This window comes from Leguminivora glycinivorella, chromosome 25 (assembly GCF_023078275.1).
Source record: "Leguminivora glycinivorella isolate SPB_JAAS2020 chromosome 25, LegGlyc_1.1, whole genome shotgun sequence".
Taxonomy (NCBI): Eukaryota; Metazoa; Arthropoda; class Insecta; order Lepidoptera; family Tortricidae; genus Leguminivora; species Leguminivora glycinivorella.
In genome coordinates, this window is record NC_062995.1 from 5,528,639 (window position 1) to 5,658,398 (window position 129,760).

The 129,760-nt window shown below is 38.4% G+C and overlaps 1 protein-coding gene and 1 long non-coding RNA gene across 4 annotated transcripts; both read left to right on the forward strand.

Moving 5' to 3' along the window:
• The first annotated feature begins 400 nt into the window (after nucleotides 1-400).
• On the forward strand, nucleotides 401-120,072 carry LOC125239476 (translational regulator orb2). 3 transcript variants are annotated; one of them, XM_048147088.1, is made up of 10 exons: nucleotides 401-625; nucleotides 51,595-51,679; nucleotides 105,982-106,101; nucleotides 107,146-107,274; nucleotides 111,357-111,469; nucleotides 112,286-112,496; nucleotides 113,377-113,462; nucleotides 115,168-115,269; nucleotides 116,989-117,093; nucleotides 118,741-120,072. In XM_048147088.1, the coding sequence occupies exons 1-10, from the start codon at nucleotides 416-418 to the stop codon at nucleotides 118,855-118,857; spliced, it is 1,278 nt and encodes a 425-aa protein (XP_048003045.1). In that variant the 5' UTR covers nucleotides 401-415; the 3' UTR covers nucleotides 118,858-120,072. The 3 variants fall into 3 exon arrangements, with proteins under 3 accessions (XP_048003045.1, XP_048003047.1, XP_048003046.1); XM_048147090.1 differs by lacking the exons at nucleotides 401-625; nucleotides 51,595-51,679 and adding exons at nucleotides 58,554-58,673; nucleotides 69,009-69,107; XM_048147089.1 differs by lacking the exons at nucleotides 401-625; nucleotides 51,595-51,679 and adding an exon at nucleotides 87,858-88,007.
• Nucleotides 38,552-43,586, forward strand: LOC125239477. The gene is made up of 3 exons (XR_007178535.1): nucleotides 38,552-39,109; nucleotides 39,854-40,470; nucleotides 42,264-43,586. It is a non-coding gene; the product is annotated as an uncharacterized LOC125239477 (long non-coding RNA).
• Nucleotides 120,073-129,760: the final 9,688 nt, after the last annotated feature.

The window sequence follows — 129,760 nt, forward strand, 5'->3', positions numbered from 1 at the left end:
CTAGCCTTCAAGGTCCAAACTCGACCTAATTCAGCTGAAAAACAACTCTGACAACACCAAAGCCCAGGGTTTGACATAATCTTCGCAGTGCGGACTGCACCAACTTGCTTTACCATCACCAGATCCAAAACATCCAGTTCCATCGCACATTTTCCGTACATACGCCTTATCATTTTAAAACCTACTTTACAATAAACAAAAAGACGTAAGTATGAGTAATTCTCAATGGAGATACGCCATATGTTTAGTAGAGAGAAGCTAAGTTACCGCCCGCAACAGAATGGCGTAACTGAGCGCGATAACAAAACACTTATGGTGTTTTATATAAGGGGCGTTACAGCAGCATGCGCGCGCAATATCGACCAACGATAAGAACGTCAGTTGACGCGCGATCTGCGCGTCGAGAGAACGTGCGATGGGTGAGCTACAATACCCGGGGGCTCCTAGTGTGGACGACGAGAGACAGTACAGGGCGCCCTTCAGGCGCACGCCGCAGTACCGGTGGCCGTCGCAGCCTCCGCAGCCCTCAGCCTTCGCGCCCTGGCGCCGCGCGCCCGCCCCGCCGCGGCCGCCCGACTACCGCCGCAGCGCTAGCTACCCGGGCAAACCTGACGAACCCTACCAGGTACACTACCTTTATGATAAGTCTTAACCTAAGCATTCGCTGCCACGTCAAAGTGTCATCTACGCTCAAAAATCCGCTTAAAAAACATGTAGCGGACACGAAAATTACCTGACTTCAAATCCAACAGCGGCGAAAAGGTTAAATCGAATCGTTAAGAAAAATTTGAAATTCGAAGCGCCACGTCGACGTCAGATTGTTTTCCACACGTTAAGTGTTTTATAATCTGTGTCGAAAACTGCTATTTCCATACCATTGAAACGTAGTAAGGATTTCAGTATTTACAAATTGTATTGTTCAAACCGTGAATTTCAGCGATTTCAGCTGTGTAGCTTGTTATGCTACGTCATAACTATTGATGAATCGATTAGGTTCTGTGGCAGTCTAGCTTTGTTTTTATTGATAGTAAATAATATTGCTTTTGCCTATGAAAACTGAAATGTTAGTAAATCTAAGTTTTATCCGTTAACGTCAATGTGAAAATGGAAAATAGGTAAACATTTATCATCGAGTGTGTGTTACACAAGTTTTTATAACCCCCGACGCGAAAACGACGGAATGTTATAAGCTTGACTTGTCTTTATGTCTGTCCGTTTGTATGTGTGTCTGTCTACTCTGCCTGTGGCATCGTAGCTTCCGAACGGATGAATCGATTTAGTTTTTTTTTTAATTCATTATACGCGATTTAATCCGTTTCCATAGTTTTATTTCATTAGTTTTTTTTTCTTTGAAGGCTGAGTCAGTCGGGAGTGTTCTTTAGCCATGTTTCATGAAAATCGGTCCACTATATCGCGGTCGGGGGTTTTTTCAAAATTTTAATTTTGTAGTTAGGTTATTTCAGTTATTTGCATCTATTGAACATTTTTTTTTTATACCACGTCGGTGGCAAACAGGTACCTATACGGCCCGCCTGATGGAAAGCGGTCACCGCAACCTATGGACATTTCAAAAGTAGAGAAGTGTCGTTGCATTAAACGTCAAGTTGTGACAAAAAATTAAGAAATTAAAGAATACCATGTAGACACTTTCTTACACTTACTACGGACCCACCCTTTTCTTTCATAACAAGTACCTGATATCTATATTGTATATAAGGTAGAGCGGGGCAATTACGACTGGGGAGCAATTTTCAAGTGATCGATTTCTTCCATGTTTTACACTTTTAACATGAGCTCTAAATGTATCCACCAAACACGCGTACCATATATGACCAGTTGATACTCTATTTAATAATGCAATAACCTAACCACAAAATTAAAATTTTGAAAAAATCCCCGACCGCGACATAGTAGACCGATTTTCATGAAACATGGCTAAGAACACTCCCGACTAACTCAGCTTTCAGACAAAAAAAACTAAATCAAAATCGGTTCATCCGTTCGGGAGCTACGATGCCACAGACAGACACACACACAGACAGACAGACAGACAGACATGTCAAACTTATAACACCCCTTCGTTTTTGCGTCGGGGGTTAAAAATTGCGAAACGTGGAAAAAATCAAGTACTTAGTTGAAAATTGCCTCCCAGTCGTAATCACCCTGCTGTACCTTATGTAATATGCAAGACGCGAAGTCTGATTTTTCGTCACGATAAAATTATTCGTCATATCGTTTATCGCTGTGGGTAAGACGAAAACTTTTTAACACAAAACTCATATTAGAAAATCCCAGCCTTTTGCATTTATTTACAAAACAAAATATACATATTGACACTAAGTCCGTTTTCATTATCCGATCCGATATCGGATGTCGGAAACAATCCAAGATGGAGCCTGTAATGTATCGAGTATCTTGGTACAACATAATAGCTACCTTAAGACGATACGGTAGGGGTCAATTCTCCATACAAACGCTCTCGACTATTTCCTCCCTGGTTTTTGAAGATAGAGCAATGATTTTTTCAACACAGATTGTTATTGCCTGTGTGGTGACGGGTTAAGAATTTCACCACCCCCTTTCTTCCCGTGGGTGTCGTAGAAGGCGACTATGGGATATGGGTTAAATTGTGGTGTAGGCGAGAGGCTGGCAACCTGTCACTGCAATGCCACAGTTTCGTTTTCTTTTAACCCCTTATTTGCCAAGAGTGGCCCTGAAGCTTTAGTAGTTTCATGTGCTCTGCCTACCCCTTTATGGGATACAGGCGTGATTGTATGTATGTATGTATGTAGATTGTTATTATTTTTATGTGTCGGACCGTTTTGATTTTTTTGATATTCTGCTTTTTAAAGATTGTAGAGCCAATCAAAAATTTCCAAAAACGGCCTTTTTCATTGTGGCGCAAATAAAGGTGTGATACTCAAGATTGGTAACAATCAACCAAAAAAAGCTAAAAGGTCCAACATAGATTATTTCATTGTTATTCAGATTCTCAAATTTCGTTCCGATTGATTAAGTTTTGAAGGAGGAAAGAGTCGAGAGCGGAACCTCGATTTTAAAGATTTTTTTGAAATAAGTATCTTTTGACTGAGTTGTTCTTAATGGACAATTTTTTTTCGATAAATCTAGTTAATAACACTTGTATATTTAACTAAAATTCCCAAGTTGAAAGGGGGGCTCCTTTCCATTTTAGAATTTTCGCTACCGTATCCTCTTAAATCTAAAATAGACGCTTGAGGCATTGTACCAAGGATGCTGGCTGCATTCCCTTACTGTATCGCAATGCTGAAAAGTTGTGCGAGGAACTCGTCAGCTCTACCGTCGCCAGCATAAGTGCTATTCGTAAACGTAAAATTCGTAAATATAACCATTTGGTCCTGTAGCTCTACCTCGATTTTCATACTGATATTATCCGACTAAATATATAACATACTATCTTTTGCCCTCTGCTTCGCTCGCGTTAGAAGGAGACAAAAAGTAGCCTATGTCACTCTCCATCCCTTCAGCTATCTCCACTTAAATAATCACGTCAATTCGTCGCTCCGTTTTGCCGTGAAAGACGGACAAACAAACAGACACACACACTTTCGCATTTATAATATTAATAATATAGGTAGTATATGGATAAAGTACCTACATACATAACTTACACCTGTAGGCAAGCACGGTCGCGTGATAAATGATATAACGACAGGCCGTTCTTGTCGCACTATTTGTAAGTGCGATAGCACAGTATAATAAAGAGTACTATCGTACAGTATGGCCACTCCCGCTCCCCGCTCAAAGTGCTGCCCACCCCCTCCTGTTACCTCACAGTTACCGCCTGTCAAAAACGCGATCAGTCGACCTGTCATATTTCACTCATACAAGCATAGTACACGTTCACCTACACGAGCTTAAACTTGCTTCTTTCATATATTTGATCGCCAGTGTCCGAGGTGTGGCGATAGGGACGCAACAACGCGATAGGGTTCATCACGCTAATATGCTACGCCAGCAGACTGATTTTAAATTTGATAAACCTATGGAGACTGATAATAAGCGCTGGTGGCCTAGCGGTAAGAGCATGCGACTTTCAATCCGGAGGTCGCGGGTTCGAACCCCGGCTCGTACCAATGAGTTTTTCGGAACTTATGTGTGAAGTGTCATTTGATATTTGCCAGTCGCTTTTCCAATTCCAATAAGGCTTAGTTACCCTTCGGGTTGGAAGGTCAGATGGCAGTCGCTTTCGTAAAACTGGTGCCTACGCCAAATCTTGGGATTACTTGTCAAAGCGGACCCAGGCTCCCATGAGTCGAGGCAAATGCCGGGATAACGCAAGGAGGATGATGATTGATGACTAAAACTTCGAAGAGAGTCGTCCAAAGTTTTTTGAACTTGTTTACGTTACTACAGAGGCCGGGACAAAGGAGGTTGCCGGCCGAAGACATATAGACGGCCGAGCGAACGCCGAGGTATGTATAGTGCTTTTCTCAAACATGGTATGAAATAAATAAAGTCTACTGAAAATAGTAACTTTGGATAGCTGTATCTCCTAAACCGTGCGTCGTACCGCAAAAATAATAGAATTTTCGTTCCCCTTTGATATCTCGTATACGCTTATAAAAAACAAAAAGTTAAAAAAAATCAAAAAAAAACGAAAAAATTTTTTTTTTGTATGAAAACGCACCCAAAATCAAATATTGTCTAGGGCCCGTACCAGTTGCAGTCGGCACGTCTATAAAGCCCCTTATAGTTTTTTTTAATTGGCTAAATACCTGGATGTTATGTCACAATTATCTGTGTTTGGAAATTAAAAAAGTGTTGTGATGTGCCTTATAATTGGCAGCGAAGTATGACGTTGCAGGTGCGGCTAGGACGATTGATAGATAATGGAATTTCATACAAACCTTGCAGGCCAAGGCCGGCAAAGTCTTCTTTTTTAATTTCCAAACACAGATAATTGTGACATATAACATCCAGGTATTTACTCGTAGCCAATTAAAAAAAAAACTATAAGGGGCTTTATAGACGTGCCGACTGCAACTGGTACGGGCCCTAGACAATATTTGATTTTGGGTGCGTTTTCATACAAAAAAAAATTTTTTCGTTTTTTTTGAATTTTTTTTAACTTTTTGTTTTTTTATAAGCGTATACGGGGTACCAAAGGGGAACGAAAATTCGATTATTTTTGCGCTACGACGCACCGTTTAGGAGATACAGCCATCCAAAGTTACTATTTTCAGTAGACTTTATTTATTTCATACCATGTTTGAGAAAAGCACTATACATACCTCGGCGGGGACCTTTGTCCCGGCCTCTGTAGTAATGTACTATTAATATGAAAGACGCCAATCTAGAGTTTACTATTAAATGTGCTATTATTTGAACAGTTGTCTACGCGTTACTATGAGTGAACGGGGCCAGACAGCAGTGGGGGACTACCACGAGTTTTTAAGTAATAAGTTAATTCGAAACGTATCTAAGATACATACATTAAAATGCGACCGACTGAGAACGCGCATACACTACACCACACATAGATGGCGCCACAAAAAATGCCTTGTTGCCATCGATTACTTGTAGATTGGCGTTGTGTCACTTTCGAACCATAAATCTATGTCAAAAGTGACAACGCCATCTACAAGTATAATCGAAAACTACAAGACATTTTTTTGTGGCGCCATCTATGTGTGGTGTAGTGTAAGCGCGTTCTTAGGCGGTCGCATTTTAATGTGTGGGATTGTATGATCTTCTTATATTTAATCTACGGCCATACATATAAAATTGCCTATGATAATCTGAATATGCCTACATATCTATAGGCTGAAGGTAAGTGTAGTAAACGTAGATTAAGAGATAACGCGCGGCTGCGTCCGCGCCTAATTAGTCATTAAATAGCTACCACACTGACCGTACGTGTGTTTGACTCAGTCCTCCCGGGTTTACCGTTATAACAGTGGCGACGACAGTGCGAATTAACAAAACGCGTGTTTAAATAATGGCCAAGTTAGCAGTTGGTTCATTAACAGTTTTTAACCACGAAGTCCAAGAGTGGTCACTTTATAAAGATAAATTAGAACAATGGTTCATAGCAAACGATTTTGGGGAGGACGACAAAAAGAATAAGCGGCGAGCAATTCTTTTAAGCAACCTGGCCGAATCGACCTATAGACTTGTGCGCGATTTAGCTTTACCCTCCGTAGTCGGCGAATTATCGTACAGCGCGGTGGTCGAACTGCTAGATAACCATTTCGAGCCTAAGAAATGTGGATTTGCAGAGAGATTTAGGTTCCATAGTGCTACGCAACGACCTGGCGAGAAATTGACAGAGTGGGCCGCTCGTGTGCGGGGCTTAGCGGCATACTGTGGGTTCACTGCGACTGCTTTAGATGAAGCTTTACGAGACCGGTTTGTTTTGGGCATGGCACCAGGCCCAGAGAGAGATAAGCTGTTCACACGGAAGATGGGCGACCTGACGTTGAGCTCAGCGTTAGAGTTAGCCGAGAACATCCGGTGCGCTCGTACGGGGTCGCAGCAGACTTCTCTACAGGCTTCACAAGCTGATACATTGGGCCAGGAACCCTTGCAGGTGTTAAAGGTACAAGCGACATCGGGACCTAAGCGTGGGGCGGCAGCGGGGGCGCGACAGCAAGCGTCCGGCGCGCCCCCATTAGCGGCAACAGGAGCGGCCAGCTGTGCGGCTTGCGGTTACTCGAATCATCAAATTGAAACTTGTAAATTTACGCGTTATAAGTGTAAGCAGTGCGGGAAAAAGGACACCTGAAAAGAATGTGCCCCTCAAAGCAAGTCGGGGGACAACATTTTATCGAGTGTTGCGCGGACGGTGATGATGGCGACATTTATGATGATGACGGTAAGCACAAACTTGTTTGCAATATTCGGACATATCGAGGCGAACCAATGCGGGAATCTGTTTTAGTCAATGAAATTAAGTTAGATTTCGAAATCGACACTGGCTCGGCTGTAACGGTAATTTCTGACAAGGATTATAAGCGGTACTTTCCACAAGTTCCATTAAAACCAAGTACCACTTTTTTAAATGTTTACGATGGGGGACCGCTCAAGATCCTAGGGGTCCTAACTTTGCCAATTACCTATAGATCACAATGCCACGACATTGAAGTTTTTGTAATTAAAAATGGCGGGGCCCCATTGCTTGGTAGGGACTTTATTCGTAAATTTAATTTGGAAATCGCCGAGATCAACAAATGTGAAGATATTTTAACGCAAATTACGTCACCGTATCCTAACTTATTTTCTGATAAGTTAGGGTGTTGTAAATATATTACAATCAATTTAACTGTAAAACCGGATTCGCAACCCATTTTTCGCAAAGCTAGACCGCTACCGTTTGCCCTCCGTGAACGGGTAGGTAAAGAAATCGATCGCTTGGTCGGGTTAGGTATTTTGGTGCCGGTCAAATCGTCGGAGTATGCTAGCCCTATAGTTCCAGTTTTGAAGCACGACAACTCCATAAGACTATGTGCAGATTATTCGGCTACGTTGAACAAGCATTTAATAGTAGAAAAATATCCACTACCAAGAGTAGATGAATTATTTACTAAATTGCACGGCGCGAAATATTTTTCAAAGCTGGATCTCTCGCAAGCATACAATCAGTTTAGATTAAGTGAATCTTCACAGATGTTAACGTGCATAAATACGCACAAAGGATTATTTAAATATACACGTTTAGTGTTCGGGCTGTCCAGTGCCCCGGCGACGTTCCAAAGGTCAATGGAGACACTCCTGTCCGATCTTGACGGAGTGTTATTATTTTTAGATGACATTTTAGTTGTCAGTAAAAGTAAAGAGGAAAACTTAGAATTATTACATAAAGTGTTTCATAGATTAGAAGAAGCAGGCTTAGTTCTACAGAAGGAAAAATGCTCCTTATTTCAAGAAACCGTTTCGTATTTAGGGTTCGTCATAGACCGACATGGAATCCATAAATCTCCAGAAAAGGTTAAATCTATATTAGAAGCGAAAGTACCTACGAACCGTTCAGAGCTGCAATCGTTCTTAGGTATGGTAAACTATTATAGGGTATTTATAAAAAATGCCTCTTCAATTCTAAGCCCATTACATAAATTATTAAAAAAAAATGTTACGTGGGAGTGGTCAGAGGAACATGACAACGCGATTAGGGCTATTAAGAACGCATTAACATCAGAAAACACCTTAGCTCATTTCAACCCTGAGGCAAAATTAATTTTGACAGTCGATGCGTCACCTACAGGGCTCGGGGGAATTTTATCTGCCTACAATTTTAAAATTGAATATGTTTCTAGCGTTCATAACTCCGCGGATTATTTAAGCCGAGCGGTTATTGATACTCGCCGTGAGAACAATAGCCCGATAGATAAGGCGACCTATATAAATTTCGTATGTGAAGGTGAGCAATACTTCACTATAACGGATATAAGCCGTGAGTCTCGCAACGATGCAATTATTTCTGTAATAATGAAGTACATACAAAAAGGTTGGCCGGATAAGGTCCGTGACCCTTTATTAAGACCTTATTATAATTGTAGGTACGAATTATCAGTTGAGCAGGATTGCTTAATGAGGGGTCATAAAATTATTATTCCCGTCAGTTTGCATGAGCAAATTCTAAGTGAATTGCATAAGGGACATTTTGGCGTAAATAAAATGAAGTCAGAAGCGCGGGAACGACTGTGGTGGCCGGGCCTATCGGCCGATATTGAGCGCTGTGTAGCGTCGTGCGGAGTATGCAGAGCACTCCGCTCCGCCCCACCACGCGTCCCGCTGGCTCCGTGGCCCTATCCTACTGCTGCATGGCAAAGAGTTCACGTGGATTTTTTAGGCCCGCTCAATAATATGGTGTTTTTAATTATCGTTGACGCGTACTCTAAGTGGGTCGAATGCTATAATGTTACTTCTGGTTATAGTTCGCGAGTGGTCATTGATAAGCTTTGCGAAGTAATGGCGCGGTTCGGATTATTTAATACAATCGTCTCAGATAATGGCACGTCGTTCGTGTCATCTGAATTTAAGGAATTTTGCTTACGTAACAGGATTAAATTAATTACAACGCCGACTTATAATCCTGCCAGTAATGGCCAAGCAGAGGGCTATGTGAAGATTATTAAGAAATCAATTAAATCTATAATTATGTCAGGGACAAGTCCAAGAAATATCAACATTAAATTACAAGAATTTTTATTGCGTTACCGAAATTCTATTCACAGTACGACAAACAGGTCTCCCGCTGAGGTACTATTCGGACGAAAATTGAGGTGTAGTCTAGATTTACTAAATCCTGCCGTCGAATCGCCCTCCGATCCAACACTCGATAAAGTAGTCAAAGACAAACAGTGCTTGCAGTGTGAATATTATTCCGGTGGCCGTAAAGTAGATTTTAAGATAGACGAACCAGTGTTAGTGCAAAGTGTCGTAAATAAAAAAACATTTTGGGTACGTGGCGTTATAGTAAAAAAGATAGGCCGAACATTATTTTTAGTAAGAATATCGAACTCTAATAAAATGGAAAAAAACATGCCAATCAACTCCTCAAATATAGGGGAAGGGAGCGTACCGCGGACGACCTGGAGGAGCCGCCACCTAATTTATGCGCTAGAGCGCGGGAGCGAGAGGAGAATGTCATACCAGCCATCATTTTTGACGAGCATGTATCACCGTCGGAGCTCGGAGCTCAGCACAGTTCAGTGGAGCCAGAAACGACGACCGCGGTGCCTGACGAGCCTGCTCCGGCACCGCCACCACCGGCAGAGCCCACCGACGACACAGATGCGCGTTTGGGGCCGGCCTGCGGCGAGCGCCCTACGACGGCTGCGCTACCCGGCCTGGCGGGCGATTCTGTTGCCGGTTCGGCTGTTATCGATGCCCCAGCGGATGGCGAACCTCCCCGGGAAGGATATTTAAAGCGGACCAGAAACCTTGTAGATTTTAGGAAGTATTTTTAGCTTAAGGTGGAGGGATTGTAGTAAACGTAGATTAAGAGATAACGCGCGGCTGCGTCCGCGCCTAATTAGTCATTAAATAGCTACCACACTGACCGTACGTGTGTTTGACTCAGTCCTCCCGGGTTTACCGTTATAACAGTAAGCATGTTTCCAGTCTTGTTGATATCATTCTAAGGGTCACTTACACCATCGAGGAGGGTTAACCCGAGGTTAACCCGCCATTTCATATGGAATTTGACAGTTGACAGCCCACTAACCCTGAGTTAAGTTGTTTGTGCAAGTAGGCCTAAGGGTCACGTGCACCACCGAAAATGGAGGGTTAGCCCAAGGTTAACCCGCCATTTCATATGTAATCTGACAGTTGCTAGCCCACTAACCTTGAGTTAAGTGGAGGGGGGGGGGAAGCATTTTTTTCAAAGTTGTCCACCCCACTTTTTTTTGGATTTGGAAATTTTTATGTGTTTTCCACTCAGAATCGCGAGCTGTTTCTATCCTAATAGGAGAAAAAAACTCATTCTCAAAACATTCCGTTACCATTTTTTCATACATTTTATATGGCGGTAACGGAATTGAAAGTTCGAAAAAATGTATGGAAATCTTGGGACATTTTTTTTCTCCTCTCAGGATCGAAAGAGCTCTCGATTCTGAGTATGAATCGCGTAAAAAATACCCATGTTACAAAAAAAGTGGGGTGGACAACTTTGAAAAAAAATGGCCCGGGTGCAAGTGGCCCTAAAGCACGTAAAAACTACGTTATTATCTAAATTACTCATGGGAATATACGTACTGTGTATTTGATATAACGCGACCGCCTAATTTAATTAGGGAAAATTTTTAATTAAAACATTTTTTGCGACAGCGTTTACTTTATAAACATACAGCCACGTTAGAATAATGCATTTAGGATATCAGTATATACGTTATCTTTATCTATTACCATAAATGAATAAATAAGGGAAGAGTTGTAACTCAATAGTCCATATATCAGTAAATGCGAGTTGTTTGTAGTGACATCTAGCGATAATCATGAGTCAATCACGCGTCAAATAGAGTAAATTATCAGTACTGCTACTCAATAGATGTCGCGACGAACGAAGAGTCTAATGCTCACCAATTTCTAGCTAATATTACAATAGTATTAATTAGTATTCTGTTTTAATTTCCTTCTGTTTGTAATATAAGTTGTAAACTGTTCTTGCTTACACTCCACCACACATAGATGGCGCCACAAAAAAATGCCTTGTTGCCACCGATATTGGTAGATCAGCAATTCCCGTCAACTTTGTACAAAAATTAAGGAAAAATTTAAATTTGTTTTTATTAATTCCTATTTTGTTACCAAGATTTTGTTGATGAATTGAGATTTTATTAAGTTTTATTTCGTCATTAAGGTTCTCTAGTATCCATATTTTCTTAATTATAACAATTATCCTGTATATATCTTACGAAAGTCGAATTATATTACTAAATGTTGGTAACAAAATAGGATCAATTAAAATTTGCTGACGTGGCATTGTACAAAGTTGACGGGAATTGCTGAGATTAGCATTAAGTGTCAATTCCGAGCCGTAAATCTATGTCAAAAGTGACACTTAACGCCATCTACAAGTATAATCGAAAGCTACAAGACAGTTTTTTGTGGCGCCATCTATGTGTGGTGGAGTGTAAGCGCGGTCTTAGGCGGTCGCATTTTAATGTATGGGATGGTATGATCTTGTTATATTTAATTTATGCTCCGACCCAGAAACGACGGGGTGTTATAAGTTTGACGTGTCTGTATGTCTGTCTGTGTGTGCGTGTCTGTCTGTGGCATGGTAGCTCCCGAACGGATGAACCGAAAGCTGAATTAGTCGGGAGTGTTCTGAGCCATGTTTGATGGGAAACGCTCCACAAGGCGGGAGTTTTTTCAAAATTTAAATTTTGCGATTAAGTAACCGGATAAGACGACCGGTCTGTCGCAGTCGGTAGTGACCCTGCCTGCTACGCCGCGGTCCCGGGTTCGAATCCCGGTAAGGGCATTTATTTGTGTGATGAGCACGGATATTTGTTCCTGAGTCATGGATGTTTCCTATATAAGTATATATTTATCTATTTAAGTATGTATATCGTCGCTTAGCACCCATAGTAAAAAGCTTTGCTTAGATTATCTGGGCTAAGTTGATCTGTGTAAGGTGTCCCCAATTATATTTATTTCTTTATTATTTCAACAAAATTAATAACAGAAGCGTAACATTTTTGAAGAAATAGGTCGAATTGAGATTCGCCGCGAGTCAACAAGGTAAAATATTTGTATAAGGATTTGTCGTCTCGCCTGATAGAGACCTCAGGCGACCAGAGGGCTGGCCAGTATTTCGCGCAACGTATAAGTATCGCTATACAGCGTGGAAATTCTGCCAGCCTTCTGGGTACCTTGCCCATTGACGGCGATTTAGGCCAAATTTTTTATTTATAAGTAGGTTAGGTATTTAGTTTTAAGTAGTTTTATTATGTTTTTATTTGTTTTATTCAGGTACAAGTAGATAATTAACTTTGAAAATGTTTCAAGTAGATAATTAACTTTGAAAATGTTTTTAACCCTCGACGCAAAAACGACAGGCTGTTATATAAGTTTTACGTGTTTGTCTGTCTGTCTGTTTGTCTATCTGTCTGTGTGTTTCTGTGGCATCGTAGCTCCCGGACGGATAAACCGATTTCGATTTTTTTTTTGTTTGAAAGCTGAGTTAGTCGGGAGTGTTCTTAGCCATGTTTCATGAAAATCGATGCACTATGTCGAGGTTTTTTTCAAAATTTTAATTAAGTATGTGGTTAGGTTTCCACCACAGAACTTAATTTAGATAGAAGAAACAAATTCATATATTTGTATAGGGGCCGAGCGTGTCAAATTTTGTACTGAAGTTGATTCTTGCCTGTAATTTTAAACATGTCTCAGGCTCTTAATTGTTCATAATTTTTGTGTTGTTGCAATTGAATATCACGTAACGAGGCATTTTTTATGTTTTGGTTGACTTCAACTTACAAAAATTGACACCCGAAAGCTGCAAGCTGCGAGTAAAGACGGACAACTCAGTGGATTTCACTGAGTTCATTTGACACGCTAAGTAGATACGTTTGCTTGATCTATGGTATATATGACATCTGTGGTTTCCACTTACTAGCGTGACATTCCATGGCAAAAGGTACCTTATGGCGGTCAACGTGTATGTCGGTGTCAGCCACGTGTCAGCGCTAAATATCTTTGAAACGAGCAATTCTTGTATATGTATTTATATATATGCGAGATCTTGGAAATAACTAACTAACTAACTACTTTATAGGTAGATTTAGTTTAGTTATAGTTTAATTTATTAGTTCATAGTGTAGTTTTATTTGTATTAGTTTAATATGTACTTTTAACGTGAAATATAATTAATACTAACTATTATAAATATTATAAATGGGAAAGTGTGTGTCTGTTTGTTTGTCCGTCTTTCACGCACGGAGCGACGAATTGACGTGATTTTTAAGTGGAGATAGTTGAAGGGATGGAGAGTGATATAGGTTACTTTTTGTCTCTTTCTAACGCGAGCGAAGCCGCGGGCCAAAGCTAGTTTGTTATATGGGGGTTTTAGGCGTGAAAAATCAATCGCGAATTTTAGAATTATGCATTTTTCTTTCGCATTATTAAACGAATACTATGATTACTAATATTATAAATGGGAAAGTGTGTTTGTCTGTTTGTTTGTCCGTCTTTCACGGCAAAACAGAGCTATGGATTGACGTGATTTTTTAAGCGGAGATAGTTGAAGGGATGGAGAGTGACATAGGTTACTTTTTGTCTCTTTCTAACGCGAGCGAAGCCGCGAGCAAAAGCTAGTTTGTTATATGGGGGTTTTCGGGCGTGAAAAATTAATCGCGAATTTTAGAATTATGCGTTTTTCTTTCGCATTATTAAACGCATACTATCATTACTAATATTATAAATGGGAAAGTGTGTGTGTCTGTTTGTTTGTCCGTCTTTCACGGCAAAACGGAGCTATGGATTGACGTGATTTTTTAAGTGGAGATAGTTGAAGGGATGGAGAGTGAAATAAGCTACTTTTTGTCTCTTTTTAGCACCCCACTTCATTAAAATTGGGGGTGGAATTTGAATATTTGGATTTAACGTGAGCGAAGCCGCGGGTAAAAGCTAGTAATTTTATATACCCGCACGACAAGATATACGAAATAGTTAAAAAGATCTCAGTTTTTAAACCCGGCGCAAACGAAGGGGTGTTATAAGTTTGACGTGCCTGTCTGTCTATCTGTCTGTATGTCAGTCTGTTTGTCTATCTGTCTGTGTGTGTGTCTGTCTGTGGCATAGTAGCTCCCGAACGGATGAACCGATTTACATTTAGTTTTTTTGTCTGAAAGCTGAGTTATTAACAGTTCCCCTTCAATACCCAATGTTGCCTGTAACGCGAATCGCGATGTTTGAAAAGCGTTTTGTTTTCGTCGCCTGCGCAGACAATGAGCATTCCGCAAAATACGTAAATAAAAACAATTCTTACCGACTACTGTATACAGATACACCGTGGGATTGAATGACCCAATGTAGTCACTGGATTACCTATCCTTCGAGTTTCTTGAATACGTTGGGGGCGATTTTTAAATCTCGTCGCATACGGGATTTTGTCACTAACATATCGGTTGAAAACGGTGACTTGCTTATTAATTTCAGTGACAATTTTCTGAATTCGGACGCGTGAGAGTCGTGAGACTCAAAAATCGGCCCCAGGTAATACTTGGTAAGAAAAAAAACTCTCCCAAATAGGTAGTTATTTATTAACCACACCTTATAAGACAAACTCGCCACGTCTGTCTGCGTGTGTTCGCGATAAACTCAAAAACTACTGAACAAATTTTGATACGGTTTCCACCAATGAATAGAGTGATTCTTGAGGAAGGTTTAAGTATATTATAATTTGTTGAGATTTTGTTTGAATTGGTTGAAATATGACAAAGTCGGAAAAAATTCCGTTGGCTGAGAGTTTTAATCGAAAACGCTGCCCAAAGGGTTTGAGCTATATCAAAACAATGTATTGTACCGCGAAATTGCGTGTCTCTCATAGATCTACAAAAAGCGTAGGTAAATTATCAGGCCCCGTAGCCGAATGGCATTTCTCCGACGCCAAACGAAAGCGATACGCCGCTGGCTCTGTCGCGCCAATACGCAAGCGCGATAGAGATAGATATCTACTAGCGCTTCGTTTCGTGAGCGTTTCGTGAGCGATTGTGCCATTCGGCTAGCCACCCAGTACTGCTACTTGTCAATAAATGTGGCGACGAATGTAAAGTCTAATGCTCAACAATTTTTAGCTAATATTACAATAGTATTAATCAGTCAGTACTCTGTTTTCGATTCCTTCTGATTGTAATATAAGTTGTAAACTGTTTTAATATTACATTTTTGGCAGACGCGACCTGTTGGCACCTAGTGTCGAGTAGTGGTACTGATAATTTAGCTATTTGACGCGTGATTGACGCTAGATGTCACTACAAATAACTTGCATTTACTGATGAATGGAATTACAACACTTTCCTTACTTATTCCTCTATGCCCGCTATAAAAATACACCGTGTATAACATTTATAACTGCCAGTGTGACCACCATATCAACATGAAATTTCATTAAAACCACAGCCTTCTGTAAGTCAGCTGTTACATAACGCCACGTGCACGCTGACCCAGTTCCGCCCGCAATGCGCCACTCTCATTGGCTGTGTTACAGGGACCTACTATACCCGAATATTTTAAGTCGTAGACTAGTAAACAAATATTAAGTACATTGGGTGTCGGGATACTTTCTTCCCATTGGGTCCCAGAATATCCATACTAATATTATAAATGGGAAAGTGTGTGTGTGTCTGATTGTTTGTCCGTCTTTCACGGCAAGACGGAGCGACGAAATGACGTGATTTTTTAAGTGGATATAGATGAAGGGATGGAGAGTGACATAGGCTACTTTCTGTCTCTTTCTAACGCGAGCGGAGCCGCGGGCAAAAGCTAGTTATTAATAATAATAGTTATTTGTTATACAAGGGAGCAAAGTTGTATTTTAACCGAGTGTGGAATTGCAACACGAACTAGCGAATGGATTCTAGGGTTGAACTACGAGCTAGCGAATGGATTCTATGGTCGAAAATAGAATCCTGAGCGAAGCGAGTAGTTCAAAAATAGAATCCTGAGCGTAGAGAGTGTTGCAATACACACGAGGTAAAATAACTTTGCATCCCGTGTGTAACACATAACTTTTCACCTCACTAAAGCGAGGAAACACGCAATAAAAACAACTGGAACATAATTGCACAGAAATAAGTCAATTTGCGTTTATTACAATTTCCACGAAGCACCGACCGACACCACAAAAGTTTCAAATTAAGAATCAAGAAGAAAAATCTATTTGGGTGCGTTCCGTTTCACGCGTTTTGAGATTGCAATGTTACTTAAGGTGCGTTCTGAATAAGTACAATGGAAGAGTCAAAAATACAATTTCTTGTACGAATTCAAGTGTCTTATGGTAGTTATGGTGAAATCATGTTATAAAATTGTTTGAATTTTATGTTTTAGTCGGATACAATTCGATATGAAATTATTTTTACGTTCGCATTACATGATTTGTTAAGACAATTTAAGCACAGGGAAAAAATTGTCCTGTCTGGGACATGCTTTTACAAGAAATTATATTTAAAAAAAATCCGAATGACACGTTCGGATTTTAAATATTCTTTGCACTCTTGTGGATAAAATGCGATTTTGCTATCTGTTTTTAAAGAATAAAAAAGTCCTTTCCGAGCTAGTGAAGTGAAAAATACTTTTCTGACTGCTTAATCAAAATGGAAATTAACCATTGTATCCTCTAAATATTTTTTTTGTACTGGAAAGTTCGATTAATCCGACTAAATTGAGTAGGCCTGTGTTGCCATTACAGGGCCCTACCCCAATATTTAAGTCGTAGACTAGTAAACAAATACATTGGGTGTGTATATTTTCCACCACACCAACTTGTAAAGGCTTACTTTGATATTCGGAAACAGATAGCAAAATTGAATTTTATCCACAACAGTGCAAAGTAATTTCTTACAAATTTTAATATGACGTCTTAAGCTAGCTGATAGAATTTACCTATAAATTATGATTTTAAAAATCATAAATTTCGTGCATTGAAACCCTCGCAACGCTCAAAATTCCACTTTTTGAAGCTCGCGGTTTAATAAATGTAGCATCGTAGCTCTCGAACGGATGAACCGATTTAAAAGATTTAGTTTTTTTTTGTCTGAAAGCTGAGTTAGTCGAGAGTGTTTTTGTCATGTTTCATGAAAATCGTTCTACTATGTCGCGGTCGGGGGTTTTTTCAAAATTTTAATTTTGTGGTTAGGTTATTAAGAGCTGTCAAAACGATTTGCTAATATGGAATTACTATGAAATACTGAGGAGTGACGTCACGGTCAATTCATTAACTTTATATCTTACACTTTGACTTATTAAATAGAAATTATGTTCAAACATAACTTCTGTCCATATTTTTCTTCTAATGTGGTGCTTTATTTCGTGCACTGCATAGAATATTTTATTTTAAGTGTAGGAAACTAGCCTATTCATAAATAGACGTTTACCCATACATTTATACCGAGAAAGGTGTAGGTATATTTATGTTTTTTATCGATTCCCCAAGGTCACTGCGGTGCCTGACTGTCACTTAGCACCCGAGCCCGACTTGAGAATTAGAGCACGAATAAGGTACTAAGTACAACATTCTATACACAACTTAGTGGAAGATAGGTATAGGATAGGTGTAGGTATCATAGAACATATCGCTATATGTTGCTTATAGTTTACATTGCACAGAAAAATTTAAAATTTCCAAGTTTTTTCTTAACATAAGGCACTGATCCCACCGCGAGCTAATAAGCTATGAGCTATCGGCTATAAAAACGAACAAAAGATAAGCACCCCCGTAAAAATAAAAGAGACACGGCGATGTTGATAGCTCACCGCTGGGCGAGCAACTATGTATAAACATCCCGTGTCTCTTTTATTTACGCGTGATTATCTTTTGTTCGTTTTTATAGCCGATAGCTCATAGCATACTAGCTCGCGGTGGGACCAGTGCCTTAGTCTCTAAAAACTACAAACACAATAATTATAGCCCTAAGTGCGTTTTCACATTATCCGATCCGATATTGGATGTCGGAATTAAGGATTTCAAAGGAAAAAAATCAAAGATGGCGACGTAAATATATGGGATATCGGTCCGACATCCAATATCGGATCGGATAATGTGAAAACGCACGCAAAAAGTGCTGATTTTTGTGTGTCAAGTGTAGAATATGCCATTTACAATGTCATGTTGAATTAGATAGTCTATATGTATTCATTTGATTCATCATCATCATCATCATTTCAGCCGTTAATCGCCCACTGCTGAGCATAGGCCTCCCTTCGTGTACGCCACTTATCCCGGTCCTGGGCTAATCTCATCCAGAAGTGCCCCGCAGTTTTTCGAATGTCGTCCACCCAACGAGCCAACGGATGCCAGGCATTCCTTACATCCGATAACGGGACCATTCGGTCAACATTTTGGTCAACCTGCTATCACTCTGCCTGGCAACATGCCCCCATGTTCATTTACTACTAATCCTTATATTTATAGTTACCTAGGCAGGTTTATATCTATGTTTTTTATCGATTCCCCAAGGTCGCTGCAGTGCCTGCATTTGGCACCCGCCGCGACTTGAGAACTAGAGCATAATAGGTATACTACACTGCAGTTGGCAGAGCTGCATTAACCGACTTCACGAGTTGTGCTTTTAAGGCCTATTTAGACGGAGCAACTTTTCAGGATTGCCATAAAACTAACGCAACCTACCTATAGATGACCTTAATGAAAACCCTGAAAAGTTAACCGTTTCAGAGAATAGGCTAAACGATTAAAAAACTAATTAGTCCGTCAGTCAGATTATCAAAGATTTTTAGACACGTATTTTTTCTTTTTCTCGTAAACTTAAAATGAAGACGGTACAGTGTGTTGAAGTTTTGCGTGACGTCACGCCTAGGCCTTTTTACTTAGAAGTGACGTCACAAGCCCCCCTCCGGAACTTTGATACTCTATTATCTTTGTATTTTTTCATTAATTAGAAAAAGCGAAAGATATGTGTTCAGTATTTTTGGACGATCTAACTGACGGACTAAACAGAATGCCGTTTTTTATGTACTTAGTCGTCATCCCTATTATGACTAAGGTACAGCGGGGCAAATCTCGACTGGGGAAGTAACTAACTGGTCCATTTTTTCTATGTTTTACAATGTTTGCATTATTAAATAGAGTGTCCACCGGTTATATATGGTAAGCGTGTTCGGTGCATACATGTAGAACTCAACATCATAGGGTATAATTGAAAAACATGTTACAATTAATTACAATAGGCTAGTTTCCTATCCTTAAAATAAAATATTTAATGCCGTGCACGAAATAAAGCACCGCATAATTAGAAGAAAAATATGGACAGTAGTTATGTTTAAACATAATTTATATTTAATAAGTCAAAGAGAAAGATATAAAGTAAATGAATTGACCGTGACGTCACTCTTCAACATTTCATAGTAATTCCATATTAGCATTCGTTTTAACAGTTCTTAAAAAGAAGCTGATTTGACTAGTAGGAAACTAAACTAAAAACTGTCTGTGGCCAAGAGTAAGCCCATTTATAATTTAAAAAAAAACTAGCTTATTGCCCCCAGTTAAGGTTTGCCCCGCAGTACCGTTTGCTGTTTCGCTGGTTTTTTTTGCTTTTTATATCTTCTTTAACACTTTCGCTACCAAGAACCCGACTGTCGGGTACACCGCTCGTAGAAGCGTAGCCGATTACATGGGTTTCCCCGTATGTAGCGAAAGTGTTAACACTTTCGAAACCGGGCTCTACGCGGCGCTACGACATTTTCGCTACATACGGGGAAACCCATGTAATCGGCTACGCTTCTACGAGCGGTGTACCCGACAGTCGGGTTCTTGGTAGCGAAAGTGTTAAAGAAGTGTTAGTGTTAACACTTTCGAAACCGGGCTCTACGCGGCGCTACGACATTTTCGCTACATACGGGGAAACCCATGTAATCGGCTACGCTTCTACGAGCGGTGTACCCGACAGTCGGGTTCTTGGTAGCGAAAGTGTTAAGAAGAGTCGTAATCAATTCTTTGACTCTAAAGCCCTCTACGACGCGTAGCCGCTACGCCGTAGCACTAAGCAAGGTCAATAGTATGCTTATTCAGTCAAAACTATTTTCATTTCATTTCATTTATTTAAGCATACACAAGCATTACAGTGTTAACCAAAGCGCTTATACAGAGTGGCGCCTGAAACAAAGGCGAAGAATTGAACTCTAGGCTATTCTCCTTATACTGATCAACATTTGTTCGGCGACTTTTAAAAATAACTTGTATTTTGATTTTTATCACCCTTGAAAGTTTTTTCTAAGAGGTAATGTATTGCGAATTCTGTTAAGTCTAAAGTGTGACAGACAACGTCAATGACAACAATAATAGCGTACATTGAAGCTAATATTTATTTTGTATGAAAAATTAAAAATTTAAAGACTTCATAATTTTTAAAAGTCACTGTACAAATGTTGATCAGTATAAGGAGAATAGCCTACAGTTCAATTCTTCGCCTTTGTTACAGGCCCCACTCTGTATAATAGTCACCTTAACACTAAAAATACATTATTATTCATTCCTTATCACCAAATTCAATGTCCAGTTCAATATAATAAGTTACTAAAATATATATATTTTTTTTAAATAGGAATATTAAATCTATCATTAATAAATACATTATTTAGTAAATATAATTTCAATTATTTAAATTACACAAATGTTTGTAAGTGGCCTCTGTGAACTTAGTAAGAGTACAGCTGAAGAGATCTATTTCAACCGAGATCTTGTTTAAAATATTAATTGCAGTGACCAACGGTGCTGTTAGCAAATTAGTGCGCGCGCTCGGGCGCGCCAGCATGCGCGGCGCGCGGCGGCACGGCCCGCGCGCGCGCGGCACCACCAGTCCTAACTCCCCCAGTACTTCCGGATTGTGCACGATCCCCCGCCAAACTTTGAACACATATGTCGCCAATGACAGGTTTCGCCTCACCTCCAGATTCGTGTAACCTACCATGCCAAGAACAAAGAGAGTCGGGTACATGAGTGGATACACTCCATACTCTTTTAAATATAAATATCTGGTTAAAATTTGTTTTGTATATTTTCTACCATCGAAGAGTATTTCGCTTCATAAGGGTTCCATATCATTGCCCCACTTTCTAGTCTACTCCTTACTAGAGCGTTATAGAGAGCCCTGACCGTTGCCGTGTTATTACAGTCCTTTGTCTGGCGTAGTATAAAGCCTAAGTTTCTAAAAGCTTTCTTACAAGTATCTACTATGTGCTTTCTAAAGGACAAATCTGACTCAACCCGTAACCCCAGATCTCGCACAGACGACACTCGCGTGATTGGTTCCTCTCCAATGTTATACGAGTGCACCAATGGAGAGACGGCTTTGGACTTTTGACTCAAAAGTGACCTATTGACATTTGTTAAAACAAACGTCATTTTGAGTGACATCATCATCCTCCTTGAATTATCCCGGCATTCGCCACGGCTCATGGGAGTATAGGGTCCGCTTTGACAACTAATACCAAGACTTGGCAGTAGTTTTCACGAAAGCGACTGCGATCTAATCTTCCAACCCGAACGGTAAGGCCTTATTGGGATTTCCGGTTTCCTCACGATGTTTTTCGTTACCGAAAAGCGACTGCTAAATATATTAACCTAACCACAAAATTAAAATGTAGAAAAAACCCCCGACCGGGACATAGTAGACCGATTTTCATGAAACATGGCTAACAACACTCTCGACTTACTCAGCTTTCAGATAAAAAAAACTAAATCGAAATCGGTTCATCCGTTCGGGTGCTACGATGCCACAAACAGACACACACACAGACAGACAAATAGACAAACACACGCACAGACAGACACGTCAAACTTATAACACCCCGTCGTTTTTGCGTCGGGGGTTAAAAATGTCATTTTTTTTTTTTTTTTTTATACTACGTCGGTGGCAAACAAGTATACGGCCCACAATACGAGTATGTTCCGATCTTCCCAAAAACTCTTGAGTCTCTTGACCTGCGGATTGACAGATTCGATTGAGAGATGATTCGACTATCTGTCTAACTAGAAAAATACATAAGTTACATCAAAGACATATATAACTCCGTATAGACAGCTATACAGTCTAAGAAAAAAACGTACCTCAGAACCATATAGAAAAAGTTACGGTGGCCTAGATGGCGTTACACCTTTGGGGGACGCTCGACTAGATGGCGCTAATATATTTGACATTTTAAGATATATCAAGCTATGAATATGGGCCAAATTGTCAAAACGGAGGTTTAAAAGTTTTAAGGTTGGGTCGAGAGATGGCAGTCTATGCTCTGTGATTACATATTTTACTTTGACAGTAACTCTCTATAATACTTGAACTTCTTACATGTTTAGGTGGAACAGATGGCGGGACTCGAACCAATTGGTATTGAAAAGTAATCAATGCACAGATAAGCCGCGATTGGCTGATAACACACACGTGTTAAAATTACACGTTGCTAACTTACGTTAGTTTACGATACAAGTGCGGAAAGAGGCTCTCTTGACTGTCTCTGTGTGTCGTACGACTAAGTGCGTTTTCACATTATCCGATCCGATATCGGATGTCCGAAGGATTTCAAAAGCAAAAATCAAAGATGGCGGCTTGAATGTATTGGATATCGGTTCTACTGTCGAGTTCATACAGAGTGGGGCCTGTAACAAAGGCGAAGAATTGAACTGTAGGCTATTCTCCTTATACTGATCAACATTTGTTCAGTGACTTTTAAAAATTATGAAGTCTTTAAATTTTTAATTTTGCCTGTGTGTTGCGTTACCGGTGGCTCGCGTACGAAGCGCCAACGCCATCTATCAATGGCTATTTCACGAAATTGATGAACGCTCTAAGGAATAAGGGCTCTTAGTGTAGTGGTTATGCCAGTCGACACTAGATGGCAGCATTAAAAAACATTTTTCATACAAAATAAATATTAGCTTCAATGTACGCCATTATTGTTGTCATTGACGTTGTCTGTCACACTTTAGACTTAACAGAATTCGCAATACATTACCTCTTAGAAAAAACTTTCAAGGGTGATAAAAATCAAAATACAAGTTATTTTTAAAAGTCGCCGAACAAATGTTGATCAGTATAAGGAGAATAGCCTAGAGTTCAATTCTTCGCCTTTGTTACAGGCCCCACTCTGTATATATGTGTTCATTTCTTTTAACTCGTTGCAATAAGGAACTAAATAAAAAAACAAGTTATTGATGAGATGACGAGTGATAGAGATGTATGGAAGAGAAAGACATGCTGCGCCGACCCCAAGTGACTGGGATAAGAATGAATGAATGAATGAATGAATGAATGAATGAATGATTGAATGAATGAATTACTTTATTGCGATAAACATGGTATACATTAGGTGGTACATTATTATTTTGAGTAGCAATACATGTTTAGCCACAAATGGCATGCAAAATTATATCTTAACCTACAGTAAAAATAAAATTAAATAAATAAATATGAGGCCATTTCTATAAATAGAAAATATAAGAATAAGAATAAGAAATTTATTTGCTAGAATACTTATAACTAAGGTACAGATGATCGTGTAAGTAAAAGAAAAAGTAAGTAATCAGTCATCGTCATGACGACATGCAAATGTTTTTCTTAAAACTAAGTAATTATTAATTATACAATATATACCGGGTGCCCTATATAACTAATATTAAAAAAATAAAATCTACACATTCAGCAACAATATACACTTCATTCCATTATTAAATATTACATAAATAAAAAAGTATGTCAAAGACTAATATAATTAAAAGAATTATTAGACTTGATTCTAAGGGCAAGAAAATTATGATGATTTATGAACTCGACTGTACATCCGATGTCGGATTGGATAATGTGAAAACGCACTAACACTAGATATGGCCCTTTAAACTTTCGACAATCGCACGAAAAGTGCACTTTTCCGCACTAATGCAGAAAAGTAACGCCATATACCGTAGTTAGGTACGCAGATGTAATAATATACGCCATCGGCATAAATAAGTGATGATTTCTGTACCTTGTCACATTAGCGTCTTGTTTGAAATGTCATACGAAATTGTCAAACGATTAAAAGCGACAAGGTATAGAAATCATGGACACGATACAACACGATCGAAGGGAACGTTTTAAATCGACACGAGTTTGCGTGTGTTGCACATTTTCTTCGCACGTGTATTGTTGTCTAACATTTTACAGGACATTTTGCACTTTAAACTTTTGACAAAGTCATGTAAAGTCTTCCTTTAGTCCTAGGGCGGTAAAGAAGTATTACGTGTACTGTGAAAATACAAAAAATTCACTTTCAACGATTCGTTTATCAAGGAAACTGTTAAACAATAATTTAAAAACACTCAGAGAGAAAAAATGAACCTACCTGCTAGATTTAACAATGTAATATTTCTGCGCGCGATGTAGAAAAGCGTCCAACAGTTTAAGCGCCATCTAGATTCACACAGCGCAAACAAACGAATACACCACAAAACGCGCTGCAGTACCTTGTTATCAGCATTTCAAGGCCACTTACATAACTATGAAAGGCTGTATGGAAATTACATGCATGCCTCATATGCTAGCATTGCTAGCTCTTTATGTAGCTACTATTAACTGAAAACAATACGGCAAGATACTAGAATGTACACGGTGAAATGAAAAGGAGCGAAATTTTGGATCAAAAGTGACTTTTGAGGTCATAATAAACAACTTTTTCTCAAACATGGTATGAAATATTGATGTTATGTGCCTTATAATTGGCAGCGAAGTATGACGTTGCAGGTGCGGCTAGGACGATTGATAGATAATGGAATTTCATACAAACCTTGCAGGCCAAGGCCGGCAAAGTCTTCTTTTTTAATTTCCAAACACAGATAATTGTGACATAACATCCAGGTATTTAGCCAATTAAAAAAAAACTATAAGGGGCTTTATAGACGTGCCGACTGCAACTGGTACGGGCCCTAGACAATATTTGATTTTGGGTGCGTTTTCATACAAAAAAAAAACCGGCCAAGTGCGAGTCGGGCTCGCGCACAAAGGGTTCCGTAGCAGCAAATATAATAAACTTATTATGTCAATTTATACACCTGCCAAAATTACAGTTAAATCAACCTATCTCAAAAACTATAAGAGATACTTTGATCAAACCAAAAATCGTTGAAAGAGTTAATTAGCATGCATCACCTCTATTTTTTTTAGAATTTTATACCCCGTAGTTATAAAAATAGAGGGGGGGGACATACTTTTTACGACTTTGAGAGCTGATATCTCAAAAACCGTTCACTTTAAGAAAAATGTTTTTTAGAAAACTTTATATCATTTTAAAAGACCTTTCCATTGATACCCCACACGGGTATGTACATCGAAAAAAAATTTTCATCCCTCAGTTACATGTATGGGGGCCCCACCCCAATTCTTTTTTTTTACTATTTAGTGTCATAATTTTGTAGCGGTTCATACAACACATATTCCCATCAAATTTCATCACTGTAGTACTTATAGTTTCCGAGTAAATCGGCTGTGACAGACGGACAGACGGACAGACGGACAGACGGACAGACGGACATGACGAAACTATAAGGGTTCCGTTTTTGCCATTTTGGCTACGGAACCCTAAAAAATATTTTGGTTTTTTTTTTCGTTTTTTTTTAACTTTTTGTTTTTTTATAAGCGTATGTTACGGGGTATCAAAGGGGAACGAAAATTCGATTATTTTTGCGCTACGACGCACCGTTTAGGAGATACAGCCCTCCAAAGTTACTATTTTCAGTAGACTTTATTTATTTCATATCATGTTTGAGAAAAGCACTATACATACCTCGGCGGGAAATGGGGTTGCCCGCCTCAGACCTATCTATATGTTTTCGGCCGGCAACCCCCTTTGTCCCGGCCTCTGTAGTAATGTACGATTATTATGGGACCAATGGTGAAATCACAAAAAAAGTTGGCTGATGACAGTCGCCGCCGCTCATTTCTATGGAACAGGCTGTTCCGAACAGCCAATTTTTTTTCGCGATTTCAGCATTGGTTCCATAATAAAAGTTATTCATTATGACCTCAAAAAAAATTGTTTTTCATCATGCAGAAACACGTCTGCGAGCGATATTACATATTTTAAATTAAAGGAAAAATGGAAAAATTCACACCTCCGGCAGAAGTGGCAGAACTCGAACCTGCGACCTTTGGCCTTGCCGGCTTTAATTTTAAAAATATATCACTATGCAAAGTTTGAGTGGTCATTTTTATTTTATTTTTATTTTATTTTTACCCAAGGAACTTAAGTAATCCATACTGTTTGTCCGTCTTTCACGGCAAAACGGAGCGACGAATTGACGTGATTTTTTAAGTGGAGATAATTGTAGGGATAGAGAGTGACATAGGCTACTTTTTGTCTCTTTCTAATGCGAGCGAAGCCGCGGGCAAAAGCTAGTATACAATAAAGCGTTACTCGGTTACCTTTTTACTATTTTTCCTTAATAAAAAAACGTGACAGACAGATGAACGCACAGACAACAACTAAGAACACACAAGACACAGAACTAAGAAAAACGTACGTCGTCACACACATGCCATCTTCAAGGTCTTCAAGTTTTTTTTTATACCACGTCGGTGGCAAACAGGTATACGGTCCGCCTGATAGAAAGCGGTCACCGTAACCTATGGACGCCTGCAACGCAAGGGGTGTCAGCAACGCGTTGCTGACCCATTAGAAACTTGTACATACTACACTCTTTTTTTGAAGAACCCCATACTGTAGTTCATCGGAAATACTTCCTGAGTAAAATGAGCCAGCTTAAGGGTCCCCCCTCCCCCCACATCTAGCGTCTCGCGAGCGTCGCGTCGGGCCAACTGTATGGGCAAAGCCTGACGCGACGTCGACGCGGCGTCTTTTTCCATACAGTTGGCCCGTTGCGACGCTCGCGAGACGCTAGATGTGGGGGGACCCTAAGGATTTAAGGGTATCCCTCCAGAACCTGCCTTATCTTTCCAACACTGTAGATTTTTGAAGCTTTTTACCATGATGTTCGCAACAATTCATCGCTGTGTATTAGCAATACTGTCACGCTGAGCGAGAAAGTCGCCAGCTCTTGGTCACCGTTAGTGATTTGTCACCTATGTTTCAGACTATAAAAAATCAAGTTGCCTAACTAATCGAGTAATATGGAAAAATTGTATGAACAGTAGTTTTACATAACGTCATTGTATAAGCGATCGTTTGCGGCGTACATTTGCCATTGCAGTGCGTAGATTGTGATCACGTGTAGGCATTGTTAAACGTTGTTTGGCCATTTTCGTTACATGTGCGAATATGGCGATATTGATTAATTAACTGTGGTAGGTTATATGTATGATATTTGGAGATAATGGCTATGTGATCTATGTGTATTTGCTATATTCATAATGTGTAGTGGTGAGAAAAACACAGATTAACCCATTAATTGCCGAAGACGCGAATTCGCGTCACGATACGCAACTTTTTCACCCGTTTTTGAAGAATGAGCCTTTACAGCTTGGTAAAAACCGGCCAAGAGCGTGTCGGGCCACGCTCAGTGTAGGGTTCCGTAGTTTTCCGTATTTTTCTCAAAAACTACTAAACCTATCAAGTTCAAAATAATTTTCCTAGAAAGTCTTTATAAAGTTCTACTTTTGTGATTTTTTTCATATTTTTTAAACATATGGTTCAAAAGTTAGATGGGGGGGACGCACTTTTTTTTCCTTTAGGAGCGATTATTTCCGAAAATATTAATATTATCAAAAAACGATCTTAGTAAACCCTTATTCATTTTTAAATACCTATCCAACAATATATCACACGTTGGGGTTAAAATGAAAAAAAAATCAGCCCCCACTTTACATTTAGGGGGGGTACCCTAATAAAATATTTTTTTCCATTTTTTATTTTTGCACTTTGTTGGCGTGATTGATATACATATTGGTACCAAATTTCAGCTTTCTAGTGCTAACGGTTACTGAGATTATCCGCGGACGGATGGACGGACGGACGGACGGACAGACAGACATGGCGAAACTATAAGGGTTCCTAGTTGACTACGGAACCCTAAAAAGGGTAGAAAATAAGCTAGTTTCCTACTAGTCAAATCAGCTTCTTTTTAAGAACTGTCAAAACGATTTGATAAGATGGAATTACTATGAAATACTGAGGAGTGACGTCACGGTCAATAGGCTAGTTTCCTATACTTAAAATAAAATATTTTATGCAGTGCTCGAAATAAAGCACCACATAATTATTATAGAAGAAAAATATGGACAGTAGTTATGTTTAAACATAATTTCTATTTAATAAGTCAAAGATAAAGATATAAAGTAAATGAATTGACCGTGACGTCACTCCTCAGTACTTCATAGTAATTCCATATTAGCAAATCGTTTTGACAGTTCTTAAAAAGAAGCTGATTTGACTAGTAGGAAACTAGCCTATTCATGTACATACTTTATATCTTTCTCTTTGACTTATTAAATATAAATTATTTATTTATTTATTCAATGAAAATTTTACAACATTACAGCTGATACTTATTTATATATAGGCCAATGCGCTGTAAAAATGAAACAGTTAAGCTAATATTACAATTAAAATAAACAAAAAGTATAAGCACACACACACACACAAATAAAACAAAAACGAGAGCGAAGTTGTCTAAATCTATCATTAAACAAATCGCATTCTGGTGCAACGTTTAAATAGTTATTTGTTATACAAGGGGGCAAAGTTGTATTTTAACGCCGAGTGTGGAATTGAAAAACGAGCAAGTGAAAGGATTCTATATTGTTGGTTCGAGAATAGAATCCTGAAGTTGCGAGTTTTTTAACACACGAGAAGTAAAATACATTTGCACCCGAGTGTAACACAAAACTTTTCCCCTCACTACAGCGAGGAAACTACAACGCAAAAAATGCGTTTATCACTGCTTTCAGTAGTTCCACAGGTGGTAAATCATCTTTATTACTAGATTCACCAACTTTTATCAATTTTAAATCAGTTAATTTGACTTTATTCAAGGTCAAATTACTTTACCCACTAGTGGATAAAATGCGTTTTTACCCGCTGATATTAAAGGACAAAACACGTGTTTCCGAGCTAGTGAGGGGAAAAATTGATTTAAAAGAGCCCGTGAATAAAATAAAGGAGAGTGTTGGTGCGTCACCGTTCGGGCCACGTTCTCCGCAAGAAGAAGAAGAAGACGATGGTTGCGGCTACGTAGGTAGTTATCGGGGGAACGAATGGGCCACACGTTCTATTAACCAGGTCAGAGCAATCTGAATCTCCTCTTAAAATCTGACAAGTAAAGGACAACAAGTTTAGAAATACGTCTAATCTCTAGGGAGTTGAAACCTAACATACCAAGTAAGTATTTGGTGGGGTAGAGAAAAGGGAAATACCCATATGTTTTTTTATATAAAAACGAAGAAATGCTTGAACATAACCGCACTGTCCATATTTTTCTATGACTTTTTTTTTTTTTTTGTCCCCCCTATTTAGTACCTCCTTATTTAACTTTTAGCATCATTTTTATTTATTATAAGTTTATTTTTAAGTATTTAGTTCAATTAGTTTTGTATAGTTATTATTAAGTTTATATATTGTATATAATTTACAGTATTGATAAGATCTACAATAATATATATTTTTCTTCTGATTATGTGGTGCTTTATAATTTATTTTAAGTAGGTATAGGAAACTAGCGTATTATAGAGGGGCTCCGTCTCGTCTATGATGTAAACCGTTTTTCATGTGGCAACTATTGAGTCACTTTCTGTGTCACTTTTGTATGAGAAAAGTGTTGCTATGATAAAAAAAATTAAAAGCTGTACTCCGGTTGGAGTAGTGAAAAATATGTACTTAGGTATCTCTCGACTGTGACATTGATGGAGGAAATTCAAAATGGCCGCGACATAACTTTTAATTATCGCCGAGACTCGTTATTTTTTATGTTTATTTCATGCACACGTTTATTTTATAAATGTGTGGAATATCCACGTTGATGTAATTTTTAATTATTTGCTTTTAAAGCTGCGACCAAGTTAAGTTTGCATCTTGTTGACTGTTGTCGTGTTTTCCATACATATGGAATGAGCAACATTCGCAACGCAAATTTGGAAAGTTATTTTCCAAACGCTCTCTTTATTCTTCAAAAACAGATAGCAAAACTGAATTTTATCCACAAGAGTGCAAAGTAATTTCATACAAATTTTAACTTTATGTCTTAAACTGGCTGGTAGAATTTACCTATAAAATGATGATTTTTAATCATAAATATTGAATAAATTTATGGATTTGATTTAGGTATTTAGGTAATTATTCTTATTCTTTATTATTTAGGTACCTAGTTTGATGTTTTACAGTTAGTATTTTGTTCGTGTTGGTGTGGTGAAAAAAATTGTGTTTCACTCGGTGGCAAAGTTTGTTTAACTTCGTGCCTTGAAACCCTCGCAACGCTCAAGATTCCACTTTTTAAACCACTCACTACATTTGTTGTTCAACATTGGAATTTTCCGCTTGCTCGGGTATCAATATTGGCACGTGCGGTTAAACAACAACTTTGGCTTTTTGTAAAACAAATAACTATTTCGGTGCATTGCTACCTAAGTAGGCCTCGTTTTCTATGGAGTTTTGATAAGCGCACCAAGCGGGGCTTTTCGGAAACAACGTGACTGAACAATTTCGTTTATTTTCAAATGAAATTTACACCAGTGACTCTGTATATGAGTAATTCTTACATTACTCACAAATTCAGTAAAAAAATATGAACATGTTTCATATCCAGTTTCGGAGATAGCGGCACCAAAACAGACGCGCTGATAAGCTTGTTGACTCGACAGGTTGATAACGGTAACTGGGACATGTCTCCCTTCTAACACACATACAAACACACACACACTCACACACACCTGTAAAAATAGCCTATGTCACTCTCCATCCCTTCAACTATCTCCACTTAAAAAATTCACGTCAATTCGTCGCTCCGTTTTGCCGTGAAAGACGGACAAAAAAACAGACTCACACACTTTTCCATTTATAATATTACTAGCGACCCGCCCCGGCTTCGCACGGGTACTATACCTACATGTAAACCTTCCTCTGGAATCACTCTATCTATTAAAAAAAAAACCATCAAAATCCGTTGCGTAGTTTTAAAGATTTAAGCATACATAGGGACATAGGGACAGAGAAAGCGACTTTGTTTTATACTATGTATGTAGTGATAGTGATTTAGTATGGATTAGGTTCTGTCATACGATGCTATATTACGTTGTATATCTGCTAGTGTAGGAGAACCATAAAACGGCGCAAAGTAGATTATTAGAGTCAAAAAACGGGTTATCGGTCATTGAACCGATAAGCATGCAAATTACTGAAATGTTTCGGAAGTAGAGAACTAAGTATTCTCATGTAGAGTCATTCAACTTTAAGCTTAGGTATATCCAGTTTATAAGTAACTAGCTTTGGCCTGCGGCTTCGCTCGCGTTAGAAAGAGACAAAAAGTAGCCTATGTCACTTCTCCCTTCAACTATATCCACTTAAAAAATCACGTCAATTCGTCGCTCAGTTTTGCCGTGAAAGACGGACAAACGAACAGACACACACACACTTTCCCATTTATAATATTAGTATGGATATTTTGCATTATAGGACATTCTTACACAGATTGACTGAGGCCCACGGTAAGCTCAAGAAGGCTTGTGTTGTGGGTACTCAGACAACGATAATATACAAATACTAATACATAGAAAACATCCATGACTCAGGAACAAATATCTGTGCTCATCACACAAATAAATTCGCGAATTTCTGTTTGGCCCTATGGTTGACTGGTAGAGAATGCCTCAAGGCATTAAGTCCGCCATTTGTACTTTTTTTTTCCAATTGTGCAATAAAGTTTAAATAAATAAATAAATAAATAAATGCCCTTACCGGGATTCGAACCCGGGACCGCGGCTTAGTAGGCAGGGTCACTACCCGCTAGGCCAGACCGGTCGTCAATCGGTGCATTTCATCGTTTTCCACAGATTACCGAATGTGAGAGCGAGAAAAAAATACATGCGAGAGATACTCATAGTCAAACAAAAAAAACCGGCCAAGTGCGAGTCGAACTCGCCCACCGAGGGTTCCGTATCCGTACAAACTTTCAATAGTTAAAATAATCATGACGTTTCTCATGTAACTTTAAAAACTTGACTAGAAGTATAGGTAACATAGCGCCATCTCTCGGTGAATTCGCTAAACTAATGTGCGCGACCTTTATAGTATGTTGGTTTGTCAGCGATAATTCTTTATGATAATTATGATGTTAACCGATTTCGACAGTTTTTACTTTATTTGTAAGATATTTTTTATTGTATTAATTTGAAGTACGATGTAAATCCACAAGAGTGAATTTTCTTATTAAAAAAAATTCAATTTAATTAAAGTTTTTTTTTATTAAAAAAAAGTTTCCAAATTCGAACACTATTTTATTTTTCCTGGGGGGGGGGGCGTTATTTTTTAACATTTTCCCTAATAATTTTTTTTTCCACTAAGTACAAAAAAAATATAAAAAATAGTTTTGATATGTACAATTTGAGCTCTTTCTAACGGGGGGTGTGGTCTGTCTGTGGCATCGTAGCTCCCGAACGGATGAACCGATTTCGATTTAGTTTTTTTTATTTGAAAGCTGTGTTAGACGGGAGTGTTCTTAGCCATGTTTCATGAAAATCGGTCCACTAGGTCGCGGTCGGGGGTTTTTTTTTAATTTTAATTTTCTGGTTAGGTTATGTAAATATCAAAGGAGTGAGCCTTCTGTACTTGGACTATTATAGATTCTCAGGTTTAGTAAAGAATTCCATGTTATTGTCCAAGTATGTCTATATGCAGTGCGTGTGCTCATACACACACCGTTATCAGCTGTTATCTGGATCTCTTATCAGTTCGCTTATCAGTATCTGATGATCGCTCACGCCTAATCCGCATTCTTCTGGTCTCTTGGACCGCTTTACAAAGTATTTTATTAAACATAAACTCTTAATATTATGAGAAATCACCATTTACCCTATTATCCATACTAATATTATGGGAAAGTGTGTGTGTCTGTTTGTTTGTCCGTCTTTCACGGCAAAACGGAGCGACGAATTGACGTGATTTTTTAAGCGGAGATATTTGAAGGGATGGAGAGTGACATAGGCTACTTTTTGTCTCTTTCTAACGCGAGCGATGCTGCGGGCAAAAGCTAGTTTATTTATATTTAAAATATGGAGTCACGGTCACGTGACTCCTATCGTCTTACCAACAGATGGCGCTGCATCTAAAATTAAGAGTTACCTTGTGATCTCTTAGAGTTTGTTGACAGGGCAGGATTCTTCGCTATCTTATCATCAGTGACAGGTGTTTGACAGATCGCATGTTATCAATAACCCAGATAGAATCATGGGTGTTTGTTAGCCATCTTTTTTTACATTTTAAATGGTTGGATTTTGTCTAAAATAAGGTACAGCGGGGCAAATCTCGACTGGAGGCAAATATAACTGGTCCATTTTTTCCATGTTTCACAATGTTTGCATTATTAAATAGTGTCCACCGGTTATACATACATATATGGTAGTATGGAAAACATGGATTAGTTACACTAGCGTAAATTATCAGTACTGCTACTTGTCAATAGATGTCGCGACGAACGAAAAGTCTAATGCTCACCAATTTTTAGCTAACATTACAATAGTATAAATCAGTATTCTGTTTTCAATTCCTTCTGCTTGTAATATAAGTTGTAAACTGTTCTAATATTAATTTTTTGGCAGACGAGACACATTTGCCACCTAGTATCGAGTAGTGGTACTGATAATTCACGCTATTTGACGCGTGCTTGTCGCTAGATGTCACTTAACTATGCCTATACAAATAACCCGCATTTACTGATGTATGGAGTTACAACTCTTCCCTTACTTGGGCCATATTTTTCAAAGTTGTCCACCCCACTTTTTTTTGGATTTGGAAATTTTGATGTGGTTTCCACTCAGAATCGCGAGCTCTTTCAATTCTAATAGGAGAAAAAAAGTGTCCCAAGGTCTTTTTCCCATTCCGTTACCATTTTTTCATACATTTTGTATGGCGGTAACGGAATAGAAGGTTCGAAAAATGTATGGAAATCTTGGGACATTTTTTTTTCTCCTATCAGGAACGAAAGAGCTCGCGATTCTGAGTATTAATCGCGTAAAAAATACCCATGTGACAAAAAAAGTGGGGTGGACATGGACAACTTTGAAAAAAATGGCCCACTTATTCCTCTATGGATCTAAGAAAAGGAAAGCTTTAGGCCGCCTACTAGTTTTAAGGATGGCTGTTGCAGTTTCCTAGTTTAGCTCATGCCATACACGGTGACGCGAAATTTTGATAATATTAACCTTTAATTATATGACAATAGGAATCAAGTCACGCGTCTTTATAAATGACACGGTTTGCACGGGCGTAAGATCGTAAATTTGTACACAGTGGTATTAATAGATAACCTCGTTATTTGGGTGCTATTCTGTTTTTAGATATAACCATAAAAAAGCAGGAAACATTGTTTGGGTCATAGAGGAAAAAGTAAGGGAAGAGTTGTAACTCCATACATCAGTAAATGCAAGTTATTTGTAGTGACATCTAGCGTCATTCACGCGTCAACTAGCGTAAATTATCAGTACTGCTAATTGTCAATAGATGTCGCGACGCGACCAACAAAAAGTCTAATGCACATAAATTTTTAGCTAATATTACAATAGTATTAATCAGTACTCCGTTTTCAATTCTTTCTGCTTGTAATAGTTGTAATATAACTGTTTTAATATTACATTTTTGGCAGACGCAACACTGTTGGCACCTAGTGTCGAGCAGTGGTACTGATAATTTAAGATATTTGACGCGTGATTGACGATTGATTGACGCTAGATGTCACTAAAATAAATTTATGATGTATGGAAGTTACTAGTATTCCCTTACTTATTCCTCTATGTTTTAGGTAGAGGTAAAATGGTTTGGATAGTAAAAGAGGTGTCGCAGAAAGCAAACCGAGACTGGAACCTCTGGAGGCATGAGTTTTTGTTGGAGTGTAACGCTGGCCATCTATAATTTTTAATTTGAATTTTAGATGTCGTAGCTAGTGTTCTCTTTGCCTGTCACTTGACACTCTGGAGGCATGAGTTTTTGTTGGAGTGTAACGCTGGCCATCTATAGTTTTTAATTTGAATTTTAGATGTCGAAGCTAGTGTTCTCTTTGCCTGTCACTTGACACTCTGGAGGCATGAGTTTTTGTTGGAGTGTAACGCTGGCCATCTATAGTTTTTAATTTGAATTTTAGATGTCGTAGCTAGCTGTCACTTGACAACAAAATGTTTATCCTTCTACTCTGATAACAAATAAAAGTTTTCTCTGCCAAAAATGTGGCAGGTCGTGCCGCTCGCGAATCGGCCACCACAGTCATCAAACCCGTTGCCTAAACCAGGGGCGGCTCACTCCGCGACTGTATCGCCGCGCTACAAGTACATGCTGGCGGCCGCGAGTTCGCGGCCTAATCAGGGGTGGCGCGCGTTGTCACGGAACGCACGGTCGCACTTTCTATTGTTACTTTACGTCGCGAGTTTTCTTTAAGGTTCATATGCGATTTCCACATGTGGAGTGGCTAATAATGCATAGTTAAATAGACATAATGAATAAAATAGGACCATCTTACACAGATCTTATTGATTAAGTCCCACGGAAAAGTTCAATAAGGCTTGTGATGCTGAAGTCTTAAACAAAAATATATAAATACTGTATATATACCTAGAAAGTACCCAAGACTTGAATATATATTATAACATTTTATCTGAGAATTAATTCGTTTTAATCCATAGGCAACCCTATCATCCGACGCTGCGCACGTGCGGCTCGTTTCTTTGTTAGAATTTTGTAGGCATTTAAAAAGGCGGCATTTCGTGAACATCAAAGCAGTGGGCCTTCTGTACTTGTACTATTATATATTCTGTGCCTAAACAGCAATGCGTAAATCGTCTGCAATCTGCAATAGACGCAAAGGCCTGTGATGATGACACGACCGAAAATCGACACGAGTTACGAATTTCCTTTCCTCACGTGTATTGTATTTTTCAGTACAGATGGTGTTTTTATTACGCACTAGTGCGAGAAGTGGTTCATTATATGCCAGGTCGAAACTTCGGAGGGCCATATGTACTGAAAAACGTCGTACGATACACGTGCGAAAAGAAAATTCGTAACTCGTGTCGATTTAAAACACTCCCTTCGGTCGTGTTTTAATTTATCGCCACTCGTTTCGAACTTCCTTTTTTACGCACTTGTATCGTAATGTACTATTTCAGTCTGAAAGACTGGTGGTGCTTTTTTTACGCACTAGTGCGAGTAGTGGTTCATTTCTGTCAGGTCGAAACTTCGGAGGGCCATATGTACTGAAAAACGTCTTAAGATACACATGCAAAAAGGAAATTCGTAACTCGTGTCGATTTTCGATTGTGTTTTCATTTATCGCCACTCGTTTCGAACTTCCTCTTTTCCGCACTTGTATCGTAATGATTGGACGATTAATATGTCACCCTTTAGTAAAATCGCCTAACTTTATCAAATCTCGTACACTTAAAGTAAGTTTTCTATTTATAGACTAGACTCAAAAGGAAATACACTCAAATGGACACAGTTCGTTTAAAGCACATGTCAATTAACAACACATCCTTACTACAAACGACATCTGTTGGCGACTTTTTTTATGTTTATTTTTATCTTTAAATCTGCTTTCTAGCCTTGTGTAGAAAAAAAAATGTGTATCAAAAATATAATAAAAAGAGGAGACTAATAAAATGACAATCTGTGTTGAAAAAATCATTGCTCTATCTTCAAAAACCAGGGAGGAAACAGTCGAGAGCGTTTGTATGAAGAATTGACCCCTACCGTATCGTCTTAACGCCCGAGTTGGAAATTAAGTGTTTTTCTGCCATATTACAATTAAATACGTACTGAACAGTACCACCTGTGAGGAAAATTATGAGATATTATTTACCTTAACCACTCAATTGCTCTAAAATTGTCAATGGACTCTATTGTCAAGTAAAATTAATTGTTTTCATATAGGTACTTAAGGAAAAAAAATGTGTTCTAAAATAGAAAAATGCACGTTTTTCTTGCTAGGAGGGGGATAAAAAAGCATTTTTTCAGAATAGGTGATGTGAAAAATTGAAAATAACTGTATTGTTAGACACACGATATCTAACTATGATCAAAGATTAATTCAAATGAAATATCCAAAACAACACGTCAAACATAAACTAGAAATTGCCTGCAGAGTTAATCTTGTACTTTATTAGTTATTTTAACTAGAAACAGTACAACTCTCCCTACGGGTGTCGTCCCACTAATTCATATATGCATAAGTAATGGCGTAATGACAACTCATGAACTCATACAGCTAGAGGTAGCATAGAGGCATTTTCGAGAGAACAATCACAAAAAAATATTTTCCCCTCACTAGCTCGGAAACACGTGTTTTGTCCTTTAATATCAGCGGGTAAAAACGCATTTTATCCACTAGTGGATTAAGTAATTTGACCTTAAATAGAGGCAAATGTTCTGCTTTAAAATTGATAAAAGTGGGTTAATCTAGTGATGAAGATGTTTTACCACCTGTGGAACTACTGGAAGCAGTGATAAAGGCGTTTTTTGCGTTGTACTTTCCTCGCTATAGTGAGGGGAAAAATTTTGTATTACACACGAGTGCAAATGTATTTTACTTCTCGTGTGTTGAAAAACTCGCAAGCTCAGGATTCTATTCTCGAACCACTCGCTTTGCTCGTGGTTCAACTAAAGAATCCTTTCGCTTGCTCGTTTTTCAATTCCACACTCGGCGTTAAAATACAACTTTGCACTCTTGTATAACAAATAACTATTTTCTAATGTAGGTAAATTTTAGAATCACGAGCCCTTTCGATCTAGTACAAAAAAACAAGAGACAAAAAAGTGGTCCGAAAATTTTCTATTATTTTGCGTATTTCCCGCTTTGTAACCGCTGTGCAAAGTGTTTGAAAAATGGTAACGAAATGGAAAAATTTAATTTAGTCTAGTAGGATCGAAAGGGCTCATGATTTATTTATATTTATTTATTTAATCTTTATTGCACAAAAGAAAATCTTGCAGTACAAAAGGCGGACTTAATTCTGAGTAGGTAATGATTCTGAGTAGGAAAAGCATTAAATTTACCTATTTACGAAAAAAAAGTTTTTGAATCTTTTTTCGTGAAAATGCCCATAGGGCTTAGCTCACGTCTATTCTGTAGGTATGTATACCTACTGAAAAAATATATGGTGAAAAAGGGCCAGTCATATATATTTAAAATAGTAGGTACATATTATTATTACGCTGCACAAATTCCTTCAATGATATATATTAACTTGTAGTACGCCGTAGTACATACAGCCCCTAGCCATGATATTTAGAGTAAATATTAAAATTTTTGAACGAAAATTCAAAAAACGTTGCGTCACATTTCCGAACGGCGCGTCTCCGTCACGCCGTTCGGCGCTACCAACTTCATTGTCGTTTTCATGCAGCCGACGGCCATTACGCGTCATCTAATTTTAAAGTGTTTTCTGCGTATAAAAGTGGAAAAAATGCGAATTATAATGTATCGAAGAAAATTAGACAGTGTGGAAAGTAATCTGTTTGATAAATTAGGCGAGAAAATAAGAAGAGTAGGAGAGGAAGATAGAAGAAAGCCGATCAACGCGGGCGTCCCTCGCCGCCATGATCGCGGGCATTGCGGACTTTATTGTTTGCGTTATCTTACAAGATCCAAACCGCGCCCTAGGTTTGCCTTATATTCGAGATCACCATCTCTGCCTGCGGCGTCGAGAAGTAGTAACAGGTCTCCATTGGTTGTCATTGAGATTCTGACGACCTCCATAATGAAGCACAAATGGTAAGAAAAGAATTTACAATTTCAAACTTCTAATATATTTTTGTGAGGTGACAGTGGTGTGTGCTTTGTTAAACGCATTCTGACCGCTAGTGAGATGTTGGTGTTGTATGTTTTTGAAGGTCATGCACATGAATTTTACACCTTGCACTGCCAATACTGCCATGGAACAACAATTATGCTGTGCAAAATTGGAATACTAGACTAGGTATCTCCGTTTGCTTACTGCATTTGGCGCTGTGTTTGAAGTTTGTGCTGAGCAGGATTGGAATACTATACTAGGTATCTCTGTCTGCTAACTGTATTTGGCACTGTATGAAGTTTGTGCTGAGCAAGATTGGAATACTATACTAGGTATCTCTGCTTGCTAACTGCATCTGGCACTATGTGTGAAGGTTGTGCTGAGCAAAATTGGAATACTAGACTAGGTATCTCCGCTTGCTAACTGCATTTGGCAATCTTGGCGTACTATACTAGGTGCGTTCGCTGCCAGCAGTCTTAGGCATTGTGGTGTTGTCATACTAGACACATTCCTTGCCGACAGCACTGAGTTTTTTACTCAAACCTACTGCTACTTGCTGTGGATGTCCAAACTTCTTGTTGGATTATGTTGGATATATCTACTGGGTTTTGTGGCGTGCTCGGCTAGGCACAGCTCTTTATCCTAGAGTTAATCAAAAGTGGTATGCCAACCTAGGCTGTCTTATTGCTTTGTAAGTACACTAAAATGCTATTCCTATTTTTCAGCAATTGAAGATCTAAGCGATGAAGTCTTAACCTCTCGGTGAGGCACTTGAGCAGGTTGTTTTTTGGCAAAAACCTTTTTTCCAGCTTACAAAGAGATAAATAAAGAAAAGAAAGGACAAGTCAACTAAGAAACATCCTGCTCCAGAAGTTACAAAGTATAAAGCCATAGAACAGAAATAATCTGAAGTCTCAAGCGCATTATTTGCCACTGGCTTGGCCCTCATAACATTTGCTGAGTGAATTGGTCATCTTTTGTGAGACGCAGGGAGTTACAACTTAAAAGGATGTTTATAACGTTGGGTCTTTACAATAAAATTGTATGTGGGACCTTAAAATATTGTGATGTTGACTAGTGTTTTTAGAGAAAACATAGCTAAAAAGTTTTTAAATGCCATTGAATAATCTAGGGAAGATCTGAAGAGACCTAAGAAGATATAACCTAGTAGAAGATACAAATTCAAGGGCCCAACCAATAACACAGAGACATACCCAGAGCCCAAGGTCAGAAGCTGTACCACAGGAAACCATAACAACACCACCTCTTCTGCCAAGCCATATCATCAGCGGAGGTGTCGCACTCAGCAATATTACTATTACAATAGCTGTTAAATGATCAGGTTGGTATAAGTTACTGCGATCAAATTAAATATTTTTTGGCGCACTGGCAGAATATGACCAATGACCCAAGGGTCTGGTCTTGGCCATCTGGGAACAAAATCTCATTTTTATTTATGACATTACAATCAGTTATTCCTAAATTGATATCTTTCTCTGATTTTGACAGTGTGGTGTTTACTAAACACTTATGTCTGAACTGTTAATAAAAGGTATTGTAAAACATTTACCTTGTGAGTTGTAATTCTTTTGGAAAGTAATATGTGTCTAAAATATTGTTGTGGCAGAATCATACGGAGATTAGTGATTTATTTTGACTTTTTAAAGAATCTAAAAAATTAATTGAATTTATTAATTTACATGTCAGGACTCAGGAGGAAACTAATGGCACAAAAATTGCTTCATGAGCACTTTAGATTTTCAAGATGCCCTATTTTTTGACATATATATATATATATATATATACATATACACCATAAATATAGGAAATACCTGTTTCTTGTCCAATACTGAAATATTTCAGTTTCAAGTTTTACCCTTAGAATTAAATGTTTCCTTATATGTACAGTGACTACTCAGACCTGTCATGAAACATATAAGATCTAAAAGGTTGCATAATGAGCAACTATCTAGGAAGTTCTCACGACGAATGTTTAAATAGTACACTAAGTTACATTTGATATCATTTCCTATCTGGAATTGAAGGAAGAAAAAACTGCTTAAAACAAAGATATGCTGTCTAATATCTAGGTTTCATATTAGACTCTAAGAAATTGCATATTTCTTTACCAGATAAGAATAAATCTAAAGTTAAATAAGAAATAAATTTATTTATAAACTTGTCAAATTGTTATATTAGGGATGTTGCCCGTTTAACTGGCTTGCTTGTCTCTATTTGTCCTGCCACTGAATATGGCTACATGTATACAAAATAACTAGAGACAAAAATATACATATTTAAGAAAAAATAATGACAATTATGATTTCATTATGTTTATATGCTTAGTGTAAAAAATGAATTAAAATGGTGGCAAGAACTATAAATGAGGCTAAATGCAAAATTTAGTGTAATAAATCTTATAGAGAAATTTATAGTGATAATTCATTGACAGGTTGAGGCGGCTCCTGTGGTAGGGAGACAGCTGCCGGGTTATGGAATGATGTTGAGAGAGAACATCACATAAATTATCTAGAGCTTATAGCGCATTTCTTATCTTTAAAGACATTTTGTTCTGATCTGATCCTATCTGACTGTGAGATTCTTTTAAGAATAGATAATTCAACAGTTATCTCATATATATTTATCGCCCGGGGGACATGTTACCTGCACCTTAATTCAATTGCTAGGCAAAATTTGGCAGTGGAGTGAATGTGAAGATAGACATATTACGAATACCACAATATTTGCCTCATATGTTAAATCCGAACGTAATGTGATAGCCGATAGGGAATCTAAAAAGGCTCATTCGGAATTTGAATGTGAATTAAATGATGAATGTTTAGAGGGTGTCCTGCAGTGTTTTAGAAATCTGGATATAGACTTATCTGTTAGTCGCGCAAATGCTAAATGCATTCACTTTTTCATGGACACCCTATTTTTTCTACGATATTTCCCCCATTCACACTAATACCTAAAGTAAATGATTTTTCTAAAACATATATGTATATCTATGTATTCTACAAAAATCAAGAGGTATTGTTATTGTACCAAGTGGCAAGCTCAATTTTATAAAACTTGTCAAGTCAAATGCAAAGAATTGGGCCCCAGCTCTCATTTATATATATGTTATTCCAGCAACCAGCAGTTTCAGCGACGTGTTATCCTGTTTGCCGCGGGGCTCTCCGGGCAGCGCTGGCGCTGAAGGGGGCGGCGGTGACGTCATGCTGCAGTCCCTCGCGCCCAACACCGTCAAGCAGTATCACACGTACTTGACACGCTGGTATTAATATACCAGCATATTACATATTAAATATTATGTAATATGTTTTGTGGAAAATAATATTAATTGTTTTAAGACATCTATTCCACAAATACTAGGTTTTAACAAATTGTGTAACGAGGTTGCTAGCTAGCTGGGTATGAAAGTGTCAATTGTTGCACATCTGCTTTGGTGCTTTTATTGAGAGAAAAGATCTCATCAGATGATAACGTGATACGCTTTATGAAGGTGCGTTTTTTCGTATATACCCACCATAACCTAAATATCGAGACGTAATTGGTTTTAAACAATTTGTCAACGTTGTCAACAAGTGTGTGAAATATCCGAGTAAAAAATTAGTCACCCTATTAGCAATTGTCACAGCACACGGAGTGCAAAATCTGTACTTGATAAAGTTATGTAATACTATTTACCATTATCCTGAAAAGATCCTTATAAAAATTTCAGACTTTATTAAAACTTCTAAAGTAGGTAGCTGTACGGATCAACGAGTGCATAACAACATAGTTATATGTGGTGGGTGTGAACGACTATTTATTGCCTATGAGAAACCACTTAGATTAGTAGGTGGATTAAGTAAATAAGATAGTGGTATTGACACCTCCATTTTCACCTCCCATTTGACCCACCATGCGTCGGTGTTAGCCGCAAATCGATTAGGAGTCAATATTGATGTAACCAGAAAAACATCAGGCCTGATACTTCTAAAGTTATCGATAAATTTTATAATAGGCCCTTAGTGTCTACAATTGATTTTGATAGAGCATCGATGATCGATGTCTAGTTAGTTAGGAAACAAGTGTTTCCGTCAATTAACAATGAATGTAAAATTGTAAGCAGTAATATATTACGAAGACTTGTTTATATGTACCTATAGTTGTTGAGTTGTTAATTCTTAAAAACAAAGATAGTATGTATCATTGCTGATTGTGATAGTTATAAAACATAAGTATTATAAGATGGTACTAGATGAATATTAATAAGGAAGGATTTCCTTTTGGTTTAAATACATTTATTAATGTTTGGTAAATGATGATATCACTAGAAATTTGAAATTTAAGTGATTAAGGATTATCACGTGTTAAAAATTCACATAATCTTGACATAAAACATAATTTTGCTAGGCTAACATTGTATACCTAATACAAAGCCAGAAATAAACTTTGTATATCTCTAAACATCTACAAGTTAATATATATCATTGAAGGAATTTGTGCAGCGTAATAATAATTGGAAATTAAACGAACTTACCTGTAAGTGAAGTTCTATTTCAATTATATTAGCTGCACAAATTCCGAAATGATAACCCTCCCGCCCAGGACCCGCGTTGTCCTAGACAACCAGGGATCCCGGAGCTATCCCTGACAAAGTTTAGGATAAGGCTGGCTTTGCTGAGTTGTTAGCCAAATTATTTTATATCAGTTGGCATATTCACTGCCAGCGCGAGTTACGCGTTACAAGATAAGCATATACTTATGTAGCTATTATGTAGCATATTTTTTCCCGCTCTGTAATCTTGCGATTGAGGATCGCCTAGCGGGTCGCTGGCAGTGAAGTTATATGTCCTGGTATATCACTCTAAACTAAATGAAGTTGGTAGCGCCGAACGGCGTGACGGAGACGCGCCGTTCGGAAATGTGACGCAACGTTTTTTGAATTTTCGTTCAAAAATTTTAATATTTACTCTAAATATCATGGCTAGGGGCTGTATGTACTACGGCGTACTACAAGTTAATATATATCATTTCGGAATTTGTGCAGCTAATATAATTGAAATAGAACTTCACTTACAGGTAAGTTCGTTTAATTTCCAATCCCGGCCGCCAGAACAAAAGAGAGCCCGCGATAACGCCGCAGGCAAATGGATAGTGATAAAGAATACCCGTAATAGTGCAATATGTTACTAGTAACGAATTAAATCAAGTGCGTGTGGTTTTCGTCTCCATCATCATCCTGCGCTAGCGCGGCGGCGCCGCGGCGCCTTCGATCCAACGCCGATGCGCAGTGACTGCGGTCAGCTCCGCCTCTACAATGGCCAAATTGGTGAGCTCGTTCCATCTGTGTTACAGGCATCAACATCCTAGGTGCACTAAAACCAGTGTCCCAGGGCCCATGCCTAATAACTCTATATAGGTATACCTAGTATTTAAGCGATTGATTAGGATGTATTACGCGTGACGCGTGATCCTGTAACGACGCTTTTCCTGTTCGCTTCATTTTTATATCTAGCCAGAGTTGGTTCTTAGTACGACAATTCAAATCATTAGTTCTAGTAGTGAGACTTTAATTTAGCCAGCTTTAATCTACAGCCTACATACAGCAACCTGAGAGACAGCGTAGGCTTTTAGCACGTATAAGTTGAAGTAGGTAACGAGGCTGATTAAATACATAATTTATTTCAATTATATACCTCATCATCATCATTTTAGGACATAATAGGTAGCTGAACTGTAGGTAGGTTCGTAAATGTAACCCAGTGAGCTGCCATCTCAATGGGTTGCTAAGTGCGTTATCATGTATACGTATATTATGTTCAACTCGAAGTCCTGCAACCACATTTAGGTGAACAGTGGGACCTTTAATTGGCCTAATTAGCAATACGTTACCTAATGGAACAATAAGTTATCTAATGAAATAAAGTCAATACAGAAAAATAATATCTTCGCCAACAAACTCAAATCCGTGTTATTAGAAAAAGAATTCAGGCAGGACGATCTACATCGAAATTAAATACAATTTCTAAACTTAGAATGTTACAATGTAATAATGTGTGTAGCCAGTGTAGTTATAGCAAATTTAGGAACAAACTAGATATCATTTGGTATATAATTAATGTATAATAAATAGCCAATATTGCCATGGCCTACCGGGGTGCCATGCGACCTCCTTCATATTGTGGCACCTGTAATGTAATACCATGGTTTGCAGTAAATGATATTGATTGATTGATTAACGACAGAGGAAGTAAAAGCTAAGGGCCGTTCTATGTTTCCTTGTTTGCTTATATTTTGCATGGTCGGCATTGATTCAATGGATAAATAAATTACTTATGGTCCAGGTAGACCAGGCCCTCGCTAGGTTGCCTTGTAATCGCCATAATCCTGTTTTTTTGTGAACAGAGAACAAATCTAGTTTTTCTTATTATCCCTAGCCATATCACTTAATTATGCCTATGGAATACACAGGGCGTGCCTGGGACCATTAGCCCTTAGGTTACTCTTCGCGCACAGATCAGACAAGGTGTTAATAGAAACTTCGTCCGAACGACCTTACAACAACGGACATACGACAAATATCTATAAGTTTGAACCTATGTATGTATGTTAACTTAGCGACGACACAAGCCCTATACCATTACTTATGAATTGCATACTATGTTCATCAAATATGAGCTAGTAATTGTCTCGATTTGTTGTACAGTTATGATTAATTGGTTTGTGTTTAGCCCGGGTTATCTTTGGCAAAGAAATGTGGCAATCAATATAAAGGAAATAAAATTGAACACCAGTTAATGACATCTGCCGACCAAACGTTGACGCCACGCTGTTGCGGCAATATTTATGGATACATTTTTGTTTATAAAAACTTAGCGACATTCCAAAGATGAATACAATTAAAAGCGTATTGTGAACTTGTCCCGTCGACCAATAACAACACATTTCCTGGTACAATAACTGCCGACCATAAAACAAAAACCAAATGTTTTGTAAAAAAATACTCGCCACAACATCTGGCAAACAAGGGGCCTGGCAATGTATCAAATACAACTCTACGAATTTGGACCCTTCGTTGGCTTGTCTGCGCTATTGTCCCTTGTCTACAAAATTCTTGCTTCGCTGAAATCGGGTTACCGATCACCACGCGTCCATCAAACAAGTACACGCCACGCCAGAAAGATGCAACTGTAGACCTGCGACGTTTGACTTTTACCTTTTACCATGGCGCAGAAGAAGAATGCAACACCTACACAATAATATGGTAGACACCTAGAATACCTCAACATAAAAACGCACTTTGAAATTATTTTTAGAGTATTATGACATGAATTGCAACTTGCAACCGTGTGAAGCGAGAGTCATCAAGATTTACACATAAATTGAAGTTACACGATTAGCTGCCGAAACAAGAAAAGAATATTTGTCTTTGGCATGTTAACCACCAAAGCAGACTTATGACTGACAATGAAACTGTCTGATCCAATTTATAAGTATTTACTATTAAAGTGGTAGTGTTCTATATAAAAAAAGTGATAACCACGTTCTACGTTGTTCCTTTCTTCTTCTAAAAGTGTCAGTGTTGTGCTAAGTGCAGTACTGAAATTCAGTTGAAACGTAAGAAATAAGTGCAATGAACCTTAACCTTATATAATTACGGTGTTGAGTGCTATGGTGACTATTGATACCTACTGTTTAATGTGCAGTGCTGGATGTTTGAAGTACAAATATTTTGTTTTTTTTATTGTGTTTGTTTTGTCTATTATATATAAGTGTCTAAAGTAAATACATACACTTAGTACGAAGTGACAAGAGATTTTCCTCCATTGAACTTTTCTCTATTACCTACTTCCAAATTCTCAATTAATCAACATGCAGCGCACCCTCTTTGGAATAAAATAACTACTGTGGGAAGTACTTCAGGATATCATAGACAAGGATCACCGACGATATGGATAACCTATCTAACATGCGCCGAAGACACGCGCAAGCGAGTTCGACGATGTCGCGTAAGAGCGCGGAAAAGGCACAAGACAGCTTGATGTCGCACCCTCATAGTTAAGGACCTCACAAGGACTGCATAGTGACATTAAAGACACTAAGAAAATCCTCATCTTAAAATACTCCATGAAGACAAGTCAATCGAAAAGTTGATATGATGATATCTGATGACGATGGCTACAAACCTAGCGATGACAAAATTTCTAGTGAAACGAAAAGTACTTACATATTATGATATCTGATGATGATGGCTACGAACCTAGCGATAGCAAAATTGGTAGCGATTGATCGTTTCACGTGAAAATTAAAACTGGCTATACTTATTATACTACTATTTAAAGAAATGAACGCAACTCAATCGCAGTCACTATCCTTTCGTACATATTTACACAAGTATTTATCTATCTTCCTTCACACTAGGCACGATGCTGGTATTCGGTCTGGTTCTTCTACTCCCGTCACTCCCATTCCCATTGACTGCACAAGCCCTACACTCCCCACCCGTAACATTGGCTCATCGGTGTCTCGGGCAGGAGGGTCCGCTGCCCATGCAGGGGCGGCAGAAGACGGTAGGAGAGCTCGAGCAAGCCCGGATGCTCGTCCTGGTTTGACACAGGCTCGTCTGGACGGAGGTTGTTAGCGTCCTGCATCATACGCCTCTGATCGACTACCTGGGTCATGCGTGCGCGTGCATCCGAGCAGGCTCGATGCACCCCCCTGTCCCTTCCTCCCTTTCGTGGCCGTCGCCTCCGAGTCCTTGCTGCAGAACTGCTGGCTGGTGTAGTCACTTAACGGTAACGGTAGAGATGGTTGAATTGATGGAGAGTGACATAGGCTACTTTTTGTCTCTTTCTTAAGGCACTGGTCCCATCGCGAGCTAGTTAGCTATGAGCTATCGGCTATAAAAACGAACAAAAGATAAGCACTCCCGTGCGAATAAAAGAGACACGGCGATTTTGATAGCTCACCGCTGGGCGAGTAACTATAAACATCGCCGTGTCTCTTTTATTTACACGGGAGTGATTATCCTTTGTTCGTTTTTATAGCCGATAGCTTACAGCTTACTAGCTCGCGGTGGGACCAGTGCCTAACCCCCCGCTTCCCTAAAAAATGGAGGGTGGAAGTTTGTATGGACCATTCCGCAATTTTCCAATTTAGCGCGAGTGAAGCCGCGGGCAAGAAAGCTAGTATAAAATAACAGAACAGAATCAAGCCCGACCGAAACTGAGGAAGTAAGGAATTAATTTTGAGTAAGTGGAAAGGGAATATTATAACAAGGAAGGCATTTTCGCTAATGAAAATAAAACAATTTAATATTTCTAAAAGCTTCCGGATGCTAAAATACTGCACTATCATCAAAATTAGGCACGCCTTATGCTGATGAGGCAAATTAAGTTTAACATTTATCTATGCTATTATTACATTTTACTTTTAGTTTTATTTATCTACTTTTATAATTTAACTAGGTTTTGCACGCAGCTTCGCTCGCGTCAGAAAGAGACAAAAAGTAGCCTATGTCACTCTCCATACCTTCAACCATCTCCATTTAAAAATCACGTCAATTCGTCGCTCCGTTTTGCCGTGAAAGACGGACAAACAAACAGACACACACACTTTTTCATTTATAATATTATAGTATAGATTTATTATACATTTTCTCAATAAATAATTAATTAAATACATCCTAAAATGTATCAGTATTCAAAAGTGACAAATCATTAAAGCGTAGAAAATCTTAACAGCGCGATGTAGAATTTCTGTACCATGACACAACCCCATCTGTTGGGTTTTTATTAAAACATGCGCCTGCTAAATAAATATAAATAAATAAAATATTAAATATAATTATGTTTTTTCACCACATCAACTGGTAATGGCTTTCTTTGCTATTCGAAAACAGATAGCAAAATTGCATTTTATCCACAAGGGGGCAAAGTAATTTCATACAAATTTTATCTCGATGTCTTAATCTGGCTGCTAGATTTTACCTATTAATGATGATTTTGAATCATACATATTTAATAAATTGATGGATTTCATTTATTTTGATGTTTTATAGTCAGTATTTTGTTCGTGTTGGTGTGGTGAAAAAAATTGTGTTACACTCGGTGGCAAAGTTTGTTTAACCATCGTGCCTTGATACCCTCGCAACGCTCAAGATTCCTCTTCTTGAACCTCTCTTTTTCAATATTGGAATCTTTCGCTCGCTCGGGTATCAATATTGGCACGTGCGGTTAAACAACTACTTTGCCCCCTTGTAAAACAAATAACTATTGTCCACCCAATAAATTACATACCTACATAGGTTAGTAGTAGCAAAATTGTGTAGGCCAGTAACAGCAAGAAAGAATGATGTATCTGTCAGTGACGGCACTGACGGCTGGTGAAAATGTCTGCTAGGCAACACTGAGCAAAAAGAAACCTACCTTTACAAGGTAATTTACTAGTAATCAATTTTAGGCAAGCCGGTGGGAATCGGCTTGTATGGATCATCCGCTGCTGGTATCTATACATATTAGCTTAACACGTTCGAGCGCGCAAGACGTCTATAGACGTCTTTTTTAGTACAGTACTAGTACCTACGTACGAACGGCTTAAGTACTAACCGTATGTCTTTTTGTCTAGTTTTATTTAAGTATACTAACATATTATGGACCAAAACGTCTGAAATAAATGATTTAAAATTGAAATTAGTCAGAAATGTTCAAAAAATTAAGGAAGTTAACTAATTCAGCAAGGAAAGGTAACGCTGCTGTATAATTGATAGCCCGACAGTTACTTTCGAAATCTACCTTCTCATAAGTATTTCACAGTGTCACGGCCTACTTTCGTATTTGTTTACTTTACATTATAGGTACAGTTATTTATTTATTTATTTATTTTGGAACCAATTGGAACCCTAGGCCACATTAGAACTATGTCGCAGTGACGTTATAAATCAGATTGTAAGAAATCTCTTATTGCTTGTCATTTTGACATGGTTGTAGAGTGGCCTAAGGTTCTAGGGTAGTTGACTGTACCTTCGGTTCAGGTATTAAAAAAAGTGTCAAAACTACGCATCCACAACCTTAACTTATACCAAAGCAATAAAGTCGTGTATACATATTTTTATGTTTAACACCTTGACTATAACAATGGCGCCAAGTAATATTGTACAGATCCCGCGATCTTAATTCCCCCTTTTTATCTAGAGACAAAACAGGCAAAGTCTCCACCATAAAGCACCCAAATAAATCAAAGCCTCTGCTTGTATAAAAGACCTAGCTAAGCGGCCGATTTCAAGAGGCCGTTCCGCCACACATTATGTATTGACCTGAGTGCCTCCGCGCTTTACCGGCTACCCGGTGACCCAGTTCCGAGTTACACTACGCAGTGACGTCACAACAGCATTGCGACTGTACCGGGATAACATAAATTCAGCCTTATAGTGAAATGGAGTTGAAACTTGAATGGAGAATTTCGTACAGAATACGCACCCTTAGAACGTTTTCACATTATCCGATCCGATATCGGAAGTCGGAAGGATTTCAAAGGCAAAAATCAAAGATGGCGGCTTAGGTGTGTTTTCACATTATCCGATCCGATATCGGATGTCGGGCCGATATCCCATACATTACAGGCGCCATCTTGGATTTATTTGACGTTCATATGCGCATTGTAATATGGCTACTTGAAAAATAAATATTTCATTTTCATTTCATTTCATTTTCATTAGAAAACCCCGGCTCGTACTATTGAGTTTTTCGGAACGTATGTGCGAAATGTCATTTGATATTTGCCAGTCGCTTTTCGGTGAAGGAAAACATCGTGAGGAAACCGGACTAATTCCAATAAGACCTAGTTACCCTTCGGGTTGGAAGGTCAGATGGCAGTCGCCGTCTGCCTATACCAAATCTTGGGGTTAGTTGTCAAAGCGGACCCCTGAGGATGATGATGACTTAGTTTATAAATCGTTTGAAAATAGCATTTATGTCAAGTCAGATAAGGTTTAACAAGGGCGATGTTCATTTAAATTATATTTTAAGCTTTTGTGGTTTCAGATTAGTGGTTCCATAAATTTTTGGGGCAAAATATTAAATTTTGGAGCTTTTGTTGCCTTGCTTTTGTGAATAAATAAGTGACTTTTACCGCTGATGATATTTTAGTTAATCATAGGTAATTATTAAGATTACCTACTTGATTAACATAGCAGATTTATTATTTTATTGTACATTACGATACAAGTGCGAAAAAAAGGAAGTTCGAAACCAGTGGCGATAAATTAAAACACGACCGAAGGGAGTGTTTTAAATCGACACGAGTTGTGAGAACGCACTTGTATCGTAATGTACTATTTCAGGACATATGGTGTTTTTCTTACCGCCACTCGTTTCGAACTTCCTTTTTTCGCACTTGTATCGTAATGTACTATTTTTCATTATACAAATATATTTTTTACACAATGCTAAAATATTATTTCAATTTGTTACAGGAACGCACAGGGCTAGAAAACATGAGGACCTTAGAGCACTACCTGACAGATATCATGCGGGCCGACACGTCAGACCCCATGAAAGGTAAGGTGACGGATATACACGTCAGTAATATTGCAACGGTTATTGTTTTCATTTGAAAACACCATTCATCATCATCCTCCTTGCGTTACCCCGGCATTTGCCACGGCTCATGGGAGCCTGGGGTCCGCTTTGACAACTAATTCCAAGATTTGGCGTAGGCACTAGTTTTTACGAAAGCGACTGCCATCTGACCTTCCAACCCGACGGGTAACTAGGCCTTACTGGAATTAGTCCGGTTTCCTCACGATGTTTTCCTTCACCGAAAAGCGAAAACACACCATTGATACACCACCACCACCACATCAACACCATTGATAATGGACATAAATTAACGCTATGACATATTGGTTGACATTTTTATACTGAGATATCTTGAAGAGTACGATGACGGATATACAGGGTGGGGCCTGTAACAAAAGCAAAAAATTAAACTGTAGGCTATACTCCTTAAACTGACCAACATTTGTTCAGTGACTTTTAAAAATTATGAAGTCTTTAAATTTTCAATTTTTCATACAAAATAAATATTAGCTTCAATGTACGCCATTATTGTTGTCATTGACGTTGTCTGTCACACTTTAGACTTAACAGAATTCGCAATACATTACCTCTTAGAAAAAACTTTCAAGGGTGATAAAAATCAAAATACAAGTTATTTTTAAAAGTCGCTGAACAAATGTTGATCAGTATAAGGAGAATAGCCTACAGTTTAATTTTTTGCTTTTGTTACAGGCCCCACTCTGTATATACGTCAGTAGCATTGTAACGGTTTACACTTCTAATACGTCGATTAAAATGTTGAGAACTCTTAAGTAATTAATAGTGTAACTGCGTCTCTATCATTTACTATATTTGAGAAAACTATATGAATATACCATAAGTCTACCGACATAAGTCTAGTCTATATGTCTGAACTATAAGTCTCCAATTCTCCTTTAACTGCTCTAAGGTTATCTGGAAGAAATCCCTTAATGGGATAAGTTCGCCTTTGTACAAATGATGTGTGTGCTCTTTTTTCTTTCCTGTGTGTGTTCTTATTTTTGTACAATAAATATGTAATTATATGTAATTAAAAGCCGATTAGGGAAATCCATACTAATAATATAAATGGGAAACTGTGTGTGTCTGTTTGTTTGTCCGTCTTTCACGGCAAAACGGAGCGACGAATTGACGTGATTTTTATGTAAAGGTAGGTGAAGAGATGGAGCTACTTTTTGTCTCTTTCTAACGCGAGCGAAGCCGCGGGTAAAAGCTAGTTTACTATATTTGAGAGAACTATATGAATACTAGCTTTTGCCCGCGGCTTCACTCGCGTTAGAAAGAGACAAAAAGTAGCTCCATCCCTTCACCTATCTCCACATAAAAAATCACGTCAAATCGTCGCTCCGTTTTGCCGTGAAAGACGGACAAACAAACAGACACACACACTTTCCCATTTATAATATTAGTATGGATACCTATGTACTTAAAAACCGATTAGGGAAATTCGTCTATAAAGCGTTGTCGGAATATTGGTACCTATTTGCACTATAGCACTATACAGGGTAATTTCGTAACGGGGATAAAAAATGACAAAATATCAAAACGTAAATGATTCTTAGTAAAAAACAATTAAATCAGTTACAGTTAATTTAAGCTGTATTCATATATTTTTCACAGTATATACATTTAATAAAATTATATTTATATGTATATTAGGTAGGCAAATTATGGGAACAAATCAAATTATTTTTAACAAATATTTTGATTAGACTTATATTGACCGGGATATAGACCGTGATTACCTTTTTGATTTTTGTCGAGCTCCCGATATTTCGACGCAGTTGCATGCATCATGATCACGGAATATTTTGATTTGTGTTTTTAAGTAGTCACACTATAAAAATTAAAAATCTAAATAAGATGTCGTATATTAAAGAAAAAATGACGGCCACCACCAGTGGCGTCTTTAGCAATCCGGGCTAACGCATGAACCCCTAGGCCACCCCGTCACAATATATGACATCTTATTTAGATTTTTAATGTATAGGTAGATTAATACAAAATAAAACTATGCACATGGTGAATGTACTGATATTGATACTCGTTACCTCGTTACACGTTAGTCATATTGATTATCAAACTATCTTGAAATATTTGGAAAAATACACAAAATAACAATACAATTTAACATTAACGAACAAACATACGTAACTAGTCCATGTTTTTTATTTACACGACACTGAAAAACTATCCTTACAACAATGTCATACGGTCTATTTTCTTCCATCAACTTTTCACGAGCCAAACTATCATAGAATTGTTAATATATTGGTCGCGACTTCCTTTTTAGCAGTTACGACAAAGTTAGAAATGCTATTAAGAGTGGCGCCACTGTCAAACATTAACGTTAAGTTTGTACGCGATTTGATTAGTTACAATTTCTGCCACCCGCATAAATAAGTTGACAGGGGCTTTTCACAACGCGTACCTAGAGTATAGAATAGCTTTTTTAAGTTTGAGCTGTGATAAGGTATAGGTTAGTATAGGACGAGAGATCCAGAAATAGCGGTTGTATTTTTTGAATAAAAAGGTTTAGATAAAATATAAAATGTTGGGGCTTAGGTATGTCTCTTTTTTGGGGCGGAATATCTATAAATAGTTTTAGAAATGTCTGTGGACGGTTAAAAATATAGCAGGCACGTATGAAGATCAAATTATCTATAGGCAAATCAGTTTTCCTCTCATGATATTGACGTTAAGCAAAATATTTTTCTCAAACATGCAATGAAATATTGTCTTTACGTTCCTTAAAATGGGCTGGGAAGTATCGCTTTTTGGGCGCAACAACTCGAGAGGACTGTAAAGGGATTTCATATTATTTTTTAGGCCTAGGCCTGCAAAGTAACTTTTTTTTATAAAATATTGTCCTTTAGAGCATTTTTTATTTATTTCATTGTATGTTTGAGAATAGCACTATACATGCCTCGGCGTGAAAACGGATTCCCGGCCTCGTATCCGTATCCGTATATACCACTTGGCCGGAAATCCTCATTTTCCCGGCCTCTGATGTAATGTACTATTGATTTTTGTTAAAACATTAAAGAATTCATACAGATTGTTCGTAAGTTTTAAACGTAGTTGTGGTTTACTAATTGGTATAATAATTCTTGTTAATAAGTTTTTAATTAATAAAATAATAATAATTAATAAAAAACGTTCAGAGAGCAAAATGAGGACTACATTGTATATATTTGTAAAAACGAATTATAAATTTAGCAGGTCTTTTCGTGTCATTTCCTGGTTTCGACCGGTCTGGCTCAGCCGGTAGTGACCCTGCCTGCTAAGCCGCGGTCCTGGGTTCGAATCCCGGTAAGGGCATTTATTTGTGTGATGAGCACAGATATTTGTTCCTGAGTCATGGCTGTTTTCTATGTACATATATAAGTATGTATTTATCTATTTAAGTATGTATATCGTCGCTTAGCACCCATAGTACAAGCTTTGCTTAGTTTGGGGCTAAGTTGGTCTGTGTAAGGTGTCCCCCAATATTTATTTATTTATTTATCTTCGAATACGCCACCGCAAACATATTCCCGTAGATTTGCAGCATGGCCCATCTAATCATATAAACGACTAAAAAAATGAATTAAGCTGAGATGAGTATTCCCATTGCCTATGCCTATCATATATTTGTCAAATAAACTATTTTTTTTTTTATGAAATAAAACTATGGAAACGGATTAAATCGCGTATAATGAATTTAAAATACATCCCCCACATGAATTTAAAATATATCCGTTGACCACGAACGCTGTAAAGAGTTCGAAACGTCGGGATGTATTTTAAATTCATTATACGCGATTTAATCCGTTTCCATAGTTTTATTTCATGAGTAACTATCGCGGTAACCGAAGACAATATTTTTTTTTATTATCACAAAATGTAGGTTTATACCATTTTAAGATGTACTTAATATTAGTTTTATATTTATTTTTGTATCGCTATTTGTTTCATGTCTTTTCATTTTGTTTGGAAATGAAGATTTTTTTTCTTACATATTATTATGTAAATTTTTGGTAGTTTTGGGAATACGAGTATTTTTTTATTTTATTTAATCATGTACATATCTACTTCAAAAAAGGAGTCTGCCTGATACGTGCGCTCGCGTCACTTGCGCAAGCGGCCTTGCGCTTTGTTTTGTAATTACGTCAAAAAAATGACTCGTGCGCAATGATTTTATGAGTTCAATGATGCTTTATTGGTTAAGTGTGTGGGAACCAAACTATTTGTATCCTGGGTTCGATTATTAATAATCACCTAATTTCTTTATGAATAGTTCAACTTTTATTGACTTTTTAATATATTGCTGAATATGTAATAATCTTACTAACTTTGCGTTTGCATTTAACTCATAATTTTTGTTTGTAGCATTTTGTGATAAATCATGGAACAAAATGATTTATTTTTTTGCATCTTATATTTTTGGGCCATCTTGTTCAAAAGTGGTACAATAAAATAGGATTTAAACGCTATAAAACGGACGTAGACTTACTATGAATTTTCACCACTAACGCATCCTGACGATTTCAGTTACATCTTTTAAACCACCCTGTATAAATATAGTTTTTTAAAAACAATATTTAGTTATACTTAATATAATAATATTAAACTATATTTAGTTTTTTAAAAACATAGAATCTCAGTTTGAAGTTGCAGTCGTAAATGGTGATAATCAGTTAGATTAGAGTTACAAATTATGATTATCAATTGAATCACAAAAACATTTTATTATATATATTTATTTACACAGATAACATTCGGGATTTGGCCATGTGTGGTGTTATCGGTCATGGCATGCGATTATTTTGAAAGTTAATTATTATTGCTTTTTGAGATAACAAGCCAAATGTTTTTAATGCAATGTAATAAAAGTTTTAAATATTTTTACATTTTTAATTTATAATTTACCACGGATTATTCCCTACCAATATAGGTTTAGGTGGGTAGGAAGAGACACTTAATATAACTCGCGTTTTGCAGACCCTACTCATAGTGTTGTGTTCCTGCCGGTGAGTAAGGCTGCCAGAGCTCAACGAGGGTGCGGTGTGCTGATGACGGGAGGACTTACGGAACTAACTTGTTCCGTCTATTGTCCATCGTTCGTCGGCAACCCGAACCCTCCTTAGAACTTGTACACTCCTTTTTGCTGTGTACTTAACACAGCAAAAGGGAATGTACAAGTTTCTAATGGGGTGGCAACGCGCATGTGACACTGTTTGAGTTGCAGGCGTCCATAGGTTACGGTGACCGCTTTACATCAGGCGGGCCGTATGCTTCTTTGCCACCGTCGTAGTATAAAAAAAAAAATAACTCGCGCTTAATTTAAATTAATTACAAATTAAAATTAGAAATAGCCCTTAGGAACTTTGCCCTTTCTTTTGCCCAAATACATCACAAGTTTGGTAATCACATAGAGCTTGGCAAAAAAGAATTAATGGAACTAAATTTTATATCATAGCAACAATTAATTTTCTCAAACAAAAGTGACTCAATAGTTGCTACATGCAAAACGGTTTACACAGTTTACATAGACAGTGGCGCCCCAATTATTTTCTTTTTTTTTTGATAGGCTGTTACGTTATTGATATAGCTACTTACCTAATTAAGAAGACTAATATTATTAATGGGAAAGCGTGTGTGTCTCCTTGTTTCTCCGTCTTTCACCGCAAAATGGAGTGACGAATTGTGGTGATTTTTTAAGTGGAGATAGTTGAAGGGATGGAGAGTGACATAGGCTACTTTTTGTCTCTTTCTAACGCGAGCGAAGCCGCGGGCAAAAGCTAGTACTATATATTTCATCAATAACTCAAGCTGTTTAACATGCGGCCCGAGTGTAGCCCTAAAATAATAGCCTCTGGATGAGTCTGTCTAGAGATGGATGTAATATGTACCAATATGTGTGTGTACTCGTACTTCAATAAGTAAATATGAGTACGTTATAACTTACAATTAGTTCATCAAAAATAAAACAAATATCTGTATACATATTTATTCTAGTAAATGTAATAGAAATAAACTAGTAAGTAGAAGTAAACTAGACGCGTTTTTTAAAGTTTGAGTTTAACTCTAAGTCCTTTATTTATTTATAAAAAATAATAACATTTCGTTTGCAACAATTATATTTCTATTAATTAACTAGTTTTGCAGCGTGTTATTAGGTTAAGAATTAATTAAATTAAGAAAGCTCTACCAAAAAAAAAAAAAACTAAAAACCACCCTGTATATTCGGCCTAAGGCACTGGTCCCATCGCGAGTTAGTAAGCTATGAGCTATCGGCTATAAAAACGAACAAAAGATAATCTCTCCCGTGTAAATAAAAGAAACACGGCGATGTTTATAGTTACTCGCCCAGCGGTGAGCTATCAAAATCGTCGTGTCTCTTTTATTTGCACGGGGGTGCTTATCTTTTGTTCGTTTTTGTAGCCGATAGCTCATAGCTTACTAGCTCGCGGTGGGACCAGTGCCTAAAGCTTAACGATAAATAAAACAGTTAAAACAACAACAAACATTCTAACCAATGCAAAACAACTCATGACATTTTCAGTTTGGCTGCTAGACCAACTGAAAATAGCCCATCTAAAACAGTCACCAAAATACATCTAACTCGTGACTATAACATTTTCATATAACCTTGCTAACTTTAAAATAGGCTAAATAAAGGCAAGGCTAAACTGAGAGCGACCTACTTCATTTTCCAGGTTTAAATCGTAAGAACAACACGTCTAAATTTAAATGTCGAACGTGTCACACGTTTAGTTCTAAAGTTTGTGATTTTAATTTGTTCGAATAACGCGCGCTAAGTTTGTCCGAGCGATGCTGTCAGTCGGAAAATCGCGGGCGTGCGCAGCGCATGCGTGACTTTATTATTTTTATTTTTTATTTGAAGCGTTTTTGTGATTTGGAGTGCAGTGCGTTTTGTGAAAAGTGGAAATATTTTTTAGACGTTTTTATGGTAATTAAAAAAACACTTTTTATTTAATTATGATTTTAAATCGTTTGGGGAAATGATTTGTTTATCTCGTGGGAGATAAAGATAAAAAAGATTGATAGCTGCATTACCTATAGTGGCCTCGGAATGATGCCCAGGTTAGAATTAAATAAATAGGGCTGGCAATGATGTAATGATTTTGTTATCGATAAAATTTTAACCACGTATTTTATCTATTACTAATGAATATGTATACTTAGATAAACTATTTTTAAAAGCACTTTTCCTTTCTAGATTCAATGAAATTAACAAATAAACAAATATAATTATAAGTAGTATTACGCGCGTCCTTTTTATTTTTTCACAAACGGATATGTTCAGTTGTTTGATTAAGAATCAAAATACCTACTTCAGAAATCAACTCATAAATAGGTACTTAATTAAACCTGTTATTGAAAATTTTATGAACCGATTTATAAAACAATGTCACGCGCGCAAAAACAAACAAAAAGTTAAAGCACTAACTCAAGCGCTGATCAGAATCGGTCATTATATAAAAAAAAGTTTAAACGTATCTTTGTTTTTTAAAAGATATTGACAATTCTAAGTAAGAATAATCCAGAAAAAAAGTCTACTACTACTACTAATTTATTTTATTTATTTCTACAACTACTTATTTACCTGTGAATACATACATATTAGAAAACTAATAGCTTTTTCTGCGGCTTCGCCCGTGTACTAAAAGTAATCTTATTAAAACGTTAAACTTTGGACCCCCATTTCACCCCCTTAGGATGTGATTTTTGAAAAATCCTTTCTTTGTGCTCCTCTACACCTTATAATGAACCTACGTGACAAATTTGGAGTCTCTAGGACCAGCGGTTTCAGCTGTGTGTTGATATGTCAGTCAGTCAGTTTCTTCTTTTATATATATTAAGAAAGATACTCTCCTATTAGAGTCTGCGTCTAACTTTACACCCAATTCAACTGAGTGAAGAAAACAATAGGTACATATTGAATATTTATAAGTGTATTTTTTTCAAAGAAGCAATATTTGAATATTTACTTCTTCATACTCTGATAGTTTGAATCTACTTTTAAATTTTCAAATAGGTAACTACTGACAATTCAATATACTCCATGACTACTGAGGCTTTTTCATACAACGTATAAATTGTGTTTGTATTCCATATGTATGGCTTGCATGAATGTTGGCTGAACAAATAGGCCAAAGCAGTTGAGCAAGTGCGACGTATTTGTCACTACTGTGACAAAACTACCACTAAAATTATAGTCTGATAAACCTTTGGCCTAACCAGGCGAAACTTGACTTTACAACATTGTAATAAAGACTGGCGTGTTAGCTGCACAGTTTATCTAATTTAAGAGCGGCCAGGAAGCTTCACAACATATAATTTATGTACTTTAGTTACTGTTTTCATATTAACATTTACGTGTTCATTTATCGTGGACTAATATTGGATTGGCGTAGCAATAATTATTATGTCAAGTCAATTGGTAATTTGGTAAACACTATTGTTGGGAGGTTTTCGAAAATCGCTTCATATATCGGTTTAAATTAGTATGCAATAAAAGAAATGAATACAATAAACATTTAGGTACAAAAACTCTTCTCTGTGTGAAAGAAGGACTTAATACGATAAAATACACAAATATATGTCTTCTCTACTTTTATATTCCAATACTATTCTAATACTAAATTCATTCTAAACCTAAGCTATGATAAAAATCTCGATTTCCAATCTTATTTAACACACAAAATGCACTTGACGCACCAAAATGGCCAAAAACCTTCGCATCTACAACGTCCCATCCGCCGACACTCCCCTTCGCACTTACGTCGTTCTAGTTCCGAGTAGACCTGCGCTTGCGCGGCCCCGGTGACAATTGCGCGCGACCTTGCGTTGCGCCACGCTAGTGATGCGCGAGGTCGCTCGACATCGATAATTAGTCACCTATGACACGTCAGTTGGGCAACTATCAATTTATAGGTCATGTTATCTAGGGGTGTCGATGATAATTATGATTTGGGAGAAGCGAGCTTATATTTTGGTCACATCAGATAATATGTTTGGTAAACAAAATGTATTAAGTGTGGGTACGGATGTGTCTAAGTATAGACATTTTCTGACCGACTTGGATGCATATTTGCATATTTTTTTGTAATTAATTGAGAGTTATGCCAATTTGCCTACCCTTTTACATATTTTTTGTACTTATTTTGAATTGGAATATTTTTTAAAGAATATTATATTTGTTCATCTGCATTTTATAAACCTATACTTTAGTAAGATATTAGCCGATAATGATACCATGCTGCAGCCGAGTATATAAATCAGATCATAATTTTCATCATACTCCTACAGGAAACTGTTCAGTCGTAAATGTGGATAAGGTTTGTGCCAATCATTACTACGGTATTAATCGTATACAAATCCGGCGTTTCGCAAAGTCATAGAATCCCTTTTAATAGAAGCGGTTCGTATACATGTATAATTTGTAGCAGATAATCAATTCAGGCCACCGCACCGCTTACTTTACAGATTGTTATATTTTAGGATTTTAAGGCTATACTTAGTGATGATAATGATAGGTACTAGTATTTTTATTTCTCTTTATAAACATATTTCACAACACAGATAGGTATCTCTGGTATTTACTAAAATTACCTAATCAGCACTGTATTTTGTATTATTATGTCCAATTGCAAAATCTCTCTATTCTATTCTCAGCCATTTCAGTATAGTAATTAAAGTATTCATACAAGTACCGATACAATACCTACCCATAAAATAAAAGTTTACAATACGGCAATGTTTACAGTACCTACCCATATAGTAAAAGTACGTATAATTGATTAAAAATATATACTTAGACATCGCAGTCTGACACAAATTGATGGACTACTTAGAATAATTAACAACGACAAGCTCATTCAGCTTTGACTAATTGTAAAATATCTTACGAGAAACGCCGAAGCCGAAACTCCCAACTTCGTCGAAATTTCATTGTATAATTAACCTATTTTCGTTGCAAATCCAAGTCCAAAATTCAACGTAACCCAGAAACTTTCACGACAATATCAATAGAAATGTCTACACAATGTAAATTCCTGCTATTCTGAGCCTTATCCTAGTCATGCTTAAAGTTGAAATTGCGTCATAGTTGGTCCGTAAACTTCGGCGGATTAAGGGATGTAGGAGCTTAAGACAAGAAGAGCGCAAGTGAAGGATATTTGGTATTACGTTGTGACATTTTGTGGTGAAATATTTTATAGGGATTTGTGTTAATTGCTGGCTTATATCGCAGGTTTAACAATGTATATTGTAAGTAAAACAATTTACCCGTGTAATATGGTAGGTTACACGATGTTTATCTATAACTAGAATATAGTTTAAGAAAATAGTAAAGGAAACTCTACTAAGAATTATTAAAAATAATCTACTAAGAATTACTAATAAATTAAATAAGTGGAACGAGGAAAATAATCTGGATTAAATTTAAACCTAATTTAGATTTACCTCGAAGGAAAATTGCTATGTTATTGACAAATCGGTCAAGGTGCAACCTATAAAACATCTATTTAAATAATGTTATTATTGAAAGTGAGTATTAACTGATTAAATTTTCTTTATCAGTGTCGACCGTCCATATATTTTTTGACACTTATTTTAAGTTTTGGCATTTTTGGTAACATAACATTAAGTCGAAAACATCGATACCAATGTTACCACGGTTACAACACTAGCCTATTGTAATTTTCAGAAAATGGCTGACCCGTCCATTACCACAATTACTTATCTTTTCGTTCGACAACCGTCGTATTTACATAAGATTAGAGTGCATAATGTCTCAGCGAGTGGCTTTAGTAAACTTGTCCCGCGCTCTTTCATAGTTTAGTATGTATTTGAATGTCTTTGAAACGTATTAGCATTGAGGAGTATGTTTTTCTAGTGGTTTTGCTTGTAATATGAGAATATACTTATTAAATTGTCATAAATACCAACCAACAATAATTTAGGCTAAAACTTTACCAGAATACAGGACTATTTTCAAGAGGGCGCTGCCATTCTGACGTATGCGGTGACAGTTCAGTATAACGCCGTGTCTTGCGTGGGCGACGGTCGCGCGACCGTCGCCGTCGCGTCTCATACTTCCATATCGATAAGGTTTGATTTCGTATGCGTCGCATCGCCGTCGCGCGACCATCGCGCGACCGTCGCCCACGCAAGCCACGGCGTAAGAGTATGAAGAAAATAGTTCTAATGAAATTCCGCAACATGGCGCGAAGTCATATATTTTTGGTTAGGCTTTAAATACCAAAGTAGGTCATAATTATATAGAGTATGTAGTAAAGTAAAGAAGGAAGGCAGAGTCAACAATAGATTTAAAGTAACAACACGGAGTGATAATTTTTTTTTTTACGTAGTACTCTAAGCTGGAGAAGGATATAATTAGATAATTACTTATATGATACTATATATTCAATATATGCAGATGTGTAGCCTTCGTCGTAATTTTTTTTATTAGAAAACTAGTAATTTTTAATATATCGTATTAAATTTATTTGTATAGAACTTTTGAAATCCATACTTAATATTATAAATGGGAAAGTGTGTGTGTCTGTTTGTGCAAAACGGAGCGACGAATTGACGTATTTTTTAAAGTAGAAATAGTTAAAGGAATGGAGAGTGACATTTTTTTACACAAACAGGTCACCGTAACTATAATGTTTATGAATCAAACAATAGTTTAAAGACACTTCGACAGTAACCTATGGACGCCTGCAACTCAAGGGGTGTCACATGCGCGTTGCCGACCCATTAGAAACTTGGGCTACTTTTGCCTCTTTCTACACTGAGAGAAATTTGCATTGTGAATTTAACAAGTTCGACTTGTTGCGGTTTATCCGTTTGAATCAGCCAAACGTATGTTTAAAACAATATGTGTCAGGTTGTTTTTATAAAATCGACTTGTTGATTCAAATATATTGCCGATTCAAATGACAAGCAGTTTGTTGTTTGAACCAAAGAGCACGTAGGCGCTATTTTAACCAAAAAACTTGTTGAACGAACATGAAAACAGGGGCCTATTGCATAACAATTTACAACTCATATTACAAGCGGTAGTCCCCCTCCAATTCATTTTATAAGAAAGAGAGTTCCACTTGTAATACAAGTTGTAAATTGTTATGCAATAGGCCCCTGGTTGTATTTTCTCTCAGTGTAACGCGAGCGAAGCCGTGAGCAGAAGCTAGTATTCATATAAACTGCTTCTTGTGTTATAAGAACTGCAGATGCATACAAATAAATGCAAGATCAGTTTACAAATGAACCGCAATCGGGTCAAGTTTAAGGTACAGTGTCAGTTCAGTCAGCATTAAAGTTGTTATTATTGCAACTATGGGAACAATAGTTATTTGTTATACAAGGGGGCAAAGTTGTATTTTAACGCCGAGTGTGGAATTGAAAAATGAGCAAGTGAAAGGATTCTATAGTTGAACCACGAGCGAAGCGAGTGGTTCGAGAATAGAATCCTGAACTTGCGAGTTTTTTAACACACGAGAAGTAAAATACATTTGCACCCGAGTGTAACACAAAACTTTTCCCCTCACTATAGCGAGGAAACTACCACGCAAAAAATGCGTTTATCACTGCTTCCAGTAGTTCCACAGGTGGTAAATCATCTTTATTACTAGATTCACCTATTTTTATCAATTTTAAAGCAGTTAATTTGACTTTATTCAAGGTCAAATTACTTTACCTACTAGTGGATAAAATGCGTTTTTACCCGCTGGTATTAAAGGACAAAACATGTGTTTCCGAGCTAGTGAGGGGAAAATCAAATTATTTTAACAAATATTTTGACTTGTGTTTTTTTATGTAGTCGCACTACTATAATATAAATTAAAAATCGAAATAAGATGATATGACATCTTATTTCGATTTGGATATGGGTTATTGGTTATATGGGTTAAATTGTGGCGTAGGCGAGAGGCTGGCAACCTGTCACTGCAATGTCACGCCGTGTCTTGCGTGGGCGACGGTCGCGCGACCGTCGCGCGACTGTCGCCGTCGCGTCTCATACTTCCATATCGATAAGGTTTGATTTCGTATGCGTCGCATCGCCGTCGCGCGACCATCGCGCGACCGTCGCCCACGCAAGCCACGGCGTAACAGTTTCATTTTCTTTCAACCCCTTACTTGCCAAGAGTGGGACTGAAGCTTTAGTAGTTTCATGTGCTCTGCCTACCCCTTTATGGGATACAGGCGTGATTGTATGTATGTATGTTATTTCAATTTTTGTTATTATTGATTAAAAACAGTGCAGAGTTAGTGCGTTTTCACATTATCCGAACCGGCTATCCGAATCCGGATATCGGCTGTCGGACCGATATCCAGATTTTTCCATTGAAATCCTTCGGACATCCGATATCGGATCGGATAGTGTGAAAACGGAGTTATATTAGACGGATTCTACAGTTTTGTTGTGATATTTGTTTGTCTGTTCGTGATTTGAAGCAAAGATCAAATTTATAGTTGTTTTTTTTTATTTATTTTAGGTCGCTTTTTAACAAGGTCATTAGCGACCACAAGAGAATTACATTTTTTATATACATTAATTAATTTTATAAATCTAAGTACATTCAGATTCTTATCATTCAAACAGTCCTTTAAGGTTATAGGCAAATAGGCAATGCCATTGATATGAGTTTATGGAAAACAAAATCTGTAAGGTGTCCCCAATATTTATTTATTTTCCCCTCACTAGCTCGGAAACACGTGTTTTGTCCTTTAATACCAGCGGGTAAAAACGCATTTTATCCACTAGTGGGTAAAGTAATTTGACCTTGAATAAAGTCAAATTAACTGCTTAAAAATTGATAAAAGTAGGTGAATCTGGTAATAAAGATGATTTACCACCTGTGGAACTACTGGAAGCAGTGATAAACGCATTTAGCATTAAGCAGTAATAACTATTATTTATACTTATTACTTACTATCATCTAAAAATCAAAGCTCAATTTCAATTGCAATTAGGTATAATTGATTATTACTTGTATTACTTCACGTGTGATATTTCCCACATTTTTGTTATCTTCTCATACGGCAATACATCGTGTTCGATCGGATAAGATAATGTTATCAATACGTGATTGTGTGACATTATTGTGATCAGACAGGATGTGAGTCAGATTATAATTATAATTAGTGAAACCAAAGGCATAATAAAGAGTACTATCGTACAGTATGGTCACTCCCGCTCCCCGCTGAAAGTGCTGCCTACCCCCTCTCGATTACCTCACAGTTACCGCCTGTCAAAAACGCGAACAGTCGACCTGTCATATTTCACTCATGCACGCATAGTACGCGTTCACCTACACGAGCTTAGACTGTGTGTAGGAACGCGCCTCTTTCATATATTTGATCGCCAGTGTCCGAGGTGTGCCAAAGGTTTGGTATTGGTCTTTCTGTTAACTAGAGATGATGGAATAGAGATAATAAAACAGTGACGAAAATCGAATCGACGGCCGTAACATGATTTTTTTACCCATCGAAATAGTTAATTACGATACAAGTGTGCAAAAAAGGAAGTTTGAAACGAGTGGCGATAAATTAACTTGTTGCACGTGTATCGTACGACGTTTTTCAGTACAGATAGCCATTCGAAGTTTCGACCTGACATATAATTAACATCTCGCCCTAGTGCGTAAAAAACACCATCTGTACTGAAATAGTACATTACGATACAAGTGCATAAAAAAGGAAATTCGAAACACGACCGAAGGGAGTGTTTTAAATGTCCACATCAGTTACAAATTTCCTTTTCGCACGTGTATCGTACGACGTTTTTCAGTACAGATGGCCATTCGATGTTTCGACCTGACATATAATGTACCACTTCTCGCACTATTGCGTAAAAAAACACCATCTATACTGAAAATGTATTATTTCAGTACATTTGGTGTTTTTTTTACCGCACTAGTTCGCAAAGTAATACATTTTTTGTCACTTTAAAAGACTATTTGTATAAATACTAAAAACGTCGTACGATACACTTGCCAAGAAGAAATTCGAAACGAGTTTTGATGCTGGTTTTGATAAATTGAAATACCTACAACCGTAGGGAGTGTTTTAAATCGACACGGGTCACACTCTTGTAGCGTAGGTAATTGCACTATAAAGTCATTCGTTTGCTTGTATGCCTTATAATCAGGGAGCGTACTTTTCATGCCGATGACATTAATCTGACGTCACGCTCCGTATAGGGTGATCCCAAATAGTTTTATTGTAAATTATTAATCATTGGTCGTCAATCATTTTAATCGTGTACAAATTACTTCAAATACAGTAGTCCATTTACATGTGGCATAAATAATACCTACTTGAAATGTGAAACGTGAATAAAATTATTTGATTTGTTTTTATAAATAAATTTAATTAAATAGTACTGATAACAACACATTACAATAAAGACGTAGAAAAGAGAATTTCTCTCTAACGTAAAGCACACCATCCTTCTTGCATTCATTACCATGCAAAGAAATTCATAACTTAAAATGATTGATGACTAATGATTAATAATTAACAATAAAACAATTTGTGATCATCCTATATGGAGCGTGACGTCAAATTGATGTCATCGGCACGAAAAGTACGCTCCCTGCTTATAATTAAAAAAAATACCCATCATAAGTATTATTATTTACCATATCGTAAAACGCCACAATTAAAATGTTTTATTTGTATTATTCCCTGGCTTTAACCCTTTGACCGCCAAAGACGTCAACTGACGCGCGCAGCTGCAGCCCAATATCAAATATCAACCTTCGTGCATTCCAACAAGGTTCACGATGACGCGGCTCGCACGAAATACTTGGCGTCCTAATAGTGCTCCCACACTGGCTGTTATACATACATACATACATTCACGCCTCTATCTCATTAAGGGGTAGGCAGAGCACATGAAACTACTAAAAGTCTCAGTGCCACTCTTGGCAATAGGCGACACGACTAAAAAAACTAATTAGTCCGTCAGTTAGATTATCAAAGAATTTTAGACACACACGTATTTTTTATTTTTTCTCGTAAACGAAAAATTACGACGGTACAATGCGTTGAAGTTTCGCGTGACGTCACGCCTAGGTACATTTACTTAGAAGTGACGTCACAAGCCCCCACTCCGGAACTTTGATGCTCCATATCTTTGTATTTTTTCATTAATTAGAAAAAGTGAAAAATACATGTTCAGTATTTTTGGACGATCTAACTGACGGACTGAACAGAATGCCATTTTTTATGTAGTCGTCATCCTTATTACTTAAAGGGTTGAAAGGAAACGAAAATTGTGACGTTGCAGTGACAGGTCGCCAGCCTCTCGCCTACGACACAATTTAACCCAAATCCCACAGTTGACTTCTACGACACCCACGGGAAGAAAGGGGGTAGTGAAATTCTTAACCCGTCACCACACGGGCACTGGCTGTTCTAAATGTTATATGTATAACATGATGTGATAGGGACAGCACGATGGCGCGCTGTCCCTGTTACACAATGTTATATGTAGAGATGCAACGAATAGTTGTTTAGCCGAATATTCGGTATCCGGCCGCCGAATATTCGGACAGCAGAAATTTACCTACAATACCTACAATTTAAGCAGGCGCGTCGTGCAGGTTTTGACTTGTTTGGTAGTGAACTTCGCGCGGAGTCCGTTTTTGTTTAAATTTTTATTTTTTTAATAACAAAGGTTTATGATTATAAGTATTATTACATTTAATTTGTTTACCCCAAAATCATTCAATCAAAAATAGCAGATCCGGTATCCGGCCGGATAGTACGTCAATATCCGGTATCCGTCCGAATATTAAAATAAGGGCCGAATAGGCCGGATACCGGATAGTAACCGAATATTCGGTGCATCTCTAGTTATATGTATAACATTTATAACACCCAGTGTGAGCCTGAGCATAAGAGTTTATCTCTTTTTTTGTGCATATCTTGTGAACGTGCTCGTGATCCAAAATTTGATGTTTCAAGATAACTCATAACAAAACATGTAGATTATAAAATGTTTCACAAGATTTTTCTTAATAATTTTGTATATTGTTACATTTGTTACGCGATCATTTCGGAACCAATGAAGAAATATTTTTTTTCTTCGACCACTTTTTTGAAGGAGAGGGTACAGTTCTGTCGTGAAATTTATAATAAAATATTTTATTATTCAGAATTTTCAAAACAACCTGGGAAATTAATAAAATAAAATAATAAAAAATATAAATAGTGTTAATATAATAAAATATTTCCACTTTTCTCAATCAGTGTTCATTTTCAGTGCGATAAGTGAAATCATGTTATACTGAATCATATTGTGCTTAGTTATTTTTGTGAAAAATGATCAATCAACATTTGGTGAGCAACATGGCGTATTACGGTAAGATTTATGTTTTTTAGGGTTCCGTACCTCAAAAGGAAAAAACGGAACCCTTATAGGATCACTTTGTTGTCCGTCTGTCCGTCCGTCCGTCTGTCAAGACCCTTTTTCTCAGGAACGCGTGAAGGTATGAAGCTGAAATTTATATCAATTACTCAGGTCTACTGTCCCTTGAAGCTGTGAAAAAATCAAACTTCTAAGCCAACGCAATCAAAAGATACAGCCGTTTATGCCGCAAATTTTCGACACTTGCAAGGGAATCAAAACCTACAGGGTGCTTCCCGTGAACTCAGAATCTTGAAATTTGGTACGAAGCAACGCCTTATAGCATAGATAAAGGAAAAATTACGAAAACCATAAATTTTTAGTTACATCACATAATATATTTTTTTTTAATAATTTTAACCTTACTACCCATTTCCTCATAAACGCGTAGAGGTATTAAATTGTACGGAACCCTCGGTGCGCGAGTCCGACTCGCACTTGGCCGGTTTTTTTTATTTATCTAAATCTTAGTTGATTAATTTAATGAACGACCCAGATTTCTTGAATTCATTTTGGTATTTTTAAATACAATTTAAAAAATTGTCAAATTAACTCATATATATGTTTACTATTAAAGTGAGTTACTTATTATATTTTTTATTATAATTTTGAAAATTCTATCGATATCGATAACACTTGAGGCGTCATGGATTTAATCACTAGCACTTTTACGCTTTGGGTTATAGTCTATGGTTGTGATATAAGAAAAAAAAACAGTAGCGTGGCAAAATAAGGACTTCTATTAATTGCATTTTTTATATCAAAACCAAAGACATATATACTCGATCCTCTTTGATCAAAACAAAACCAAGCATATACAGGGTGGGGCCTGTAACAAAGGCGAATAATTGAACTCTAGGCTATTCTCCTTATACTGATCAACATTTGTTCGGCGACTTTTAAAAATAACTTGTATTTTGATTTTTATCACCCTTGAAAGTTTTTTCTAAGAGGTAATGTATTGCGAATTCTGTTAAGTCTAAAGTGTGACAGACAACGTCAATGACAACAATAATGGCGTACATTGAAGCTAATATTTATTTTGTATGAAAAATTAAAAATTTAGAGACTTCATAATTTTTAAAAGTCACTGAACAAATGTTGATCAGTATAAGGAGAATAGCCTACAGTTCAATTATTCGCCTTTGTTACAGGTCCCACTCTGTATAACCGCAAAACCTAACTAGTTTTATATCAGCATAAAACCAAAACGAACTATGTTTTAACAAAATTAAGTTCTTATTTAGAACTCTCTAAACACTAACAATTTAAAAACAACACATATCCCTTTCCCAAATCATAAAAACGCCCTTACCTACCAATTTCATAGTCTATTTTACTCTAACGTGCAAAAATCTTCAGCCATTTTGGATCCCGCGCGCCGAGCGACGCAGTGCGTGGTACGCCTGCGCGTTGCCATGACAACCAAACATGGCGGTATCTGGAACGCCCTGGGCGACCTACATATGACAAGCTGACCTAAACGCCCTGGTTGTGCCCTGAAAACTTCCAATTGTTAATGCGTAGCCTATACTGACCTATTTTGAACTGACCTGTGTCATGTTGAACCTACAGTTAGATCAGTCAATAACTTATAACATGAAACAGTCAATTTTATTTCGTGATGTCGGGAATTCCAAGATAACCATAGCTGCTTCTAGTTCTACTTTAAGTTCGTAAAATACGTATATACCTACCAATATAAATACTCGTAGTGAGAATAGAGGCAAAATTCTATCACTGTTTTCCCAGACTCTTATGTTATGTAGTATTTCATGATGCTATTAATAAATAGTATTTGTACTAGGTACTACAATTAGATATTTCCATCGTCTGAGAAAACAGTGACCCATCGGAGTAGGATCTCATAACAGTCACGTTAAAATAAAAACCGACACACTTACACAGATGAACCTATTAGGGTTCCATGCCAAAAAGTTACAAAAGGAATTATGGTGCAACTTTGTCCATCTGTCTGTCACATTTCTAAATATCTTGAGAACTACTATTCTGCTAATCGATTTGAAGTAGTTATGAACATTCTTATTCTTAAACTCTGCAAAATGAAAGCATTATTTTTTTATAAAATATGTAGAACCAACGCCAAAAAAACTTATTTTACTTATTTGGGGGGCGCCAAGCCTTCAGTAATTGTGTCATATACTTGAAAATTTCGACCCTTGCTTTCGTGATCCAATGGCCGAGTGGTTTTACAGGCATCCGTCCGGTTAAAGTACGCTGGTTTGATTCCAGTTCGGAACACTTGGAGGCCTTGGTCACTTTTCCTTTGTTTATGACATTTATTTTTTAATATTTAATTTAAAACTTATTTTTAATTAAAAAAAAAACATATGTTCAAGGATTATGCCACAGATAAATACAAACATGGCTGCCAAAGAATCTGACACCCCTCGCTTACTCTCGGAGTTTAAAAAACTGTCAAACGAGGTTAAATAGCGTCCCAAGAGGGATATTTCATGTTTTTCAATCCACGTCTGACCTAGTTACTTAACTGTTCTCTAAAAGTTTTCACATAAATTACATAAACTTCCCTATTGTGTTACCGAGTTTTATAATATGGCTTAATAACGCCATCTTTAGCTTCAATAGGGATGACGACTACATAAAACATGGCATTCTGTTTAGTCCGTCAGTTAGATCGTCCAAAAATACTGAACACATATTTTTCGCTTTTTCTAATTAATGAAAAATACAAAGATATAGAGCATCAAAGTTCCGGAGTGGGGGCTTGTGACGTCACTTCTAAGTAAACATTGTACCTAGGCGTGACGTCACGCGAAACTTCAACGCACTGTACCGTCGTCATTTTTCGTTTACGAGAAAAAATAAAAAATACGTGTCTAAAATTCTTTGATAATCTAACTGACGAACTAATTAGTTTTTTTTGTCGTCTCGCCTATTTTTTTATGGTGCCACACTGGGCTGTTATAAAATGTTATAATTATGTATAAAACGTGGTGTGACAGCGCGCCATCACAACTCAAAATTAAATCATAATCTCGCTTACCCTGATTGCTTACGGCTGTTTTCCTCATAAGGGATTGAAAAATCGTGCACGGATAAGCAACGAGTTCACCTTACACTTGACCTACTTTCTGGCGATTACATTTTGATAGATATAATCCAGGCAGGCAAGCATGGTCGCGTGATAAATGATATAACGTTAGGCCGTTCTTTACATACTAAAACGAATAGGGCCAGCCATAAAGGGCATTTATTTGTGTACAATCTGTGCTTAGTTTAGGGCTAGGTTGATCTGTATTACGCCGTGTCTTGCGTGGGCGACGGTCGCGCGACCGTCGCCGTCGCGTCTCATCGCATCGTCTACTTCCATATCGATAAGGTTTGATTTTGTATGCGTCGCATCGCCGTCGCGCGACCATCGCGCGACCGTCGCCCACGCAAGCCACGGCGTTAAAGTGTTCCCCAATATTCATTTATTTGACGCCGACGCCAGACGACCGGTCTGGCTCAGTCGGTAGTGACCCAGCCTGCTAAGCCGCGGTCCTGGGTTCGAATCCCGGTAAGGGCATTTATTTGTGTGATGAGCACAGATATTTGTCCCTGAGTCATGGATGTTTTCTATGTAGGTATTACATAAGTATGTATTTATCTATATAAGTATGTATATCGTCACTTAGCACCCATAGTACAAGCTTTGCTTAGTTTGCGGCTGTTGATCTGTTGTAAGGTGTCCCCAATATTTATTTATTTATTTATAAAATTGGTCCTAAGCCCTAATAAAGCGTCAGAATTCAATACAAAATTAGATATAGGTATCGAAATAAATTAAGTTTACACTAGACACAGACAGGAACACACAAATTTGAGTGAAGAACTGATAAAGCTATAATTCTAAACCTCAGTGCAATGCACTTAGTAATTATGGGATAAATACAGTGCAACCACCCATTTGACTGGACTATGTTATTATCTGTAAGTATAGCGAAACAGACACGACGGGAGAAATAATGTAGACACTAAACACCCAACGCCCTGTTGATCGGACTATCTCTATCTATATTAACAATTTAACACACAGATCACATACCCAGATCACACCTCGGTCACTGGCGATCAAATATATGAAAGAGGCGCGTTCCTAGCACACAGTCTAAGCTCGTGTACGTGAACGCGTACTATGCTTGTGTGAGTGAGATATGACAGGTCGATAGTTCGCGTTTTTGGCAGGCGGTAACTGTGAGGTAACCGAGAGGGGGTGGGCGGTACTTTCAGCGGGGAACGGGAGTGGCCATACTGTACGATAGTACTCTTTATTATACTGTGGTTTAGATGGTGGACAGATTTTCTCTAGTTTCAGCCAAAATGTAAACAAATCTTCGGTCGGATATTATGGAAACTACATTTTCAGATTTTTCAGTCGGACCTAACTCACACGTGTATTCCCAAACAGGGTAGGCATAGGCAGATCATATGAAAGTTTCAGTGTTCTGAAGATGTGTAACTTTTTTGTTTCTAAAAATGACCGTTTGGTGGCGCTGTACACTTTCTCCGTACCACCTCCGTACTATGAACCATCAGTTTTAAGCGCCGACACCTATGAGGTTCCTTTTTTTCGACGCAAAAACGACGAGGTGATAAGTTTGACGTGTCTGTCTGTTTGTCTATCTGTGTGTGTGTCTGTCTGTGGCATCGTAGCTCCCGAACGGATGAACCGATTTAGATTAAGTTTTTTTTTGTTTGAAAGCTGAGTTACTCGGGAATGTTCTTAGCCATGTTTTATGAAAATCGGTCCACTATGTCGCGGTCGGGTATTTTTTTCAAAATTTTAATTTTGTGGTTAGTTTATCTATATAACGTCTCATATAATTATGAACCGAGCAGTCGCGAAGATGGAAAATTTGTAGCATTCTATGCCTAAAGGGACCTCATCTGTAATAGCTATTTTGCTCACTGGTTTTAAGCTTGTTCCAGCGTTTAAGATAAGATAACAACGTCCTTTTTTTACTTAAATCATAACTATAATAAAAGAAATTGTCAACAATGTAAACAAACCATTATATAAAATAATAATGTGAGATGTATTAATTTAATAACACATGGATTTAGCCAGTATCTGATGAGTTAGAATGGAAATTAAAGACATTTTGACTACAAGGTTTGTTTACATACATTCATACATACATACATACAATCACGCCTGTATCCCATGAAAGGGTAGGCAGAGCACATGAAACCGCCCAAGTTTCAGTGCCACTCTTGGCAAATAAGGGGTTGTCAGAAAAACGAAACTGTGACATTGCAGTGACAGGTTGCCAGGCTCTCGCCTACGCCACAATTTAACCCAACCCTTCCGTGTGGTGACGGGTTAAGAATTTCACCACCCCCTTTCTTCCCGTGGGTGTCGTAGAAGGCGACTCTGGGATATGGGTTTGTTTACATTGTTCACAAATTCTATTAACGGCGACTTTAAGTCATTCTGTGTAAGAATGTCCTATAACATTTATTTATTTATCTTATAAGTGCGTTTTCACATTATCCGATCCGATATCGGATGTAGGAAGGATTTCAAAGGCAAACATCAAAGATGGCGGTTAAATGGGATATCGGTCCTACATGCAATATTTTTTTTCTACTCGTCGACTTCAATCTGTCAATTAGGACACCACAGACTAAACTATAAGTGCCAACTTTTCAGTGTTTGATACTCTATGGCAGTTCCGACTCAACTATAATATCTCATTATACCTAGTTAACTTTAGTTAACTGTAATAATTTCAAAAATAGAACTTCATACAATTTCTATACTAATTTGCGATACCTGGCAAATTTTTCTGCATCTGAAACACATTTTTTTTTAATCTATCGCGTTATCGACCAATCAGAGACGGTTATTATAAACAATTGGGTGCTACTAGGTAATTCGATGTTGATACAACGGTGAACGACGCTATTAACATTAATTTTAACTTGAATGATGATATTTTTCGTTCATTGATGATGAAAATGATGACATTGATGACTCATAAAAAAGTATTGTATACAATAGTGATATAATTAAGCTTTTCACTCTCTTACCGTACTATTAGGCCACACAGCAAGCTTCGTGGCCTAAACATGGTACTCGACTGAAAAGCTTTTATCACGATTGTATAAAATACTATTATTTATCGGATCGGATAATGTAAAAACGCACTAAGGACCCTTTAGAGCTGGAAAGCGACATTTCGCCGAGGTCAAACCCCCCGGCCACTATCGTAAAGCTAGTAGTTTTCGTCTGGGGATGCCTTTACTTGACAATGGCGGTTCCTTTCACTCTTTCTTTTTAATTCTGAAATATCGATTTGGACTTTTACTTTAAATTACTAAATATTATATTATAAAGGATGGGTATTGTGTACCTACCTACAGTCAGCAATATTAAATTTAGCTTGTAAAACGAGTAAAAAACTTTAAAAGCACAGTATAATAAAGAGTACTATCGTACAGTATGGCCACTCCCGCTCCCCGCTGAAAGTGCCGCCCACCCCCTCGGTTACCTCACAGTTACCCTGTCACGAACCCGAACAGTCGACCTGTCATATTTCACTCATACAAGCATAGTACGCGTTCACCTACACGAGCTAAGACTGTGTGCTAAGAATGCGCCTCTTTCAATATATTTGATCGCCAGTGTCCGAAGTGTGGTAAAAGTGGGCAAATAGCCACAGCTACAGCGATATTGACACTTGACACTGACAATAGGCTAGTTTCCTACTAGTCAAATCAGCTTCTTTTTAAGAACTGTCAAAACGATTTGCTAATATGGAATTACTATGAAATACTGAGGAGTGACGTCACGGTCAATTCATTTACTTTATATCTTTCTCTTTGACTTATTAAATATAAATTATGTTTAAATATAACTACTCTCCTATTTTTCTTCTAATTATATGGTGCTTTATTTCGTGATCTGCATAAAAATATTTTTTCTACTCGTCGACTTTAATCTGTCAATTAGGACACCACAGACTAAACTATAAGTGCTGACTTTTCAGTGTTGGATTGGATAGTCTTTGACACTTAGCCAACTATAATAATTCATTACACTTCACTTTAGTTAACTGAAAAAAATTCAAAAATAGAACTTCATACAAGTTCTATACTAATTTGCGATACCTGGTGAATATTTCTGCATCTGAAACACATTTTTTTATCTACCGCGTAATCGACCAATCAGAGACGGTTATTACAAACAATTGGTTGCCAGGTAATTCGATGTTGATACAACGGTGAACGACGCTATCAACATTAATTTTTAACTTAAATGATGATATTTTTCGTCCATTGATGATGAAGATGATGACTCATAGAAAAAGTATTGTATACAATAGTGATATAATTAAGCTTTTCACTCTCGCATTGTATACAATAGTGATATAATTAAGCTTTTCACTATTAGGCCACTCAGCAAGCTTCGTGGTCTAAACATAGTACTCGACTGAAAGGCTTTGTATTATATCAGGATTGTAAAAAAATATAATTTTATTTTAAACTAGCCTATTGTTACTCAGCGTCAATATTTCCTCGTTGAATGGCGAGGTGTCACCGTTGTGAACCCGCGACCCCCGGAACGAAAGTCGCACGTCCTTACCGCTAGGCTAACAGCGCTGCTAAAAAAAACGGCCTTTTTCATTATGACGCAAAAAAAGGTGTGATACTCAAGATTGGTAACAATTAGCCAAAAAAGCTAAACGGTTCGACACAGATTATTTCATTGTTATTCAATTATCAAATTTCGTTCCGATTGATTAAGTTTTGAAGGAGGAAACAGTCGAGAGCGGAACCTCGATTTTAAAGATTTTTTTGAAATATATTTTAACTGAGTTCTTAATAGACAATTTCTATTTTAGCATTTTCGCTCCTGTGTCGTCTTAGACCGTTTTCACATTATCCGATCCGATATCGGATGTCGGAAGGATTTCAATAGAAAAATCCAAGATGGCGCCTGTAATGTATGGGATATCGGTCCGACATCCGATATCGGATCGGATAATGTGAAAACGCACTTAAGCAGTTACAGAATGGTAGTTTCGGAAGTGTTACTACTTGCTACTTGATCCGCTTTAGACGGTGATTGTATTGTCTAGCATATGTCCCTGGTGAACAAATCTGTACGTACGTATCTGCTGACTGTACGGTCAAGCGTGAGCGGTGTGAAGGTCAATGAACGAGCACGTGGTCGCGCATGCGCCCTGGCATTGTCAATCATCCCGGGGTATAATTGCGACTTAGAAAAGAGAGGTTATGTTCGTTGTCAAACTTTTATCAAAGACATAGGTAACTCCGTATAGACCAAAGAGGATCAAGTATTATAGAGAGTTACTGTCGAAGTAAAATGTGTAATCACTTGTGCATAGTCTGCCATCTCTTGACACAGGCTTAAAACTTTTGAACCTCAGTTTTGACAATTTGGCCCATATTCTTAGCTTGATATGTGTTAAGCGTACCCCAAAGGTGTAATGCCATCTAGGCCACCGTACCTTTTTCTGTATGGTACTGAGGTACGTTTTTTTCTTAGACTTTATCTGTCTATACGGAGTTATATATGTCTTTGGTGTAGACGGATAAAGTCTAAAAAAAAACGTACCTCAAAGCAAAAAAAAAGGTTTAAAATTTTTAAGCCTGTGTCGAGAGATGGCAGTCTATGCACTATGATTATACATTTTACTTTGACAGTAACTCTCTTTAATACTCGATCCTCTTTGCTATAAATAAGGCAAGGCACAGGTGAAGTAATAATAGTTATTTTTTTTAAAGGGGGCAAAGTTGTTGTTTAACCGCACGTGCCAATATTGATACCCGAGCAAGCGAAAGATTCCAATATTGAAGTAATTCGAGAAGTAGAATCTAGAGCGTTGTAAGGGTTTCAAGACACGAAGGTTAAACAAACTTTTTCCCCGAGTGAAACCCATAATTTTTCACCACACCAACACGAATAAAATACTAACTATAAACGTCAAACTAAATCAAATCTATGAATTTATTCAATACTTTTAATTCAAAATTATAATTTAAAGTTAAATTCTACCTGCCAGCAGTGCCAGCTCAAGATATTAAGTTAAAATTTTTACGAAATTACTTTGCACTTGTGGATAAAATGCAATTTTGCTATCTGTTTTCGAATAGCAAAGTAAGCCTTACCAGTTGGTGCTGTGGTGAAAAAATATAAACAAGTTTGAATAAATTATACAAAGGTTAAATAAACCGTATCTGTAGTTGGAGGGAAAGTGACCATTTTCCGACCGATTAAGCATTCGATCGGTTTCCTTTTCGAGATTAGAGTTAGCGTTTATTTTTAGACGGAACTTGGTTACTTAGTTGGTTTCATCTATAACATGTACAGTCAACCAATTGGAACCCTAGGCCACTGTAGAACTATGTCATATTGACGTTATACATCAGTGGCCCGTTTCTCGAAAGGTACAAAGCCTTGTATTACAAGTGTGTTTCCATGACAACCCATACGATTTGACAGTTCGCGCACTTGTAATACAAGGCTTGTACTTTTCGAGAAATGGGCCCCAGATTGTAAGAAATCTCTTACTGCTTGTCATTTCGACATGGTTGTAGAGGTGGCCTAGGGTTCCAATTGGTTGACTGTACCTAATAAAGAGGGGTTCTTATACTTTAAGTGCAATAGGCAAAGTATTTTTCACCACACGAACTGGTAAAGGCTTTCTAGATTGATACTTGGAGGACTATTGTAGCCAATAAGCCTGACATTGTGATAATAGATCGACCGCAACGCCGGGCCGTGCTCGTTGACATCACCATCAACCATGATGAGAATCTCGTGAAAGCCGAGAAGGACAAGTCCAGTAAGTACCTAGACTTGGCTCACGAGACGCCATGTGGGATGTTGATTCAACGATCATTGTTCCGATAGTCGTTTCAGCGAACGGTCTCATAGCGAAGAGCATAGCTGGGCACCGTTAATCAAATAGTTAACTTCGATAATCGTTAATCCGTTACTTAAAAAGTTAACTTCGTTAATCGTTAAAGCGATACATTTCGGTAGATTTAACGGAAGTTAAAGTTAATCGATAATCCGTTAACACGTCATAAAAATAGGACTTCACTGTAGGTATAAGTATTTGTATTTACTAAGTATCCACCAAAAACCATTAAAACCAGTGACACCAATCGGTATATAAAAAACCGAAATGTAATAATTACGGTCTCTTCGGGCTTTTACCGCCGTTGGTTGGCTAAATCCTAGGTTTTATTTCGGATTCGTAATTATTGAGTCATTCATGCGGTCGCGATCGTGGTGCGTCGGTTTTTCAGATTGAGATTTGCGACGATAACTCGATGCTGTGGGCCACGATAACTTGGTAGAGTAATCTAAGGCCCACCGGACTCTAACTCGATGCGTCGGTTGTGCGATTTGTCTATCATGCCTGATGATTGCACTCTATTCCCCGGTTAGTGATCGATCTAGCACGCCTAATAAGATTTAGAAGATCTCGAATAAGTGATCCAAATTCGCCAATTGGTCTTTAGACTGTTTATAACCGACGGATCTGCTTTTACCGATAAATCCTAGGTTTTGCCGTAGTACTACGGGCTTTTAGAGTAGCAGTCAGGACGTGGTTTTCGCGGCGCAGCGAGCCGCTTGGGGTGATGGATTAACGATTAACGGACTCGATGAAATTTAACGGAAGTTAACGAATCCGTTAACATTTTTTAAAGTTAACTTAAAAGTTAATCCGTTAACCGAAATGTTAACTTCGTTAATTAACGATTAACGGATTAACGAGTTAATGCCCAGCTATGGCGAAGAGTCTCGACCAACATCTTAACACTTTCGAAACCGGGCTCTACGCGGCGCTACGACATTTTCGCTACATACGGGGAAACCCATGTAATCGGCTACGCTTCTACGAGCGGTGTGCCCGACAGTCGGGTTCTTGGTAGCGAAAGTGGCTGGATCAAGGGCCAGATGCAGAAAGCGGTGATCTTGGACACAGCGCGGATAGTCCGACGGTTCCTCTCTCTGCAGCCCTAACCACCGGCAGCTTGGGCCCTGCCCCGCTGCTGGCGGCACCCTAGGTTAGGTTTTTTATAATGTGTTTATATATTTTGTATTGTTTTGTATTTTACTTTTATAATCATATTATAAAATAACCTAGCCTAAGAGTTAAAATAAATAAAGAGCATAATAACTGCAATGCAGTATCAATGAAAATGCCCGTTAGTGTCGCGTTAGGTTCTACCCTGGTTCCTAGGTAAACAAGCGTGTCTAAACACTATAACAGACCTAACTTGCCGTAGATTTATATCTTACCGTAGGCTTGAGTGGACGCTCGGTGTATCTCTGGTGGAAAGGTACCCTTAGTGCGTTTTCATATTATCCGATCTGATATCGAATGTCGGACCGATATCTCATACATTACAGGCGCCATCTTGGATTTTTTCTATAGAAATCCTTCCGACATCTGATATCGGATCGGATAACATATACACCAGATGTACCTACTGTAAATAAGGAAGCATAAGTTAGGATTGTAGAATTCATTTCATAACTTCTAGGGTAAACTTAGGTACTGCCTCGCAAAGCTGAACACTGGAAAGAGTGAAACGTAACTCCACATTTTGCCGCACTTTTCGCACTTTAAATAGAAAGCGAATTCGTGATGAAACATTATAAGTATGTATTTGCAATCTCTCTGGGGTTTGCAGGTGTTTATGGGCGTTCCCGATTGCTTACCATCAGTCTAGTCATTTATTCGTATTCCTCATATACTTTCTATAATATTTTCAAGGTGTTAAATTGTTAATGCATGTTCAGATATTTCTGGCAGGCAAGTATGGTCGCGCAATAAATGATAAAACATCTGGCCGTCCCTGTCGCACTTACAAATAGTGCGATAGGGACGGCCTAATATTTATCACTAATCGCGCGACCATACTTACCTGCCTGACCCTTTAGCACAACCTGCCTTGTCGCGCGCGAGTCTATACATCAAGCGGTACGTATGGACTCGCGCGCAACAAGGCAAGTTGTGATAAAGGGGATCACCTCATTCGTTCAGATATATATGGCCACTGCATGCAGTAACAAGGTTAGACGTGTACAAATAGGCTTATCTAAGAATAGAGCATTACAAAATGGATTACCTGCATTGGGGGCATCTTAGTCATAAACACTATACCTGCAGGCTGGCAAAAAAGAGTAGAAAACAATAGGGGCGCCACTGTCTCTGTAAACCGTTTTGCATAATGTGGCAACTATTGAGTCACGTTTGTATGAGAACAGTTTGTTTGATATGTCTATGATAAAAAAAAATAGTTCCATTTATACCATTTTTTACACATATAACACTTTAAATCCGCGTTTCTATACATACAGTGTGTAATTTTTATAACCAACAATACTTGAGGAGGTAATACAGCTGATACAGGAGCCAAAACAGTAAACACGTAAAATGACGGGAAAATGTGTTTAAATTGCGTTTAACTAAGAAGTAAAAATAAAGTATATAATTTAAAAGGATTTTTACAACTCACGAAATTACATTTAAATAACCAAGGATACTAATCTATTATGTGGGCGCACAACCAAACGTCTGCTACTTTAGTTAAAAGTAACATAAAATTTAATCTTGAGCAATCCAAGTATAGTATTTCAAGAAAAAAAAACTATGCTACTGACTACTGAGTTAAATATACGCAAAATCCCTTCTACAAGAATTTCATAAATTGTCCAAATATAGATTACAATGACGTTAAAAATATATAGGGAGAAAAGTTTTGTTTATAAGACTTCACAGTCGGTACTCTTTTACGTAAGAAAGTTGGGGCATAAAAATATCGTTTCAATGAAGCAACAGAGCCCTTATAATGTGTTTTGAAATGTAAACAAACTTATAAACTGAAATAGACACCATACATTAAAGGAAAAGCGATCAAGCCCACTGGTGGCGAAGCCGGGAATCGAACCCAGGTCTCCAGCTATCGCGGCTGACGTGCTAAAACGCTACACCACCCCGACCCCGGGGTACCCGTCGAAATTTCTCTAGTGTATGTTATCTCTGAAGGCTAGACAAATTTATTTACCTCAGAATTTTCCGGAGGTACTTCGTTTTATTGTGACATTCAGTTTTTAACAAAAATCGCTATCTTGTCAACAATTCATACATTTCAATGTTTTGTTAGTACGATTTTTTATAAAAAAATTCCTATACATTTATTAAAAATTAACCCTTAAATGAATAACGATATTATACTATCGAAATGACACAACTATAGACATCAGGAGCCGTAGCCGAATGGCATTTCTGCGACGCGAAACGACATCGAAACGCCGCGAAAGGTAGTCTGCCTCTGTCGCGCCAATGCGCAAGAGCGATAGAGATAGAAATCTACGAGCGTTTCGTTTCGTGAGCGTTTCAGAGGCGTTTGTGCCATTCGGCTACGAACCCAGATTGATATCAATATCAGACTTTGTCAAACTGTATCAAAGGTGGTATACGGTGGTGGTGTAAGTCGTACTGAGCAACTTTTATTGTTTTTTTTTTTATACTACGTCGGTGGCAAACAAGCGAATGGCCCGCCTGATGGAAAGCGGTCACCAAACCCAAAATCGCGGAAACAATTCGACTGTTAATTACATTATTTTTTCGGGGTTGATCCCATAGTAAAAGTTGCTTAGTTTGATTGAGCTATACCTATGGCGAGTCTGTTTTCAGTCGCTGGTGTAACACCCTGTATATATGTGGTGAGGGGTTAAGAATTTCACCACCCACTTTCTTCCCGTGGGTGCCGTACTGTGGGATTTGGGTTAAATCGTGGCGTGAAGGCTGGCAACCTGTCACTGCAATGTCACAATTTATTTTTCTTTCAACCCCTTGCTCCCAATAAATTAATCCGATATTTATAATAAGATGATAATGAGGAGGCACACTAACATTTTATCCCGCCAGGTGGCGCCTGTGCAAGTGCCTGTGCCTAGGCATGTCACTGACATTCATATGCGAGAGAGAGAGAGAAAAAATATCATCTTCTCGCTCTCACGTATGAAATTCTTTATCTGTGCAATGGACTAATAAGGTGGCGCCATCTGTCATAACGCTTGAGTGTGCCTCGTCATTATACATTGTTGACAATTATTTAAAAGTGCTTATTGTAAGCCTATTTGAGTAAAAAATATTTTTAAGAATTTGAAGTTTGTAATTTGCTAACAGCCGCACTGAAGCTTGAGAAGTTTCATGTGCTCTGACTACCCCATGTGGGAATACAGGCGTGAGAATGTATGTCGCAGGTTCTTGGAAAGGGCTGATTCGCCCGGGCGTCAATGTATTGATCCCCGCTGACCCACATACGCAGTACTATGAAAAATGACTGATAAAAATTCAGTCAAGTAAGAGTAGTTATACCTATGAATAAAAATAAAAAAGTTGAAAAAACCCCCGACTGCGTCATAGTGTACCGATTTTCATAAAACATGGCTAAGAACACTCCCGACTAACTCAGCTTTCAAACAAAAAAAACTAAATCGAAATCGGTTCATCCGTTCGGGAGCTACGATGCCACAGACAGACACACACACAGACAGACAGACACACACACACACACACATACAGACACGTCAAACTTATAACACCTCGTCGTTTTTGCGTCGGGGGTTAAAAAGTGATTATTTGCATGGTCACATTACCTAGATTTATTATTTATTATAGACAGTTAACCAAATTTTGGCATTGAACATTGCGCAAAATTCCAATTTTCTATGGGAATTAAACCTATGCCCCCACATTTTCAATCAAATTTTAATCGTTATGGTTCCTCAATGATTCCGCCAACGTCAAGGTTTAGAATGTACGCGTTTTATGAAGACAGTAGGGACCTTGACTGTAGTGAAATAAAATATTTTGAACCATGCACGAAATAAAGCATCAGATAATAAAAACATGGACAGAAGTTATTTTTAAATCCAATTTCTATTTAATAAGTCAAGTAGAAATATATAAAGTAACGTTGTAATATTCACCCCTTAAATTATTGCAGGTTATAAATAAACACACTGTATAAATAGCTCATTGAATAAACTGGAGCCAAACGTTTTTCCCTACTTTAAATAAGTCTTTTCAATTATTTAAATTGAGGTTTACAGAGATTTGCTTAATGTGGGGGTCAATCATGAGTAGGGGATGAAAACCGTAAACATACTTACTTGATCTAAGTAATTTAGTCGTCCAATAAGAGAAAGAAAGAAAGAAAATAGCGATTTTCCTTATCCATGTATTTTCTAAACTTAAACTGCAATATTAGTACAGCAAAATTATTGGTTTAGCACCCCTGCATACCTATATTTTTAAAACGTGACATAAAATTGAAACAATAAATGGTGGCGCCACTATCTACGCAAGTTTTAAAACAGACATGGCAACATTGTAATTCCATCTTTTTTAATATGTTTTTTTTTAATGCCGTGTAACTAAAGTGAAGTAAAGTTATAACTGATGCTGACAAGTCGTTGTCGTCCGGCGGACTGATAGTCAGTAGGCGCCTTTAACGCACTTGAAACCAAGGAGACTAGAGATCACGTCAAAAAATCTCAAAGTCATAGACAGAAAACTCTATGCAATTGGTTTGTAAAAAATATTTGGCATAAAGTAGCTAGCAGGGAGACTAGAGATAAGGAGAAAAGTCTGTCGAAGTAGAACAGTCGCAAAAATGACCGGCTGAGCCCTTGTAATTGCAGTTACAAATATCTCCGCTTGGAGCGCATGTCTCGCTCAATGATCAGCGATGTGAGATGACATTAGACGTTCTTTTCTCTAGGCTAATTTCGTTAGACTGAGCAGTTCAAGACGTAGCCCCGTGGTAGTGCGCTGGCTTCGTACGCAGATGTTCTCGGGTTCGATTCTGACAGCGACCTTTCTGCTTTTTGTTATTTTTTTATAGATTAATTTTCTTTTTGTGTATTTTATTTGTGTTTATTTATTTTTTTATTCATACAAATGTTAACTTAAGCCCTTTTACATTGTTTGCCCCATCTTAGGATTCTTCGGTAATGTTGTAAGTCTTGCGAATGAAATTTAGAAAAGTTGTAACAAAACAAAATATTTTTGGACATTAAAAAAATAAAATAATTCAAGAAAAATATTAGTAGAAAAAATAAAAAAGGTCTGCCCCGTGAACCCGGTGAAGGTGAACCCGGGACCTCTTGCTCCGTAGGCGGGGTCACTACCGAGAAGGCAAAGAGATTGTCAAACCCTTATGCACCTGCGATTGCAGCGCCACCTATCTTTTCTTTTATAATATGTGCACTTCTGATACTTAAAGAGGTTGCTCCTTTATCTCTATTCTTCATGCTTGAAACATAATAACTTAAGGACCCTTTACACATGCAAAGTCACATTTATTCCCTGATTTTCTATATTAGCTCAATAGCATAGCCCCTCTAGGTCAGCTTCAGATATGACAGGAAACGCCTCGTTGGACCCAATTACCGCTGTTCTGACCTCAATATGTTGTACTAGCTTTTACCCGCGGCTTCCCTCGCGTTAGAAAGAGACAAAAAGTAGCCTATGTCACTCTCCATCCCTTCAACTATCTCCACTTAAAAAATCACGACGATTCGTCGCTCCGTTTTGCCGTGAAAGGTGGAAAAACAAACAGACACACAGACTTTCCCATTACTAGGCCATTACTAGCAATTTAAATTGTTCTAACAGAAGCGAAAACGAGTGGTCATAGCCACTAGTTTTAAAATGACTGGCTGAATTTTTTTTTAAATTACGTTACGCCGTTTTCCACAGACTTCCGAACAGCGAATACAAAAATCGGTCCCCTGGTCACAGTCTAAACATTTTTTTCTACTCCCGAACTGTTATTCGTCATTTTCAGGGTCGTGCATAGATCTTTAAAACCCTACATAAAAAGCGTCCGCCGGCTTCCCGCGCATGCGCTCAGTATCGAAAAAACTGAAAACGCAATGTTTGGCCCTGTAACCATGGCAACGCATTGTTAATTTGTTATAACGATACTGCACGCGTGCGCGGGAAGGCTTTGGGCAGCTGAGCTGACAGTGCAAACCTTTGCGTCAAAATACAGGAAACAGTGTGAATTTCACGAAAGTTATTCAAGAAAACTATTAAAAACTAAGTGATTGGTCGTAGAAAAAGTATTGTATGCAACGGTGTTTAACCGAGTCAAAAAATACTCGTGGCGTCTTAATAACAATCTTCGGCTTCGCCTCTAATTGTTACACACGCCACTCGTCTTCTTTGACCTCCTTTAAACGAATTCGAGAACGTTTTCGAATAAAATTTACACTCTGGATTGTTTCTCAAACTTTTAAAATCCCCAACATAAAACATGCACAAGCTGTAGGTAAACATTGCCACGGTAACCCACATTGCGTCACTTTTGGCGCATCGCTGCGGCATTGGCCTGCTTGCAGTGCGCTGGCGCTGTTCGGCGCCAAAAACATCTGAGCGAACTGGCTGCTCCTAGATATATGGACGCGAGGAAGTTCATTTGCGATTTGGCGATTTTATTATACTTCGACGGTCAACCAAGTCTTGGCACTAAAAAAGGCGTCAAATTTTAAAAATGTAGGGCTCAGCGGCCAATTGTCTTCATAAAACGCGTGCCTTCCTTGACATTTGGCTGTATCATCATGGTATCATCTACGAGCCATAATTATCACTTAAAAATTGATTGAGAATGCAGGATCGAAGGTTTAATTTCTATATAAATTTGAATTTGAGTTTTTCTTAGTGCTAAGATTTGTTTGACTTATACCTACCATTATTACCTAAAATTTATTTTATTTAAAATTACATTGATGAGACTTGCTTCCTACGTAATACAAAATGTTATGTACATACCTATTGAAAATTGCAATTAATTATTATGTTTAACTAATATTCTTCTAAAATAACTAAGGTTAGATCTAGGTCCAACATAATGTGTGCTTATATTATTTGTAAAACTTATAAATTTTATTTCAAAATGAGAATAAATACTTACTTTTCTCATACATAATTAGCTTTTCAATGGCTAAAAGAAACACAGCTATCAAAGAGAACGGGAAAGCAGGATCTCTCATTTTCACCTCAAATAAAACTTTCTTCTGTAAGTTACATTAAATTATAATCCGATCTCAATTTTATGTATAAGTAAAAATAAATTATTCTTAACTAGCTTCTGCCCGCGGCTTCGCTCGCGTTAGAAAGAGACAAAAAGTAGCCTATGTCACTCTTCTCATCATCTTCATCTGATATTCAAAACTGCAAACTGCATATTCAAAATGGTAGGCGGTCCACCTAGATAACTAAGATGACTGAAAGTAGGTATTTGTTGAATTTATAATTTTCTTTCAAAATAAGTGCTTGGTCGTAGAAAAAGTATTGTATGCAACGGTGTTTAACTGAGTCAAAAAATGCTCGTGGCGTCTTTATTAACAATTTTCGGCTTCGCCTCAAATTGTTACCCACGCCACTCACCTTTTTTGACCTCTTTTAACCACCAGTTGCATAAAATACTATTTTACAACGATACCGAAAAAAAGTACAACCCCAAAACTTTTTAAAGAAATTGACTAAAAACTTTTTAAAACTCTGGCTTTTATTATCTCTGGCAGTTTATTTTTTCTTATTATTTTTCGAATAAAGAACGATCGTCGATTTTTTCATTCGTTCGGGGTCGCGGTGGCAGACACACGTTTTTTCAAATCAAAATAAAACCAAAGGGAAATTCGGCGATAAATTGAATTTAGAGGAACAGTTTGTGTGTGAAATTGGAATATTATGTCGCTGCATACTATCCCAGCATTGGTCACGCCTTTTATTAGAGGACCGAGATTTCCATACAGAAAAAGTGAGTACTTTTGAGTTATTTAACGTATTTATTTATATTTACTGATCAAATTCTTTATTTTTAAACATACTAAGTACCTATGCAGTATTTAAATATTAATATCTAATATACATACGTACCTACTATTTGCGAGAACTTCGTTTAGAACATAATCTTGTGTGAAACGCTTTGCGAATGAATTTATTTTATGTGAATTTAAATTATTTTTACAACATTTTGACAGTTTTAATGAAATTCCTAGGTTGTCAATGTTCTTAGTGATTTATTATTTTTGTGAATTTGACGTTGTCATGATAAACGACCGTTAATTTTGAGTAGATATTATGATTTTTAGTGAACATTTTTGTCATAATGGGCTGTGTACTAACTCTTCGATATATTTTCACAAGGGCGTATTTTTTGTATAGTTTTTATTTTTCATAGATGAAAATCCTTTTAAAACTAAACTGATCCAAGTGTCATACAACTCATACATGTCATGCTTGCTTTTCTTATTGAAAAGAAAGTTAAGATATGTTGAATGTATTAAATATACATAGTATGGTTGTTATAAAGCCAATATGAATAGTTGCAGACTGTTTATTTAATCTAATCTCATTATTTTATTTCTATTTCGTAATTTTGGGTAAATAAAATTGGATAGAGTCAGACCAAGTTAAGTCGGCAGCGATTTCAATGGCACAATACTGTGCGCGAATGAAGTATTTTACTATTATGTTAACATGTTCATATGTTTTTACCCTGCTATCAAAATCGATGGCTACTTTTGCTTGGTTCTTGTAAAATGATTGGAATCTGTACGGATCTTTAAGGATTTTTTTTTACCCTCAAACGATATTTTGATTTAAAATTTTAAACTTAAAATAACGGAAACAAGTGTACCTAATACCTATACACTGAAATAAAATTTCTTAGATACGTTCCGAAAAATATGCCATATTTAATGCCTATTTAATCTAGTATTCTAAAATAAACCTTAAAATGATAACCGTAACCTTCATAAGTTCCACAAAAACAGTTAAACTGTGTCAGTTAAGCGAAACTTGGCCCCAGTGATCCATGGTTAAGTCACCGAACCTTGACGGTCTAGGCGGCCATGCGTTTAAGTGACAAAAACAGTTAAATCTTATTGTTTGAGCTTAGTAGCCTAAACCTTGTCTTTGTATCTAAGATTGTAAAATAACAATATTTAGGTTCCTAGTACTTATTTGAAACAATGACCCAAAATCAGCCGACTACACAGTTAAGAGCACTTTGCTGCACTCGTTTTTAATTTGCTCTTTTTCACTTCTATCGTAAAACTATTAATAATATTTCACGATGAATATGATGTTGATGCATTTAGGAGGCCTGTTTACGTTTGTGCTAGTGGCGCCCCCTGCGCAGAGATTTCCCTATATACGACGTCACAGAATAAATAATAACCTCTAACGTACAGAAAAGACACTTCGTACTAAACCCAGTTTGACAACACAGCAGCAGTTCATGATCAAATCGTGCCATCCCTTTCTAATGTATGACGCAGTGTCACTATGCCTATTTAGGGTTGTCAATATTAAAGTCGTCAACCCTAATAATTACTACTTAGCAATCATAGAGGAATAAGTAAGGAAAGGAATAAGGAAGAAAGGAAAAAGGCTTTCGTGTGAAAAACAATAAAATCGCAACCGAGCGCTTGTTACCGTGTGTGGTATCAAATTAAAGGGCTTTGCTAGTAGTTTACAAATATATATCACATTATAGGACTTTTTCTACTTGGTCTAACAAAGTATGAGAAAATGTCCAAAAGTGAAAAATTTACGACTTATATTACAAGCAGAAGGAATTGAAAACAGAGTACTGATTAATACTATTGTAATATTAGCTGAAAATTGTTGAGCATTAGGCTTTTTGTACATCGCGACATCTATTGACAAGTAGCAGTACTGATAATTTACGCTAGTTGACGCGTGATGGACGCGTGGACGACGCTAGATGTCACTACAAATAACTTGCATTTACTGATGTATGGAGGTACAACTCTTCCCTTACTTATTGATCTATGGTAGCAATGCAAACTAGGTTAAGTTTTCATTTTTTTTATACACCAAATAAACGTTTCTTTCTTTCTTTCTTTCTTCTTTCTTTCTTTCTTTCTTAAACGAAGTCGGAATCGCCTGTACTATTATTTATTGTATGGTGTGACCAAGCCACTGAATTACGGGAAAATGCATACGCTCTCAATGACAGTACACAATGAACACGTGTAGTCCACACAAACTGGAATGCCATTTCAAGGATGGAAATACCTCGACACGTGGCCGATCTCACGGGGATCGATCGCCATAACGTTGCCATTTTATAGGTTAACGTTTGTAAACCATAGTATAAATCCTGGCCCCGTAGCCGAATGGCATTTCTCCGACGCCAAACGAAAGCGATACGCCGCTGGCTCTGTCGCGCCAATACGCAAGCGCGATAGAGATAGATATCTACTAGCGCTTCGTTTCGTGAGCGTTTCGTGAGCGATTGTGCCATTCGGCTAGCCACCCTGACCAGAAATATGACTACTAGCTTTTACCCATGGCTTCGCTCGCGTTAGAAAGAGACAAAAAGTAGCCTATGTCTCTCTCCATCCCTTCAACTATCTCCACTTAAAAAAACCCTCCAGGACCACCAAGTTGAATTCCTAAAATGTTGGATTTGCAAAAAGTTGAATTTGCAGGATGTTGAATGTTAAAATGTTGAATTTGCATTCTGTTGAGTTCTTTTTACGTCCAAATTGCATAAAGTTGAATTTGCAACTTGTTGAATCCTAAAATGTTGAATTTGCAGAAAGTTGAAAAAAAAAATTTAAAATTGTCCCCCACTTTTTTATTTATTGAAACTTTACAGCTGCAACATATAAATGGCGAACTTAATGCTTTGAGACATTCTCTACCAGTCAACCAATGGGCTATTGCAGAAAGATTATGTAGGTCTAAGTGTTAAACGGTATTTGGTTTATTTGGTAATTTTTATGTGATTTCTTCAAAGAATCGCGGACTCTTTTAATCCTGATAGCCAGATAGGAGAAAGGAACTGTCCCAAGATTTGTTTTCCATTCCGGAGAAAAGAACTGTCCCAAGATTTGTTTTCCATTCCGTTTACCATTTTTACATAGCTATATCGGTAATGGGATGGACAATCACAAAAATGTCTGGAAATCTTGGGACAATTTTTTTCTCCTATTAGGACCAAAAAGCTCGCGATTCTGAGTAGAAATCATATTAAAAAATACTCATGTTAAAAAAAGAATCCAGGAATATAAACTTGAGTTCCTAAAATGTTGAAAGTATACATTTTGAGAATTCAACTTTTTAATATTTCAACGTTATAAGAATTCAACATTTTGCGAAACTGAAAAAAATCAACATTCTGGGAAAGTCAACATTTCGGGATTTCAACATTTTAGGAATTCAACCTGGTGGTCCGGGAGGCTTTAAAAAAACACATCAATTCGTGGCTTCGTTTTGCCGTGAAAGACGGACAAACAAACATACACACATACTTTCCCATTTATAATGTTAGTTTGGATTAGTATGATTGTCAGGAGGGGCACTGTTACTTTGATGTATAAATAAATAAATAAATATTATAGGACATTCTTACACAGATTGACTGAGGCCCACGGTAAGTTCAAGAAGGCTTGTGTTGTGGGTACTCAGACAACGATATGTATAATATATAAATACATGGAAAACATCCATGACACAGGAACAAATATCTGTGATCATGCTCATCGTCATCACTCAAATAAATGCCCTTACCAGGATTTCTTTATTTTTTTTTTACTTTATTTCTAGGATTCGAACCCGTTCAGTTTAGTATGAAGAAAAGAGTTCTACTGAAATGCCGTAACATGGCACGTAGTCATACATATAATTTCTGGTCAGGCTTTAAGGCCTGAGTGGACGCTTGGAGCGGAGCGTTCGGCGGGGCGTACAGCGGAGCGGATGAGCGTGCGTAGGTACATCCTATGTAGGCGGCGACTCAGGGCAATTGTATGAGCTTCAATAGGCTAGTTTCCTATACTTACATTTGCACCCGAGTTTAACACAAAACTTTTCCCCTCACTATAGCGAGGAAACTACAACGCAAAAAATGCGTTTTCCCCTCACTAGCTCGGAAACACGTGTTTTGTCCTTTAATACCAGCGGGTAAAAACGCATTTTATCCACTAGTGGGTAAAGTAAATTGACCTTGAATAAAGTCAAATTAACTGCTTCAAAATTTATAAATGTAGGTGAATCTAGTAATAAAGATGATTTACCACCTGTGGAACTACCGGAAGCAGTGATAAACGCAATTTTTGCGTTGTAGTTTCCTCGCTATAGTGAGGGGAAAAGTTTTGTGTTACACTCGGGTGCAAATGTATTTTACTTCTCGTGTGTTAAAAAACTCGCAAGTTCAGGATTCTATTCTCGAACCACTCGCTTCGCTCGTGGTTCAACTATAGAATCCTTTCACTTGCTCGTTTTTCAATTCCACACTCGGCGTTAAAATACAACTTTGCCCCCTTGTATAACAAATAACTATTATCACTGCTTCCAGTACTTCCACAGGTGGTAAATCATCTTTATTACTAGATTCACCTACTTTTATCAATTTTAAAGCAGTTAATTTGACTTTATTCAAGGTCAAATTACTTTACCCACTAGTGGATAAAATGCCTTTTTACCCGCTGGTATTAAAGGACAAAACGCGTGTTTTCGAGCTAGTGAGGGGAAAAATATTTTATGCAGTGCACGAAATCACTACATAATTAGAAGAAAAATATGGACAGTATATACTATACAGTTATGTTTAAACATCATTTCTATTTAATAATTCGAAAAGAAACATATAAAGTAAATGAGTTGACCGTGACGTCACTCCTCAGTATTTCATAGTAATTCCATATTAATCGTTCGTTTTGACAGTTCTTAGAAAGAAACTGATTTGACTAGTAGGAAACTAGCCTATTGTTTGTCATACACGCCGCGTCCATCTTTTTATTAATTTTTCCATCAATAATGCCTTACCTAGATCTAATCTAATTTTTCAATGCCTTGCCTATTCTGCTTTTAGCACAGAATATATAATAGTACAAGTACAGAAGGCCCACTGCTTTGATGTTCACAAAATGCCGCCTTTTTAAATGCCTACAAAATTCTAACAAAGAAACGAGCCGCACGTGCGCAGCGCCGGACGATAGGGTTGCCTATGGATTAAAAGGAATTAATACTCAGATAAAATGTTATACTATTATAGTCAAGTTTTGGGTACTCTCTAGGTATATAATACAGTATTCATATATTTTTGTCTAAGTCCCTAACATCGCAAGCCTTATTGAACTTTTCCGTGAGACAATCAATAGTAGATCTGTGTAAGATTGTCCTATTTTATTCATGGTGGCTATTTAACTAAGCAATATTAGCCATTCCACACGCGGACATCCCTTATGAACTTAAAAAAGTATTTGCGACGTAAAGTAACAACGAAAAGTACGAACGTGCGTTCCGTGAGAACGCGCGCCACCCCTGATTAGGCCGCGAACTCGCGGCCGCCAGGATGTACTTGTAGCGCGGCGATAGAATCGCGGAGTGAGCCGCCCCTGCTTTTAGATTCGTAGTAGGTATTTTCATCTCAAAACGGATTAAAATAGTCTCGTTAGCTCCTTTTTAACCCCCCTAATGAATGTGTAGGTATTCATATGTTACGTTATTTTGAAAATATATTGACAGCGAGGAATTGAATCCGGAAATAATCTGCTAAAGTAGATGGGGTCTAGGCACCGCCGACAGGAAAGCACCCATAAAAGCGGAGCCCACTGGATTCGGGGGGCGATAACCGCGGGGTCACGGGTTCGAATCAGAGCGACTGCGCTTCCGGGTTCAAAAGCTTTAAATAAAAGTTTTATTAGTTGAGTTTAGAACTCGGCGAGGAATTTGCAATGCCAAAGTGTCGTCTTATAAAGATATTTCCTTGTTTTATTACAAGGTACTTATGAACTCAAAGACATTCGTTTTGATGGGTAAAACGTCAAATAACGTTCGAAACGAGTGGCGATAAATTGATAAATCAACGCGAGTTACAAATTTCCTTTTAGCACGTGTCCATCTGCACTGAAAAACGTCGTATGATACGTTTTGTGATACGTTTTTCAGTCCATACGTCGTATGATACGTTTTTCAGTACATATGGCCCTCTGAAGTTTGGTCCTTGACAAAGAACTTTTTCCCTGCTTACCACCAAACGGGCAGTATGCGTATTTTCCATCGCCCTGGTACAAAATAAGCAACTCTTAAGTATCACAGCAATCTTACTAATCTTAAAAAAATCCTTTATTCGAGAAACATTTAATACAAATTGGTACGAAAGGTTTCAAGGAAGGTTCTTTCTGTCATAAATTATACATACATCCAAACAGAAATATAGGTACTCGAGGACCCTTATTTGATAGAAAGCCACATTTCCACTCAACATACCGTAGCATAGGTAATTTAAATGTACGTTTTCGCATACACCTGCGCGCAATCCGTGTCACCACGTTTGCGATGGCCGACCTTGGGCCATACCTACTGATTAGCGCTGTTAGCGGCCGCCGAGGCCGCGTTCACATGATTCGCTTCAGCAAAACAATTTATTGCAGTTCATTTAAATTGACTTATTCTTTTTAAAGTCACACACGGGTCGAACGCGATAAAGATATCGTTATTTTACCTTTGGCGTTTCGACCAGTTGCGCCACAAATGTGTACAAAACGCGAGAATTTAAAGTGTTACGAGTCTGGCCCCGTAGTTAAATGGCATTTCTGCGACGCCAAACGCCGCAGAAATGCAGTCTGGCTCCGTCGCGCCAATACGCAAGAGCGATAGAGATAGATAGCTAGTTAGCTACGAAAAGTAGGTACGAAAGAGATATTATCGTGAGCGTTTCGTGAGCGTTTGTTCATTCGGCTACGGGGCCTGTTTGGAAAGAGAACAGTCGTGGAATGTATTGGATCCCATACATTCCACGACTGTTCTCTTTCCGAGCATGCCCCGTAGCCGGATGGCATTTCTACGACGCGAAACGAACACGAAACGCCGCGAAATCTAGTCTGGCTCTGTCGCGCCAATACACACGAGCGATAGAGATAGATATCTACGAGCGTTTCGTTTAGTGAGCGTTTGTGCCATTCGGCTACGCACGCTGACTCTATTGTCTATTCTTCTTCACACGGCAGCTAACATTATTTCGGTACAGTCACGTTGAGTTACGCGATCAAAAATATCTGAACTAAATTCTTCATGTAGCAAATTGCATCCACACAAATGGGCTTCTCGTCGAAAAATAGCCCCAAGCTGTCAATAAGTATACATCAAGGGTTCACTTCGTTCCAATGGTTAAACGGTACTGTCTGTACAATTATCTTTTGAAAAACTTATAGTCTAAATAAAACGTCGATGTGATCACGCAATATCAAATAAAAAAAAATTCTTAGGGACATACTATAGGTAAAATAGAAATCCGTAATATCACCCCTAAAAGTTTTTCTATTATCGATCATGAATCATGACTTTGATGACTCTTATTGTTTTTATTAGTAGAAAAATATGGCTACCTATTACCTACTATTCACTCTTCGAAAAACAGCTCGCTTGACTACAAACTTCATTGTTTTTGCTTCTTTGAAGTCTGTCAACTAGACGCTCGTGTCTTGGCCTGCAGCCAAATAGTTATACTATTTTTCAGCCCAAAGTCATTGACTCTCGCGTTGATGACTCTTATGTCATCCGTTTACGTCGCATTTATTTTTATTTCAACAAATCGCTTGAAAGATTTGTCGGATTCTTTCAATCGCTGCTAAAATTACGTTTTGGGGCAGACTATATGGCTCTGCATATAGTATTTTGAGTCTTATCTCACCCACACATCCACATGACTGCTTTACTACGTGAAACGTTTGTTTTTCTGCCACGCGTTGGTATTTAAAATCTATCAATGGCTGCCAGAATGATCCAAGCACTTATATTTTCACGCTATACTAGAATACGACGGCGAGTTGTTAGGAACCTGTTAGTTAATTCAGTAAACGTCATAATTTCATACTTTAACGATTAAAATAACTGTTGCACCGGTGGGGCTGTTAAAATCACTCCTAACTTAGCTTGATACGATTATATGTGAGTGTGCACGGGAAAACGTCCCACTTTGCGATTGCTATAAAGTCGCTTTGTCAGTTTATTCATAAGGATACAAGTAGGGTTTGCAATCCGGATATTCGAATATCCGAATTATTCGAATATCCGCCAATATTTTTATCCGAAAATATTCGAATAATTCAAGTGAAATTATCCGGATAAACGGATAATTTCTATAAATGTTATTTTTTATTTATAAGTAATATATTTAATAGCTAGACGTCACTGAAACCAATTTCGATCAATTCTTAATACCTATTTATTTTCAAAATCAAACTATTCTATTAATTGGATGGTTTAAAAACAGAAAAAGGTTCAATTATTGTTTTTTAATATGAAAACGTTACCCCAACCTACTATCATTACTGCTAATAGATAAAGTGAAGTTATCTGTAAAACCGAACTTAATAATGAGATTTATACCTAGATTTCCTGGTCCCTTTTTTTTGAAATTGAAATTTAGCGCCTCATTCCGAATTTAGCTGCTATCAGTTCCATAGCAATTTACGCCAGAATTCCCTCCACTTCACTAAGAAATATAAGGTATTTTTCTTTTAAGTCCTTAGTTACACGCATACACAAAAATCGGTCTAATTACTACTTATACTTTGAAATCTTAGTCGATCTACTGATTACCTTGGAAAGTAAAACCTATCAAATCGCTGCCGAGCAATTTGAGGCGTTTTGGATTTGAATATTTAAATAAGTTCGCATTTGTACCTCCTCCTTCTTCATTCTTTTAAATTTGATGTCTTGTATATTTTATGTTGGTGGTACAATAAAGAATTTACTTACTTACTTATTTATCACCTCTCCCCTTCAATTGGTACTTTGGTACCAGCCACTCTGCAACTAAGGTCTAAAATGATCCACACCTGGATAGGAAGTGTCTTCGACTAATTGGTCTTCTCTTTTTTGGTTATTCTGTTTTGAACGAGTACCTATATCTTTGCTCATTCCTGTTCGAAGACCCTAACCAGGACGCTTTTGTTTAGAGCCGTTTAGAGTTTTCAACTTTTTATATTAAGTATCTGATCCGGTCCAAGATGGCATCTGGCACGGGCGTAGGCATTTAATGCAAATGACTAGTGACTACAGTGGTAGTATCTCAGCATGGGCAATTATGCCACTGTCTTCCAAGGCGAGAGCCCGAGAAATGCGCAATAATTACCTGTGTACATAAGAATATAGTTAGACAAACCCAAGGAAAGAATATCTATATACTCAGCGACAGTCAGGCGGCACTCAAAGCCTTCACATCGCCCAGAGTTTACTCTAGACTGATATTAAACGGCATCCAAGCTCTTAACAAGCTTGGAAGGCAAAACAAGGTGCAACTGGTATGGGTACCGGGGCACGAAGGCTTCATTGGCAATGAAAATGCTGATGAACTTGCCAAGGCCAGATCTAAAGACAACTGCTTAGGTCCGGAACCTTTTGTGGGCCTGTGATGTGTAAGCATACCTAATTAGATTAAGTAGGCTAGATGCTTTATATATGGAAACTGTATTACTCATAATGATCAGCTTATTCTATCTGTATTCTAATCGACATTACATATTGATGCCTTGGAGAGTCAACATGTGTTTCATTTATTAAACTCTACTACATCCCTACCGAATAGAACATGCACCAATAGCTTCGACCAATACATGGCGACCTTGCCAAAGCGTGTCAGCGTGTTGAGGAACTACGACCACTAAGGCTTCTCTGCAGCATTTCGTCGGTTTGCTATTTTCAAGATGGGGAAAACTGTGTCTAGAGTGGAGAAGGAAGAGGTCATCATAGCTCAGGCCGGTCAGGGCAATAGCGCCAGGACGAGTCAGGACATCAGCCACGCGGATGGGCAATCATACATAACGATGGCTATGGGAGTGATGATCACCGTTATCTTCGTCTATCTCGTCTGGAAAAGGATCCACAAGTGTCTGACGCAGAAGATCGAGCGCCAGGCGGCTGCTATGGTGATGCGCAGGCGTGCGTCCGTCTAAGGTGGCGGGCAGCGGCTGTCGTGGGGATTCCTGGAGCGCTGCGGATCGGCAAAGCAGTGTGAGTGTCCTACCACGAACTAAGTGACAAAGACTTTCATCGGACTACCGGAAAAATCATGTAAGTGTAGTGAAGTGACAAAGACTTTCATCGGCCTGCCGGGAAATCATGTAAGTGTAGTGAATTATTTTCCTATGGACTGTAGACCTTATCGTGTGGCGTTATATTAGCTTAAGGCTCGTTATAGTTATGCCAGATGTTTTAGAATTTTATAAGCGCATTAATTATTTTAAGGAATATTTGCTTAAGCTTGGGCCAGTTAGTAGAAGCGAGAAGTTAGGGCAGGAAAAATTTTCGGAAGCAAAGTCGGTTTATAACGAGTATAATGCCTATTTAGAGATTTATATTTCAAAGGTAGAAAAGGGGGAAGTGCCCCTCGACAATAAGGTACAACAGTATATTGCGGAAGTCGAAAGAGCATATGCTAAAATATTGCAACTGTTCGGGGAATCGCAACAATTAATTAATTCAAACATGGGTTCCAAATCGAATTTCGACTTGAAGACGGCAGTCTCTCTTTTGCCCGTCATGGATGATACTGAAAAGGTTTCTTTGCAATTAATCGACGCCATAGAGTTGTATGGGACAATGATAGTCGAAGCTGACATCCCGGTGTTGATAAATTTCGTTTTGAAAACACGTTTGTCTTACAATGCAAAACTGCGGTTAACAGGTACCTATACCACAGTAGCGAGTTTAATTGCAGATATGAAACTTCATCTGCTAACTCGGAGGTCGGATACCGCTTTGCAGAAACAGTTGCAGACGGCTAGGCAGGCGGGAAAGAGTATAGAGCAGTTCGGTAGAGATTTAGAGGATATTTTTGTCAAGCTGACAATTTCACAAGCCAATGGTGATTCGAGTGCTTACAGTGTTCTAAAACCCCTTAATGAAAGGCAGGCTATTCACAGGTTTACCAGTGGTTTGCGAAATGACCGGTTAAGTACGGTAATATCGGCTCGCAATTACACGTCTCTTAAAGACGCAATACAGGGTGCTAAGGATGAAGAGATTGCGATGACACCAACACCCTCAGAGCAGGTGTTCGCGGTGCGCGGTAGGGGTGCAAGAGCCCAAATAGCTTCGGGTCGTGGAAATGTATATTTCAACAGTAGGGTAGGTGCAGCGAGACACCCGCAGTACGAGTACAGGAAAACCGAAGGACGCGCTTCCTACTTGCCCAGAGGCAGAGGCGGTGGCGCTTTCAGGGGTGGTTTACGCGGCCATGGATATCGTAAGAGCTACGGGCATAATGGTAACGGTTTCGGACCCCGTAAGCCCCATAATAAGCAGTACGTAAACACGGCTCGTGAGTGCAATGACACGAACGAGTCACCAGCCAGATCGTCTGATCTTCAGTTTTTTCGTAACTAACACCTTACCTTATATTATGGCCTTCGGTAACGTGAATTCAGTTCAGCTTCACGTAAATGGAAAGTCGTTGACATGGCTATTGGACACCGGAGCGTCATTGAGTGCAGTCAAATATGGTTCGATAAGACCAACAGCTCCGATGATTCACCCACACACAACAAACGTAAATGGGCTAGGCGGTGTAATTACATCTGTTGGTTACAGCTATCTCGATTTATTTTATGAGACAAATGAATCATTTAGTCACAAATTTCATGTTTTTGAAAATTTACCGGTTGACGCGGACGGGATCCTGGGTCAGGATTTCTTAAAAAAATATAGAGGCAATATAGATTTTGAAACGGACGTTTTGAAATTGAAAAACGGTAACCGCACATCCTTTATACCGGTACGCGTTTACTCTACACATAGCAGTAACGAACAATCATTCATTGAGTTACCTTCGCGAAGTGAAATTTTTGTAAAAGTTCCCATTAATGTCGCGGGAGATTTTGTTGTTTATGCCAGCGAAGTATGCGAGGGTATTTTCATAGCAAATTCTTTGTCTAGAAGTACGGATGGTAATTTGACTGTTAAACTATTGAACACGCGAGAGCAGGTTGTGAGGATTAAGTGTGTTACTCCCGAAATTAGGCGACTGGAGGAATTTGACGTTCTTAATTTTGATGAATGTCCAAATAACGCCGAAAGAGTGAAACTGTTGCTTTCTTTGTTAAAATTGAATTATTTAAATTCGGAAGAAAACGCCAGCATCTCAAGTATTTGCGCTAAGTTTGCCGATATTTTTCACCTACCAGGTGATAAGCTGAATACCATGAACCTTTACGAACAAAAAATCCATTTAAAGCCTAATGAATCTCCAGTTTACAGTAAGCCATACAGATTGCCTCACTCTCAAAAAGCGGAAATTAAAAAACAAATCGATCAAATGTTACGAGATGACATAATCGAAGAGTCCTATTCGGAATGGGCTAGTCCTTTGTTAATAGTACCTAAAAAGCAGATTCCAGCGGGGAAAAGAAATGGAGGGTCGTAATTGACTACAGAAAAGTTAACGAGCGTATAGAGAATGACAAATTTCCATTACCGAATATTACCGAGATATTGGATTCACTGTCTGGTGCAATTTATTTCAGCACCTTGGACCTTAATCAAGGATACTATCAAGTAAAACTCGACCCTAAGAGTAGGCAATACACGGCATTTTTGGCTGATAAGCACTACCAAATGAAGCGCCTCCCAATGGGTCTAAAAACGAGTGCTAGTGCGTTTAGCAGAGCGATGACAGTTGCAATGACGGGTTTGAATTACTTACAATGTATCGTTTACCTTGACGATATTATCGTCATGGGACGAAATCTTCAGGAGCATAGCAAAAATTTAATAGACGTATTTTCGAGGCTGAGGAAAGTCAACTTTAAACTTAACCCACTAAAATGTACGTTTCTAAAAAAGGAAATTTTATATTTAGGCCATTTAGTTACGTCAGATGGAATCAAACCAGATCCAAGCAAAATTTTAGCGATTAAAAATTATCCAACTCCAAAAAATGAAGATGAAGCTAGGAGGTTCGTAGCATTTGCGAACTATTACAGAAAATTTATTCCGAAGTTTGCCGAAATAGCTCAGCCAATAAATAATTTATTTAAAAAAAACGTAGACTTTGTATGGACTAATGAATGTTCAGATGCATTTAATACCCTAAAAACAGCAATGAGTAACCCACCATTGCTACAATATCCTAACTTTTCAGAAGATAACGAGTTTAGAATACACACCGATGCGTCAGGGATAGCGATAGGCTGCGTTTTATCAAACGGAGATGGTTTACCTGTTGCTTACGCCAGTAGACCCCTGAACAAAGCGGAGAAAAATTATCCCACCATTGAGAAAGAGCTTTTAGCTATTTTGTGGGGAATAAAATATTTCAGACCTTATTTATTTGGACGACGTTTCAGAGTAATTACGGATCATAGGCCGTTAGTCTATTTATTTAACATGAAGGATCCCTCCAGCCGCCTAACCAAGTTCAAATTGTATTTACAGGAGTACGATTTTGTGGTAGAGTATTTGAAAGGTAAAGATAATGTGGCTGCAGACGCATTATCAAGGGTTGAGATAACTAGTGAACAGCTGAAAGACATGAGTGAAAGAGTTATGTTCGTAACAACACGTGGGCAAAAGAAGCGAATGGAAGAGAAAGAAAGGCAAAAAAATGCCGGCACTACGGATTTCCAAAACGGTTGGATTGATCACCCAAACGTGGCCGAAATTCTAAAAAAACCTAACAATTCAACACAATTAAGTTTTAATTCAGAAGAGTATCGCAAGTGTGCGAAAATGAATGATTGTATTTATAGCAGAAACAATACGTTTGTATATACACCCTCATTGTCACTTATTAGCGTTGCACCAGTATCCCTATCATGTATGAAACGAGCTTTCTTCATGAGGGAATTGGAAGCTTTCTGCAATATTATAAACATTAACGAAATATGCGTTATTAAAAACAAAGACAATGAAAAGATTATCAAAGAGCTAGCTCAACATATAAAAAATATAAGTAAGTGGTCCGGGCCACGACTATGTATTATAAAGGGTGCAAAAGAAGTAAAGAATAAAGATGACAGGCGAGTCATCATGAATGATTTTCATATCTTACCCACTAGCGGACACGCGGGTATGCGTAGGATGACGAATAATATAAAACGTCACTACTACTGGCCAAGCATGGAAAATGACATAAAAGCTTTTGTAAAAAAATGCGATAAATGCCAAAAGCAAAAATTCCATAAACACATAAAAGAACCGATGTCTATTACTACCACAGCCACATCGGCATGTGAAAAAGTGTATCTAGATCTAGTTGGCCCTTTAACTAAAGATAACAACGGGTATAGTTACATATTGACGATACAGTGCGAGCTCACTAAGTACGTATGGGCTTACCCATTACCCAATAAAGAGACCGAAACGGTCGCGCGAGCATTCGTTGAAGGTTTTATTTTACATTACGGCATCCCGCGCGAGATAGCAACAGACCGAGGTTCTGAATTTATTTCTTCAACTATGCGAAATACGTGTAAATTGTTAAAAATAAATCAGATACAATCCACGGCATATCACCATGAGAGTCTCGGTTCTTTGGAGAACTCTCATAAGGCCCTGGGAGCTTTCCTCAGAATCCAGACGGATAACCAGGCTCACGAATGGAGCAACTGGCTTCAATTCTGGTGCTTCAGTTATAACACGACTATGCATTCTGAAACTAAGTATACTCCCTTCGAATTAGTATTCGGAAAACTTTGTAATTTACCAACTAATATAACTAATAATAATATAGATCCTGTGTATAACTTCGATGATTATCCGATAGCTTTAAGGTATAGATTGCAAAAGGCTCAGGAAGACGCCAGAAATAATTTAATTATGTCAAAGCAGTTAAGAAAAGAAAGATATGATAAAACATGTAATCCAATTAAGTATAAAATAGGCGATTTATTATTAGTGAAAAAAGAAGGACGTGAAAAAATGGACCCAGTGTATTTAGGTCCATACTCTGTTATTGAAGACATGGATGTTAATGTAAAAGTTTCTATAGGAAATAAACAAAATGTAATCCATAAAAATAGAACTATTCCTTATTTTATGTAACGAGTTATGCTAGTAATAAGTTAGTCATAATCATTGACTCATCGGTGCACCAGGTGTGCGTCACATTTCATTATATTATTGTTATCGTAACCTAAGAGAGTAATCACCTCACCATAATTATGAGCGTGTCGTATTATACAATAACACATAAAAGTGATTGACCTGTATTTTTATTGTAGGTTAATTTGAAAGTTTGTTAAACATGATTTTTTTTGTGTAATATTTTTTTTTCTTTTCTAAAAAAAAAAAAAAAAAAAAAAAAAAAAAAATAGGGGGAAGGTGTGATGTGTAAGCATACCTAATTAGATTAAGTAGGCTAGATGCTTTATATATGGAAACTGTATTACTCATAATGATCAGCTTATTCTATCTGTATTCTAATCGACATTACATATTGATGCCTTGGAGAGTCAACATGTGTTTCATTTATTAAACTCTACTACATCCCTACCGAATAGAACATGCACCAATAGCTTCGACCAATACAGGCCTTTTACAAGGAACCATTAAAACGGCTATGAAAGACCAAACAAAGGCTAATCACCAAAAAGAGTGGGATGCCCTGGTAGGTCTGAAGCATTCAAAGCTCTTTATGCGGAGGGTAGACTCTGGATGGAGCAAAAAGTTAGGAAAGCTAGGCAAAAGACAACTCCAAATTATAACAGGGGTGTTCACAGGCCATTACGGGATCAAAGGAATTTTGGTCAAGATGGGACACGCTGACTACACTGATTGTCGCATGTGCGGCGAAGAGAAAGAGACCGTCAGACATCTAATGTGTGAATGTCACGCCATCGCCAGACAAAGAATTAAGAACTCTGGAGCATGCTACCTAGTACCAAAGGACATCAGAGAGCTACCCATGAGCCTCATCATCCGATACGTGGAGATGGTCGAGAAGCTTCTGAATAGCTGAAGGATCTTAGGATCGAAGGGGGTAATTGCACAAAAGATCCCGATGGGTCGAAGTGTATCCGGAAGCGGCCCCCGCAGATTTAAGATGAGTATCCGATCCGATCGAGCGAAGGACCGACTCCTATACATTCTCGAAATCATTCGAGGCGCCATCTTTGATTTTTGCCTTTGACCTCTTTCCTACATCCGATATCGGATCGGATAATATGATAACGCTGTATAGCCCTATAACCATCATCATATCCAATGATGTTGTCTCACGTTCCACTCTACACAAGCCATCCTCTCTACCATCCATTTCCAAGGTAAAGGTGTTGTCAGAAAAACTTCTCCTTATACCTAACACCTAACTAATCACTACTACTGTCTTATATCAACAGCTCACTATCTGATTGCAAGATTCTAGTCATAGAAGTAAATATAGAGAGCTAGGTGTGTTTTAATTTTTACAGTTTGCTGATTTACACTAAAAATAAATAAAATATGTAGGTAAATTTCGCATTATGGCGCTCATCTATCTCAGCCGTTATCAATTCCACGCTTATACGCACCTGGAACATTAATTTTGTTCCATTTAATAAATTATCCGAAATTATCCGAATTATTCGAATATTCGAATAATAAAAATTGTATTATCCGAATTATTCGAATATTAAAAACCCGTCGGATAATGCAAACTCTAGATACAAGTAAATCTCGCCTTAATGGTAACCGACTAAGTGGGACGTTTTACTAAACACTCACATATTGCTTTAAATTAGAAGCTTAAAATTTAAAATGTAATATTTTTTATATGTACTACTTTACCATCTAACAGGCAAGCAGAGATAGGTTTAAATAATGTTACCTATACTGAAATACATCAACTTAACGTATAATAGAAACCGGCGCGAAATTTCAATTGACTATTGGAAAGAGCAGTTCGCACCAACTTTTTATATTAACCGGTTGTTTCTACTGAAAAAGATATAAATGATATAACTATCATATGTATTATTCAGTAAATTCATGTAGATAAGTGAACTTTATCTTGACAACTGTGAACATTGTTTAGCCGTCTTTACACTGGAATGATACGCCCCCTCTTCCACGTCACGTCTTTGTCATGCCGTGGTGACGATTAACATGCGAGGTCAAGTTAAAATCTATACCTAAGCGTGCGAATTTTGACATACCTATTGTCTGTGGTACATATGCTTTTTTTAAGCGAACCGCTGAGGACTTGTGAGCTCATAACTCTAAACGGTCGACTTGAAAAAAAAAGCAATTGATGGAGAGAGGTGTACAGTCGACCAAAAATGTGGTTTACCACCCTACGGTTGAGGTTCGTTTGAACGTCATGAGACAACAAGGTAGATTTCCGCTTGCAATAATGTCAATGACAATTGCTCTGTCTATAATATGATATTTACCTACGTCATGCCATGTGTCAAGTCAACCTTGCGATCGTTAGAGCTCTGCACAGAAACTTTTGTCAAAACTGGTGGACCACTTTCTCGGCCCACTGTACCTTAGATATTCGGTCAAGTCACGTTTTACTTTAGTTATTTAGCCTAGCTACTTGTATACTACAGAAAAATGTCAAAAATGTTCTGTTGGTAGCTATATAAGGCGAAGCGTTTCTTTTAAGAGCTAACAGTACCTATTCTAATACGAATGCGTTTATTTTCACACAAATCTCAAATACTTGCAAATAGATAGAACTAAAATAAAATAATTAAATATTAATTATAACTAAGAGACAAAGGATATCACCCTATAGAACCAATAATAATGTAACATTTCCATTGTTGCAGGCAAGTCGCCGTTTTTCCCCGGCGTGGAGGAGGCGGCGCTGGCGAGCGGCGGGGCCGCGGGCTCGCCCTCTGTGCCCTCCGACCAGGCGCAGGATGTTGTGTCGCGACTCAGCGCTGCCGGTAAGTTTCTAACCTAACCCTTATGGTTACTAGCGAGCTTAGGCGCAGGACTTCGAGTGTCTATAACCTAACTCTACTGGTCACCACAGCGAGTGTAAGCGCTTCTAGTTGCCCTTTTTCCCTGGCTTGGAGGAGGCGGCGCTGGCGAGCGGCGGGGCCGCGGGCTCCGACCAGGCGCAGGATATCGTGTCGCGACTCAGCGCTGCCGGTAAGTTTCTAACCTAACTTAAATCTAGACTATAACGAGTAAACGAGTACGGGAGGCGCTGCCTCTTGGACCTGCGACCATGCGCAAGATGTCTCGCGACTCAACGCAGCCGGTTAGTGTGTGACCTAACCCTAGCCATTGTAAAGAGGCGTTCTGTGCCTTCTACCTCTAAGACACCGCTTCGAGTGCAGGCCCCGTAGCCGAATGGCATTTCTCTGACGCGAAACGAAAACGAAACGTAGTCTGGCTCGTCGCGCCAATACGCAAGAGCGATAGAGATAGATATCTACTAGCGTGTCGTTTCGTGAGCGTTTCGTGAGCGTTTGTGCCATTCGGATACGCACCCTGGACCTCATGTCGTGATACTCGTGATTCGGTGCAGCTGGTGAGTTTGCAACTGAACCTTAGTCATCTCAGCTAGTGCATGCCTTTCGACTCTTAGGCTTAGTGTCGTGTCGAGACTCAACACCCCAGGTGCCGTAGCCGAATGGCATTTCTGCGATGCGAAACGAAAACGAAACGCTGCGAAAGGTAGTCTTCGCCGCGAAAGGTAGTCGCGCCAATCCGCAAGAGCGATAGAAATAGATATCTACCAGCGTTTCGTTTCGTGAGCGTTTCGAGAGCGTTTGTGCCATTCGGCTATGTACCCTGGTGAGTGTATAACCCTACCTATAACCTAACTCTAATAGTCAATTAGTCACCACAGAAAGCGTTTCACCACGTGCCGTAGCTTGCCTGTCAATGCTTTTCATCCAGGCGTAGTCGCCGGTGAGTGGGTTTAGTCCTACCAAGTGAATATTTTTCCATATTATTTATGGGTGACCTGTTTGTTCCAGGTCTCTCGATGTGCGTGTCGGCGCTGGGGTCGCCGGCGCGCTCGTCGCCCGTCTCGGCGGGCTCGGAGCACGGCGAGCGCTTCAGCCGCAAGGTGTTCGTGGGCGGCCTGCCGCCTGACATCGACGAGGGTAAATATCCTGCTATCCTTACTACCTTTCTTACTACCTTTTCCAATATCAATGTCAGACTGGCAAATTCATACTGTGAAGAGGTTGGTGTTGCCAGCCTTTTGATCGCCAAAAATGTTGACTGCCGCACGTGGGTACAGCGCGACATCAACCTTCGTGCTCGCTGCCGAGGTATTTCCGATGAAATACAGCATGGGATTCTTCAAAAAAGGAGTGTACCTAAAAGTTTTTAATACACACCCATTGAGTTGCAGGCATCCATAGGTTACGGTGACCGCTTTCCATCAGGCGGACCGACCGAGCGACCTGTTTGCCACCGACGTGGTATAAAAAAACTGACTGGTAGGTTTGCGATGACGCTCCTCGCACGGGAGGCGTGGCGTTCCAAAGAAATTTTGAGATTTTTTTTAAACTATTTTTCAATAACGTACCTAATATCCCATTAGTAATTTTATAACAAACGTTATTCATGATTGGTGAAAACTGCTTTCTTATAGGAAGTTTTGAGAAATTACTGTTATGAGAGGATTTTCAGAAGGTCGATGAATTAATCGGCTGTGTAGGTTTTAAATCAGTTTATTTTAATCCGAGCAAGTATTTAAATAGGTTGTTACCTATTTAAATTAGAATGTTAACCTGGGTAATAAGGGCTAATGAGGCCTAAAATCCGTCAAACAGCTTATATCGCGCTAATGAACTAAACATGCGCAGAAATTTGAAAATAATTCAAACAGTACAAAACATCCCTCGCGAACCCTTGAATCGATACCCTTTACCCTAGGAGACAATTTTGACACTCGCATTGTAATGTCAGCATTGTACGGCGCGGCATTGTGCCATTGTGACGAATGGGGTCAGTCCAGCGCTGGGCGCAATCGATTGCGGGGAAAGCAGGAAACTGGGTTGGTAGACTCTAGTCTTATGAGTCGAGACTGATTTCGAATAAGTAGGTACTTAAACTTTGCCTACCACATGCGCGAGAATAAAATGTGCCCCGGTTTTAGAATATCCAAAGTTCGAAAATGTGACTTGCCTTCAATCGTTTTTCCTGAAAAGCTCAGCCCTGAAAAAGGTTAAACGTAAAGCCAAACCACAAATATATGACTATTGTCAGGAGGGCGCTGTTAGTCTGATGTATGAGGTGACAGTTCAGTTTACTTACTTACTACGATGGCTCATCGACCCGAAGTGGATCTTGGCCTCCGACACTATATTCCGCCATTCGCTCCTATCCTGTGCGATCTGACGCCGTGTCTTGCGTGGGCGACGGTCGCGCGACCGTCGCCGTCGCGTCTCATCGCATCGTCTACTTCCATATCGATAAGGTTTGATTTCGTATGCGACTTAGGGTTGTAAATAGAAAAAAAACCAAATGTTTTTTTTTCAGAATTATGAAAAAAAACATGAAAAAAACCGAGCACCTTGGTTTTTTTTCTAAATATGGTTTTTTTTCAGATGAACAAATAATACGACAATAACGGTTTTTCGTGAGTTGTAACGTGTTTCAATAACAATAACGTACATTTTAATTCAGTATACAAACGTTTATTGGGGAATCCCCGATGCGGCGTGCAGCGTGGAGAGGCGGTGGTGTTGCCAACAGTAAATAGTGATAACTACAAACTACAGATTTCGTAAATGTTACTTTTATAAGACCAGAAATTAAAGTTATTTGATTAAATTCGTTTAATAGTTAACATTAAGTCTAAAAAACCGTATAAAAGTATTAACTACTTTGCAAATTTTGAGATTTCGTACTTTAGAAAAAAAACATACTCCAGAAAAAAAATTGTTTTTTTTCACGGTTTTTTTTCATGTTTTTTTTCAAGCCAGAAAAAAAACCGTTTTTTTACAACCCTAGTCGCGTCGCCGTCGCGTGACCATCGCGCGACAGTCGACTACGCAAGCCACGGCGTGATGCCACTCAGTCACTTGAAGGTCACACAGGTCTTTCTGGACCTCATCAGTTCAGTTTAATATGAAGAAAATAGTTCTAATCAATCATAAATCATAAATCATAAATCAATCATTTATTCGTGATAAACAACATACAACACATATAAAACAATAAAAGCACATTCAAAAGTTAAAAGAAAAAATAATAATTAAAAAACAAAGAAAAATAAAACACATTCATATAATTGTTTACCACGAAATGATCCCGCCTCAGCGTAATGCTAACCACAGGTATTCCACAACATGGCACGTAGCCATATACTTCTGGTCGAGGTTTATGTAGCGTAGACTAGAGTAATCCTAGTTCAAAGGTTCTGTTAGTAATGTCACATGTGCAAGTAATGTCATGTTTTTACTGACTCGACAAGGCTTAATGTTTTTGCTCGATTCGGACAAGATTATTTAACGTACATTTTGGAAGAATGCCTTAATATTTACAAACTTGTAATATAACAATTGCCTTGTTAGTAAGTTACTTTGGGTCAAAACGTAGAAGCTAAATTTGACCCACTTCCCGGTTTCCGATTGATCTGAAATTTTGCACACATATGTAAATCACGTGACAATGCAATATTATGGTATCATGGAGCTGATCTGACGATGGAGCAGAAAGGTGGTCATAGGAACTCTATTATGAAACGTCGTATCCCCATCGAGTAAGGGGTTTTTAGAAACGCCTTGGATAGCAGTAGATGACTGTTGAAAGAAAGATACAGTCGGCGATAAAAGCTTGTTCTAAATGAAATTTTTGCAAAACATTTACATCGTTAATAAAAACCAATGTTACAGCCCGAAATAAGTTGATTCGACGAGTAGTGCTAATTTTTGCCGAGAATCGAAAGTGGGTCAAGGGTCAAGTCTGATAAGTGAGGCTGTATTTATCTGATAACACAATTGTTAACACTGTGCTACTTTTAACAGTATAGATCTATGTTTTAACAAGCTATAGGTACACTGAGAGAAATTTGCATTGTGAATTTAACAAGTTCGACTTGTTGCGGTTTATCCGTTTGAATCAGCCAAACGTATGTTTAAAACAATGTGTCAGTTTGTTTTTATAAAATCGACTTGTTGATTCAAATATATTGCTGATTCAAATGACAAGTAGCTTGTTGTTTGAACCAAAGAGCACAACAAAATAAATATTTAAGACACAAATGATGAAAACTATGGAAAATCATACTGATCCTTTTCTTGCTTTTTCTTGACGACATAAGTATGCAAAATTAAAAAATAAAAGGCATAGGCCTAGTTAATTCAAGTGATACTGTAGGCAAATGCTTCATGTAAATGTGTAAACACAGCTGCAAGTTACACTACCTATCTACTACCTATAGATTCCTCCTAGCTATGATTTGTTTGCACCGCGTTGCTAAGCAACCATCCTGCATAACTGTGGCCGAATCTTGGGGTACTAATGGTGTAGTAAGTAATAGGGTAAAACGCCCGTCATTAATTGCTTCCCAAAATAACAATCACGACACCCGGCCTTTTGAGGTTGTCTATAATGTCTATCGATATCATTAAATGCGTCAATTATAGACGCATAGGTACCAGTGGCGTAGCGTCGATACAACTCAATTCCCAACGGGTTCCCTAAAATTCTGCAGTATCTGTAGAAGTCCACACAAAACAGATCCCGAAAACCCCTCCGGCTTTACCAACGAAAATTTTCACGCCCCGGCACTGATGAGTACTAATAGGTATATTATTATTTAGTTAATAAACCTCTATATTATACAATTCATATAGCGTTATCGCTACACGTAAGCGCAGAGTCAAGCCTGGCGTGAACTTAGGCGGAATCGAACCGCGTCGAATCGAGTTCTCATCTCATACATTTGAATGCGACTCGACGCGTCACTAACGCACCTATGCAGTTTCATAAGAAATGCAGAAAGCGAATTTAATGAAGGCCGGACTCGGCGAGCCTATTAATGGCCGCCAGGCTTAATTATAGGTAGATATTGTTTCAGTTAGTCTTGATATTAGTACAGTGCATGCAGTACCTACCTACTCTCAAGTAACTAGACGAGAAAGTCTAGAAGAGAAGTCTTTCTTTTTTGAAAAATTGCTATCATAATGATATCTAGCACATGTTTTAACTCGCCATCTTCGTTTTTCAGATGAGATCACCTCCTCTTTCCGGCGGTTCGGACCTCTGGTGGTGGACTGGCCCCACAAGGCCGAGAGCAAGAGCTACTTCCCACCCAAGGGCTACGCGTTCCTACTGTTCCAGGTTGGTTTTTAATTTTTAATATGTATGTAGCTCCGATGAAGAATAGGGCCTGTAGCGGCTGTAGCCAAAAGTACAAACGTTAAGGCTCCACACTAGAATAAGAATAGTTTATTGCCATATACATAAACATACAGTTTACAGATAAAATACATGCAATTATTAAAAACTATTACCAATAAGTAAGTTATACAGAACAATATTGAGTAGAAGAATAAATAGTTTGTACTGGGCGAAGGGTTTCAGTCTCGGCGTGTGCGTTGCAGCTATATAGCGTTGTCCCGGCCAAGATGGCCGTCGCTGGCTTTCAGAGCCATCCCTTTGTTCACTAATACGCGAGAGCAATAGAGAGAGAACTATAAGCCACAATGCCACGAAGCGTCAACGTTGTAATCTTGGCGACAGACGACCTATAAAGGATGCCGCTATATCTTGAGCCAAACTGTACATGTTCTTACTTAGGTACTATTAGAGTGTTTCCCTTTACCAAACGAGAGTGATTACTCACACAAAATAGTAAAAAAGAGTCTTCATACTTGAAGGTCACATGCATGAACGCAACTTATGCTAGCACGTTAAGAGTTAGGGAACGTACCCAAACTACATATGTACCTACTCGGTAGGTACGTTAAGGGGGTAGTTAAAATATCACGCTTGGTTAAAATATCGTATCGGCCAAAATACCATCTCGGAGTATATACCTACTGTCACCGAAGGAAGGAGGGGATCGAAAACACTCGCTCACAAAAACCGGGGCTAACACGTAACAGCTTTAATATAAGATTAGATTCCTTCAAAATTCCTATTAATCTGTTCCAGGACGAAAGCTCTGTCGCAGCGCTGATGGAGGCTTGCATCACAGACGACGACAAGCTGTACCTCTGCGTGTCATCGCCCACCATCCGCGACAAGCCGGTCCAGATCCGCCCCTGGCGACTAGCTGACGCCGACTTCGTACTTGACGCCTCCATGCCACTGGACCCTAGGAAGACAGTGTTCGTTGGAGGCGTTCCTCGCCCGCTTAAAGCTGGTAAGTCACATCTTAGTCTTGGATCACAAGGTACCTCTGAGAATCATCACCTACCATTTGTGACAAGCCGGTCCAGATCCGCCCCTGGCGACTGGCTGATGCCGACTTTGTTCTTGACACTTCCATGCCACTGGACCCTAGGAAGACAGTGTTCGTTGGAGGCGTTCCTCGCCCGCTTAAAGCCGGTAAATCACATCTTTGTTTTTGGATCACAAGGTACCTCTGGGAGTCCTCATCCACCATTTGTGACAAGCCGGAACAGATCCGCCCCTGGCGACTGGCTGATACCGACTTTGTCCTTGACGCCTCCATGCCACTGGACCCTAGGAAGACAGTGTTCGTTGGAGGCGTTCCTCGCCCGCTTAAAGCCGGTAAGTCACATCTTAGTCTTGGATCACAAGGTGTACCTCTGAGAGTCCTCATCCACCATTTGTGACAAACCGGTCCAGATCCGCCCCTGGCGACTGGCTGATGCCGACTTTGTTCTTGACACTTCCATGCTACTGGACTCTGGGAAGACATTCTTCGTTGGAGGCGTTCCTCGCCCGCTTAAAGCCGGTAAGACTCATTTTTGGTATAAGCTTTGGGTCACACGATGTATGTGTATCATCGCTCACTCTCCAGATCAATTGAGCCACATCTGTTCGCGTAAGAATTGAAAAAGAAAACCCTTAGACGGGCTTTGTTGGCTCGCGAGAAATGCTTACCTAATTGTTCAGGATCTTAGTCTCTTCTCTCAAAGTAATGTTTTGAGGTTGCACCTTACCTAAGTTTCTAGTTCTCTCAAAAAAAAGGTTGAAACGTGTAAGAGTAATTGACCAATCTACGCCGATTCGGTCTTAGATGACTGACCTATTAAGAATGTACTTGTTTGTTGCAGCCGAACTGGCGATGATCATGGACCGGCTGTACGGAGGCGTGTGCTACGCCGGCATCGACACCGACCCCGAACTCAAATACCCCAAGGTACGTCCACTATACAGACCATTAGGGTGCCTTTCCACGAGAGTTGTGCTACGCTACGTTGCTATAGGTGCGTCTGATATCCACCAATCAGCGTAGTCGAACCCGTTCCCACTAGCGCTATGCTTTATGGAACAATGAACATGATTGGTGGATATCGAACACATTCACGTAGCGCATCACTGGTGGAAAGGTACCCCTTAGTCCGTTTTCACATTATCCGATCCGATATTGGATGTCGGAAGGATTTTAATAGAAAAAATCCAAGATGGCGTCTGTAATGTATGGGATATTGGACTTATAATGACCGGGATATAGACCGTGATTACCATTTTGATTTTTGTCGAGCTCCCGATATTTCGACGCAGTTGCATACATCATGATCACGGAAAAACTCTCTCGGAAAAACTCGGAAAAAAAGGTAATCACGGTCTATATCCCGGTCAATATAAGTCTAATGAAAATAACCGTGAATCATTCAAAACTCTTATTATGGGATATTGGTCGGATAATGTGAAAACGCACTTCGGAGTCAAATAGTTTAGCGGCAGAATGTAGAGAACCAGAAGCATTTCGTTTTATTTTTGACAAAAACACTTTCTCTGTCAAATCTTCGGTCTTTTTACAGTCCGCGTGACACTAAAACCAGCCTTAATATCCTTCAAGAAAAGATATATAGGATGAAAGGCCTCTACTTCCCACTCCACTGGTGTTGCAGGTGTCCACTGGTGGCGCTTACCACCAGGGGCCTATTTGCATAACATTTTACAACTTGTATTACAAGTGGAACTCTCTTTCTTACAAAAGGAATTGGATGGGAACTACCACTTGTAAGTAAGTATGAGTTGTAAAAGGAATTGGGCGGGGCATGTTGCCAGGCAGAGTGATGGCAGGTGGACCAAAATGGTGACAGAATGGTGACCGCTATCGGATGTAAGAAACGCCTGGCATCCGTTGGGTGGACGACATTCGAAAAACTGCGGGGCACTTCTGGATGAGATTAGCCCAGGACCGGGATAAGTGGCGTACACGAAGGGAGGCCTATGCTCAGCAGTGGACGATTAATGGCTGAAATGATGATGATGATGATGGTGATGAGTTGTAAATTGTTATGCAATAGGCCCCCAGGGTTTTGGTGTGCTCGTTTGACCCGTATGTGATAAAAACCGGCCAAAAGCGTGTCGGGCCCCGCTCAGTGTAGGGTTCCGTAGTTTTCCGAAGTTTTCTCCAAAACTACTGAACCTATCAAGTTCAAAATAATTTTCCTAGAAAGTCTTTAAAAAGTTCTACTTTTGTGATTTTTTTCATATTTTTTAAACATATGGTTCAAAAGTTAGAGGGGGGGGGCGCAGTTTTTTTTCCTTTAGGAGCGATTATTTCCGAAAAGATTAATATTATCTAAAAACGATCTTAGTAAACCCTTATTCATTTTTAAATACCTATCCAACAATATATGACACGTTGGGGTTGGAATTATAAAAAAAATCAGTCCCCACTTTACATGTAGGGGGAGTACCCTAATAAAACATTTTTTTCCATTTTTTTATTTTTACATATTGGTACCAAATTTTAGTTTTCTAGTGCTAACGAACGGTTACTGAGATTATCTGCGGACGGACGGACGGACGGACAGACAGACATGGCGAAACTATAAGGGTTCCTAGTTGACTACAGAACCCTAAAAACGCATGTGTTTTTGTTGTTGCAGGGCGCGGGGCGCGTGGCGTTCTCCAACCAGCAGTCCTACATCGCGGCCATCTCTGCGCGCTTCGTGCAACTGCAGCATGGCGACATTGACAAGCGAGTCGAGGTGTGTTCCCCACTCTTTATCACATAATATATAATAGTACAAGTACAGAAGGCTCACTCCTTTGATGTTCACAAAATGCCGCCATTCTAAATTCTTACCTACATTAACAAACGGACCGCGAGCAGCCGACATTGAATTTTATTGCGCCGCGCGAAGGTCGTCACCACTGAATGGGCCGCGAACTCGCGGCCCCCGGCATGTACTTGTAGCGTGGCTATAGAATCGCGGAGTGAGCCGCCCCTGTCTTTATTTAAATGCTGTTGATGAGTATGGGTAGGGAGTCTGTATGAACGGTATACTCTTGGGTCGTTTCGTTCGTTTTTCGTCACGTTCCTAAATTTGTCCGATTCTGCTTTTCGTCAGCCATTCTTCAATCGTCAGCATAGTCTCCAGTCATTATCGCCACCATTAGTCTCCAGTCATTATTGACCATAATGAGTTGTTGGCCTAGCTTTTTCTTATTTCGACTCAATCGTTTTTCGTCATTTCGTATTTGGTCATATTCTAAGTTGGTACCGACCTAAGACTGCGAAGAAATACGAAAAACATAGATTGAACAGCGAATATGCCGAAAAAAGATAATGACGAGTGAAGAACGAGACCGATTAAGATAAACGCGGGCACCAAATCTGTTGAAGTCCTACGTAAATTGCTCTTCTAGTGTCCTTGTTCGAAAATTGAGCAAGACTATTCTGATCTTCAGTCACCCTAAGGCACTGGTACCACCGCGAGCTAGTAAGCTACGAGTTATCAGCTATAAAAACGAACAAAAGATAAGCACTCCCGTACAAATAGAAAAGACACGGCGATATTGATAGTTCACCGCTGGGCGAGTAACTATAAACATCGTTCTTATCTTTTGTTCGTTTTTGTAACCGATAGCTCATATCATAGTTTACTAGCTCGCGGTGGGACCAGTGCCTAACGGCACTTGGAAACTAACGCGGCCAATCGATCACATCTAAAACATTTGGTACACTTTATTGTATGTAATAATTCACTGTAAATGCTGGGAGATCGGGGGCCACTTCTCGAAGCTACAAGTTACAATTTGCAAGCGGTAATAGTCAATGTCTAATATGACAAGTTGGAAAGATCCTTCCGCTTGTACAGTCAGCAGCAGAAGTAACGTAGCGGGCAAGGTGTTCAAAATGAACTTGACACGATCTTATTTTTAAGACAATAAGAGCGTGTTAGGATCATTGTGAACACCTTGCCTGCTACTGAACTTCTGCTGCTGACTGTAACTTGTAACTTTCAATTTTGAGAAATGGGCCCCTGGGGCCCGTTTCTCGAAAGGTACAAGCCTTGTATTACAAGTGTGTTTCCTGACAACCCATACGATTTGACAGTTCGCGCACTTGTAATACAAGGCTTGTACCTTTCGAGAAACGGGCCCCTGGTTGTTTACCCTGCTGAACCAATCACAGGACCATTTTAAGGAATAGGGAACTTGACTGTAGTTAAAAGAAAATATATTATACCATTCACGAAATAAAAACACGGACAGAAGTTATTTTTTAATCCGATTTCTATTTTATAAGTCAGGTAGAAATATATAAAGTAACTGAGTTGACCGTGACGTCACTCCATTCGATTTCATATAAATTCCATATTAGCAAGTCGTTCAAATTCGTTTTGACAGTTCTTAAAAAGAAGCTGATTTGACTAGCATGCAAGTAGCCTATTGTCACTAGTAATGTGTCGTTCTGTGTCCAGGTGAAGCCGTACGTGCTGGATGATCAGATGTGTGATGAGTGCGCCGGCGCGCGCTGCGGCTCTAAGTTCGCGCCATTCTTCTGCGCCAACGTCACCTGTCTCCAGGTAACTACTCACAGAACCATGGTAATCATGCAGTAGTTACAGACACAGCTCCTAAGGCACTGGTTCCACCGCGAGCTAGTAAGCTATAGCTATCGACTATAAAAACGAACAAAAGATAAGCACTTCCGTGCGAATAAAAGAGACACGGCGATTTTGATAGCTCACCGCTGGGCGAGTAACTATAAACATCGCCGTGTCTCTTTTATTTGCTCGGAAGCGACTTTCTTTTGTTCGTTTTTATAGCCGATAGCTCATAGCTTACTAGCTCGCGGTGGGACCAGTGCCTATGAGTGGGTAATCCGGTTTAAGCAGCGGAAGCCTCAGCTGTCTCCAGATGTACACCACATACTAATATAATAATGGACACAAGGATGCAGCTACGGTTCCGTGAAGATATGAGCAGAGGGGCTCTGCTGCGCCAACTTCACCTGTTTTCAGGTATAACACTACATATGACCACACATACACTAATAGACAAATAGGTACAGGCACAGTTCCGAGGTGTGGGCTAAGGGGGTTCAGGTTGCTGCGCCATGTCACTTGTCTCCAGCCGGCGTATCATGCTGCCAATTTTATCACTTATCCACGTGGATAAAGCATCCGTCACGCTTTAGCAAGTATGTCAGTGTGAGAGTGACAGATGTCTTATCCACGTGTGATAAAATTGGCAGCATGATACGCCGGCAGGTATTCACACCACAGACTAGGTAAAGGCACAATTCAGAGATGTGGGTTATAAAAGGTGTTAGGGAATCAACTGTGCCAATATCATATGCAGCTAACACTACTGCCCTAGAAGCTTGTAGTTGTCTGGAGTTGGAGCTTGACGTGCTGATGACCAGAATATCGTCACTACTTTTAAAAAAACTTGTATCTTCGTCTGTCAATGAAAAGAAAATTGTAGTAAGTATGTATGGAATGCATATAGACTTACTGCGTTTTAACTTTGAGGAACAGCGTGAGATACGAGATTTTTTAAAAGTAGTGACGATATGTGCGACTAGTGCTCCAAGTTTACAACCTTCTGCGGCAATCTCGCCTGTCTCCAGGTAACTATACTACTTACAGAACCATGCTAAGTCGAGCCAACGTCCCTTGTCTCCAAATAACAATATGTCACGGGCACGGGACTCACGGGACCGTGAAGTCATTTACTGCACATTTAGAACGAAACCGACCTAACACAAATCGCTACTGAGTCAGGTCGGTTTCGTTTTAAAGGTGCGACGTATACACCGTGTTTTTTTTTTGTTTTCCGTTAAATTCTGCATTCTATTTATTATCGGGAACCACCATTTTGGTTAAATTCTCAAAAAAATTTTTTTCATCATTTTCATACATAATAAAGAAATTTATTAGTGTGAGAGACCCTTACGAATAACATTCAAGTTACTGTCAAGTGATTGACTGCATATGTCAAAACAAATAACACTATAGGAATTGGTAAAGGCTGTCACACCGTGTTCAGTAATTATGTTTATTTTTTTTAATAATTCGATAACCGTAAGAGTTAAGACGCTAGTTTCTTAGAGAAATTAATTGGATTTGATCTAAAGAACCTTCCCTTAAAGTAAACGGAATTCAATAAAAACAGGGTGTATAATGATCGACGTGGATTGTTTCTCAATGGGTATTGTAACATTCCAGTACTACTGCGAGCACTGCTGGGCCACCATCCACTCGCGGCCGGGGCGCGAGTTCCACAAGCCGCTCGTCAAGGAGGGCGCCGACCGCCCGCGCGCCGTGCCCTTCCGCTGGTGTTAGTGCTGTCCCGCTCGCACCGTCCGCCCTCCCGCTCGCACCGCACCGTCCGCGCGGCGATGCCACAGTAACCAGTAGTGCTCGAGTAACCACCGTTCTAGTGGTGAGGTAACCACTAGTCTAGTAGTCGAGTAAACACTAGTCTAGTGGTCGAGTAACCACTAGTTTAGTAGTCGAGTAACCACTAGTCTAGTGGTGAGGTAACCACTACTGCGGGCCTATGGTGCTTGCTATATTATCACTTATCTACGTTGATAAAGCATCCGTCATCTGGCAAGTACGTCAATGTGAGAGTGACAGGTGTCTTATCCACGTTGATAAGTGGTAAAATTGCAAGCATAATCGCCCTCTTGGTGAAGAACCGTTGAAAATGACATGTATTGTACATGTCGTTGTATGACGATGTATTTTTCATGTCAAACGATGTCATGAAAAATACATGTATTTTTCATATCATTTTCTACGCTATGGTGAAGTAACCACTAGTGGTAAACCATCACTAGCGTACTACAGTAATTAGGCAATTAGTAAGGTAACCACTAGTTACCACTTATGGCAAAGTTATTTCACCACTAGTGATGTGAAGTAACCACTAGTGGTAACCCCGCCAGTAATGAAATAACCGCTAAACCTCTGTATTTGAAGTAACCAATCGTAACATATCTAAGACGGTCATGATGTTAAACGGTTACAGTTATAGAAGGTCACATTAGATGCAATAACCACTTGTAATACTTCACTAAAACGTAATAAAGTTAAATTTTACATTATAGGACAATTGTTTGCCTAATCACTAATGTATCTCAACAGTTTTCGTAACCACAATCGTAAAGAAAGTGTTATAAATATTAAATATCAGTTAAAACCATTTGCAAAATTCATCCTATGATATAAATGTAGAGAAATTTTTAAAACTATTTAAATGAACGATTTTGGTTACGGCAAAACGTTAACACTAGTGGTTACTTTAACAATAAAGATATTGGCACCAGTGGTTACATTAACACTAATGGTTACAACACTAGTGGTTACGCTCTCGCGCCACGTGCTCTGCGCACTTTACACTCGAAATGTGACCAAAAATATGGCTGTTAACATCTCGAATAGGCCAAAGGCCGAACAAGACGTAGTTCATAAGCCCAACCCAAACCACATCGGAGGTAAGGCACTGGTCCCATTGCGAGCTAGTAAACTTTGAGCTATCGGCTATAAAAACGAACAAAAGATAATCACTCCCGTGTAAATAAAAGAGACACGGCGATGTTCATAGTTACTCGCCCAGCGGTGAGCTATTAATATCGCCGTGTCTCTTTTATTTGCACGGGAGTGCTTATCTTTTGTTCGTTTTTATAGCCGATAGCTCATAGCTTACTAGCTCGCGGTGGGACCAGTGCCTATAGCATGGAAAACGCTTCGTCCGAATGATTTCTGTATAAACTTTAAACTTTTTTCGTCAAAATTCTTTTCAATAGTAAATTTTTAAGAACATTATTCGGAGAAGACGTTAAGATATCTTTTAAGCTGGCACTGAATACGACATAACACTAAAAAGCAACTTTATCCAACGTTTAATATTAAGCAGATAGGATCAAGTAAGAAACACTTGCTGAATTTTCTTCAATGGCCGCCTTCAGTGGCACTGAAGAAAATTAACGAACGATTTTCGATTTAAGCAAAGATGTGTATCCATAACTTAGATAGTTGTCCGTTTGTCGTTTGTGGGTAAGCTCTACTTGGCGCGACTAGCGCCTTATCCTAAGATTAATGTAAGACATAAGTGGAATGTCTGATTTCTCAAGATAATTGTACCTGTGTAGCTAGAAACAATTTCCTAAGAGTTTCCTCGTTTAGATTGTCGACTTGGATATTGTTGCTATTTTTTCACTTCGGCGTCCCGTTCTTACGGTTAGACAAATTATTTACTGAACTTGATCAGTTTAGTGCCGACGACGGTAGAGGGCGTTGATCCGACAGCGCCACAGACTATAGCAGCCAGTGTTGCCAACCTTTCGGGATTTTTTGATTGACAATTAGACACGCCACAGACAGTCTTAAAAATTCATAATCTTAGAAAAGATTTGTATCAGGGAGACTAGAGATAATTTGTATGCAAACTGACACTGACAGATCTGTCAGTGTCAGTTTGAACTGTCAGTTTGCATACAAATCTTTTTTAAGATTATGAATTTTTCAGACTGTCTGTTGCCGGCCTTAATAATCTCTCTTGTCTTAGGGAGGAGATAGAGAATCAGTCTTTACCGGTTGCTAAGAGTTTGTGCGTTGTCTTCGGGGTTTCGTTAGTCACTTCGTTTCACTGGGAGGCGGTAGGGACTGGTTTTTAGTACAAACGAAAAATAAATACGTTACCAATTTTGGCTGTAGTCTTGCTCGACGCGAGTATATCTCTTTTCTTATATTTTAGCGTTAAAAAAGTATGATAATAAAAATATTTTTTGGATTCGCCGGGATAGTGCAATAGACCGTAGTTTAGTATACTATAAAAATATATTAACCAATTATTAAACTAGTGTAAATATGCGGTGGTTCACGTTTTTACCCTTTGCTTGTCACTCGCGTTTGTTTGAGGTTATCGTTGTTTGATGAGTTTCGGAATCGGAGGGCTCAGTGTGTACTTAACGCGGCGACGGATACTGCGGCGGCTGACGGCGTATCCCGACGACCACGGACGCATATAGACTGTAGAAAAAGACTTGCGCGAATTTTTTGAACAATTTTTTTCGTTTGGAAGCGGTTTTTTCGTGTCGTGTTTTTTCTAAATTTTAAAAGGTGAGGCTATGAAGTGCCTTGGTGTGTGTGCCCGCCGGTGTGTTCACTCCACGGGCGTTCGTTGGGTTCGTCTGGTCTTGAGCGTTTGATGCACTTTAAATTATTGTTTGGCACGCGTCTGGGTTTCTCTAAAACTACCATTTATGGCAGCTGGTAACACTGACGCGCGTAGTAGAAATATTCTACCATTTTTGACAGCTGTCAAGCGCGACGGCAGCGCCCGGGATCACCGCCATCCCATTACTTTTAAAATATATAGTAAATAATCAATTCTCTAAAAGTTAAGTAGGTACAATTCGTATTGTTAGTAGATGCATTTTAGTAAAATTATTTGCCATAATACAAGTCGCATTGTGGGACTTTTTATATTCATATTATATTATCGCGAGCCGCTCTGTGGCCCCTGTAAAATTTAGGACAAAATATTTGAAATATGAAATAATATATATTTTCTTAGTCTTTAGAAAACTTAGCTATATATTGATATATATTTGGCGATATAAAAAGTCGTATGAAGCGGATGCACACAGCGTGTGTTAGTAGAAATAAATATTGCAATATCGAGTGGGGAGTTGTCGAGTTCCTCACGGGACGGACTCCCCTTACGTTTTTCACTCCGCACCTAAGTTACTTCATTCTGAATCCTTCACCAGACAAATTTCGACTGCATTTTCAAACGTCTCTATTTACTTTTGATTTTTATTCGTAGGAGATTCGATTTTTTTATCCGTTTATTTGTATAATTTGAGTCGTGATGTGTGCATTTCCAGTTATTGGTGGTTCTTTTGTATAAAATTGCTCAATGTTTTTTGTAATTGTTTGGAAGTGCCCTCCCCTCCTAGCGGCGGGACGCGTGACTGTGACTTGATGCTGGATGCTTGTACGTGTCGTGTGGTAGCACTGTCCCATTTTTGTATTTTTATATTTTTATAAAAAACTAAATTGTGAATTCGGACGTGGTCTTTTAATTTACGCGCAACGTTGACTTCAACACGCCGGACGGGAACCATTTTTGTGAAACTCGATGCGTTCCGCCTCCGCGCCGACGCGGCCGGCCTTAGTCGGCGGCGTCCTTAATTATAAAAATATATAATTGGTGTTAGAATAAAACCGAGGTGAGTTTGGGATATGTGGTCTGTTGCGAGCGGCTGTGTCTGCTAGTGCGGTTGGTCTTATACACGGAGGATTTGTATTCTGGTTCTAGGGAGGTTTACTTTTCCCCTATTTTATGCCTCGTTTCTTCTTTATAGTTTAATCGTCGAACTAAAGGAAGTAGTGTGAAGTTAGCGTTTCATTCGATCAATCGCATGTCATGTAATCGCTCTTCGATGCTTACTTCATGCTCATTCAATTAGTTGTCGAGTTTCCTTTATCTTGTTAAGAATTTTCGATCGATTATCGATCCTTCGATTTCGCCTCGCAGTATTTAGTTTAGATCTATTTAATTTCTATGAAAAGGTCTGATTTTGAGGGATTTGTAGCGCTTTTCACGTGCGAAATAGTTTTTTAGTTGATTTGGAGTGCCCTTTAGTTTGTAACTGCGAGGTGACGTTTTTAGTTCGTTAGTTTGTAGGTTGTTTGTTTGCTTGGTTCCTCGTTTGTTGCCGCTACGGCTTGTTCTCGTTATTTATACGTTGTCTGTTTTTCTATTAATATAACTAGCTGACGGGTGTTCATTGACGGTTTTTTTGATTTGGAGCCGCGGTGACGTACTGGAGAAGTTAGTGCTACTGAGTTCAGAGTTGGGGTTCAGTAACACAAAATGTAGCGCTTGATTCACTATTATAGATGAAATAAGCTCTAGTTTTGTTGTATAACTTCGAACTTCTAAAGTTCGGGTGCAGCGGCTTACGTCGTTAAGGTCACGGCTCGGTCCAGACTTTAGAATAATCGCAAAAACGCAAATACGATTGTCGACGGTGACTAGAGTCTTGACCAGCCTCCGACCGTTCACATTACGGCGTGACATTTGTACTTTTTTAAATATCGTAGCTATCTTTATAATGTAAAGAGTTGTTGTTGTTTCGAAGTCGGTGTTTCGTGCCCTCGTCGTTTATCTCTGAGTGAGTTTCTTCGCACTATTTTTCACTGCATGTATATAGTGAATCAGTACGTTGGATTCTTAAGGAAAAAAATAAAAAAGCGCAAAAAAAGAATTTTTATCGACGCCTCAGGAACGGAGTGGGCGCGCTGCGCACCACAGACCTCGAGGTTTTAGCGAAATTATTAATTAAAATAATAGCGAAAAGTAGCGCAATTCATGAAATACCTACATAGTTGAAGTATATCGTATACGGTGCGGTAGTACCCTCACCGTAAGCTAGACAATATTAAGTTTGTATGGAATTTCTTGCACCGTCGAGTGTTGGTTTCAACCACTTTGAATTTCGGTATAGCAAGCTGGTATGCACTGATGGTGCGATGAAATTATTTTTTTAACAAATTTTGAAATTGGACGGCCCTACTTATTATGTGCTATTTGATGTTGATTGTATTAAATTAAAACACGGATAGAACTAAGTCTATAAGTCATTAACACGTTAAGATCTGTCATTACTTTGTGTGTGACAAAAAACCCTTACTCCCGCTGTGTTTAAATTCAGTATCATCAACATATTAACTTGAAGACGCAACCGGGCATATTACTGATGGGAATTATTTAATTATTTCTATATATTTCACTTAAATAAATCCCAAGTAAAATGAAATAATTTCAAGCTAAAAAAATTCGGATCGGTAATATTTTACCGGATTGCCGTTTTCAAAACGTAAGGTTCAAAAGGGGCCGTCCCCCACTGTATTAAATTAATTTGAAATAAGATTTATATATACTGATATTTTTATAGACGGTTGTTACATAGAATCAATTTTGTTGAAAATTGAAGTCTCATTTCGATTAGATTGATTTGCTATTAATATTGCCCAAGTCGTTTGGTTTTACGGTTGTAGTGAATAGACACACTTAGTGAGAAATATTTAAGGTTATTTTTAAGATTTCCTTCTAGTGATAAGTATTGGTCGTTGTTTGCTCTTACTGGCATTAGGTGCGTTGCTTATAAAATATCAGAAAGGCCTTTTACTCCATCAATAGTTTACTACAGATACGAGATTAAGCATATAGAATATCGTACATTGACCCCGCTTATTTCTTTCGCGCCGTGATTTATACCTGTCTTATCAGCGAGCAATTCGAGTGGGAAAATAATATATAATCTCCGCGCGTGCAAAAGGGATAAAAAACGCGGGGTCAATATACGAAAGTCTTTGAGCTTAGGGTATGTACTTTCATATTTCTTTAAAATTTTTGAGTTTCTGACTTAACAGATAGATATGATCGCTACAGAGTAGATATGTCATTATTGTATATCCCATCACATACCATAAGGTGCTTAATTTTATGGGAATACACAAGCGACTCTTAGGTAACAATTTTGTGGTTATACAATTTTTCTCAAAATACGTTTCGCAGGCCATTGAAAGAATCTTGTAGATGCAACATATTCCTTTTGCCATTGTTGGTCGTGGAGCCAAACGGCGCTGGGCAGGTTTTGAATCGTTTACACTGTACAGTTAAATTGTTCAGTCCATGTGACGACGATCACGCTTCTGTTTCTAGAGTATTGTGAAAACTATTAAAATGAATTTGAAACTTTTTCACTCGTTTTGTCTTGTAGTTTTGGGTGGATTCAAACATTTTTATTGAAACAAAAACTTTCAGTGTACAAATTTAACATGAATAAGGTGCATTAGGGCAATTCCGAATGACAGAAATGCTCTGGTAATTCCGAAAGGGGAATCTTGATATGGAAATAATGGTGATATTTATGAGACTTTCGTAATTAGAAGACTTTCGGAATTACCCTAATGCACCTTACTTTAAGAACTTTGTAAGAAAAGAACGGTTACCATGAGGAATTTCGTACTGACCGGATGACCTATGATAACATAGGTCAATGAACGAGCGAGAAAGCGATATAATTTTGCGAGTGCAGTATAAAACATCTCGTAATATTTTCTAGTTTCGATGAAGTGTTTGAATTTACCATATTGCCATTTTTGTCACAGGGTTATCATTGGGTCACTTGCTCATCTTCAAGAGGCCTTATGTTAATTCTTTGCAATTTTTTTTGTTGTTATGCTCGTTCCCAAAATATGCTGCATTCCCGAAGTACCTTGTTTGATTCCCGTTATCTCAGCATAGTTTTATTTTGGGAACGTAGCGGTAAATGCAAGGAACCGTGATTTTTTTGTGTGCTTTGACTATTCCTTATTTTTGTAAGTACATTTTTAAGCCACTCCATCTAACTGACCAAAGACAAGATGCGTCCAAAGATGCTACCAAAAAAAAAAGACAGGGTTGCCAGCGCCCGACTATTTCCTATTTTTACTTAATTCCTGGAGAAGGCTTAACACACTTTTTGTATTCTTTTTTTATATAATCACCGGCTTGTTTGGATGTATTTTAGAATTCCTATTTATTTTTTACCTTTTTGTATAACTTTTTTTAAATTTTATCGATTGTTTTGAATAGTTAGCGTAGTCGTTTGTATTTTAGTTTTTTTTTGTATTTGTATATTAGTGTTAGTTCGTTCAGTATTGTTTTTGAATTTGTATAAGTATACACACACTAGATATATTTAAGCTTCGCCAGTATAACTTTGAGAGTGCACATTGGCTATAAGACGTTAAATTATAAGTATTATTTATGTATAATATGTAATATTGTCAAATGAAATAGATACCGAATCGCCGGATAGATCCAAATTTCTAAATCAGAGCTTTACCATTGATAAAATATTAATTCACACGAATTTTTGTATTATATTTATTTACCTAGGTGTAACTATATGTAGTCTTGGATTTACCTGTGTTTTATTATTTTATGGTTAAGAATGATTTATTTTTGTTGTTTGAATAATAGTATTACTTAGAGTTATGACGTAGCTTGCCGGCTGGGTGGGTAGTGAGAATATTTGTGCGGAGTCTATCTAGCTTTAGGTCTGCTGTTTAATGCAATCTAGTCTATTTTAAAATTACTGGTGTTATTATTATGCGACCCCTTTAGGTAAAGTTTTGGGGCAAGAATTTTGTGACATAAACATAATCTATAGAGTGATATGAAACTTTACTTTGGGTGCCTCATTCCACACCTATTTGACGCGATAGAATCGCAAAAAGTCGCCTCCTATACGTTTACTGTGAACGATGAATACGATTCGATGCGTCGCCAATGGAGACAGTTTCATAATAAATGTAGAAGACGAATTATTGAGATTCGATTCTATTTTTTCAATTGGACGTCAGCCTTACGCCATACAAAAACGTTCTTTACACTGCACCAACACCACAGGTACGGGTCAATAGTCATTTTAGATTTCAAGGTGTGTCAATGTCATAAATAGTCATGTCTATGAAATGATGACGTCATAATGACGCTCCCTCACTTTGCTTTCAAATCGGTGCAAAGATAGATTAGACGGAGGAGTTAGAGTGAAACGAAACTAAGTTGTCAACGATTTTATAGATCAGTCGCAAACAAGATGCTTTGAGTTAATGACGTTTGCACCGCCTGGGCTGTCAAAATCGCTACCAACTTAGGTCAAACTCTCCAGGTTTTAACATTTTTCGCCGCCATTGACTTGATATGAAGTCACAGAACATTTCGTGCCCCACACGCCACGACTTTATATCAAGTCGGAAAATTAAAAAACACGCCTTCAGTTGACAAGACCAAGTTGACAGTTGTTTACGTGCAATTTGTCGCTTGGTGCTTGGTGGCACCTTGTGAGGCACTGGTCCCATCAAAAGCGGGAAGCTGAGCTTTCGACGATAGAAAGTACCAAAAGATGGTCGCTACCGTGTGAATAAGAGCGATTGAATATTTTTTTCCTCTCACTAGCTCGGAAACACGTGTTTTGTCCTTTAATACCAGCTGGTAAAAACGCATTTTACCCACTAGTGGGTAAAGTAATTTGACCTTGAATGAATTCAAATTAACTGCTTTAAAATTGATAAAAGTAGGTGAATCTAGTAATAAAGATGATTTACCACCTGTGGAACTACTGGAAGTTGTAGTTTCCTCGCAGTAGTTTTTTTTTTTTTTTTTTTTATACTACGTCGGTGGCAAACAAGTATACGGCCCGCCTGATGTAAAGCGGTCACCGTAACCTATGGACGCCTGCAACTCAAACAGTGTCACATGCGCGTTGCCACCCCATTAGAAACTTGTACATTCCCTTTTGCTGTGTTAAGTACACAGTAAAAAGGAGTGTACAAGTTCTAAGGAGGGTTCGGGTTGCCGACGACTCAAAGGACAATAAACGGAACAAGTTAGTTCCGTAAGTCCTCCCGTCATCAGCACACCGCACCCTCGTTGAGCTCTGGCAGCCTTACTCACCGGCAGGAACACAACACTATGAGTAGGGTCTAGTGCTATTTGGCTGCGGTCTTCTGTAAGGCGGAGGTACTTCCCCAGTTGGGCTCTGCTCTAGATTCGAGCGAGACAATAGAGAGTAGTGAGGGGAGGGGAGTTTTGTGTTACACTCGAGTGCAAATGTATTTTACTTCTCGTGTGTTAAAAAAACTCGCAAGTTCAGGATTCTATTCTCGAACCACTTACTTCGCTCGTGGTTCAACTATAGAACCCTTTTACTTGCTCGTTTTTCAATTCCACACTCGGTGTTAAAATACAACTTTGCCCCCTTGTCTAACAAATAACTATTATTTATACGGGGCGAGTATCTTTTGTTCATTTCTATTGCCGATAGCTCAGCTTGTTTTTGGTGGGACCAGCACCCAAAGTAGCGGAGAATAGATTCTCCAAAAGCTAGGTGAAGATATGGGGTCGCATACGAAAGCCTTACGCCATTAAACACAGACCTAACTAGCCTAGATTCCTAACAAAAATTCACTTAATTCTGTATAATGTAGTATTGTTGCCACGCCGGCAAGTTGTAGTATTGTTTAAAACTGAAAAACTTGAATTTTTATATGAATTTTATTATTATAATATGGTATTTTACTAAATATTAGTCCAATATTAAATCTTTATACGATTGTTTTATTATAAATCCTATTTATTTTGATTTTGAGTTGCTATATTAAAAGAAATACCTAATAATAGGGTCAAGCAAAATTTGTCACTTAAAAAAACATTCAGTCGAATTGAGAACCTCCTCCTTTTTTTGAAGTCGGTTACAAAGGCGCGAAATTCAAATTTACGACTTTCACCCCTACATTTTTAAAATTTGCCGCCCTTTTTTATTTAGAAACGAGTGAACATTGCTTGACCGTATCTATTTTCCAAACATGAAGGGTACGAAGACCAGCACGGATAGCATGGTCGCGCGATAGACGATAAAATATCAGCACGGGAAGCATGGTCGCGCGATAGACGATAAAATATCAGGCCGTCCCTATCGCACTATTAGTAAGTGCGATAGGGACGGCCAGATGTTTTATCATTTATCGCGCGACCATGCTTCCCGTGCAGGTATATATATGTTTTATCATTTATCGCGCGACCATAATTGCCTGCCTGCCGGCGTATCATGCTTCCAATTTTATCACTTATCCACGTGGATAAAGCATCCGTCACGCTTTAGCAAAGTATGTCAGTGTGAGAGTGACAGATGTCTTATCCACGTGGATAAGTGATAAAATTGGCAGCATGATACGCCGGCTGGGATATTTTAGATTTAGGTTCAGTTCCTATCTAAAGCCCGACCAGCCCCTCTAGCACAACCTCTACCGGAAGTCGCGCTTGATGTATGGACTCGCGCGCTTTCATCGGTAACGGCAACAGCTATTTGTGGAACAAGAGAGCAAAGTGACCTATTCCCTGTAGTCTTACCACTCTGTCTTACCAGTTGAGCCCCTAGGAATTTTCTTCCCAATAGACTTACCTACTGATTTTAAGACCTCGCTTTTTTGTTCGAAACCAAACGCGACAACTGTTCGACCAGGGCTCCTACTTCTGCAATGTTTGCTCTTCCGGCATCTAAAGGTACCTAATCCTAGCCTACCTATTGCCTGGCCCTTACTATCAGTAAGTCTATTGGGAAGAAAATTCCCAGTGGTTCAACTGTTAAAACTACATAGCCTAGAAAAGTTATACGTA

Coding starts and splice junctions, on each gene's coding strand:
- LOC125239476 (XM_048147088.1), top strand. CDS start 416: ATGGGTGAGCTACAATACCCGGGGGCTCCTAGTGTGGACGACGAGAGA. Junction 626..51,594: donor AACCTGACGAACCCTACCAG/GTACACTACCTT, acceptor AATTTGTTACAG/GAACGCACAGGGCTAGAAAA. Junction 113,463..115,167: donor CCGAACTCAAATACCCCAAG/GTACGTCCACTA, acceptor TTGTTGTTGCAG/GGCGCGGGGCGCGTGGCGTT.